The sequence below is a fragment of the Maylandia zebra genome, linkage group LG5 (assembly GCF_041146795.1).
Source record: "Maylandia zebra isolate NMK-2024a linkage group LG5, Mzebra_GT3a, whole genome shotgun sequence".
Classification (NCBI taxonomy): Eukaryota; Metazoa; Chordata; class Actinopteri; order Cichliformes; family Cichlidae; genus Maylandia; species Maylandia zebra.
The window spans coordinates 20,650,701-20,794,879 of record NC_135171.1 but is presented as its reverse complement, the minus strand read 5'-3'; the positions used below and the strand labels follow the sequence as shown (position 1 = coordinate 20,794,879).

General features: G+C 41.0%; 8 protein-coding genes across 12 annotated transcripts; 3 read left to right on the top strand and 5 right to left on the bottom strand.

Moving 5' to 3' along the window:
- Nucleotides 1-20,164: 20,164 nt before the first annotated feature.
- c1galt1lb (core 1 synthase, glycoprotein-N-acetylgalactosamine 3-beta-galactosyltransferase 1, like b) lies at nt 20,165-27,475 on the top strand. The gene is made up of 4 exons (XM_004544902.3): nt 20,165-20,691; nt 20,815-21,085; nt 23,346-24,010; nt 24,861-27,475. The coding sequence occupies exons 2-4, from the start codon at nt 20,860-20,862 to the stop codon at nt 25,158-25,160; spliced, it is 1,191 nt and encodes a 396-aa protein (XP_004544959.1). The 5' UTR covers nt 20,165-20,691; nt 20,815-20,859; the 3' UTR covers nt 25,161-27,475.
- An 11,678-nt stretch (nt 27,476-39,153) lies between these two features.
- On the top strand, nt 39,154-41,903 carry apof (apolipoprotein F). Its single transcript, XM_004544903.5, has 2 exons — nt 39,154-39,348; nt 39,922-41,903. The coding sequence occupies exon 2, from the start codon at nt 39,958-39,960 to the stop codon at nt 41,236-41,238; it is 1,281 nt and encodes a 426-aa protein (XP_004544960.1). The 5' UTR covers nt 39,154-39,348; nt 39,922-39,957; the 3' UTR covers nt 41,239-41,903.
- A 2,514-nt stretch (nt 41,904-44,417) lies between these two features.
- stat2 (signal transducer and activator of transcription 2) lies at nt 44,418-54,225 on the top strand. Of its 3 annotated transcripts, none has more exons than XM_004544905.3 (24): nt 44,418-44,588; nt 44,942-45,073; nt 45,161-45,305; nt 45,681-45,776; nt 46,368-46,460; nt 46,547-46,625; nt 46,785-46,864; nt 46,959-47,110; nt 47,214-47,372; nt 47,473-47,562; nt 48,292-48,351; nt 48,488-48,508; nt 48,605-48,698; nt 48,952-48,999; nt 49,096-49,179; nt 49,334-49,432; nt 49,556-49,691; nt 49,884-49,936; nt 50,131-50,216; nt 50,845-50,981; nt 51,093-51,281; nt 51,364-51,418; nt 51,609-51,700; nt 53,417-54,225. In XM_004544905.3, the coding sequence occupies exons 2-24, from the start codon at nt 44,943-44,945 to the stop codon at nt 53,644-53,646; spliced, it is 2,409 nt and encodes an 802-aa protein (XP_004544962.2). In that variant the 5' UTR covers nt 44,418-44,588; nt 44,942; the 3' UTR covers nt 53,647-54,225. The 3 variants fall into 3 exon arrangements, with proteins under 3 accessions (XP_004544962.2, XP_004544961.2, XP_076740099.1); XM_004544904.3 differs by having other exon boundaries at nt 46,782-46,864; XM_076883984.1 differs by lacking the exon at nt 51,609-51,700 and having other exon boundaries at nt 46,782-46,864; nt 53,417-53,609.
- Nucleotides 54,226-60,755: 6,530 nt separating this feature from the next.
- LOC101480161 (G-protein coupled receptor 84) lies at nt 60,756-62,994 on the bottom strand. The gene is given in 3 exon segments (XM_004544906.3): nt 60,756-61,580; nt 61,582-62,150; nt 62,904-62,994. Coding segments are annotated over 2 exon segments (1,224 nt in total). The 5' UTR covers nt 62,140-62,150; nt 62,904-62,994; the 3' UTR covers nt 60,756-60,914.
- Nucleotides 62,995-77,847: 14,853 nt separating this feature from the next.
- Nucleotides 77,848-79,044, bottom strand: LOC101470881 (G-protein coupled receptor 84-like). The gene has a single exon (XM_004545352.2). The coding sequence runs from the start codon at nt 79,042-79,044 to the stop codon at nt 77,848-77,850; it is 1,197 nt and encodes a 398-aa protein (XP_004545409.2).
- Nucleotides 79,045-79,747: 703 nt separating this feature from the next.
- LOC101480458 (zinc finger protein 385A) lies at nt 79,748-107,663 on the bottom strand. Of its 2 annotated transcripts, none has more exons than XM_004544907.5 (8): nt 107,188-107,663; nt 92,220-92,365; nt 88,119-88,229; nt 82,956-83,136; nt 82,448-82,777; nt 81,785-81,972; nt 81,608-81,694; nt 79,748-81,493 (listed from the first exon to the last, which is right to left on the bottom strand). In XM_004544907.5, the coding sequence occupies exons 1-8, from the start codon at nt 107,198-107,200 to the stop codon at nt 81,266-81,268; spliced, it is 1,284 nt and encodes a 427-aa protein (XP_004544964.1). In that variant the 5' UTR covers nt 107,201-107,663; the 3' UTR covers nt 79,748-81,265. The 2 variants fall into 2 exon arrangements, with proteins under 2 accessions (XP_004544964.1, XP_012772916.1); XM_012917462.4 differs by lacking the exon at nt 107,188-107,663 and adding an exon at nt 103,166-103,590.
- A 6,532-nt stretch (nt 107,664-114,195) lies between these two features.
- LOC101480748 (neurogenic differentiation factor 4) lies at nt 114,196-118,361 on the bottom strand. Of its 2 annotated transcripts, none has more exons than XM_076883983.1 (2): nt 118,129-118,361; nt 114,196-115,984 (listed from the first exon to the last, which is right to left on the bottom strand). In XM_076883983.1, the coding sequence occupies exon 2, from the start codon at nt 115,976-115,978 to the stop codon at nt 114,989-114,991; it is 990 nt and encodes a 329-aa protein (XP_076740098.1). In that variant the 5' UTR covers nt 115,979-115,984; nt 118,129-118,361; the 3' UTR covers nt 114,196-114,988. The 2 variants fall into 2 exon arrangements, with proteins under 2 accessions (XP_076740098.1, XP_004544965.1); XM_004544908.2 differs by having other exon boundaries at nt 118,174-118,356.
- Nucleotides 118,362-123,707: 5,346 nt separating this feature from the next.
- endou (endonuclease, polyU-specific) lies at nt 123,708-127,167 on the bottom strand. The gene is made up of 8 exons (XM_004544909.4): nt 127,047-127,167; nt 126,814-126,936; nt 125,060-125,219; nt 124,768-124,973; nt 124,545-124,658; nt 124,347-124,453; nt 124,122-124,264; nt 123,708-124,042 (listed from the first exon to the last, which is right to left on the bottom strand). Exons 1-8 carry the CDS (start codon nt 127,093-127,095, stop codon nt 123,928-123,930), a joined length of 1,017 nt encoding a protein of 338 aa, XP_004544966.2. The 5' UTR covers nt 127,096-127,167; the 3' UTR covers nt 123,708-123,927.
- Between the last annotated feature and the right edge of the window lie 17,012 nt (nt 127,168-144,179).

Sequence of the window (144,179 nt, the reverse complement as noted above, 5' to 3'; positions counted from 1 at the left end):
GACTTGAATGAAGCTCAAACACATTACAACAGATGGATTCAGTAAAATAAAACAGCCATCTGAATCAACACTCTCTTCACGCTCATGTCACAGTGCTAAGTCAAGTGTGCAGCTAATGGCTGGCTCATACAATCTCAATTTACAAGGCACAAGCTAATGACTCCACTGTAGGAAGATGCAGGAAACTGTGTGCAGCACGTTACACAGAAAGGTAACAATGTGCTGTGGGTCGGTTGATTAAGATCATTTTTCATTCCAGAGAAGACAAAAGAAGTTTGACTAACCTGTTCTTCATCCAACTGACTTCCCAGAAAGTCTTTGCTGACTAAACAAAGTCCTCTTTAACAAAAGAAAGAAAGAAAGAAAAAGACCCACAAGCGCCACACAATTAGCCCGATCACATATAACAGCTGAAAAGGCTCATCGGCCTTCACTGTGGTCTTGTGTGAAATCTTTGGCTGCATTGTAGAAATTTAGATTCCTTTTAAAGCATAACAGTCACCTCACTATTGAGGAGTATGCAATCAAAATATTTTCCTAAAATACATTTAGTAACGTATGATATCGGTTATATCAAATGTTAATACAATCAGTTGCCAGTTTATTAGGTACACCTAGGAACACATGTAATAAATTATTCTTTCTACACTAATTTCAGACATGTTTTATGTGTAGTTTGAACATTGCACAGCTGGATGTGTTAATTAAACAGAGAAAACTTCAGGATGGATTCTGTTTCAGCTCTTGTCTACCTAATAATCTGGCAACTGAGATCATTTTTAATAGCTGTTACTGTTTAATTAAGGCTGAATGTGTGATAAAAAAATTTATTTTGCCAGATTTTGAGAGTGTATACATATATATATATATATATATAAAACACCCAGCACGCCCCTGCGGGCGGTTTATCCTTCAAGTTCGGGTCCTCTACCAGAGGCCTGGGAGCTTGAGGGTCCTGCGCAGTATCTTAGCTGTTCCCAGGACTGCGCTCTTCTGGACAGAGATCTCCGATGTTATTCCCGGGATCTGCTGGAGCCACTCGCCTAGCTTGGGAGTCACCGCACCTAGTGCTCCGATTACCACGGGGACCACCGTTACCTTCACCCTCCACATCCTCTCGAGCTCTTCTCTGAGCCCTTGGTATTTCTCCAGCTTCTCGTGTTCCTTCTTCCTGATATTGCTGTCATTCGGAACCGCTACATCGATCACTATGGCCGTCTTCTTCTGTTTGTCTACCACCACTATGTCCGGTTGGTTAGCCACCACCATTTTGTCCGTCTGTATCTGGAAGTCCCACAGGATCTTAGCTCGGTCATTCTCCACCACCCTTGGGGGCATCTCCCATTTTGACCTCGGGACTTCTAGGTTATACTCGGCACAGATGTTCCTGTACACTATGCCGGCCACTTGGTTATGGCGTTCCATGTATGCCTTGCCTGCTAGCATCTTGCACCCTGCTGTTATGTGCTGGATAGTCTCTGGGGCATCTTTACACAGCCTGCACCTGGGGTCTTGCCTGGTGTGATAGACCCCAGCCTCTATGGATCTTGTACTCAGAGCTTGTTCTTGTGCTGCCATGATTAGTGCCTCTGTGCTGTCTTTCAGTCCAGCTTTGTCCAGCCACTGGTAGGATTTCTGGATATCAGCCACCTCCTCTATCTGCCGGTGGTACATACCGTGCAGGGGCCTGTCCTTCCATGATGGTTCCTCGTCTCCCTCCTCATTCTTGGGTTTCTGCTGCCTGAGGTATTCACTGAGCACTCGGTCAGTTGGGGCCATCTTCCCAATGTATTCTTGGATGTTCCTTGTCTCATCCTGGACTGTGGTGCTGACACTCACCAGTCCCCGGCCCCCTTCCTTCCGCTTAGCGTACAGCCTCAGGGTGCTGGACTTGGGGTGAAACCCTCCATGCATGGTCAGGAGCTTTCTTGTCTTTATGTCAGTGGCTTCTATCTCCTCCTTTGGCCAGCTTATTACCCCAGCAGGGTACCTGATCACGGGCAGGGCGTATGTGTTGATGGCCCGGATCTTGTTATATATATATATATATATATATATATATATATATATATAACCATCCATGGGACAAAATATTTCATTTGATAGAGAATAAAAGATTGACCTATTCATCACTTTTTTAAAACCTTTTTTTTCCACTGTTACTTTGAAAAATAGGAGATCCACTTTGATTAGCCTATTTACTTTTTAGGAAAACAGCAGTTTTTCACCAATTCTGATGTCTGGTTTACCAAGAGATGCAGACTAATGGGTACATAAATATTATTAGTTAACTGTAACTACTTCACTTAAGTAAACCTTTTAGACTTATGCAACGTCTTGGTTTAAAACATGTCTTCAAAGAAGGAACTTGTCAAAACACAAAACAACCAAAAATAAAAAGTAAAGAGATGCTACCCTTGTATTTTATGTGAAAAGGCTTTTAAGCACAATCCTAAACGCTAGTGTTTGGGAGGCATCAAACTCTCGTAAACAACAATATGATCTGACATAAACCAGGTTTCAGGCACATGTAGCTATAAGTGTGAACTGAAGCCTAACAATTCCAGCAAGCCTTAAAGAGTGTTAGAACAAGTTTTACTGGGACTTTGTGGTAAGAAATGAAAGAACAGAAAAGTCACTTTTTTAAAAATGCACTGGAAATACTGGTTTACTTTGTTTTCAGAACAACAGAAAGGTGAGTCCTGTTATGGAACAATCTGTGAAAACACCTGACAAAACTGACATACAGAGCCACAGGTCACCTTTTAGCATGGGGAACACCCAGTCTTGCTGTCAAAGTTCACTAGCAGTCTAAGTGGACAAAGTTTTTATACTTCACTTTGATTATCAGAATGGATACCCAAACACTCAACACCCCAAATCCACCGCATATCCTAATGATCAGTACCCTCAACACTGCTACAAAGTCCTACTGTTATTTACCCTCTGCAGCAGCAGGACCATCTTTACCATCTACAGGAGGGGGATCTTCATTCTGTCTCTTGTCAGTTCTGGATAGGTCTGGATGGACTAGTTTTTGTTCCAGCTTTTTGTCTTTTTTCCCAGCATCCCACGATTCAAACTTATTTATACTGTAGCCAGGTGGGGTGGGAGGCTGATAGCGATATCTGTAGCCAAAGGCACACAGGTGATAAGTGTAATATTCCATTAAATACATCCCTACAGCATCCACGTAATGGAAAGATACTGACATGTCCGAGCAGCAGTTAGGACCCTGAAAAAAAAGGAGAAAAAAACAAACAAGATATGGTTATTAATACACATGGAGGAATGTTTGTTTTGTAAACAGCAGCTTGTTTAGTTTAAACAGTCTGCATTAAGCTGGGCAAACACTGTGCGATCTTTTTCAGTTACGTTATTCCGCTCCTGCTCAAACTGTACAATTAAATCGCAGGGGTTAGAAGTTCTTAAGTCACGATGCAGGGTCTCACACTATACGGCCTGATGCTCTGATGCGACCTGAGTGCTCAAACTGTGCATTCATAACATGAAGCTTATCATACAAAATCTGTCTCTCGCTCTCCCTCTTACAGACACACACACACCACCACCGTCAACTTTGCTAAATTACTAATGAAAAACATTGACCAGGCAGCTGTGATTGAGCAGCAATGTCCATCCAGCTCTTTTCATGGTTGTTGTAGTCCTGATAATTTTGTGAGGCCACATTGAAAAGCCTCGGATACGGAAGCGTAGAGCTGCCACCCAGGCAAAAGAAAAATAGAGCTATATCACGTTATAACATGAAAAGTATATTGTTCTAACAATATACCTTTCACGTTTGAACAATATAATATCACGTTATTACAATATACAGAATTATCACGTTCGTACAATATAAATATTATATAGGCTACATCACAGCTCCAGTCACGCTTCCATCAATGTCTTTCTCGTCTTTTCCCAGAGTAACAGCCAAACAGGAGGATCTATTGGCTAGCACTGCTTAGCCTTGCACACATTCTTATTTTAAACTTAATCTGGAATTCATTGCAAACTGTTTGTGCGGGATATGAATGACAGGATTTTGTTTTTCTACAAGAGTTAGTAAAAAACATCTCCAGTGTGATCAAATCTTCTTGTGAAACATCCGCAGCTTTGCAGTGAATACAGCACTATAATGACCAGAGCTAATTCTTTTGAAAACCTTACATCTTTCCACAGGTCTCAACTTCATATCTAAACCCAACTTCAGTCCCAAAGAAACAATGAAATTGGTTCTGATTTAAAAATGGTAAATTTAGATTTAGATGCAGCAGACTTATCTGCAGGACCACAGAGAGGATCACTCTAGAATCACTTCTAGAGTGATTTTGACCAGGATATGTCCTTCAATGCACATATTAAACTAATATGTAGGACTGTAATAAATGCATGAACTAGTTCATGCATTTATTACTTCTAGGCTGGACTACTGTAATTCATCATTATCAGGAAGATAGATTGAAAAATTGAGGAATGGCTTTCTTATCATACCAACTTTTTATCTTCTTCGGAGCAGATAAGAGGGCTTCTGCTGCCATCGACCGAGCCTTATGGAGTCACACTCTGAACTGTGAAATATAATCCAGAATATTAATTTTCACTGGATGGTTTGTTGAATTGAACTGTTCTTTAGCAACTTCAAAGGTCCCTCAACAGAATGACCAAACACTTGTTCATTTGGGCTGAACCCAAGTGATTCTTGCTTAGCTTCACGTATAGCAAACAACATCAGTGGTACTCCTCATCCCACTCTTTTCCAGTATCCAAACAGTATTTCTGCATTACTGCCTTGAATGTCTGGTGCCAGTGCTCTAATGCTACTTGAAATTCAGGATGGTATTCACTTCTCTCTTATAACTTAACTGGTAAAGTAACAACACCTTTTTGGTTGTTAGTAACTTACTTTATTAACCATGCTGTGGAAAGGCACAGGCATATCAATGCGCACATACACCACACTTGGTGTTCTCTACTTTACACAGAAAGTAGAACCACAAAACTATAAACTGATTTTACTAAATACATAACAGTGTTTAATCCCAAGAGTCTGCATGACCTGCTTGAAAAGTTTAGATGGGAAGTTGGTTCCTTGGTCAGTCTGGACTTCTTTTGGTAAAACAAAAGTGTTGAAAAACTTTGTCAACACAGTAATCACCAAAGGTTCAGTTATTCTTCTGAGTGTAGCTGCTTATGGAAAAGCAGTGAAGTACAAATTGCAGTCAGCAAAAACTGATTACCATTCTTTATTTTGGACAATGGACCAACACGCCACAATGACATGCTCAAAAGGCTCACCAAGTACTGGTATAGGGTGAAGAAGGGCTATAGGAACAATAGGGTTTGGCTTCCCTGCAATCTGACATGCTTTACAAGTACGGCAAAACTCAACAACATCAGCCACAACCCAGGGCTCTAGACTAAGTTCATTAAAAACTTTGCACACCACAGTGTTCCATATTCCTCTAGATGCTCTCACTGAAAAGCAAGCAACTTTTCAATGGACTTCTCAGTGCCAGAATGCATTCATGTATCTGAAACATGCCCTCTCAAACCCTCTGGTGGTTTCATTACCTGACTTCACATTGCCATTTTCCCTGTATACTGAAGCTTGAAGCACAGCTATTGGCAGTGTACTAGCTCAAAAACAGGGACAGGAAGAGAAAGTCATTGCTCATGCTAGCCATGCACTCACAAAGGCAGAAAGAAAGTGGTCGACCTATGATCAAGAACTCTGGGCCATTGTTTGGGCAGTTAGACATTTTTGTCACTACCTCTACAAGCAGCCATTTGTTATTGTCAAGGATCACAAGCCCCTCCTGGGTCTCTGGAAAATACCCATTGACATTGGTAGAACTGGTCGCCGTGCACGCTGGGCTCTTGAACTCGATCCTTTTGAATGGACTGTGATTCATAAAGATGGCCACTGCCACCTCAATGCAGATGCACTGTAACGTCACCCTGTCACTGGTGAAAAAGAAGAGCAGGACACAGTCTGCACTGCTTCTGGTACCTTACAACCTGAAGAGAGCTGCATAGGTCCTGCAGGGCTGCCCAAAAACACATTCCATGCAATGATTTTCCTGATTCACGACTGTAGTGTGCTGCGCCATCTGTCTCATCCACATTTGTGCTTGAGCTGCCTGAAGATGATCTCAAAAGTGAACAACAAAAAGATCCTGTACTGTCAGAAGTCACTGGCTGGAAAGCTAAGGGTCGGAAACCACCATACTGGCTTATGAAAAAATGCAAACCTCAGGAAAGAGTGCTATGGCATGAGTACTCTAGACTAACCTTTCACAATGGCTTACTCTGTCATAAAGCTTTCAACCCATCCCAAAAGTCAGTGCTGCATCAGTTGGTTGTTCTCAAGCTTTAAAAGACACTGTCCTACAGCTGCTGCACGACAACCCAGTGTCGGGTCACCTATCCGCAGATAAGGTCCTGAAACGTGGCCACGTGGCCAGTAACATTAATGTTAATTAATGTTACATTAATTAACATTAATGTTACATTAATGTTGCTGGCCATTAATGTCACATGACATCAGAATATGGTGCACACAGTGCACTCCATGTGATGCCAGATGGAATCCCACACCTCAACACAGAGCTCTATTGAAAACAATTGTTGCTACTGAGCCATTTCAAAAGGTGGCAGCTGACATCTTGAACTGCCCATCATTAGTCATGGCAACAGGTATGTGCTCATTGTTCAAGATTATTTATCAAAAAATGTCAGTCTCTAGACCAACATGCCACAACAGTTGCAAAATGCCTGTTTGACAACCTCATCTGTTAGCACGGCGTCCCTGAAATGCTGCACACAGACATCAATTTGAATCTGACCTGGTGAAACACCTGTGTCAGCTGCTGGGCATCCAGAAGACACAGACCAGCCCATATTACCCTCAATGTGATGGGATGGTTGAGAGATTCAACCGAACACTTATTGACCAGTTAGCTAAGTTACTTTTTCATCAGCCTGGTGAGTGGGATGACTGCCTCAGTCAAGTTGCTTTGGCTTATAACACGAGCCCTCACTTTACCACGGGGTTTACACCAGTCTTTTTTACACATGGGCATGAAGCACGGTTGCCTGCTGAGATGCTCTTGCCTACCAACATGCCAGCATCTTCTACTTCTGGTTCTCTTGCTGACTACGTCACCTAGTTAACTCAGAGACTTCAGCTGTCTTCAGCAATGCTGCATGGAACAGAGACTGTGCCTATGACCAGCAGAAACAACAGGGGCATCAAACACACTCCTAATGTTCTGTGTGACCTGGTGTGGTTAAATGACCCCACAACAGCAAAGGAAAAATTTGCTCTACATGGGAAGGGCCCCTTAGAGATAGGGATGGGTACCGGTGTCCGGTGCCATTCTGACATAAACGGTAGTAACCAGACCGAAAAGCAGCGCACATTTCGGTGCTTTATTTCGGTGCTTTTTTTTCCTGAGCTGTGATACACTTCTAGCCAATCATTTTACGTTTCCGAGGATAGTAGGCGGGGCCAGGTACGTACGTTCTTTTAGAGCAGAGCTACAGATTAAAAATGCCCAAGGCGAAGCGGTCAAAAGTCTGGCTGTACTTCACAGCAAAATATGCAAACTCAGCAGCCTGCAACAAGTGCTTTAAGCTGATATTGTCAAAGGAGGTAACACCAAGAATCCGATTAAACAGCTGGCGACGCATAGCGTTTTTTTTTTTTAAAAGCCGAGAAATGCGCCGTATTTGATAGCTTGCTGCGAGACCTCACACCGAGCACGTCGGGTGGGTTGCCAGTTATCGGACCCGGAGCAACATCCCCCAAAAACCCGAAGAATAGAGTCCTGGCCCCTAGCCCTGCCAGTGTAGCAGAAATGATGAGGATGATGATGCAGCAGCAGCCGGTGTTGTGCCAAAAAGTGATTGTCTGCCAAAAACTGATTTCCGGTATTTGCCAAAAACTGATTGCTCGTATTTAAACTGCTATAAGTAACTTGTTGGGCTATAATATGTGAAACATATGTCAAATGCATCCCTCATGGATGACATAAAGTCATCTTGAGCCACAAACAACATTCGTGTAACAAGGTAGAAGCCGCAATCAGTTTTTGGCAGTGACTTTTATATAACCTTTATTTATCCAGTTAAAAAAAAAAATCTCATTAACATTAAAAATGTCTTTTGTAAGAGTAAGTTGGCCAAGAGGACAGCAGAAATGGCAGCAAATATTACAATATTTCCGTAAAAAATATTTTAAGTGGGGATAAAGGACCGGATTGGTTATAATGTAAGTACAATAGCAGAGAGTTGTAAAGATACTTGAAAAACAGATATTGTTTTAATTCTCTATATAACCCCTTTGTAAACCCTGTTCACCGAAGTCTATTTACGAACATACGTAAAGATATTACACATAAAAAATACACAGAAACATTGGAAATCAGTTTTTGGCAGACAATCACTTTTTGGCACAACACCGTTCTTCTCTGCGTGAGTAGCTTAATGTTGTTAGTGTGTAATTTACGTTGAGTAGGCTAACCACGTTATTACATTAATGCATGTAAGGTGAACTAGCAAACATCATCATAGCTACATGCGGCTGTCTTCTTGTTTGATGGCAGATACTCCCTTCACCCTGCCAAAAAGGCTAAAATGACCAAAGAAAAAGTGGAAAACAGTTAAACATGAGAGGTTTTTGGACAAAGTTTGCGTTTTTTCCATTGATTAAGCACTGCTTCCAGCCAAGAGTGATACCATATATGCCACATAGCTGCAGAAAAGGCACACATTGTTATCTTTTTACAAAAAAAACCAGCTAAACATGAGAGGTTTTTGGACAAAGTTTGTGTTCTCCATTCTTTAAGCACCGGTTCGAGCACCGTTTAAGCACCGGCACCGTTTCAAAAGTACCGATTTGGCACCGGTATCGGATAAAACCTAAACGATACCCATCCCTACTTAGAGATATTGGGGTGCCTTGGATCAGATGAAGAAACCCCTGGTGTCACATACAGGATTCGTTACCTCCTGGATCAATCAGACAAGTCTCAAATTGTTTACTACAATTGTCTCAGGCCTTACAATTCACCTGTCCCTAAAGGTAGCACCAACTCGCCTGCTGGTGACCAGTGTTGGTCAAGTTACTTGAAAAAAGTAATCAGTTACTAATTACTGATTACTTCAGCCAAAAAGTAATCCCGTTACTTTACTGATTACTTATTTTCAAAAGCAATTAATTACTTAATTACTTAGTTACTTCTTAAAAACATGATTTACAACCTGAATAGGTGATAAAGCGATAGATCTGTCAGCCCAATTCTACTTTTTCTACATAATCCATCATACAAAATGTAATCAAATGGAAAAGTCCCTTTTTAAAACTTGTTTTATTAGTTTTAATCTTTTAACTTTATGCATCAAGCAAAAATGTAATTATATGCAACATTCTCTGACTGGAAGAAATTTGTTTGATATTTAAACCTATTTTCTACGGAAGCGTAGAGCTGCCACCCAGGCAAAAGAAAAATACAAGTGTATCACGTTATAACGTGAAAGGTTTATTGTTCTAACAAGATACTTTTCCTGTTTGTACAATATACTATCATGTTTGTACAATATAAATATTATATTGTACGAACGTGATAATTATGTATATTGTAATAACGTGATATTATGTTGTTCAAACGTGAAAAGTATATTGTTAGAACAATAAACCTTTCACGTTATAACGTGATACACTTGTATTTTTCTTTTGCCTGGGTGGCAGCTCTACGCTTCCGTAATTTTCTGCACATTCCAGCACATAAAATTTTTTTTTTTTTTTGTGTTAACACTCAGTCTTTCAAATAGATGCAAGTAAAACACAGTAATCCCTTACTATTGCAAAGGGATGATTTGGTCAGAAGCCTTGCTGCAGCGTTTTGAACAACCTTCAGACGTTCCAGGGAGTTTTTGCTTAGACATGTAATGAGTGAATTACAATAGTACAAACATGATGAAATGAATGCATGTATAATAATCTCAAGTTCAGTGCGAGATACAATAGGCCTTTATTTGGCAATGTTTCTTAAGTGATAAAAGCAAGACCGAAACAGACATTTGACATGAACAATGTGAGAACTGGGTTCAAACAAATGTGGAAAGGGGACCAAGAGCATTCATTATTTTAGGTACAAGTCTGTCAGGAGCACATACAAGGACTTCAGTCTTTCCTTCATGGGGGCTGGCTGCAGCTCAGCAGGTCATGTACTGATCAGAAGGTTAGTGGTTTGATCCCTGGCTCCTGCAGTCTGCATGCCAAGTATGCCCAAGTATCCTTGGGCTGACCCCAAATTGCTCTCCGATGCATTCATTCATGTATGAATATTAGTTAGGAAGCACTAAGAAACTTAGAATGGGTGTGATTGGGTGAATGCGGCATGTTGTATAGAGTACTCCGGGAGAGTAGAAAAGTGTTATATAAGAATTAGTCCATTTACTATTAAGTTAGAGGAAGTTGGCAGCCATCCAACCATTAATAATTCTAAGCTCATTCAGAATCTGCAGCGTAGATAATTCTTGGGGCTTAAAAGAAACGTATACCTGGATGTCATCTGCATAGCAGTGTTAGCAAATGTCCTTAAACGGGCTCAAAATATGCTGGAGAGGAAATAGATATATTAAAAACAATAAAGGCCCCAATATGGAACCTTGTGGCACACCGTTGGTAAGGGAGAAGAAGAGAATCGTTAATTATGAAGTTTCAAAGGGTTCAGTACTGGGACCAATTCTGTTTACATTATACATGCTTTCCTTAGGCAGTACCATCAGAAGGCATAGCACAGGGCTGGGCGATATGGCCCAAAATTCATATCTCCATACTCTTTAGCTGGATGGCGATATACGATATATACCTCAATATTTTTTAAAATCATAAAGTACGAACAAAAAGAGAATTCTTAGTCAAAGCTGTGTCCCAGATCTCACACAGGCACTTTACTAACATACAGCGTAGATGTACATGAAAAAATTACTCAGAAATAAATTATCAGCATTTATTAAAAAATTATTGCTCCATAAATAAAATAAATTTTTTTTGTCTTTTTGCATTACAAAAAGCTCACAATTGTGCAGTCAAAATGTAAACTAAAAGACGCTGAGCATAATAACAAAGACAGATTTCACAGCTGCTCTGTTTCCAAGTGCCGCTGCGTGACTGAAAGCCTCGAGTTTGAAATCCTCTTTGAGACTGTGTCTCTTAACAGGTGCTAAAATCAGCCTTCAATAAACGGCTCGTTTTCAGTTAATAGTAAGCCTTGTTATTTTGCGTGTACGCACTTGGGTCCAACTTCTTCACTCCCTATAGTCTGCCTCTGCCAGACTGTGACAGCGGTGCAGCTTCGTAGCTTACCAAAGTCGTACTAAATAATTTTTTTTTTAAAGATTGCTGAGTGCCGTGTACCACAAAATCGGTTTGCGGTCAGTAAGCACAATCAGAATTCATACATAAGGTGCACTGTCGATTTTTGAGAAAATGAAAGGATTTTAGGGCGTGCAGCCCCCGTGCATGGGGGAGTTGTGTACAGTGAAGGAGAGAGGCGAGGCAGAGTAATGTTGCGTAAAGACAGGAATGAGCGGAGCCTCAGCTGGCCCAGGAACATGAGCAAAGACCAGTTGAGCCCCGGCCACCCTCACCCGAGGCACTGGTACGGGTGCAGGGAAAGGCTGGAGAATGGTCGAGCCCTAGCGACCCTTACCTGGGGAACTGGAACAGTTGCAGGGGGAAGCTGAACCGCAGGAACAGGAGCACATGGAAAAGCTGTCCCAGGAAAAACCAGCTGAGGAAAGTGATTAGCAGTGCCATATTGAGCAAGCTCGTTGACACACTTGAGCTGATGGGCACTACTGGAAATCTGTGTTTGGAAAACATGGAATAGGCTTTGAACAGGAAACATAATGGAGCAAAACACAATGGAGACCATACGTGAGCGTCAAAAGCTATCAGCTTCAGTTTTTGTCAAACCATTGCAGATGACCATTAAACTCTCTGAAGGTAGATCAGATCTCCACATCTGATCAAGAATTACGGGACATTATGTGACCTGGTGTAGGATTACAGGTGACCATACAAGGATAAAGATAGCTCTGGACCTATTCAAGTTAAACAGATATATTGCCTCAAGCTGTTCAAAGAATAATTAATGTACATGGATCTCCCTTCAGTTAGAAAACTACAGTTAGCAGCAGCTTGCTGTAGTCAACTCCCAGGAGAGGAATGCCCTACCTTAGCGGTACACATATTTATAAGGATAATGTGCGTCTATCTGATTGGTCAAAAACTGTTGAGAAGGGCCTGGGATTTAGAGTTAGCCCCCTCCTCCTCCCTCAGCTGCAGCTTGACCTAGGGATGGACATACACACACGCACACACTAGAACAATAAAAATAAAATAAGAACACACAAAAGACCAATAGATCTCCTGGAACAGATGGCCTCTTGGTTGAATTTTATAAGTCCTTCTCTGATGAGTTAGTTCCCTTTCTAATGCAAGTTTATATAGAAAGTTTACAAAACTGACTTCTCATAACAACTTTAACTCGGGGTCTAACTTCTCTAATACCAAAAAAGAAGGATCTTTGATCATTGACAATTGGCATCCTATTTGTTTTATAAATAATGATTATAAAATTCTAGCATAAATTCTTGCTAGAAAGAAAGAAAGAAAAAAGATTAAGGTCCATTTTAAACTTAGTTATTGATGAGACACAATCAGGTTTTGTGAAAAACAAACATATAACAAATAACATAAGGCTAATTTTGGATATCTTCGATTACCCTTCCTTTTATTTTTAGATTTTTACAAACCATTTGATACCATAGAGTGCAACTATTTTTCAAGCTCTAGATAAATTGGAATTTGTTAGTAACTTTATTGCTGCTGTTAGAACTTTCATCTTGTAATTGAAAAAGAAAAAGCCTCCCAAAACGTTTCAATCAGTGGCTATTAAGGGATCTACCTCTGAGAGGCAGAGTCTTAATGACTAAGGTGGAAAGGCCGAGGGCAACTCCAGGTTAATTTATGCTGCCTTGGCTTTGGAGGTCGGAAATAAAATTTACAAGGAAATTAATCATTTACTCTTCAGTTTTGTCTGGGAGAATAAAACAATAAAACAAACAAACAACACTTTATAGGTCAACTGGATTCTGCAATTTTTCAGGTTCCCTACAAGTATTTGTAATGTCATTCCTTTTCATATCCTCTCTAAAATTCAAGACTTACATTTATTTCTTGTCTGCAGTAGGATGGTTTAAGCCTGGTCTCAATGCCTGTTTTCAACATGCTGACCTATTGCCAGGAGGGGCGCTGTGTATATGAGGACGCTGAATTTCCTAGCGTCTGTTGTCGCTTTCTGTTTGGTCAGCTGCTTTGAACAGGTGCATTCATTTACGTAGTGCGTGTGTTTGCACAGAAGTTGTAGACGTTTTGTCAGCTTAATCAAACTTGGCTATCCACTTAGAGGCCTTTTGTTGTGGCATCTCTTTTTTCTGTTGTGGTGGGAAATTTACCACTCCTCCCTAGGAAAACACAGTACAATAGAAGATGTATGCATCGCGTTGTTCGCCTAAACTGGCATGTTGTCACCTGTTGCTGCTGGGTTGGGAACAGGGCTGGACTGGGACAAAAAAATCTGCCCGGGCATTTTGACTAGAGACCGGCTCACCAGGTATTAAAGGAAAAACCATAAAGCCTTTGAATGAAAACAAACGCTGTTGTCACAGTGATGTACACTGTCTTGTTGGTATATATGTATCAATGTAATAAACTTAAACCTACACCATCCTCCCTATTCTGGTATTCTAAACAGTACCCAAAAGTAGACTGCTTGGTCGAGTTAACCTCCTAAACTATCTAGAACACATGGCGAAAACCTGAAATTAAGACAGAGAAGACTAGAGGTGAGACATGATCATTACTGATTACTGATGACAGATTTAGATATATTTTCATAAACCATTCATTTGCCACATCAACAAACAGCATGGCAGGGCAAAAATATTTTTTCTAACATGGCAACCTTCAAAAAGTGAAAGGAGACAGAAAGACAGGTGAGAAAGAATAAACTTAATTGACTTTTTGATGGCATTTTACACACAGTACTGATACAGTATCTAGAAAATGTGGGAAAATACTGGCATCATATACAGTACTTAGCTACTTCTGAAGAAATTATGATGGGACCCTAAAAAAATTACTATGTACAATAATGGATTTCTATAAATTTTACATCAGATGAAAACATTTGTTGTAAGATTCAGATAATTATCTGTTAAAAGCAAGACATTTTAAATGAGAATAAGAAAGAAAAGTATGTCTTTGTGCCCCTCTTTCTGTGTTAATGCCCTACCTGGCCCCTGGCAAAACTTTGCTAGATCCGCCCCTGCACAGTTACCAGCTGTCAGCTACATAAAAAAGGATCCTGGGGTTATTTGTCGCTCAGAAACAGTTCATAACTTCCCTTCAACTCATCCATGTCACCTAAAAGGTAAACCTGTTTCTCCATCACCTGTTCAGCTCTGATGATTCAGTAAGGACATCTCCTGGTTTCATCTTCATGTTTCCCTCTCACCAGATAACCAAACCCATATCATGACCAGCAGCTTTTACAGCTGTGGCTCCAGCAAACATCAGCTGATACTAGAAATTAATATTAAATAAATTCTAACAACAGCTGATCAAGCTTAAACGTGCTGCCGTTGTTTAGCGCGACAACCGCTGGTTTCCTCTTTGTGGCGCAAAGTGGGCGATAAACAAACAGGAGAGTAAAACTGATCAGCTGATCATTTATCAGTTTCATGATAGAAATAAGAAACAGGAGAGGGAGGGGAGAGAATGAGAGAAGAAGAGGCCGCCGTGCAGCAAAGACACAGAATAAATCCAGCTTTGTGTCTTTTTCATTGTAGCTGAAGTCCGGGACAAACTGTGTTCCTTTTCACCTCAACACAAAATGTGCAATATTTTCTCTGAATACCAGACGATTCCGTTTTTTACGGGACGGTTGGAAACTCTAATAACTAACCTCACAAATAAAGTAAGATAAAACAAGTTTAACATCATAGCACCCGCCCAGCTGTATATATTGGGCAGGGATAGCTCAGTAGGTAAAGTGGTCGCCCCATGATCGGAAGATCGGCGGTTCGAATCCACTTAACGGCTACCCTGAGGTACCCCTGAGCAAGGTACCGTCCCTACACACTGCTCCCCGGGCGCCTGCTTAGTGGGCTGCCCACTGCTTCACTGAGTGAATGGGTCAAATGCAGAGAAAAACAAGTAATTTCCCCATGGGGATCAATAAAGTATCCATTATTATTATTATAAACTCCATCATGCTAGCTAGTACAAAGTAGGAGTTATTATAACTGACTGTAAAAAGTCAGCATAACGAAAATAAACTCCACCTAAACTTGGTTTATATCTGACCCAGACAGACTGCAGGTCATAACTTCTTACCTGAAGTTCAGTTCACCGCCTTGGGTCTCTGCTCCTCCTGCCTTTCCGTCATCCACCTACCAGCATGTTGCATCTGCTGGCCTCCATCACTTGCTAATGTTACTGAATCTGTGGCAGCTCTGCCATAGCCACCACCAAACAACTGAGTTACTTTACACATCTCCCAGCATCCGGTCAAATCCACCACCTTTCAGTGTTTATACCGTTACGGAAAAAAACGAAACCCCCCCCCCCCCAAAAAAACAAAAAAAACAAAAAACCCATTGGCCCATAAAAACGAAAAATCACCATCGGCCCACCGGGCATTTGGTTGGGAAGCTCTCCTCTTTTGTCCAAATGAAGTAGTTTAGCGGGCCAGGTATATGTAAGCTGCCCGTGAACTCAGCTTCAAATTTAAAGCGGCATTCCACTAAATGCAACTTGTCATTTTGCAGATGTTGGAGCTGCTGCCGTTTTTTTTCGCAGTATCTTTCTTTTCTTTTTTGTTTCTTTTTTCTTGTTGTCTTGTTTTAAGTTTTACTTCATTTGTTCTTTGGTATTGTTTGGGTTTGCGGCCCTTGCACATTGCCTCGCTGGTTGCACAGCAACTACGTTTGATTCCCTAATTGGGTGTTTTGATCTTTTGTGTGTGTGTGCGCGCGCATCTGTAACCGGAAGGTCGCCGGTTCGATCCCTGGGCTCTCTGTCCTGGTCGTTGTGTCCTTGGGCAAGACACTTTACCCTACCGCCTACTGGTGTTAGCCAGAGGGGCCGATGGCGCGATATGGCAGCCTCGCTTCTGTCAGTCTGCCCCAGGGCAGCTGTGGCTACAACTGTAGCTTGCCTCCACCAGTGTGTGAATGTGAGAGTGAATGAATAGTGGCATTGTAAAGCGCTTTGGGTGCCTTGAAAAGCGCTGTATAAATCCAATCCATTATTATTTATGCAATGTTTGATCAAGCATTGCTTAAATAAATGTGTGTGTGTGTGTGTGTGTGTGTGTGTGTGTGTGTGTGTGTGTGTGTGTGTGTGTGTGTGTGTGTCCAGGCTGAGAGCTGAAGGTGGTGGATGGCCTTCTGAGGAACTGTTCCTCCGTGCTGTGCGTGTTTGGTGCCGGGTTCTCTTCACACTTGAATGCATGTTCACAAGTGTCTGACGTGATCTATTTATATTATTTGTTGAACTTGTCTCCTCCTCCTGTTACCAATCCTCACTTGCTGGTAAACCTCAGTCATAAACAAAAAAAAGTAAATACATCATTTTACTATTCTATTTTTTTTTCTTTTTTTTGGACCAAATTTCATATTCACAAGAAAACTCATTTTCCCCATTTTCATGATGGAATTCCTCAACTAAACGGACACTATCAAATTTCCCTCTAATCATAAAGCAGTTAAGATGTTGTTGTTCTGCTCTCAATTAAATATTCAAAAAGGTACTTGATACAAAATGAGGAGGAAAGGGGGAAAAAAACTTCCTCAGTAGTCGCTTTTTTCTTTTTTGCTCACGCTGGCACATCTGCATTCCTTTAATGTTCAAGTTCTGAAAAGATTTTGTACAGTATATATTTTATGTCTTTGTGCTACTGAGGTAGCTACAGCTCTTAGCTCACACTTTATTAGTACCACATGAAAAAGAGCAAACGTTTGTCTTATCTTGTCTTATCTTTTGTTGAATTAAGTTTTAAAAAAATCCTAGTGCCATAAAGTTCTATTTTGCTCGCTGTGGTACAGCATGAAAAATTGATAGAAACCTGGATTGACAAATCAGGTGTTATGTCTAAACTTATAAAGAAAAGCATCTGGACTGTTTAAAAATCTTATTTGGAAGGTCAAGGACCCAGTATTGATCCTCTGCCTAATCACAGAAGTCAAGGTGACACTCTCACGGGTGAACACATTGTGCCTATGACACCAACGGTCTGCTATCTATAATCCAGTTTTGAGATCCCTTCTCAGAAGTCTTAACGCCCACTCACATTTTGGGTCATTTTATCTCAGTAAGTCACATGATAGGATAGGGCAAGGTCTCACAATGTGTACACCTGAAACCTTGACTGATAGTGACCTATACCTGTTTTCACACCTTGGTTCATGTGATTGGACAGACGATCAATAGTTGGTCAATGATCCTCTTAGGGACACTCCCAAAAAGGCTTAAAAATCTGGGACTCGACCAGTTCCTCTTAGAACTGAAGAAGTTTCTCAAATGAGAGGTGAAACATCTTCAAGAAACTTAAAGTCCAGATGCTTTTCTTTCCAAGCTGCTTAGATTACTATGACCTGGATGATTGAGAACCTTCACAGACAACACCAAAATCAAATATGCAAAATTAAAGATAACAATGATGACACGAGTAAAAGTGTGCAACAGGCATAAGAGATTCACATACACTAGTCTATTTCTAGATGTGTATATATAGTGTGTTCAGATATAAATAAAAAAAACACTTTTTGGGTGAGAAATCAAAACTTCTTGTGGTTTGAATGTCTGACAAACGTGTAACAATTACTTAATGATAGTGCAGAGAATGTACATTATAGATGGGAGACAAATATGCTCTAAAGCAGGGGTCTCAAGCTTAAATGAGCTGTGGGCCACTGCTGGCACTGTCATCTCACTGGAGGGCCACTTTAGTGTTCAAGTAGTGCAAAAGAAACAAACAAGAAAACACCCACAAATCTTTCTGAAAATGTAGTGGGGTTTTTTTCTAAATTTCAAATATTGTATAACAAGACAAAATCGCAAACGTGAACGCAATTTTCTTTCCTCACTCTTAACTAATTGAAGCCTTTCATTGAACTACCAAATAAACTAACTGATACTGTCTTTCTGGCCAGACACGTGGCAGCACTTCTGCTATAATTTTGTTTGTATTTAACAAAATAAAAATGCAGATATATAAGTGTACACATTAGTTTTTGACTGCAAGTGAAAATTGTTTTCTTTACAAATAACTCTCACTTAACTAACACAGCCTAGACATGTTTACTCTCTGCCTTCATATTAAATAATTTTGGGTGTTTTAAAGAACCTATTTTAACATTGCTCTCAACAACAAACAAATCCTCTCTAATAAAAGCAACTTCAAGGGCCGAATTGTATTATATTTCTTCACATCAATATGTGCAAGTTTGAGACTCCTGCTCTAAAGAATATGTTTGCACTGTAATTTTAGCTGGAAATAAGAAACCTCTCTATGTTAACCAAGATTATAGAGTGGAATCTGAAATGAGAACACATAGTGTGCAGTATGAAAAGGGGCTGACAGTGAAACATACAATCTTAAAAAAACAAAAAAAAAACATGTATCATCTGGCAACTTCTACAATACTTTTTCTTTGATTTTTTTGTAATCTTCCTGATTATTCCTGTAATAATAATAATAATAATAATAATAATAATAATAATAATAATAATAATAGATTGGATTTATATAGCGCTTTCAAGGCACCCAAAGCGCTTTACACAGCTGCCCTGGGGCAGACTGACAGAAGCGAGGCTGCCATATCGCTGTAATAAAACAGCTGATAAATATAGGACAGACACTGTGCAATAGACAGAGAATTACAGTGTCAGGCCTTTTCCTTGCTTAATGAATGAAGTTGATTCAACACAGTCCTCTATATAAGGGATATGTTGAGGTTTGGTCAATTCAAAACCCTGTTGCACTTCCTGTACTAGGTATGCTTTAGAAAAGCTAAGCAAAATTATCTCCTTTTTGTCAAGTATTGATTATTATCCACCAGTGTTTTTAATTGTTTGTATTTTTAACATACAACTTTTTCTTTTCTTGGTATTTTTAGCCTATTTCGTTAGTGATTTTTATCTCTGGGTCCTGCTGTGTGCTTTAGAGCTTCGTGGTGGCAGCCTGTCTGCTCACTGGGATCAGTTGGGTTTCTTGTGGGATTGTGTGCAGTAGTATTAGAGTGTGATCTCTGAATTAGGGTGAGCGGTCATTTTATTAGTGCTTAAGACTGTGCCACAACCTCTGTCTGTGCCTCGTGTTTCTTAAGTGAATCCCTATAGGACCAGTGGAAGTGTTTAATTGATTTATATGTATCTGTATACCAATAAAGCTGCTTGTAACAATGTGTGTATTGGACATTTTTGACTGCAGTGCTTGTTCTGAATTTTAAAATTTTATTCAGTTTTAAAACCTGTCCTGTACCCAAATTGGGTAACAAAAATAACAGTTGAAATAAGGTATAAATTAACATTCGGCTTTAATTTTGTTGATACATGACTCTTATAATTATTTAATTCATTTATTTAATATCAACACACTTTAAAGAACAGTAATTATGCACTGGAAGTTTTATCCTACCACATATGTAAACCCCTGTTAACGAAATCAATTTAGTTAGAAAAGGAAGAAACATAGAAGTGAACAGACAAAGAAGAGGTGATGGGGTCAACACATGATCCAGTCGTGTGTTGACACAGGCGGAACAAATGTCAGTCCTTTTTTTTGTATTTTCTCTTTGTCACTGCAACCAGACTTTGCTTCCTTTGTTTATATAACTGTATTTATGCTCAACTTTCACAGTCAAACATATTCCACAACTCACATCTTTTTCTGAGAAAACAAAAGTCATATTATTACGTATTATTTTATAAAGAAAACACACCACTCTCCATATTAACTTATGTGAAAACATGTCAGCGCTTTTCTTCTGAATAAATTGACCGGAAGTTACTTTTTTTTAGACGGAAGGAAGCGGCAGACAAGTTAGATGTAGTTCTTGGCGTGTTTCGTATAATATTAGTAATACTATTGTAATCTACGTGACAGTTTCACTAAACTCTCTGACTTTATTCCTGTCAGGATTTTTTTCAGCCCGTTGGTGGGCTTAGTAGTTTCCTCTTGCTCCGTGTAACCGCGACGTGATGGAAAGTTAACGTTAGCACTCGGAAAAATAACGGACTAGCTAGTTAGCTATCACCAACTGTCCTAACACACATGACTGGAGAAACCGATTAACTGGTTATGACTGTGACTGTACTTAGTTCTATTTTTCTTCCGGGGAAATTTTGTTTTCTCGGTTAACATACATATTCTTTTAGCAGGTTTTTACCCCACCCCCACACCCACCATCATACGTGTTAACTTAGCAAGTGTGGCTAGCTGGGCTACCTGAAGAAAAACGCCGCTTTATGCGCGGAAGTGTTTGAACACCTATGGACTAGCTGTGTGCTGTCATAAAGCTGATATGGTTGATAGGCTAAAGCTGGTGAGTAAACCACACCTTTAACAGGGAGTGACAAACACTTGTAATCACGCTCATAGTCAACACGTCTACAGCTCGAGACTGTAGTGAAACTTAGGTCCATGCTTCCTTTGCTCTCGTACGCAGCTGCTGCCAAGTTAAGTCTCTGCCCGTGAGGATATCCGGTCCACCATGAAGACCCTCGGACCCAGAATCTCATTTTATGCGGGCTTTGTGGTGGGAACTTTTACGCTGTACGTGTTTCTGCGGCAGCTTTGGTTTGAGAAGACTCTGCCAATGCATCAAGTCACCACCTTGGCTAGAATTCAGGACTACCAGCAACAGCTCGAGGAGGAAAAGAAAATGTGGAAGAAAGAGGGGTCTGCACTTTTCAACCTCGAGCACCCTCATCACATAGGTATCACAGCATGTGCCTCTTTAATGCCTTAATTAAACACCAATCTGTGTGTTTCAGACTTTGAATCTTCTGATAAATTAATAATTTACGGTATTCAGCTTTGGACTTTGGTCAGCTACACTTACAGCATAAATGAAAACTTCCTTTTTAAATTTCACTTCTTCATTGTAGTCCCTTTTATACCATAGTAGTCTCACTTTCTGCTAGGCAAGTTTGTACATTATATGTATAGGTAGTGAAGCATAGAAAGCCATGGACTGCTTCAGTAGCTACAAATATAGGTAAAAACCTTTCAATGTTTTAAAGGGGTGAAATGTTTTGTCTTAAACCAGAACAATATTTTATCTTCAGGCCAAGTGAGGACGTGATTCTATTTATCTTCAGACTTTTAGGACATATGTTCTCAACAAAGAAAAGGGTTGAGTCCGGTTTATAAAACTTTATCTCTTGCTCGTGACCACGAGCTACATAGTTATATCCTTGAAGATTGTACATATTCACTTACTTAGAGCACAGGTTCGGAGTCACCTTGTTGTCTTATTTAACTGAAATGTCTGCAGTAATCCATTTTTTATTTTTCAATATTTTTTATTTTGATTAACAAAAATGTGCTCTGTGTTTGACGATTAACAGAGCCAAGTTACATTTGTTTTAGATTGCAGCTGTTTTCGTTTATTGCAGCCATAACTCTCTCAAGCCTTGTTTATAACTGCTAAGTAGCCTTTCCTGTTATACCTGAGTACTTTCTGTATGATATGAATCTATGTAAAACCCATGATGCAATAATGTAGTCAAAAGTGGGCTTTACGGGCAGCTGTGTGTTTACATTTCCAGGGACGTGCACGTCAGGACACAATCTAGGATTTCAAAGAGGTTTGTGGTTACAGTGTGCTTATGGCGTAGATTTAGCAAAGAAGTATAAATCCCTTATAACCAATCAAGATTTGAACATTACCAAGTGAGAACTGTGGACAAGAACAAACAAGAAATCAATAGTCATATAATCATGAGGATAAAGTGGAGATGATTGACTACACCCTCAGGAAGCTCAGCAGTCGCCAGGTCTTGACTGGAATCCACAAGGAAGAAGAAAGATGTGAAAGCTCAGGAACACAAAGCACAGGGAAACGAGTGTATTAGCATACATTGAAGGGAAGAGTCCAACTGTGTTAGTGAGAATTGGAAGCTGATTTCTGTAATCCAGGACAGGGGAACAAAAACCTCTCATGTCTCTGTAATTTGTTTAAGTCAGCAGATTTCTAGCAGACCGCTGATAAGTAGAACCATTTTAGTAACAGTTTCACTTAAGCTGTGAATAAAGGTGCATATCACCGTACTGAGTCATGAGTATTAGTTACTAGAGCTTTTTGTTCTCCCTGCAAAGACAAAAGTGAATACACACAGAATCACTCATAAGAGTGAAATGAAATATTCAAAGCATCCATGACACCTATTAAAGAAGATCACAGATAAAACTGGAAAGAAAGTTAAATAAATTTTTTGAATCTTTCAGACGAGAGGGTTTGATCACCTTACACTGCTTATCAGACCAATCAATTGTATAACACTTTTATAAAATAATATAGGTGCATAAATGCTGAAATGGATTCTTTTACCCGTTGGTAGGTGGTTTCCAAGCATTTCATAATATTCATGAATTTAATCGGGTTAATATGTGCAGTACCTGTGTACTATGCCAATTTTGGTTGCTCAAGTCCTGATTATGTTGGAGGATCTCACAGGCAGACAGATTTTGTATGCTATAGTAAAATGTTGCAGGGGTCCGTACACTTCATGGGGTGTTGTAGTGCATGAAAGCATGTTATTACCTGATTGATCCCCACTTTTCCAGTAATCTGGTATCTTATGTATGTGCAAATATACCTTTAGTACTCAGATTTGATGTGAAATTAAGGTGAAGTAATTCATTACTGGTAACTTGCCCAAACTGTTTATCTAAATAGCTGTTGCACTGCACTGATCTGCACTGCTTTTTTGTGACAGAATTATTACCAACCATAACTAGTCTCAGTATTTCCAAGTTGCCATCAGCAAATTAAATGTGAAATCTTGTCTTTTTTTCTGCATTGATTATTTGCGAACCTGGAAGCACAGTCAACAACAATAACATGTGAGCAAAACATCTTTCCATTAGTTTACCCTCCAGGACCATCAGTAGTTGTAGGAGGTTCCTGAAACAGTTGGACTTATCTTTGTTTCAGTCAGTGAAATGATAATAACGTCTCTGTGTCCTTACCAGGTGAGGATAGCCGCATGGCTGATGAATTGTACAAAAAGGTGCGTATTCTTTGCTGGGTGATGACTGGACCCAAAAACCTGGAGACGAAGACTCGACATGCGAAGTACACTTGGAGTCGCCATTGCAATATTGTTGTCTTCATGAGCTCTGTGGATGACCCCGACTTTCCCACAGTGGGATTAGGTACAAAGGAGGGTCGGGATCAGCTGTACTGGAAAACAATTCGGGCCTACCATTATGCTTATGAGCATTATGCAGATGAGGCAGATTGGTTCCTCAAGGCAGATGACGACACCTACGTCATAGTGGACAACCTGCGCTGGATTCTTGCAAACCACACTCCTGAGGAACCTATTTACTTCGGCAGACGATTCAAGCCCTACACTAAGCAGGGCTACATGAGTGGTGGTGCAGGCTACGTACTGAGCAAAGAGGCTTTGCGAAGATTTGTTGAAGGTTTTAAAAGCAAACAGTGTACTCATACTACCTCCGTAGAGGACCTGGCAATGGGGCAGTGCATGGAGAAAGTTGGGGTGCTGGCTGGAGACTCCAGAGACTCTTTTCATAGGGAGACATTTCACCCCTTTGTCCTTGAGCAGCACCTCACTGCCAAATTTCCAAAGAGCTTCTGGTATTGGAGCTACTGCTACTACCCCATCTCAGAGGCAAGTGTGGCAAACACCGTTGACATTGTGTTTACTCTTGACATCACTATTAAAGAGGTTTAAAGAAAGCTGAACACTATTAATATTTTAACTGAATTCTCACCTGCAAAATAAAATCCAATATTTGGATGCATTTCCACTTCACTCCATACTAGAACAATGTTTAAAGTGGACCTGTTATGCTTGTTGTTTTTTCTTTCTGGCATGCGTGCAAAGTGGTGGAAGCTAATATGGATTCTTTAATATTGAGGTTAGCATTATATTAGCCAAACGCTGAAGCTTTGGACTGCACTCTCTTGCTTGTGAGGTGCAGCCAGTCTCAATAAAGTGAGCTTACTGGAAGAGCAGCTAATATAAGAGAGTGGTTGAACTAATTCAAAATTTTGTATCTTGCAAAGCTACTCTAGTAGAGTCCAAGAATAAAATCCGCAATAGATCCAGTTTTAACATTATATGTTTAACCAGACTAGCATTCTTTAATCAGTCATTAACTAGCACAGCTACACCTGGTTAAATCATAATCTGCATGAGCATCTTGAACATAATGCGTGTTACCAACATTGTCACTGTCAATTAGCATTTATACACATGGTGTTTAGACCCACAAAATGGTGATATCGCAACAAGACTGTGGGCTGGGTACTGCAGTTTTGTTACAGCCCTACTGTTTAACCAAACTGATGGAGTCTTGCATTCATTTCTGGATTTATCAAGCATGAATAAATAGTCTGACGCAAGACCATTAGTCTTCTTTTGTACTCCACCCATTCACATTGACATTTTCTTTTGTTTACAAAACAAACATTCCTCCATGTGTATTAATAACCATATCTTGTTTTGTTTTTTTCAGGGTCCTAACTGCTGCTCGGACATGTCAATATCTTTCCATTACGTGGATGCTGTAGGGATGTATTTAATGGAATATTACACTTATCACCTGCGTGCCTTTGGCTACAGATATCGCTATCAGCCTCCCACCCCACCTGGCTACAGTATAAATAAGTTTGAATCGTGGGATGCTGGGAAAAAAGACAAAAAGCTGGAACAAAAACTAGTCCATCCAGACCTATCCAGAACTGACAAGAGACAGAATGAAGATCCCCCTCCTGTAGATGGTAAAGATGGTCCTGCTGCTGCAGAGGGTAAATAACAGTAGGACTTTGTAGCAGTGTTGAGGGTACTGATCATTAGGATATGCGGTGGATTTGGGGTGTTGAGTGTTTGGGTATCCATTCTGATAATCAAAGTGAAGTATAAAAACTTTGTCCACTTAGACTGCTAGTCAACTTTGACAGCAAGACTGGGTGTTCCCCATGCTAAAAGGTGACCTGTGGCTCTGTATGTCAGTTTTGTCAGGTGTTTTCACAGATTGTTCCATAACAGGACTCACCTTTCTGTTGTTCTGAAAACAAAGTAAACCAGTATTTCCAGTGCATTTTTAAAAAAGTGACTTTTCTGTTCTTTCATTTCTTACCACAAAGTCCCAGTAAAACCTGTTCTAACACTCTTTAAGGCTTGCTGGAGTTGTTAGGCTTCAGTTCACACTTATAGCTATGTGCCTGAAACCTGGTTTATGTCAGATCATATTGTTGTTTACGAGAGTTTGATGCCTCCCAAACACTAGCGTTTAGGATTGTGCTTAAAAGCCTTTTCACATAAAATACAAGGGTAGCATCTCTTTACTTTTTATTTTTGGTTGTTTTGTGTTTTGACAAGTTCCTTCTTTGAAGACATGTTTTAAACCAAGACGTTGCATAAGTCTAAAAGGTTTACTTAAGTGAAGTAGTTACAGTTAACTAATAATATTTATGTACCCATTAGTCTGCATCTCTTGGTAAACCAGACATCAGAATTGGTGAAAAACTGCTGTTTTCCTAAAAAGTAAATAGGCTAATCAAAGTGGATCTCCTATTTTTCAAAGTAACAGTGAAAAAAAAAAGGTTTTAAAAAAGTGATGAATAGGTCAATCTTTTATTCTCTATCAAATGAAATATTTTGTTCCATGGATGGTTAAATAGCTATATATATATATATATGTGTCTGTGTACATATATATATACATATACATATATATATATATATATATATATATATATATATATATATATATATATGTGTGTACCTAATAATATATGTACCTAATAAACTGGCAACTGATTGTATTAATATTTGATATAACCGATATCATATGTTACTAAATGTATTTTAGGAAAATATTTTGATTGCATACTCCTCAATAGTGAGGTGACTGTTATGCTTTAAAAGGAATCTAAATTTCTACAATGCAGCCAAAGATTTCACACAAGACCACAGTGAAGGCTGATGAGCCTTTTCAGCTGTTATATGTGATCGGGCTAATTGTGTGGCGCTTGTGGGTCTTTTTCTTTCTTTCTTTCTTTTGTTAAAGAGGACTTTGTTTAGTCAGCAAAGACTTTCTGGGAAGTCAGTTGGATGAAGAACAGGTTAGTCAAACTTCTTTTGTCTTCTCTGGAATGAAAAATGATCTTAATCAACCGACCCACAGCACATTGTTACCTTTCTGTGTAACGTGCTGCACACAGTTTCCTGCATCTTCCTACAGTGGAGTCATTAGCTTGTGCCTTGTAAATTGAGATTGTATGAGCCAGCCATTAGCTGCACACTTGACTTAGCACTGTGACATGAGCGTGAAGAGAGTGTTGATTCAGATGGCTGTTTTATTTTACTGAATCCATCTGTTGTAATGTGTTTGAGCTTCATTCAAGTCAGTGAATGTCTTTTTTGGTTTTTTTAAGTTTGACAAAGGTGGTGTTATTTTGAAAGTCTTTGCCAGTCAGGCCTCATTTGAAGTTGGCACACTTTGCACATGTAAAAAATAAAATTAATAACAGCTCTTTTGCTAGTTTCTAACCAGACATTAAACCTGTGGTAGATGCAGTAATCACCAAAGGTGAGCTTAAATGCTGAAAGAAGAAGAAGGAATTTGGCACATATCTGCAGAGTGACTAAAGGTTTTCATGGAACGGTGGCCATTTTTTTTTCTTTTTCTTTTTATGACCACATTTTCTTCAAGGTTAAAAATGTATGAGGTTGATATTTTCAAATATAACTTTGTGTTTACACTTGGTTTCTGTAGTATGTGCACGAACACATGCATGTTCACCAGAGCATGGTTTAAAAAAATGTTTTTTTCTTCTCATCTTTCTTTTGGCTGCTCACGTTCACATTTGATATCAGCCGCATCATTTCTAATGGTCCTTGACAATCTTCTCATTTCAGAGTTTTCTTAAAGGGAATGGTGTACAGTGCTATATTTATATTTGGAACGTATTTATATTGGAATAGAAATCTTAATTGAGTCGATACACTTCAGTGTGGATATGAGTTCATTTTAATGTGTGAGCACACATGATATAATCAGTGTGCAGGATTGTTTTTAGTGAAATGGTAATTTAATCACTATAAATAAAAGCATATTTTATTTTATATCTTGATTTTGTTTACATGTATTTGCACAGAGCATTTTTCTCATCACAGCAGAGGAACATTAATGCAGGGTTACTATGACTGAATAATATTTGATGGGCGGATGGTCATTGTCCACAGTAGCCCTGAGGGTTTACAGCGCGATGGAAAAGCCGAAGTTTCACCATGAGGGTTCATGATACAAGTATGTGTCATGTGTCCATTAAACAAAGCGTTCCATCCTGAGGGGGGAAAAAAAAAAAAATCCAAAATGGAGTCAAAACATTTCCACAAAAGCGATACATAACTTTCTTTCTTGTATTTCTTTTTTCTCAAGTGAGCGGGTTTCTTACCTATGCCTTCCATCATCAGTGAAACCGCCTCCTCTTTTCTGCATACCTGTTTTCACGCAGACTAGTCATACCTGTTGCAAAGAAAAGTAAAGTGCCTTCAAGCTATGTACACTGACCAAGAAACACTGCTCACTGCTTCCTGGAACTAGATTTGTCACTTGCCATGGAATACCAGACTTGACAGATCCACACCTTTTCACAATCTCAGCCTGAGCTCTTGTGATAGGCGTGAAAAAAAAAAAAAAAAAAAAAAAAAAAAAATCAGGAGAGGCTGTAGAGAGTGTAATGCTGCCTCTTGATTGAGAGCGAGCAGTTGCTCCCAGCTCATCCATCAACAAGTGTGGTTTACTGTTACTGTTTTAACACCTATGCCTAACCATGTTGTTTTTGGAGTCTAAACCTAACTAACAAGTGCTTCCGAAGTTGCTTAAAAGTGACCTGAGATTTAAGAAAATGCATCTAATTCATTTATCAGCGCATCTTCCTTCTAGTGAGAACTGTTCTACTGATTCCAAAGGCACTCACTTGTTCTCCACCCCAACAGATCAGCAAGGCTGTGATCAGTGTCCCCTGCAAAAGAAAAATATTGCATTCAGTAAAGCACAATGATGAAAACTTGTTTAACACCAAATTCAGCTGCTTTTTATGTTAAAACAACTACAGGTTAAATGAGTTTCATTCTTAGGAAAAGTGGAGCAAAAATTCTTGGCATACTGTTTGTCAGAGCAGCATTTCTCCGTCCCATCAGACCCAGAAAGCTGTCATAACTGATGTCATCAAATCTCTTCAAATCACGGTCCGATCCAGCCTTGGGGGACAGGGAAAAAGAGTTACAGTGGGGCAAAAAAGTATTTAGTCAGCCACCGATTGTGCAAGTTCCCCCACCTAAAATGACGACAGAGGTCAGTAATTTGCACCAGAGGTACACTTCAACTGTGAGAGACAGAATGTGAAAAAAAAAAAAAAAAATCCATGAATCCACATAGTAGGATTTGTAAAGAATTTATTCGTAAATCAGGGTGGAAAATAAGTATTTGGTCAATAACAAAAATACAACTCAATACTTTGTAACATAACCTTTGTTGGCAATAACAGAGGTCAAACGTTTACTATAGGTCTTTACCAGGTTTGCACACACAGTAGCTGGTATTTTGGCCCATTCCTCCATGCAGATCTTCTCGAGAGCAGTGATGTTTTGGGGCTGTCGCCGAGCAACACGGACTTTCAACTCCCGCCACAGATTTTCTATGGGGTTGAGGTCTGGAGACTGGCTAGGCCACTCCAGAACTTTCAAATGCTTCTTACGGAGCCACTCCTTTGTTGCCCGGGCGGTGTGTTTTGGATCATTGTCATGTTGGAAGACCCAGCCTCGTTTCATCTTCAAAGTTCTCACTGATGGAAGGAGGTTTTGGCTCAAAATCTCACGATACATGGCCCCATTCATTCTGTCCTTAACACGGATCAGTCGTCCTGTCCCCTTGGCAGAAAAACAGCCCCATAGCATGATGTTTCCACCCCCATGCTTCACAGTAGGTATGGTGTTCTTGGGATGCAACTCAGTATTCTTCTTCCTCCAAACACGACGAGTTGAGTTTATACCAAAAAGTTCTACTTTGGTTTCATCTGACCACATGACATTCTCCCAATCCTCTGCTGTATCATCCATGTGCTCTCTGGCAAACTTCAGACGGGCCTGGACATGCACTGGCTTCAGCAGCGGAACACGTCTGGCACTGCGGGATTTGATTCCCTGCCGTTGTAGTGTGTTACTGATGGTGACCTTTGTTACTTTGGTCCCAGCTCTCTGCAGGTCATTCACCAGGTCCCCCCGTGTGGTTCTGGGATCTTTGCTCACCGTTCTCATGATCATTTTGACCCCACGGGATGAGATCTTGCGTGGAGCCCCAGATCGAGGGAGATTATCAGTGGTCTTGTATGTCTTCCATTTTCTGATGATTGCTCCCACAGTTGATTTTTCACACCAAGCTGCTTGCCTATTGTAGATTCACTCTTCCCAGTCTGGTGCAGGTCTACAATACTTTTCCTGGTGTCCTTCGAAAGCTCTTTGGTCTTGGCCATGGCAGAGTTTGGAGTCTGACTGTTTGAGGCTGTGGACAGGTGTCTTTTATACAGATGATGAGTTCAAACAGGTGCCATTCGTACAGGTAACGAGTGGGGGACAGAAAAGCTTCTTACAGAAGACGTTACAGGTCTGTGAGAGCCAGAGATTTTCCTTGTTTGAGGTGACCAAATACTTATTTTCCACCCTAATTTACGAATAAATTCTTTACAAATCCTACCATGTGAATTCATGGATTTTTTTTTCACATTCTGTCTCTCACAGTTGAAGTGTACCTCTGGTGCAAATTACTGACCTCTGTCATCATTTTAGGTGGGGAACTTGCACAATCGGTGGCTGACAATACTTTTTTGCCCCACTGTAGCCTTTTGCTCAGTGTTGTTATTTTTTCAACTTCTTATTTAATACGTTTGCTGAAGTGGCTGCGAAGTTCTGCGTGGAAATGTGAGTGCATCTCATTTGACTTAGTCATACCTCTTTCAGTGGATTGTAGGCCTTTTCTTCACAACAGCACCTCACAGTCAGTAAAATGAAGATACTCAATGCAACCAGTGAAAAATGTGTTTCCTCCATCACTTCACTGAACTGTGAATCACTGGATTAAAGGTAAAAAGAAAAACAAAAGACATAAGTAAGCTACAAGTGAATTTACACATTAGGGAATCAGATGGGAGGCGTCTCCATGTATCTGTGGTTAAGGTGTTCTTTGTTCTCTGTTGAACTGTCCTCCACAACACTTAGCGATCTGTTGTGTAACTTCAGTTTACAACGATGCAGCAAAGCTGTTTGAGTATAGTTAAATACTGCTTCTTTAAGGCACCAGTTTATCTTAGTGGTACTCATCTGCCTTGTGCAGAACTGTGGCATTCATTTTCATATAGTTGTATGAATGATGCATATCAAATTATTGTTGACCCCAGAGTGTCTTAAAATATGAGTTTTTGAGTATTTGGTTTAAAGCACATCTATTTTTGCATTTGGCTCAAATATAAACATTTAATATGTAGCAGCCTAAGCCTATTGCTACATAACTTAGGATGGATTTAGGGTCACCTGATACAGCCCTAACTATAAGATTTATCCAAAAGGAAAGTTTTAAGCCTAATCTTAAAAGCAGAGAGGGTGTCTGTATCCTGAATACAAATTGGAAGCTGGTTCCACTGAAGAGAGGCCTAAAAATGGAAGGCTCTGCCTCCAATTCTACTTCAGAACACTCTAGGAACCACAAGTAAGCCAGCAGTCTGAGAGTGAAGAGCTTGATTCAAAGTGACATGGTACTGTGAGGTCTTAATGAGGCCTGATTATTCAAGACGTTACATATAAGGAGAAGGATTAAACATTCAATTCAGGATTTCACTGGGAATCAAGCATATATTTATTAGTTTCAGATGTAGCCATTCTTGTATTTTGCTTGTTTACATTATTGTATTTTGCACAACTCTGTTGCTTGTGAAGCTCGCACACAAGAATTTCACTCACATGTACTGTACCAATGTACCTGCACATGTGATGTGACAATAAAAGTGATTTGATTTGATTTGATTTGAGAAGCTAGTATAGGAGAAATATGCTCTTCCTTTCTAGTCCCTATCAGTACTCTTGCTGCAGCATTTTGGATCCACTGAAGGCTTTTCAGGGAGTTTTTAGACATCCTGATAATGATGAATTACAGTAGTCCAGTCTCGAAGTAACAAATGCAGGAACTAGTTTTTTTCAGTATCACTCTGGGACAGGATGTTGCCATCCAGAATAAGCATCTGGCTGGATGTCAGATTTTTATGGCTGAGTGCAATAACCTCAGTTTGATTTGAATATAGAAGCAGGAAATCAGATATCATCCAGGTCTTTATGTCTTTAAAGACACTCATGCAGTTTAACTAACTGGTGTGTGTCATCTTGGTTCATGGATAGATAAAACGTGGTTTTAGATGCATAGCAAATATCTGCCCACTGATTAGCCTTAAATATTATGTCAGAGTCTCTAAAGGCCTAATACTGGTTTGGTAAAGCTTCAATTTGCCTCTGTGGCATCACCATCATTATATAAAGTCCATTAACTTTCGTGTGAATTATGTAATCTATTAATCTATTCTGCTGTCCATGACCACAGCCATTTCTTCATAAAATAATTCACTTGTTCCCTTTTATTGTGCTTCAAATGACTTTGTAGATCTCGTGCTGTTAACAGCAAGACATTCTTCCAGAATTTCATGAGCATTCCTCTTGAATTTTGTATGTTACAGCTGAAACCCAAGCTTACAGTGAACTTTCTCTAGTGTGTTCATAACAGAATACAGAGTAAACACTACTGTTTCAGTGCTTCCTCTAACACCTTTTGAACTAATAACCACGTCAGCTGGATATGGACAATACACAACATTGTCTATTGTCTGCCTAGGCTCAGGGCACGCCAATGACTGGCTGGAGAGATCATATTTCTCAGATGGCTTAAGACTCTCTGCTCGAACTGCTGCCCACGCAACACAAACCCAGATAAGTGATAGGAGGATGGCATTGTCTATTGTCAATCTCTGTCAAATAAACGTCAAATACTTGTCTATTAGCCAACATGAGCAGTTCCTATTTTATTGTTTACATTTTTTCTCTCTTTTCAGAAGTCTAAGGAGGAGCTTAACCTTTGAAACATTATGCTGTTCATAAAAACTTGAAAGGTGCTTATTGACTGAGCAAACACCATGTAGATGAAGTATTGTGCCACACCTCTTAATCTTTGAATTCAGTTGTATTCAAAGACGAAAGTCAAATACGTAGCCACGCAGTCCACCTTTACAAATATTTATGATGGAATGGGTGAGTGCCACTGTTAGCACTCACTCCCGCAGTCCAGCGACATGGAATTACTGGTAATTCTATATGCCTGTAGGTATGAGTGCAAATAGTTGTCTGGCTCTTTGTGTTAGCTCTTTGTGATAGTCTGCAGCCTATCCCAGCTGCAACCAAGTTGCGATGACGAGTCGCTGAGTCCTGAGGTGGAAAAAGGTGAGCTGAAAGGCTACAAACTTCTTCTGGCATCAACACAAAAACTGTGCTAGGAGCTTCATGGCATGGATTTCAATGTCTGAGCAGCTCCTGCAGCTGTGATGTGTAGGTATGCCATATTTTGTGCATATAGTATGACAATTATTTTTATTTGCTATCACTCCATTGCTTTTTACCTATACTTATATTTATCTATTCTCACCTCATCCCATCTCAACTGGCTGCTAGAAATATGAATAATTAAGGAATAATATAGCAAGTTTTAAATAATCAGATAACTATAGTGCATCAAGTGATACATTTTGACCTAATTGCTTATGATTTAAGTCAAAATGGAATAAAATAGCCATGGAGTATTGTGTTATCACATAATCCCACATTATAATTTAATTCATGCAGTCAGCCATGTAAAGACTCATGTAACGAACCAAAAGTGTAAAAAATCTTACCCTGAGCTGATCTTTATGTATAAACCAACAATCACTCCAGCTTTTCCCTTCGCATCAGAGCAGCGCCATGTCACGTTGAAGCCTGTCTTTTAAGACAGCAGGATTTCTCTTTCTCAAATTTTATATAGCTTGAGTTAATTTAATCTGATTAGCACTCCACCCACCACCCAAAACTTTGTCCCACCCTAGCACATGTATACACATAATTTGTTGTAACTGCCTCATTAGATGTTCCTCATTGAAAAAATGATATTTTTTTCCCATTAAGACATAAAAGAAACAGGCAAAAAATCTACACAAATCTAACAATAAAGCTAAATGTTTCATCCTCATGTGGATAAAACTTTGGCTTAAACATTAAAAGAAAAAAAAGAAAGTAATCTGGAGCTTATTTGTATGCTGAATTGTGTACAGACCTTTGTCCATTCCTTATTTAATGCAAGAGACATTAAAAGAAAATGTTTAATGTGGTATATAATAGCTTTGTGACATGGTGCATCATCCAGCTGGAAGCAGCCATCGGAAAATGAATCATACTTTTTAATCTATTCATTATGTGGAATAGGTTTTGCTCGATTATCTTGTTAGAATTACTCTTCTGTATCTCTCACATGAAATCTCTTTGTCACTGAAATGCATGCTCTTTAAGAAAACGAAACACAGTGTCAGATGGCTTACAGTAACATGTTTGAAGCTTTAGTTTACGTTTGTGGTCAGGGTGTGAACTAACGTTTTAGGGCGTTGTAGCTTGCAGATATTTGTTGCCTGTTACTCTTAGGATGACTTGTGTTACAGTGACAGACATTCACAAGAGCAAATTTAAAGATGCGTGTGTTTTTAATTATTTAGCATCGCTGCTCCCTTTAATGTAATGAGTGACATCACCACATTAAATGTGAACATATATGAGCATGTAGTGTTTGCCACAAGACATTATGAAACTTGTTCATTCCAAAGTAAGTGCCATAAAGTTTTAACTATTATCTCCTGTCAAACATGTCAGTCAGCCTTCCTGTTTGTCAAACACTACAGTTTATTTGCTCCACAGAGTTCCACAGAATTGGTTGCTCGTTGCTAGGAAAAACTATTTGCATTAGACATTTTCCCTTGGGCAGTTTTGTTTACCATATGCCACAAAACACAACGTATGTTGTCATTGCTATGAAAATGAAACCCAGCTTTAGCTATCCGTGCAGCCAGATGACACATGCAAAATTTAAGCTATTACTTATTAGACATAATGACTGGGATGACCACTAAATTCAGACAAAACTGAGGTTATTGTAAAAATCCTAGAAACATGGTGTCTAACCAGGTGGACTTGTTTTTGACCAGGATATCTTCTTCAGTGTGCACATTAGACAAATATACATATATATATTCTTGCATTTGTGCAGAATCTCTAAAATTAGAGTAAATAATCAAACCCCGTCTCATCCTAAAGACCTCATAGTAATCCAATAGAGCACTTCGCTCTCAGACTGCTGGCTTATTTGTGGTTCGTAAGGTATTTAAAAGTTGAATGGGAAGCAGAGCCATCAGCATTTAGTTCCTTCTGTGAAACCAGTTCTCTCTGTGAGTTTGTAATTGGGAGACAGACACCCTCTGCTTTTAAGATTGGTCTTACAACTTTTTTTTTTTTTGATAAATCTTATAGTTAGGACTGGATAAGTTGACCCTCAATCCACTCTTAGTTACACTGCAACAGGCCTATGCTGCTGGTGACTTCCCATGATGCAATGGTTCTTCTTCAGTCACCTTTTTTTTACTCACTATGTGTTCTCTCTAGATTCACTCTCTAGATTTTAATTATTACTTATTATTAATCTCTGTCTTTCACCTGTCTCCCACCCCTCACCCCCAACTGGTCGCAGCAGATGGCCTCCCTGAGCCTGGTTCTGCTGGAGGCTTCTTCCTGTTAAAAGGAAGTTTTTTCTTCCCACTGTTGCTGAGCGCTTACTCATAAGGCGTTGTCTGATTGCTGGGGTTTTCTCTGCATTATTGTAAGTACATTGAGGCGATTGTTGTCGTGATTAGGTCAGATTATAAATTAAACTGAACTGAATTAAATTACAGTGCCAACAGCTCATCAGTGGCTTGATGAGACAGAAGAAACACCCCTACAGACTCATCACATGCAGAACAATTGGTTTCGTTTTCTTTTTGTTTTAATTTTAAATGGAAAATATTTTTAACACTTTTATTCAATTTGTCGGTGGTTAATTTGATAAATTGATAATGCTTTATTGATAGCTTTATTTATTTTCAAATGACTCTAGCAGTTAGCAGTAGGCATCACCCAGCTAACTCTGTCCATAGTTGCTGAAACCTGGTATTAGCATCTCTTAAACTTGATCTAGAATGTTAACGCTTTCATTTTGTACAGAACATGAAATGCATGGAGAACAATTCATCTTTCGCTGAAGGACTTTGTCATTCAGACACAAATAAAAGTTCTGAGCTTTTCTATTTCTTTCTTCTTCTTTTTTTAACCTCAGTTACTTTGAATTCAGTTTTGCCATAGGCAAAAATATTCTATTGCAACAATAAATCTAAATGTTTAAAGTCTTTCTAACTACACAAAAACAAATGCTCATTAGTATCACGGTATCATGGCTGCAGTCGTGCTCAGTCATACATTGCACAAACAAAGTGAAGCAGGCACTTAAAAAACCTGTGGTTCAAAACCTGTTGATGTAAATAAAGTGCTCCACTTATATGAAAAAGCTTCTGAGGATTTTTTATTGGACCCTAGGGTCTTAATCATATCCATATGTGTCATTTCCACTGAATTCCTTGCAGAAATTACTGTGTAAGCAATCAGTCCTCTAATTAGACATTTTATATAATTTATCAACCACATTAAATAGGACCGCTTTCCTGTGTCCGGGCAAGAGCGTCATATATTTGTGTTGTACACTCATCGGTCACTTCATTAAGAAATCTTGCTGCTATCTTGATTGAGCTCCTTTTTCTTTTAGAACTGCACTAATTCTTCATGGCACAGATTCAACAAAGTTTTTAAAACTTTGATTCATACTGACACGACAGCATCACACAGTTGCTCCATATTCATCATCTGCACATCCACGATGACACTCTCCCCTTCTACCACATCCCTAATCTGTTCTGTTGGGATGTAAATAGTCAGCAACTAATACTAATATTTAAAAAATAGGTGAAACATTCAGGTGGTTCATATTTCTTGCGTCAGATGTAAAAAAAAACAAAAAACAGACAGCGTTCTTTTCAGAACATTTTGCTCGAATCATTAAGTCTGTGAAGGTTCTCAGTCATCCAGGTCATCGTAGTCAAAGGAGCTTGCAAAGAAAAGCGTCTGGACTTCTTTAAGTTGCTTGAAGACGTTTCACCTCTCATCCGGTCAAACCAGATTTAAACCCAGTGGGAGAGGTGAAAACATCTTCAAGCAACTTGAAGAAGCAGAAGTTTTATTTATATTGACATCTGCTCCCATGAAAAAGAAAATATTTCCAACATCGCCCCCTAGTGCCAAGAAATCCTCCTATCACACATTATGCCAGGCATTTCATTAGGTACACTTTGCTACTATTGAGTTGAACCCACTTTTACCCCCAGAACTGCCTTAATTCTCATGCCATTGAGTCAACATGGTGCTGGATACATTCCTCAGAGATTTTTGTCCATTTTTACATAGTTGCATGACAGCATCACACATGCTTCAAATTTGTTGGCTGCACATCCATGATGTGAATCTCCCGTTCACCCACATTTCAAAGGTTTTCTGTCAGATTGAGTTATGGTGGCTGTGGAGGCTGTTTGAATAGGGGGAACTCATTAACATCTTCAAGAAACCAGTGTGAGAGGATCTGAGCTTTGTGTGTTATCCTGCTGAAAGCAGCCATTGTAAGATGGGTAGTCAATACAGTGATCATAAAGGGATCCAAAGTGGTATGCTATGAAATATTTTCACACCATTAGCTGACATATATGGTGTCTTCTGCAGTTGTAGCGCATCTTCTTTAAAGATGTGATGTCCTGTGTGCACAGAGATGCTTTTCTACATATCTTGGTTATGATGAGTAATTGTTTGAGTTACTGCTGCCTTCCAATCAGCTTGAAGTGGCCTGCCCATTTTTCTCTGACCTCTGCTCATTTTCTAAACCCTAGAGATGGATGTGTAGTAAAATCTCAGCAAATGCACAGTTTCTGAAATACTCAGACCAGCTAGTGTGGCACCATCAACCCACTACATTCAAAGTCATGTTTCATCCTTATGCTGATGCTTAGCAGAGCTTCAGCAGGTCTTCTTGACCTAATAAAGTGGCCAGTGAGTGCATATATTTAAGAAACTATTGCTGGTTAACATAAATGGGCCAAAACAATCTGCTCATGTGATATGATTGATTATCGTCTAATTGGAAGCAGCTCTGAATTTTATGTGTCTGTGCAGAGCGTTATATTACTGAATTACCAGACATGCAAGAATGACAACAGGACTTGTGAACACATGAAATGACTGATTAACTTTTATTTATTTATGTTTTTTTTACATTTTTTTATGGTAGTTGGACAATTTGGTTCTGAATGATCTTATTTATTTGTAGGACACTCATTGACATACATGGAAATTTAAAACTTTAACTCTAGAGTGTTATCGGAACCTACAAGGAACCTATTACTACTGGAAACTATAAGTGTGGGAGAACATAGGGATGAAAAACCTAGTTTTCCAAATTCTGGAAGAACACTGAACAAGTCTGACATGCTTCAGTCCACTACTGACTGGTTAAATGCAATAATATCACTCTCTGTCACATAACCTGAATTTGCTGAATAAGTGGGAGAAATCCATGTGGAACCTCCGAGTGAGTCCCGGGGAGGCCAGTTTTGATGTCTATTTAAGTTACCGAATACGGTTCCTCACCAAATATGGGTTATTCCTGTTATTTGAGAGTTCTGCAGGATTCTAACAGGGTAAAGCTATTTTTGTGTAAGGGTAAAATCGGTGTGTAAAGAACAAAAGAAAGAGAGTAGCCATAATGAGTGAGTGGTATAGGATCAGGAGAAGAAGTTAAGTTCTTTGGATAAGAAGTTCTTTTGTGCTTAATGCCGGTCCAAGAGCAACAACAAACAGGATATGTGCTTATTTTTGAAAATGTTTCACGCCTCAAATCAGTCAAAAAAACAAACAAACAAACAAAAAACAAGCAGGCATTGCAATTCATTAGATTGTAATTTTAAAAATGTAATAAAGGTAACGACTTAAATGCGTCATCACAATGACTCTGATAAAGTCACATTTCTAAAAGACACTGATGCTCCAGGTCAAAACTGCACTATTCTGGGTGCAAGATGGACTTTTACCAGCGTTATATTGTGTGTCAACAGAGCTTCAGGGCAAAAAAAAAAGAAGAAAAAGAAAAAGTATGTTTGTAAATGGAGCAGTGTGTAATGCATTAGGATGTAAAATAATGGCACAAGGAAAAGAAACGCACACACAGCACACAGAGTTTTATGTGGGCTTTTGTGATGGGTCTTTACCTTAAATACCCCCCCCCCCCCCCCTCCCCTTCACTTGGTTCTGTAAGAGATAAATTCGCTAATGGCACGAGGGGAGATTTCTTTCAAGTATTTGGGTCAAAAACAAAACCTGGCGACTGTGTGAGAGGGAACAGGGGGAGCAGAGGGACTAGGTGGGGGGCGGGGAGAATGAGAGGATGGCGGGGCAGACAAACAAAACTGCTTTAGAACACATGGACTTTCCCCCACGTGAATCAATATTCAAGCCCTGATCTCCCTGTTGAGCAATGAGGCCAAAGAGAAGAGGGAGTTGAAAGACGGATGATACAGAGGGAGGGCTGTGGGATGTCATGTGTAAAGAAAGAGATTCTCATTGGAGGCAAAGGGAGAGAAGATCACTATGTACGTTTGGAGAAAAGGGAAAAAGGGGAATACAAAAAGCATCCTACATGGTGAAGCCATCTTGGTCAGACGCTCAGGACTTCATGAGCAACACTAATTATTAATAAGGTAGGTGTACGATAAACATATGGAACAGGATGTTTTTGTTGTTTTTGAGAACAAAACAGGACATGAGCAATTGCTTCAGCTCCGAGTGAGAGGCCAGTTTCAGGACGTGTTGCTCTTTCTTGCTTTGCTAAACAAAATCATTTTTTTACTGCTTTTGCTTTTTTTTGGGGTTTAATTTCACTTTAGATGTAGAATAGATTTGTTAATAGCATTTTTTTTTTTGTTAAAGTTACAGTGCGATTAACTCTTTTTTTTACAAACAGCATTTTTGTTCTGGATTTAAAGGTTAAATGTTCTACTAAGGTTATTTTCCTGCACAGCGTACCTTTGCAAATGCATAAATACCATTAAGTCAATATTTGCTTAGTGCCTGCAGCAAAGGATTTAACACCACAAGAATAACACTGCACGGCAGCTAAAAAATTATGAACTCATCTATAAGACAAAGTGGTTTACATTTACTGTGATGACAAACTAACCAAATAATCCAGGTCTTTGATTGCACTATTTACTCAGCACATACAATAATAACCCTAATGTTTTTTTTCCCTTGTTTTTACTATTCCGATTTAGTGTAGTGGCTTTGGAAAAGTGTTCTTTTAAAGCAGGATGATGTCCTCCAAGCTGAAGTGGCTGATTGTGATCCAGCTCCTGCTGAATGAACAGGCCTTGTGCAGGGTCCCACCTCCTTTGGTGCAAAAGAGCACTCTGCTTCCAGGAAGTGACACCCATGAAGCTGTAGAGGAGGTGTCCAAACAGAATCTGGACTCTCTCCTGGGATCTCAAGTTCAGTCTGGTCTCTTACCTGAGGAAAAATCTAAAAGAATCCGATCTGCCCAACGAATGACATCGGTCCTTGGGGCGAAGCTTCAGGAGCAGATTCAAGCTCATTTACATATTCAGGGGAACATCAGCTGTGAGGAGCTGCTGTCAGCCAGCGCTGTGGATGACTCGCTGTCCTCCATGTTTCCACAGGAGCTGTTGGGTCTCTCTTTGGTGCCTGTGTTGGTGGTGGCAGGGTGCCCAAAGGAAGCACAGACCCTGTTGCTGAAGCTGTATGATCTGCTGGGAGTGGCTGATACAGAGGAGCTCCTGATGGAGGTAGAAGGCCTAATAGAGCGAAGGATGAGTAAATCAGCAGCTGCACCAACACCCACATCAGCATCATTGCCTTCAGGGAGAGATCAAACTCAGCGACACATAAAAGCTGTGATGTTTAACATTGAGCAGCTGGCATTCGTGGGAGAAGGCAACACTATTCAGGAGGGGCACTGCGAGGGTTGGAGTCGAGTAAATGGGACCGTGCTGATAGGAAACGCTGTGGAGGGAGGCACAGGTGGACTGGAGGATGCTGTGAGCAGCTGTGAAAGCCTGGGATTCCTGTGTGCTGGTGTGACCAGCAGTGGGCGTCACACACCCGGGATGTACCAGGCAGTGTGGAAAAAAGGTAGTCGCATATTGCCATCTGAATCCACAGAATCTGAGACCTGGATCCATCAGTGCAGCGCCACAGCAGCAACTGGTCACCGGTGGAAGCGCAGCACCCAGAGGAACTGCATCAACAAAAGCGAGCAGCGCGTGTACAGTGTAATGGAGTGGATCCCTGGAGTCAGCACACTCTATAACCTTGGCACAGCTGTGTATTACGCCTCAGTCAACTGTTCTGAAACAGCCAAGGAGAGAGCCATCCTGAGCGCCGTTGACCTCGGAACAGATGCCCTCATGGTCGCCACGGGTGGGACTGCTGGGGTAGCAGGCTATGCTCTGGGTGCAGGGGTGAAGACCGGAGTGAAAGCTGGGGTCAAGTATCTGCTCAACTCCATGAAGGAGGAAGATGACATGCTGGTGAACCAGTTCAGCGTGGAGGAGGGTGTCATCACCATAGACTGAAGAATCAATGAATCACCCTCTTAAACTCTGGCAATAAATACTGACATAGCTACATGTGTAAAGATAGAGGATCAATAATTGATAGCTTACCTGTTTGCATAGTAACTATTAGTGATAATTTGCAGTGCAATTTTTCTTTTCTTTTTTTGTAAGTGTGTACACAACGAAAGAATATTATTAAGACAGATTCCAAATTGTCTGCATATATAAAATAATAAAAGAGACAATGTAAGCTAACGATGAAATAAAAGTCATTCCACAGAGTGAAAAATGTCCACATGAGCTGAAAACAGATCCAATAATTTATATCCTCAGAAAGTAAGCTTTAAGCCATTGCTTAGAAATAATATTTTAAGTATATACTTTATAAAGTAGTTTACTAGTTAATCGTATTAGGCAGCAACACTGATGACTGGTCTCAGGAAACAAAACCTTCAGTCCCTCAACACTTTGATTTTGCCCGTCTCTGTTTATCATCTTTTTTATTTTTAATTTGTCTCTTCCTTCAGCTGAAACCTACAGTCAGGTTGTCAGGTCGCAGTCATATTCTCAGCTCGGATTTAATTGCAGGGACACTAGCCTCATGATAAAATATTGTTGCTGTATATGTTTTCCTGTAAATGTTATTAAATTTTACATTAAATTGGTGGCAGTGTATAATGTTATCAGATTGTTTTTTGTGCTGAAAATATTTAATGTGCACGCTCGTGTTGAACTGCAGTACATACCTAACACAGTCTTAATCATGGGAATTTAAACTGTGTATGTACTTCAGCTGACGCTAAGTGATGCTTTAAAGAATATTTACATAATACTTTAAAAAGAAGAAAATAAGTGGCATGGGGTTTGGCACTTATAAGGCGCCTTCAAACTCAATTTAAGCAATCAAAATGCTTCATACTGTAAATTTGAGTCAGCTGATCACACACACATGCGCGCACACACACACACACACATATTTGTACAAGGCTTTTTGCAATACCTAAGGACTTTTACCTAACATTCACACTCCAACAGATAACACAAACTGGCCATAAGTGCAGATGTGTTAGTGTGTGATTGTGATGTATTTTATTATCTTTACCCATATAACTAGAACAGACTTAAATGAAATCAATAAAACTCTTTATGTTTTATTTAAATTTTTTTCAAAGTAAACGCTAACAATGAAGTTCAAGGTCAAATGCTTAGCCAGTTGTGGAATTTGAAGATAAGCCATAAAGAATTGTCGGTAGATTTAAAGTTTTCACTGATTTTATCATTTGGGGTGACCCTGACCTTAACCTTGGCCCGATTTTCAGCACAATTAAATCAGCTCGAGCTGTTATTGATATCTACCATCACACAAAATTTTGATATCTTCAAAACAGTGGATGTTATGCTGCTAAGAAACAGACAGACAGACAAACAAACCGAACTGATTACATACTGCCTCCCTTCAGGGGGGTGAAAAATTCTGTTTAACTGCTTCACTTTCAGGGCCTTGACATTTTGCAGTTGGCCACACTGTTGCAAATTAGACTTAGATTTAAGAGACGCTCCTTGGTATTGGCTTACAGGATACACTCAAATTTCTATTTAATTCCAGCTGTCTGAGACGTTTGTGAATTTGTCTGTTCTCTCTGTTGATGCAGATTATTTATGAACCAAAAGAAAGAAACCCACTGTGTTTCTTTTTTTGTGTGTGTTTGGTGCTGGCCCTGTGACTGACCAGTGACCAGTGCAGAGTGTTGCCTGTCTGTTGCCTAATTCCCTCTGACTTGATCAAGATATTCTTACACAACATATTATTTATTTAAAATAACCTGCCACACTCTAAATATACTGAAAAAAGGATAAGAATCAAAATATTTAATCTGATAGGCCCAACAGACCTATAGAATGTATGGTTAAGTTAATAATAATAACTATATTAGATTTGCAAAAGAGAAATTATATTTAGAACTTAGGAATTTCTTCACACCTGCATGGCGCATTTGAGTCAAAGTTAAAAAAAAAAAAAAATCCAAACTGGCATCCTAATTTCTTTGAGTGAAGTGTGACATCTACTGGTGACAGTAGAAATCGAGAGAATGAACACATTAAATACAGTGTGCTGTCGTCTAATAAGCAAAATATGCCTGGCTTGTAAATCAAAACATGCGGAGCCACCCACTGTGAATAGCCCCTGTGGGTTAAGGAGCAGTAAATTGCTGAGTATTTTCTTTCAACCTTTAAAAACACAAAGATTTTGTTTTTCAGCACTTTTCACAGTATGAAAAACATAATGTCACATGCACAAACCCAATATCTGATTTACACACATGAGGACTTGCGTAAATACCTCTGAGCAGTTCTTGCCTTTAATATATTACCCTTTCTTCTTCATCTCCACTGGACCTTTAGTTAGCAACAAGCTGTACAAACTGCGCACAAAATGACAGTCTGTGTATGCTGATTTTTCTAAATTCTCGTTAAGTACAGTAACGAAGTACTTGTACTTCTAAGTACTTCGTTGCACGCCAGCTCTGGGGAGCAGCTACTGTACTGAAAATATGCACAAAGAACTGGAGACTTTCCATGTGTGTCAACGTTTTAGTTCACTGGTAGACAAAAACACCAACTACTCTTCTTCTTAGTATTAATATTATTATTAGTAGTATTAACGTTGTTGTTAATACTAGGTATGAAGGATAAAACGTCATGCTTTTCGAATTTTACTCCAATAAACGTAAAGGTACTTTTTTTCATTTTCATTGTGTTTGCATAAAGGAATACAATAAAAACGACGTGGGAATACAATAAAAAACGCTTTCTTCTCAGATGATTCTACGAAGACACACAACCTGTTTTGAGGTTTGTTGTGAGTCACATGCTCCTCTTTGGCTTTGTCACTTTCGAAACGTCATTTCTCGGGAAATCTCTTGGTTACACGGCCGTAAGTTTCTATTTTGCTCACTGCTATGCAACGCGAGAGATTGACAGATGCGTTAACCAGCAGAACGCGTGGTCCTGTCCACGGACTAACCAATCAGGCGTTAAGTCTGAACTCACGAGGAATCTGCGAGTCTTCTCGCGACATTTCGGCTCTTTAACTGCCTTTGGTGGAAATTCTTTCAGAGCCAAAATGGCGTCGGGAGTTTAGACGTCATGGTCTTCTTGGGCGGGACAAATAGATATCCAATGAAAAAGCAGTAAAATAAAGACTTGACGGGGAAACACTTTACACGCTTGGTTGCTCTTGACAGTTGTTTTGTTTTACCAGCGTTCCAAAGTAGCTCGACGGAAGAGCTAGATATGCACATTGTCTTAATCTAGCGGAAAGCTAATAAGGTATACTAAGTGGATTCGCACTGATATCTTGCACTGAGGTGAGTAAATGTGTTATTATCGACGGGTCATTATCGACGGGTATTTGTGGTCTTGGCACTTTTTCCGCCAGCTAGCTTACCTGCAGATATAAAGTTTAAATTTTCAGTATCGCTCTTAAACAGTGTGCACGGATTTCACGTCATGCAGTAAGGACTTGGTCTACGGTCATCTGTTGTTCGCTCAGCTGTTGATTTCATACTGGTACAAACTCGCCCACTATACTCTTTATGGCACTGTTTATAAAGTAGTCGCACTCTAGGATGACAAGTTAACACCCGGCATAGATACACATTCGTTCCCGTTGACTTGAATCCAGCCTTTAATGTGATTGCTGGCTGTTTGTGTGCCTTAGGATGGCACAGTGGGACAGATTGAGACAGCTTCCTATTGCGTACCGACAGCAGTTACACGAGCTCTATGACAGAGATGCTTTACCCATGGATGTTCGGCACTACCTGGCCCCTTGGATAGAGAAGCAGGAGTGGTAAGGAACCCTGTGATTCAACGAGTTTCAATGATTACTGTAAGTGAGTATGGCTGTGAAAAGCTCTTATTATGTCATTTTCTACAGGCAGCGGGCAGCACGGGACCATGCCTTTGCTATGGTGCTGTTCCAGGTCCTGCTTGAGAATCTGGACATCCAACACAGCCGCTTTGTCCAGGAGGAGTCATTTTTACTGCAGCACAACATTAGGCGCTATAAGCAGAACTTTCAGGTGTGTCCAGTAAAGGAGCAACCCAGTGACGTCTCTGGTTTAAAATGGAAAAGCAAATTTTGAATAATAGTATCATAATTCCAACCACTCCGTTTACCATGATTTGCTTATGTGTTTACATGCTCAGAATTTCCTGTTTAGCCAAGTGAGAGATATTTAGACATAGGAAAACATTAACCTGTTATTAATCCTTTATTGGCTGATGAGAAATGATAATATGACAGTAAAGGTTTATAAAAAGTGACAAAAGTAAAAAAAAGCCTTTTAATGACCTCCAGTAAGTCTGCACAGTTGATTGGCCTATATACTGTATCAGTGTAATATAATATACTTTAACACATGTGACTCCCAGCCTCTGCTATTTCTCTCTTACAGAGGTATGTGGATGATCCGTGTGCTTTGGCAACCACCATCCTTTGGTTTTTGGAAAAAGAGAAGGAAATCCTGGAGAGCGCTGAACTGGCTGAAAAGGTTGGTGTAACGTCTCATTGTGGTAATTAAAAATAAACTTTATGTATAGCCACTTTTGATAACAATGTAGCTAAGTGCCTTAAGAAAAGAAATAAACCCAGAAAAGCATAGGTATTTAGCATGTACTGTAAAATGGTAATGCTTTGCTAAAAATAGTGCCCCAACACTACACTTGCACACTTGGATATACCTGTATGTGGTATTTTTTTTTTTACAGGAAAACATTATATCATATGATCTATTGGTGTATTGCCATGTTTTGGCTTTTTTTATGTTATGACTCCATTGTTAGCTGTTGTGTTTGTAGTATTGCAATTCAGCTTTTAAGTGTAAAATTAAATGCAAACTTTCAAGGAGCCTAGTGTAAATTTTTATCCTGTTTTAGTTTTTTCCATTCAGTTTTTTAAAAAGAGCTGTGTGTGCGAAATAGAACCATGAAACTCACTGTGTGGGCTAAAACGTGAAGATTTTCCCCCCAGCAGTTTTTACACTACACTCTCACTTACTATTTCCCTTGTGACAGCTTCACCCAGTATTACATCTGAAAGACAATAAGATCTTGGTATTAGCTCCACCTTTGTTTATTCTTAGGTCCAGCTTTTGCAAGTTGAGCCAGAGGCAATGGAGACAAGCAGTCAGCAGGACCTTGAACGTAAACTGGCTGGCTTGAGGAATGAAGTGCAGGTGGAGATTATGTTCCTTTGTGTTATTATTTGTATTATATGGATAAAGCATGTCGCAGTTTTTTCATTTCCTTTTTTGTGCTATAGTGTATGGAACATACAATCATATGTCTGGAGGAGCAGCAAGATGAGTTTGATTTTAAATTCCAAACCCAGAAGTTGGAAGGTAAACAAATGAAAACAATCTGGTTATATTTGCATGCTTTAATGTCTGTGAGAGTTAGTAATAAATCTAAAAAAGATTTAAATCAGAGCTACATGTACTCTTTTGTTTTGGTCTTTGTCATGTGGAAATTTTCATCCCACCATGGAAACTTTTAAGCAGCTGTGGTAGACGAGGCCAGGAAAAAAGAACAGATTAAAGCGCTTCAGTTGCTTGTCAACAAGTTGAATAACTGCAGGAAGGTATGGAGTCAGTAATATTCCTAAATATATTCTTAAATGTTTTATTGTAGTTGTTTAATTATTTACATTCTTATCTCATTTTATCACTTTTTAGAGCACGTTGTCAGGCCTAAATGATATTCTGGACAGGATTCAGGACATCATTGATGTGCTTGTGAAGAAGGAGCTGGTGGAGTGGCAGAGGAGGCAGCAGAAAGCATGCATTGGTGCTCTGGACAATGTTTGCCTGGATCAGCTGGAAAAGTGGTATGTTTATTCTCTTTGAGCTGAATTTGTATTTCCAAAGTCCATCCCCCCATTCTCTAAAATCTGCATGAAATTAAAATAAATTCTCTTTCTGAATCTCTAGGTTCAGCTGTGTGGCAGTGTGTCTGTTCCAGGTGTGGGAGTTTCTTACTAAGTTGGAGGAGCTAGTAGGAAAAGTGTCCTATGAAAATGACCCTGTGAAGGCCCAAAACCCCACACTGCAGAAGAGAGTGGACACTCTTCTAAGAGACTTACTCAAGAGGTATTTCTTTTAGGACACTCTATGATGTTCTCTTTCACTTTTATGTTTTTTTTAGTTAATTAAATGACATTCCCTTTTTTTCTTTTACGTTTACATTTAGCTCCTTTGTGGTTGAAACTCAGCCATCCATGCCTCAGGGGAAAGGATCTTTGGTTCTCCGCACAAATGTCCAGTTCTCTGTCAAAGCCAGGTCAGTGCCCAGCACAGAAATCAGCGTGCACGCAGTGTTTCAATGGACTTATCTGCATTAATAAGAGAGCTACTTTCAGCTGCTCCCTAATCCACATGTTTGATTTGGCAGATTTTGTTTACACTGGGTGTCCTGGCTGGCACAACCCCAGAGGGATTTGTGTCTCCTCCTGGGATTGAACTTTGATCTTTTGCTTTTTAGGAAAATGTTTAAACCTGTAGAGCCACTAATGAGCTTACAGTAAATAATGTCAGAATCAGAATACTTTATTGTGCTCCAAGACAGTAAGAACATTTACTAACTAAACCAAATTAAATAATACAGTATATTACAAAGTTACAAAAAATTAATTAATTATAAATTATAAATATCTCAGCATATTACACAAAGTAAGAATATATGTTTGACATTGCGCCCCCCTTATCTTACTGTACTATGCTGTACTTATTAGGATAATGTGCATATCAAGCTGCTGTATCTTTATAGAAACAGACTGGTATAGAGAGTGGTTTTGTTGGCCTTTATTTCCACCATGTAAACAAAGAATCAATTGTGAAATAATGCGAGTAAGTCTGAAAGTTTGTTGCATTCCTGCAGAGCCATCTCATCTTCTTCCATGCTGTGACCTTGGGAGCATTCCTGGTTTCCTGTTTTTTTTTTACATTTTTGTCTTCATCATCTTCATATTTCTCAAGCTCTAACATTTTGCACCTGACTTAACCATTTCAGACTTCTTGTGAAGTTTCCGGAACTGAACCACTCCATGAAAGTGGATGTATCCATGGACAAGTAAGTTTTCTCTTTCAGACCTTTAGTTGTTTTCATTACCCTTAAAACAAACTTCCAGGATTTAACATTAGAGAAAGATGTCTAATTCCTCCCTGTGATCACGTCTGCTGTGTTTTTTTCTCACCCTTGAATATAGGGAGGCTCCTCAGATCAAAGGGCAAGTTTTTTTCATTTACATCTAAGTTTCAGAAGCCACGTTGAGCTTTGACATTTGCTGTGAACTTGTTTTTAGTAAACCTCCTGTCTTTTGTAGGTATCGACGTTTCAATGTCCTGGGGACTAAAATTAAGGCCTTGAACATGGCTGAGAGCACGAATGGAGGCATGGTGGCAGACTTCAGACATCTGGTATATTCAATAATGAATTCATAAGCAATTAGATACAAAGACTTTTATACAACTGTGACACAAAAATGGTTTAAAACCAAATATTTAACAATGTATTTAACATGTAATACATCAGCTACACTCAAGTAATTCAAAAAATAACATTTATATCAATATACAGCCTTTACTGGCAGGTGAGAATTTTTATTTGTTATTTGGGAGTGACTGTGTGTGCGTTCTTACTAGTTAATTCATAAATACTATTTGTCTGTAGACTCTGAAGGAGCAGAAATCAGGAGGTGGTGGCAAAGGAGTCAGTGATGTGAGTTAATATCGGTAACCCTGCTGATACCATCTCTTCTTAATGTTACATCATAATAAAGGAATAATGATCTGTGTGTTACTTTCTTGTTTATAGATTTCTCTGAGTGTTACAGAGGAGCTGCATATCATCTACTTCAACACTGTATTTGAGCTGAAAGGCTTCTCTGTTGAGCTGCAGGTGGAGTTTCTTCTGCGTTTTTCATGTTATATGGCTGCCATCACAGATAAAGAACATTAGTTCCGTTTAAAAATTAATCATTAATTTGCAGCTTTGGTGACAGAACTATGACCTAAGTAGAAGCTATATGTTTTTATGGCACACACACTTGTAGGCCTCCACCCTCCCTGTGGTCATCATCTCAAACTCCAGCCAGCAGCAAAGTGCCTGGGCATCTGTCCTCTGGTTCAACATGCTCAGTCAGGATCCCAAGGTGATAAGTCACTGTTACTGGCAGACATGCTGTGCTTTTGCATTCAAGTTCCCTTGTAATACAATTACGGGCCAGACTAAATTAATCGTGTACATATGATGTGCATATGTCTGCTTTTCCCAGGATGTTATGTTCTTCGCCAACACTCCTGCAGCTACTTGGCCTCAGTTTGGAGAGATGTTGAGCTGGCAGTTTCTCTCGGCCACAAAACGTGGCCTGGATGACACTCAGCTGGAAATGATTGCAAACAAGCTCTTTGGTAAATTCTTCCACCGTCTTCTGCTTCATTCTGCTCATTGTTGACAACACCTACTTTCATGTACTGTTAAAATGTATCTTGATTTTGCAAACTTTACATTTATAGATAGTAGCACAAGACTGACATAATTCGTTGTCCTTTGTGGCTTGTAAGCATGCTTGTGATTGTCCATCGTGTTTTTTTAATCTCCAGGCAAAAAGCCAAACTATGACAGCTGCACAGTACCGTGGTCAAAATTTACCAAGGTAAGAGCCCTAAAAGCTACTGTTTTTTTTGTAATCCCTCAAGCCATACTTTGCAAGTCTTGAGTAATTTAACCTTAAGCCTCACCACTAAAAACAATTATTACATCTCATCTAAATATATCTGAGCATTTCGTTGCAGAGAACATAGGCCTGTAAGTGTGTCCAAATGACATTTTCTGCTGTTTGTGTTACAGGAGAATACTCCTGACACTTTCTGGGTGTGGTTTGATGGCATTTTGATGATGGTGAAAACATACCTTGAGGATCTGTGGAGGGATGGGTATGATTGTTATACATTCTTAGAAGCTTTTTTGCTTGAATGATTCATAGGTCAGTTTTAATGGGTTAAACAAAACAAACATTCCTCTGATCATGGTTAACTTTAAGGACTGGACTGAGAATGACTGAAAAACAAACCAGTGTCCAAATAAAAATTTTGAAAGACCTTCAGAAAGCCTGGAGAACTATTGCTCAAGACAGCTTACACAATTACAAAATAACAAGGGATTTTGACTTTCTAAATGAATGAGATGTGGCTCAAGACTTCTGCACAGTACTGTACCTTCCATATTATTTGTACGTCACACAGAACAAATAGGTACCTCTTAACTCGTGACAACTATATTGGATAATCCTTTTTTGGAAAAATCTGCAGGTTGTCCTCCAAATGTTATCAACAAATGTCTGTTTTATGTAAAGAAAAGTAAGCGTCTGTATTTGAAAACTTGACAGCAGTGTCAGGTTAATGTTTAAGCAGATTAAAAGAATCCAGCCACTTGCCACACTGTCAGTATTGTAATCTGGATAACTCTGTTTCTAATATGCATGGTCCAGTTTAGCTCATAACGTCAGTCTCCGTGAAACCTGAAATGTTTGCCTTTTAAAATAAAATTCCTTTTGTGCTTCAGGCTCATCATGGGTTTTGTGACCAAAGGCAAAGAGAAATCTCTCTTGAAGAAGAAAAAGAGAGGCACGTTCTTGTTGCGTTTCAGTGAAAGCGTCATTGGGGGAATTACCTTCTCCTGGGTGGAGATCACTGTGACTGGTGAGAGTGTTTTGGGTTTTTTTTGCTTGTATGTCTGAAAGAAATACAACTAAGCTGCATTTCACAGTGGCCGGGGTAACCTGTTTAATACATCATCCACTGTCTGTTTAGGTGAGCCTGATGTAAAGACAGTCCAGCCCTTCACCAAAGTTGACCTTTCCCAGATTCCCTTCCATGAAATCATTCGAAATTACCAGATCTTAGAAGCTGAAAATGTCCCAGAAAATCCTCTACTCTACCTGTATCCGGACACCCCGAAAGATAAGGCTTTTGGAAAGTATTACACTGAGAAGAGTGGAGGTAAGGCCACCATTTAAAATATTATTGAAGTTAGTCCTGCAGATGACCCATTAAATCAAATTTCTCTTTCTTTTTGTTTCAGAGGACAGTCCATACATAAAGTACATCAAAACCAAGCTGGTGTTTGTTTCCAAGGAGTAAGTATGCGGTCCATATACATTCAGGCTAATTTATAGTGTCTTGCTTGTTGGAATTAAAGAAAAAAAAAAACCCATCCCATTAATACAACAAACTTAAATACACTTCACTTAAAAAGTGGTGTGCCCACACCTTTTTTTTATGTCATGAGCTAATGGTTGTAATGACTGTTTATCATTGGTCATGTAGGAACACACTGGAGGCCAGGTCACCCATGCCCTCTGACATGGCACAGGGTGAAGGCCTGGAGCCAATGAATGGCCTGTGTGGAGAGGCAGCTGGTGAGTCATGCCTCTCCTTGCTGTCCAATCCAGCTTAAGACCTTGTCAAACAAATTACTCACCTTCCATCAAAAATCTCTGTCACCATCCCTGTGATGGTCTTGCTTTGCATGAAATCAATGCGTAGCATGCTGTCTGAATATAGTAGATGTCAGGTGACAGCTTTTTAAAAGATTTATTTATTTATTTTTTATCCTTGAATTGAACTTTTGTGGGAATGTTGGCTGCTTTTACTGCATGCACATGGTGCAGTGAACATAAAGCCTTGTTCTGGCCAAGCAATAGAATCACTAACACGTTTTATTATCCTGCTGCTTTTTGGTCCTTTTACATTAAATTACATTCTTGGAGTCGCTATTAAAATGACTACTGAAGTAATATACATACTTGCATCTCTAAAACTCACAATTAAATTATATTTACTTCATTTAATTACTACAAAAATGTTTACAGTACGTTATGTTTGACTTTTTGGTCAAATCAAAACCTTGCTTGATCCCATTCATAACAAGCAAAAATCTTACCTGATTTAAATCTTTGCGATCTCCCCTTTGAGGTCACCTTCTCTGCTGTCCTCACTGCTCAAAGTGCTTTTGCCCTGTTTGCATTGATCCCTACAAGTCCTGTTCTCATCACTTGCAATTGTTCATCTGCAATGCATGCTGGATCTCTTCAAGCTTTAAAGGTTAAAGTCATAGAGAACTGTAGAGTGCAACAGGGACTGCCCGCTTTTTTAATGGCTCCGCTTTCAGAAGCAAATTTTCCATTTGTTTTCTCTATTGACACGTCAGAAAATCCTTAGAGAAAGACTTAAGCCTTGAGCGAAGGCAAACAGCTATGAGGTTGAATCATAATTTGAATTGGAAAATGAAAAAAAAAAAGTCCTAGACCATGTACATAGATAGCTTAACTTTAATAAAATGCCCGTCCCCACGCGTTTGAAGGCATTTTTGAGGTTCAAAATGTGTTTTGTTATAGTTAGGTTTAGGCTAAGCGGCTAGGGAAAGTGTAATGTAAATGAGATGTCTGGACTAAGATATGAAAATGTGTGTGTGCTGTAATATAGAACAATTCAGTTCAATTTAGTTTTATTCATATAGCGTCAGTGCTTTGTTCATGGCTGCAGTCAAACTCTCACAGTTTCTGAGGTTTTGCACTCGTTAAGTGACTTGATGTTCTCGGATTTTAATATTTCCGTGATTCTGGGTTCACAGGGAAAATAATATTAACAGTATTTTCTATGCGCGTCTGAGTTTTATGACGGAAAAATATGGGGGTGAGGGTGTAGTAGTAGTCAGATTTAGTCATGTGTAGGATTTTTATGTACAGGGTTAATTATTTATTCAGTAACATGTAAATTATTGAGCTTAAAAGACACTTTCAGTCAGATTTAAATATTTTACGGATGGTTAAAATGCTCATTTTTGTTTTTTCTAATATGCCATAAAATAAACTATTCCTTTACAAAGGGCATGTGATATTTGTATTTAGTATCGATTCAACTGAGCTATTCTGAGGTAAAAAAAAAAAACTATCTAAGTTAGACATCGTTTAAATGTTCTGTACAAAATCAGTTCCTGTGATTTTCTATTTTCTGCTTTGGGCTTCAACAGCAAATCACATGTTTTTTCAGTTTCATTTCCCTAGCGAGAGCATAAATAAACTACACAGCGATGACAACAGATTCAACTTTTTTTTTTCCTTCTTCACTCTTAGAACAAGACGGGGATCTTTATCCTCTGACGCCACCACTGGAATCTTATGACCCTGATCCCATGATGAATGGCTCTGTTGAAGACCCAGAACCACCGCAGGATCTGCTGATGTATCTCAACAATCCAAACCTTTTTGACAACGACCTCCTGCAAGATGACCAATCTCTGCCTGATTTCAGCCTTCAAGGATTTAACTGTCTGCTCCCACAGTCCTGTGGCAGCTTCCCTTAGCTTCTGTTTGTATTCAACCATATCACTGTACATAATGCACTTGTTAGCTTTACACACAGTACAGCATTTCTATCAGAAAAATGTGGCACACGTGGCAAATCCAGCATAAATGAAATAGTTTGCTTTTAATTCCGTTTTCATGTGAGATGCTCAACAGCCCATCTGATGACCCTGAAAATCACACATAACTGATGTTTTTGTTCACTGTATAAATTTATAGAGCATCCCTGTGAATCCTAAACTATTTTTACTGCTATATGAAGAGATACACGTAAGAACATTGAATGAGCCGCACTCATATCAGTCCATACTTTATTATTTTAAGATTAGGCATAAAGTCTAAATCATGCTTAAAAACTGACCAGGTAAGGAGGCGGGAAAGGTTTGTATGAGCTATTACTGCATAGACTGCACATAATTTATTATATCTTTGTTTATTTTGAACCCTTTGTTATTGTTTTAATATTGGCACATACAACGTGATAAAATTCACGTGAACATCACACTTCCTGTTTTAGTTTGTCCTTTTATAGTAACACTGTCATTTAAGTCACAATAAAAGCACCAGTAAAGAAGAAATGTGTGGTTTGATTATTAACACAAATTGTACATTGACAAATGTAGGAAACTGGTTTTATATTTTTAGCCTGCACCTCATTACCTGTAAAAATTGTGGACTAGAACTAATATTTTGACTATTATGATGATTTTCTGCTGATAGAACTTTTTTTTTTTGCACAGAAACAGGCTGGACATGAAAGTCATGCTGTCATGTTAGTTTGTTGCAGCCATATTTGAACAACGGGTGAAGCCCTCAGTCATTAGCTGGCTTTTAGTTGCATCACACATGCCTGCTAATTGGTACTTACATTTTAATCACTAGAGCACAAAATTGTTTGGCTGTCTGTTTATGCAATTTAACAATGCTCTGTATATAGACACAATTAAGAGAGACTCATGAATATGAGGAGGAGGAATCTGAAAAAGTCACTTTCTCTGGAATAGCTTACAATCTAGAGGCAGCTAGAGGAGCTGCAGTACGTGTCACAGGGTTGGCTTCATCTTTCACCTATGACGCTGCCTTTTGTAGTAAGTAGGAAGCTAGTTGACTTAAGAAACAGATATTTCAATGACAGAAAGCCCCGAAACAAAGGAGAAAGGTCAGTGAATACTTGTTTTTTCTAATTTCAGGTTGCAAAGTTCAAAATTAGTTACATGGCCAATCAACCATGAATTATCCCAAAAAAGAGAATGAATATTTACTTCTTGAGAATTGCAAGTGTCACATTGAAATATTATTTTCTTTTCTACTTTCCCATTAGTAAACCTCAAATGTGACTGAGTTGATCGCTTAATGCCTAAAGAAACATGTCCTTGTTGAGATGTAATTTTTCATTATTTTGCTGGAGAGATTTTAAGGATGCTAACACCAAATTTACCTTTCTGATTGTCATCTTGAGACTCATACTCAGTGGCTGAAACCCTCCCCCAGGTTGCTTGGTTAGTCCGAGGTGCCACAGACTGTTGCATAACAGTGCATAACTTGTTTAAGGGCAAAACTGATGCAAATCTCAGCGAAGAGGCTCAGTATAGGTCACCACTAGCAGCACGTGCCTGCAACCAATAAGTGAAACTGTTTACCATGTTTCTGTTCCCCTTGTGATAATTTCAAGGTGTTTTGGGTTGTTTTTGGTTGTATTTGGGTTATTTCACAGATCACAGCTGTGATCCATCGACTGCACATAGAGTAAGGGAGAGAGAGAGAGAAAATTTCACTAATAAAGCTGAAAGAAAAAATCTGTGATGGAGCTGATAATTTAATTATATGTGAGTAATTTTCTTATAAAATCCATAACTGGTCAGAAAATTGAAACTAGTTTTTTTTGGAGACCTGGAGTGTAAATGTGCTTGTCTCTAAAGCACTTTAAAGCAATAAATAAAATAGTTGTGATATTGTGAATGTTTTTGTATTGTGAATTTTCCAAAATAACTAAGGGAAATTTATTTAACACAATTCAAAAAACAAAAAAACAAAACAAAACACAATTCAGTGGGCTACATACTGAACTTAGAGGTTAGAAACAAAGGCTGGTTCACAAGGCTGACTCTAGATAAGATTTACAAGCTATGTCTAGTGATAATAGATTAAATATTTTTGTTTAACAAAAAAAGAAATGGCATGAATTAGTGTCACCCTGCTACTTCCTGTACTTTCAATAGTAGTTCTGTATAGCTCAGTGTCCACCCTGTTACAGGGGCAAGTTGTTTACAACATGAAAGCTTTGAGTTTCTGTTTTATTTGATTTGATATACCTTTATTAGTCCCACAAGGGGAAATTTCATAAGGCTGCCGACCTATTGCACGCAATGGCTGCGCCATCTTACCCTCCGACCATACATACATTACACAAAACATCACATGGGGAAGACAGGTCAGAGAGGTATAACAATGGAAAAATGCACCACATGAGGAAAGATAAGGAGAAAAAAAAATAACTCCCCCACAGACTGAGCTCCAACAGGGAGATCAGTTTGAGAACAGAAAAAAATGATGGGTGTGTGCATATCAGTGTATATGTATGTGTGTGCGTGTCCAGAGTTCAGCTGAGACAGTGTCCTTCGCCCTGCTAGGCTAAGTAAACAGTCTTCCAGCCAACCCAGGTGGCCTTGCATGGAATGGGAAGGAACAGACTAAACACAGTCGTTCTGTGATGTTGTCATTTCTTGTGCTCAAGGAGCAGATTCTGAGAACTCACGGCAGTGCGTCTCCCCGAGATGTCATCCAATTTGCGCACAGAGATTCCGAGCTAACCCTTCCGAGGTGTAATCCAGTCTGCAGTCAGAGATCTTATGAGTATTTATAGCAGCCGTAGCCTTTCCAAGATCTTATCCGTGCTGCACTCAAACCCATTTTGAGAAACTCACGCCTCTCCCATTGTTTCAATCCCAGCGGGCAGCCTTGTGGGGGTTTGAACAACAGGTTCCGCTTCCTTAATTCTTCGATAAGTCAGGGCCAAGCCAGCTCCGATCCGCCAGAACCCTGTTACCATGGTTCCGAATAGGTAGATATCTTCAGCACTCAGGCTCACCCAAGCCCAAACTTCTCGTTGAGAAAGGGGTGCTAATTGCATTTAAGGACCAGTTGATCCAATCCATAATTCCTCTTTTAGGTTTTAGAGAACTGTCATGAATCGCTGTGCGGCAGGCAGGAGTTGGACCCAAATGCAGGACTCACAGACTCGGGGGGGTGAACTCAAAACACAGCTTTATTTGCTGGCAGGGGAAAAACATACAAACTAAACTAATCTAAACTGGGACCAACAAACTAAAACTCACAAGGAGGGAGACAGGGAGATCCACACAGCATGAGGGACAACACAACACTGACTCAGAGAAACACAGGGTTTAAATACACTGGGGAGTAACGAGGGGAATGAGACACAGAAGGAGGGCACAGCTGGGAGAAATCAGGACTGACGATGTCGTGTTTTCAATAAAACATCAGTAGTAGTGAGCAAGCTTCTTTATTTTAACGTGGCTCACATCCATGCACGCAAACATAACCTGCCGCTGCTTCTACGACACAGTATATATCACAATTTATATATCACAAACCTAGGATCACTGGACTAAATGACTACAGACCCGTGGCTCTGACATCTGTGGTCATGAAGTCATTTGAGCGCCTAGTTCTCTCCCATCTCAAGACCCTCACGGCCCCCCTCCTGGACCCCCTGCAGTTTGCATACAGAGCCAACAGGTCTGTAGATGACGCCATCAACATGGCCCTACACTTCATCCTGCAGCATCTGGACTCCCCAGGAACCTACGCCAGGATCCTGTTTGTGGACTTCAGCTCTGCCTTCAACACCATCCTTCCAGACCATCTCCGAGGCAAGCTTTCCCAGATGAATGTGCCTGATCCCATCTGCCGGTGGATCACTGACTTCCTGACGGACAGGAAGCAGCATGTGAGGCTGGGAAAGAATGTCTCGGACTCTCGGACCATCAGCACCGGCTCCCCTCAGGGCTGTGTTCTTTCTCCTCTGCTCTTCTCCATGTACACCAACTGCTGCACCTCCACCCACCAGTCTGTCAAGCTAATCAAGTTTGCAGATGACACCACCGTTATTGGGCTCATCTCGGACGGGGATGAGTCTGCCTACAGGAGGGAGGTTGAACGTCTGGTGTCTTGGTGCAGCCACAACAACCTGGTGCTGAATGCCCAGAAGACAGTGGAGATTATTGTGGACTTCAGGAAGCACACAGCCCCACTCCCCCCCATCATCCTGACTGACACCCCCATCACCTCTGTGGACTCATTCCGCTTCCTGGGTACCACCATCACCCAGGACCTGAAGTGGGAGCCCACCATCACCTCCGTCATCAAGAAAGCCCAGCAGAGGATGTACTTCCTGAGGCAGCTGAAGAGATTCAACCTGCCAACACGGACGATGATGCAATTCTACACCGCAATCATCGAGTCCATCCTCACCTCCTCCATCACCGTGTGGTACGCTGGAGCCACTATCAGGGACAAACAGAGACTGCAGCGTGTTGTGCGCTCTGCTGAGAAGGTGATTGGCTGCAGACTCCCATCTTTGCAGGACCTGTACACCTCCAGGACATTGCGGCGTGCAGCTCGGATCTCAGCTGACCCTTCTCACCCTGGACACAGTCTGTTTGACCTGCTCCCCTCAGGCAGGAGGCTCCGGTCCATTCGCACCAGAACCTCTCGCCATAAGAACAGTTTCTTCCCCTCTGCTGTTGGACACATGAACAATAAACGTACGACTGTTCCCACCACTAACACATGACCCTACGCTGTGTCACTGCATCATTCCATGTTTTGGCACTGATCACCACCTGCACTCACGTATATATCTTTCTACGTAGCACTTTTAATTCTTATTCTTACTTTTATTTTTTCATGTCTATTTAAGCGCAATTTATGACAGTATGTTTGCACTAAGCACCGCAGCAATTTCCTAATGTTGTAAACCTGCTCAACATTTGGCAATAAAACCCTTTCTGATTCTGATTCTGATTCTGAATTTGGTTAGACAGCCCCCTAGTGGTGAAGCTGAACTACCCACATAACTCCTATCAACAGACGAGACAAGCAAAGCAGGACACATTCACATAAGACACGGACCTTCAAAGTAAAACAGGAAGGATCACACAGAGACGCGAACTTGACACAGTGGAGACAGCAACTAAGAAACACAGAGACATAAACCATGAGGCAGAGGACTCGATGAACCAAACGACAGAGGGAAACTCAAACATGCAGACACAGACTTACACAGAACAGAGGGGACACAGAGAGACATGAAGGGCAACGGATCAAAACTAGAAACCATAGAATAAATCACACACAAGTACAATAATACAAACATCACAAGGAACTAAAAACGCTGGGTCAGGAGACCCAGGACCATGACAAGAACAGACTGTGAGAGAACGTTCCAGGGAAAATACAAAAAAACCACGAGACTAGACAAGGACATAAGAGGCTAAGAAGGGAAGCTAAGGGAGAGGAGGAGGAGGAGAAAAGTGCGACTGCCTTCGTCAAGAGCAAGAGCAGAATCCGTCATTTGTTGTGGTTAATGAATATAGTGTGACACTATATTTTTTGTGCTTAGATTTTTGTAATTGTAGAATAATCTTTCACTTAATCATCAATCAATTTATTAAAAATGATTTACTCCCGTGGCTGATTTAATCCAACCCTGTCACCTGCAAATGCGTTGAAGTAGAAACTGGTTTTGTTTTACTGTTCAATTTACTAAAAATTCAGAATCAGTGTGTTTTTTAATGCAACCCTTAAACTGCCTATCAACTGAACTGAAATTTCAAACTTCCACTGGCTGTCTGTTAGTGAAACACTGCATTTGATGAAGCTGTAATGTAAGTGAGCCAAAGAAAGACTTACTTTAAAAAAAAACACTTAAAGGAGTTAAAGATGATCGTAAACAAGTAATCAAGGAAAATCATTACCACAAAAAAAAAAAATCTCACCTTAAAATACTTGTGGTTCCTGTTCTGACTACATGTAGCTGAGTAATTCTTTGCCGTGCACTGCAACACTGAATGTTTCTCTTTCTGCTGATGCTACTGTGTGTACGTGTCTCCTCTGTGTTGCTTAAGTACCCTGTGAAGTGATTTGAAGCAGGGGATTTCTGCTATCTAAATTTGGGGAAACAAGACTGAGTGTATTTTTCCATTTTACTAATTTCTGATGTAATAAATAGATCTGCAAAAAATCTGTCTGTCTATCTAGTATCCAATACCAATGGCAGTGTTGGTATTTTAGATTGATTCACCCACCTCTAACAAGGAGACAAGGTTAAGCATGTCCAAGAGCAAGAGCCATGTTAATGGTTTCCTTGTCACAGAAAAAACACTTCAATATCAAAAGTAGCACAATATGCAAGAAAACTGCTCCCACTAAAGGTGGAAACAGCAAACTTTTTCACCACAGATTACAACCAGGCTTTACTTACTTTCAGCAGCTGGATGACAAGGCTGACTCAAGATAAGATTTACAAGGTTAAGTTACTGTAGTTACTGTTAAGCTTAAACATGTTAAGCAGTTCATACTTTATACTATACTTATAATTTCCAAGGAAAGCACCACATACACTGCTTTTACGCTTTGACTTGTGCTGTGTCACAACTTTCACATTTGAATTAACCATTGCTGCTTCTGGCACTTTTTCCATCAGCTTCCTTTGTGCCGAAGTGAGTAAAATACTGATAACCCGAACATGTTTGTACATGCACGTTTCACCCACATATTACCCTAAAGGCTGCATGACCTGACCTATTCTTACCATTAGTCACTATCAGCAAAGGAAGTACAGAATTGAGACACAGTGTAGAGTCCTAAGTTCCTGAGTTGCTGAAATAAGGCGTGTTGCATTGAAAAGCAATATCCAGCACTGATTTTGTAATCCTGGAGGGTTTTTTAAATATGATGTAAGTGACACAAAATAATGACGTGTAACAAATACAACAATGTAATATGTATTACAATATATAATTTATTACATAACAAAAACACATGTTCTGGTTTGGGTATATACAAAGTACAGAACACTGTGAAACATCCCTCTAAAGATGACAACATATAAAAATATAATTGTTAAGATTTTTGTGCGTATTAAAGAGCTGTAATGTAACATGAATAATAAGAGTGATAAAAACAGTGTTGTATGTCGGACAAGTTTCAGTTCCAAGGAATCAGGATCCAGTAGCGGCATGTTTTACCTGCTGTAGAGGCGGGTAAAGGGAGCCGCCATCTTACTCAGCACCACATGATAGGCCTGTCGAAACTGGCGGTTCATGATGGCATACAGCACAGGGTTAATGCAGCTGTTGAGCCAGGTGAGATTGGCACAGAACATGTGCAATACCTGTGGAGCGCGGTTCTGTTTGTCGGCTATGTTCAGCAACAGAAATGGGACAAAGCAGAACACAAAACAGAGGAAAACAGTGAAGCACATCCGTGTCACACGCTTGAATTCACTGTCGTCCCCTGAGGTTGCAGAATGCGATGAGTGAGCTGTTTTAGCAGGTGTGGTTGTAGGTGGTTTTTCGATAATATCAGTGGAAGGCTTCTGTGCTGCTGATGAATTTAATGCTGTGTCATTGCTTGTGGTGGAAAAGGAAGACTTTTCACAGGTCACATTTTGATTTTTCACATCCATGTTTTGGGATATTTCATGGCTGCTCAGATCAGAGGTGCATGTCTTTATGCCGCTCTCCACACCGCTGTCGTCGGTCCCTTGAACTGAATTTGCTGGTTTTGTCTTGGATGACCGGCGGCTGAGTCTGTAGCGGAGCAGAGCCTGTGATGCAGCCTGAACTTTTTTGTAAATGAGCAGGTAGAATGCACCAACAAAGCCCAGACCAATAAAAAAATAAAAAAAATAGCAGGATGGTGGTGTAAGGACGACCCTCGGTACGATGGAAGCTGCATGTGCACACCTGTGGCACAAACACATAGACAGACCAGAGTGGACCAAAGCTGACCAGGCCGAGCGCCCACGCAAAGATGATGAGTAAAGTAAGACCGTGGTTAGAAAAAACACGGTCAAACACAGCTCTCTTTGCGACCAGGAGATATCTGCCCACTGCTACCAGGCAGAGGGTAATGATGGAGACAGAGTTGGAGAGGAAGAGGAGCAGGCCGAAGATTCTGCACCACAGATGACCACTGCGCCACCTGAGGTGTAGATAGGAGTCGACGGAGATGGGCTGCAGGATGGTGCAGTACAAGAGATCAGCGACAGCCAGGTTGACAATGAGCACATTGAAGCGAGTCCTCAGACGTGGGTCTAAAACGAAAGCCAGAACGGTCATCAGATTCCCGACCGTACCCGTGATGGTTACAGCACATCCCCACAGCACAGCGAAGTACCGGTAGATTTCAACAGAAGGACTGTAGCAGGAGAAGACATCCTCGGTGTGGTTTGTTTGATTCATCATTATTCTGTCAACTAAACAGGAATCAAAACACTGGTTAATGTCTTTGCACTGTGCTTACTGAAAGTTAAAAGGGAAGCTACAGGTGGATTACACAGTTAACCACTTCCTTTTTTAGAAACACCGCTCATTTACTTTGTTGTGAAGAGCAGGAATAGAATAGAATTCAACTTTATTGTCATTGCACATGTCACAAGTACAAGGCAATGAAATGCAGTTGCTGAAATGCAGGAACACTTGATCAAAGATATTTTATGTGGTTATGTATAGCCCAGGGTCCACCCTGTTACAGGGCAAAAGAGCAAGTCGTTTACAACATGAAAACTTTGAGTTTCTGTCTTAGTTATTCATTTGTGTCACTGTGTGATTATATTTCTTGTGCTTTGATCTTTGTAGTTTTAGGAAAATCTTGCATTTAATGATCAATTAATTTAGTAAACATAATTTACTGCTTTGGCTGATTTAATCAAACGCTGTCACCTGAAAATGTCAACAGTGTTAACCAAAATGAAGTAGAAACTGGTTTTGTTTTCTGTTAGTCAAGTTCAGCTCACTTAATGCAACCCTTAAATTGCCTTTCAGCTGAACTCAAATTTAAAACTTCTACTTAGATGTTATGGCGGAAAAACTGCATTTAATTAAACTAAAATGTAACTGATCCAAAAATAAGACTTAACATAAAAAAAACACTTCAGTAGTTAAAGATGATCATAAACAGTCATTACCAATAATCAAGGAAAATCATGAGAGAAGAAAAAAGTTCTCACCTTTAAATACTTGTGGTCCCCGTTCTGACTGTTAACATGTAGCTGAGTAATTCTTTGCAGTGCACCGCCACACTGAATGTTTCTCTTTCTGCTGATGCCACTGTGAGCATGTGTCTCCTCTGTGTTGCTTAAGTACCTGTTACACTGTGAAGTGATTTGAAGCAGGGAATTTCCACTGTCTAAATTTGGGAAGCAAGATTGAGTGTATTTTTCCATTTTCCTAATTTCTGATGTAATAATTAGATGTCCAAAAAAATTTCTCATCTATCTATGAGTTATGTGTGCATGGCATGAAATATTTTGATCATTATCACAGTATTTGCACAGTACTTCAATCAAAAGGTACTGCATTATTTTATGGATTACATTTTTATGCACAGCTGTCTGCTTTTAGAAGACCGACGTGGAGTTTAATGATCAGGTGAGTCGCTCCCTTGTCATTTCATGACAACTGAAACAGACAAAAGATGCTAAGAACCAAAAACAGGCAGCAAATGATGGTGACTTCAGTAAAGGCATGACAGAGCAACTCAAGGGACGAAACAGCATTTGATACAAGTAATGAAAATGGAATCCCTTGAAAAATGTATAACAATCTAAGTCCTAAATAGTCCAGTCCAATCTGAAGTATTTAAATTAATTTTCTACTTTGCTTTGGACAGGAAACACTGTCCAAAGCTGCATACTGACAAATGCATCTCCTTTGCATCTGCAGGTTAGTAACAGACAGATAAAAGTGTTACCGCCAAACCACAAATTTGTCCCTTTATAGTTTCCTGTTTCTGTAAATAGAGACCATTTTATGAGGTCTCAAATGCAACATACACACAGAGCAGTAAGCAGTGAGTCACGAGAAAATGCAGAACAACTACTGAAATTGTCTGTGACGTCTTTTCTTGTCTCTTTGAGTACAGAATTGCAACAAAGTTGTGGGGGGGGGGGGGGGGGGGGGGGGGGGGGGGGAGTTGTGGCAGTTAATAAAGAGGATGTTTTTAACATATATGACATGTATTATTAAGCAAATCCTGTTCTTAAGTAAGACTTTTCCACTGTGTGGCAGTAAAAGGACAAAAGGACAAAAAGGAGAGTTTCTGAATATTGTTTCCACTGTGCACCACAGAGGGTTCCCGAAAGCTTGTGTTTATTTCACATGAAACATGGTTTTGACTTGGCAGTATGAAAATTAAGTCTGACACCTTTCAATACGATGTCCTGGAGACAGTTTTTCTATTCACCTCCGATCTCTGACAGAAGCGGTGGAACAGCTGTAACTATGCTGTTTCTCTGACTTTTTTTAAAAACGGGATTTCTATTGAAAGGTTTTTTCAGATTATTTATTGTCTCTAATTGTATCTTTTTAACTGGCTGTTATGCCAGGTAATGCTCTTGTTTATTTTATGCTTTTTGTGTGCAGCACTTTGTGACTGTTTGTCTGTGGAAAATGCTTAATAAATTAACTTTACTTACTTATTATAATACTAACAAACATTAATTGTCTAAAGTCCTTAACAGCAATGTTACAAAGTGCATAATGAAACACTGGGGGCTTTGTCTGTGAAGGTTCTCAGTCATCCAGGTCATCGTAGTCAAGGAGCTTGCAAAGAAAAGCGTCTGGACTTCTTCTTCTTTTTTTTTTTTTGCCTGTCCCGTTTGGCTCTTTTGCCATCAGAATTGTTGTCTAAAGGCAAAGAAAGATGCCCAACGGATTTACTTTACCAAATTGACCATCCCAGCCTTGCCGTAATGGTCCATTTGATTCACCTTTTATTGTTCATTTTATTTTCACTTACTGAATACGGGACAGACTTGACTGGGGGAAAGAAGGGGAGAGAGAAAGAGGGAAAGAGAAACAGCTGAGAAGAGGGACAGGGGAGAAGGGCAAAAAACAAAAACCAACAGAATGAGCAGGAAAAAAAAAGAAAAAGAAAAAAAAATGCATATATCAATCACCTGGATCACCTGCTGAGAAAGAAAAAAGAAAACAAGCAGAAGAGAACAAGAGTAATAGAATAAACAACATCACAATGATATATGTATCCGAGGTTCGACTAACGGACGAACTCTCCTTTCCAGCACCCTGGCATAGACTTTCCCAGGGAGGCTGAGGAGTGTGATTCCCCTGTAGTTGGAACACACCCTCCGGTCCCCCTTCTTAAAGATGGGGACCACCACCCCGGTCTGCCAGTCCACAGGTACTGCCCCTGATCTCCACGCAACATTGCAGAGGCGTGTCAACCAGGACAGCCCTACAACGTCCAGAGCCTTCAGGAACTCGGGGCGGACCTCATCAACACCAGGGGCTCTGCCACCAAAGAGTGACCTCAGTGACCTCGCCCCCGGAAATTGGCGGGTCATTCCCCTCATCCCCAGACTCTGCTTCCTCCTCGGAAGACGTGTCAGTGGGATTAAGGAGGTCCTCGAAGTATTCCTTCCACCGCCTGACAATTTTCTCAGTCGACGTCAGCAGCGCTCCGCCAGCACTTCAGTATATGAATGCGGTTTTCGTCCTGGTCGCGGAACACTGGACCAGCTCTTTATCCTCTCCAGGATACTTGAGGATGCATGGGAGTTTGCCCAACCAGTCTACATGTGTTTTGTGGACTTGGAGAAGGCATTCGACCGTGTCCCTCGGGGTGTCCTGTGGAAGGTATTGCGGGAATATGGGGTGTCTGGCCCATTGCTACGGGCCATTCGATCCCTATACAACCGTTGCAGGAGCTTGGTTCGCATTGCCGGCAATAAGTCGGACTCGTTCCCGGTGGGTGATGGGCTCCGCCAGGGCTGCCCTTTGTCTCCGGTTCTGTTCATAATTTTTATGGACAGAATTTCTAGGCGCAGCCAAGTGGCGGAGGGCTTTCGCTTTGGTGGCCTCAGAATCTCATCTCTGATTTTTGCAGATGATGTGGTTCTGTTGGCTTCATCGGGTGAAGGCTTCCAGCTCGCACTGGAACGGTTCGCAGCCGAGTGTGAAGCAGCGGGAATGAGGATCAGCACCTCCAAATCTGAGGCCATGGTTCTCACCCGGAAAAGGGTGGAGTGCCCACTCCGGGTCGGGGATGAGTTCCTGCCCCAAGTGGAGGAGTTCAAGTATCTCGGCGAGTGATGGGAGAAGGGAGCCGGAGATCGACAGACGGATTGGGGCTGCAGCTGCAGTAATGCGGACGCTGCACTGGTCCGTCGTGGTGAAGAGGGAGCTGAGTGTAAAAGCGAAGCTCTCAATTTACTGGTCGATCTACGTCCCTACCCTCACCTATGGCCATGAGCTGTGGGTAGTGACCGAAAGAACGAGATCGCGGATACAAGCGGCAGAAATGAGCTTCCTCCGAAGGGTGGCTGGCCTCTCCCTTAGAGATAGGGTGAGAAGTTCGGCCATCCGGGAGGGGCTCAGAGTAGAGCAGCTGCTGCTCCACATCGAAAGGAGCCAGCTGAGGTGGTTCGGGCATCTGACAAGGATGCCCCCTGGGCACCTCCTGGGTGAGGTGTTCCAGGCATGTCCCACCGGGAGGAGGCCCCGGGGCAGACCCAGGACACGCTGGAGAGATTATATCTCTCGGCTGGCCTGGGAACGCCTTGGTATTCCCCCGGATAAGCTGGAGGAGGTGGCTGGGGAGAGGGAGGTCTGGGCCTCTTTGCTTAGGCTGCTGCCCCCGCGACCCAGCCCCGGATAAAGCGGATGAAGATGGATGGATGGATGGATGGATGGATGGACAATGATATATGGGAATATGACAGTAAATACTAAATATTAAACATTATTGTGCAGCACATAAGATCAACAGAACACAGTGTGCTTTGAGGTAGGAGCCAAAAAGGGTGTAGTTTGTGGGTGTGGTCACCCGTGTGTACACCTGTGAGCATGGACGCGCTTGTTTTTTTTTTAAAGGTTCCTTCATGTAATGATCTGCTAGAGGGTGTGGGAGGGCCACAGCCCCGTCCTCCAGGGCATGAAGCAGGTATGGAGGAGATCAAAACTCCAGACATCCAGAGGCCCCCAGAACACAAGAGACCAAGGAAGACCAACAGAGGGGCAGCCGCGCCACTGTCCCAGAAAGAGCTGAGGAGAGTCCCAGATGAGGGCTCACTCAGCAGCCGCAGAGCAGAAACCAGGGGGAGTTGCAGTGACGCGCCCGTGAGCTCCGCCGGCAGCCAGCCGTGCCTGAGTGACCGAGCCCCAGGCCGAGAGGCCGGGGACACCCCACCTCCGAAGTGGCCCGAGCGAGCCCCAGGCTCCAGGCCCCGATAAGCGGCCGCCAAGGAGTGAGCCGGTGTGTACCTGGACGCCCATCCCCGGACACAAAGAACCACCAACGCACCGATGTCTGAGGGAGTCCGCCACTGGCAGGGGAAGTGGTGGTAGGGAGATAGGCCTCCAAACCTTGGAGGGCCTGAGATGTCCCCAGAGAGGTGGCACCTGACACCCAACCTGACATATAGACACAGACATACAGGTACACACAGATACAAACATCCATTCCCACCCTCATGCTCTCATATACACTTACTCCACACTCAACCAACGTGGAGACAGACATAAAGAGACGCTGTACACACGATCACACTCCCCAAGCGTACTCTACAAACCGGGTCTAGGTACCCTTGCCCCTGGAGGGGGGAACTGCACCCAGAGCCAGGTAGTGTTACCCTTTTCCCTGCGGTGGGGGGGGGGGGGGGGGGGGGGGGGGGAGGGGGAACATCTCCTGGGTCTAGGTGCAGTTTTCCCCACTGGGGGCAAGGGTACCTGAACCTGGGTATAGAGCATGTTTGGGGAGTGTGATTGTGTGTACAGGTCATAATGCTTGACATTTTATATTCATTTAAAAAGTGTTGGTATTAAAAGACAAAAGTCAAAATACAAAAGATTTCAGGGCTGCACAAAGACCCAAGTCAAAGGAGCTTGCAAAGAAAAGCGTCTGGACTTCTTTAAGTTGCTTGAAGACGTTTCACCTCTCATCTGAGAAGCTTCTTCAGTTCTAAGGTCAAATGGTGGGGAGTCCCAGATTTAAACCTAGTGGGAGTATCCACCCGCAGAGGGACAAAAGGACCCCCTGATGATCCTCTAATCGCCTGAGCCAAGGTGTGAAACCGGGTGTGGGTCCCAATCAGCCAGGGTGAGCTAATTTCAAGACTTTGAAAAGGACAAAATCATTGACTGCCTTACATATCACCGCCTTTACCCAGGGGATGCCATACCCTGCATTTACGGACTTCCTAAAATCCACAAAGAAGCTGTCCCACTCAGACCCATAGTCAGTAGCATAAACTCAGCCACTTATAACATTGCTAAACACCTTGCTACCATCCTTGCTCCTCTCATGGGGAACACCCCACACCACATCAAGAACTCCACCGACTTCACTGACAAGGTCCAGAAACTTACCCTGGATCCAGATGAAACCATGATGTCCTTCTATGTAGTCTCTCTTCACTTGCATACCCACCACGGAGACTGTGGAGACTGTCAGAAAACGACTACAAGAAGACAGCTCCTTGGAGGACAGGACCAACTTCACACCCGATCAGATTTGCACACTGTTAGACCTCTGCCTCACCACTACATATTTCAAGTACAACGAAGGCTTTTACAGACAAAAACATGGCTGTGCCATGGGCTCCCCCGTGTCACCTATTGTAGCCAACCTTTACATGGAGGAAGTGGAAAGGAAGGCTCTTGGCTCTTTCAAAGGAAGAGTACCCAGCCACTGGTACAGATATGTAGACGACACCTGGGTCAAAATCAAGACACAAGAAGTGGAATCCTTCACTGCGCACATTAACGCTGTGGATAAAAACATCAAGTTCACCAGGGAAGACACAAAGGACAACTGTTTGCCTTTCCTGGATTGCGCTGTGCACATTGAAGAGAACGGCAACCTCAACAACGAAGTTTACCGGAAGCCCACACACACGGACCAGTACCTCCTCTTTGACTCCCATCACCCTTTGGAACACAAACTTGGAGTAATTAGGACCCTACACCACCGGGCAGAACATGTTCCCTCTAAGCCTGAAGGAAAAAAGAAGGAACACACACATGTAAAGGAAGCACTCAAAACGTGCGGCTATCCTAAATGGGCGTTCTTAAAGTCAGCAAAGAGGCACAGAAAAGAAGACCAGACACCAGAGAGGGAGGATAAGAAGGACAGATGCAACAACATTGTCATCCCCTATGTAGCCGGTGTATCAGAAAAACTCAGGAGAGTTTTCTCCAAGCATGACATCCCAGTGTATTTCAGACCCAGCAACACGCTCAGACAGAAACTGGTTCACCCGAAAGACAAAACTCCAAAACACAGACTTAACAATGTGGTGTATGCTGTACAGTGCAGCGAGGAATGCTCAGACCTCTACATTGGAGAGACCAAACAGCCACTTCACAAGCGCATGGCACAACACAGAAGAGCCACCTCCACAGGACAAGACTCAGCAGTCCATCTGCATCTTAAGGATGAAGGACACTCTTTCGAGGATGCCAATGTTCACATTTTGGACAGAGAGGACAGGTGGTTTGAAAGAGGAGTGAAAGAAGCCATCTATGTCCACTGTGAGCGACCATCTTTGAACTAGGGCTGCCACAAACGATTATTTTGATAGTCGACTAGTCACCGATTATTTTTGCGATTAGTCGACTAATCAGATCATCATCCATTGAACGTAAAAGTACAGCTTATTGCACCAGCAGCATCTGCTCTTATATAACTATCATTAGCTTACAGCTTTAAGTGTTTAAGGTCTGTGCTAACTAAAAATAAAGACAAGATGATAGTTAATTGAATTCTAATTAAATGTGCAGATTGTTTCGGTGGAGTTTAATAAACTCAGCCGATTTACTCAGGAACAAATAAAATACTGAAAAAAGCCAAACAATAACATTTTTAAGTTATCTAAGTGACTTGTATATGTTTAACCTGAGTAGGGCGGTGGGTTTGAAAACGATCTGCTGGGAGTCCGGTGCTCTCATGGCCCCCGGCTAGCTATCGAGCTAGTGGGTAACAGACGCCTCCGAAAACGTCGGAGCGCTTTTGAAAATATGTGGTGTCTTGATAAACTGAGCAGATATTTGAGGTTTACACAGCTACATTCTCGCCTGAAAATATGTTAAACGTTTATTTTGTGACCCAGAAAGAATAATAAGAGTAATATTAAAACTAACTAGCTGCCGCCATTGTTGACAACTGCGCTGGGCCGCGCTATGAATTCTGGGACACAGTTTCTTCTTCTTCGGGGTTTAACGGCAGCTGGCATCCTTGTACATGCAGTGCTGCCATCTTCTGTTTCAGTCCGTTATTACACTCTTAAATCCTGCTACTTATTCCTGCTTTTGGGATCTTACAAAGCTTCAAATGACGCGTCGACTATTAAATCAGTCGTCGACGATTTTGATAGTCGACGTAATCGTGACTAGTCGACTAATCGTGGCAGCCCTACTTTGAACAGAGGCGGGGGTTTACGACACCAACTGTCTGCCATCTATAATCCAGTTTTGAGTTCCCTCCCCAGACGCCTTAACGCCCACTCACATCCTGGGCCATCTGACCTCGGGAATTCGCATGATAAGGTGGGGCCAGGTTTCACAATGAGCTCACCCGAAACCCTGGCTGATTGGGACCCACACCCAGTTTCACACCTTGGCTCAGGCGATTAGAGGATCATCAGGGGGTCCTTTTGTCCCTCTGTGGGGGGTTACTCCCACTAGGTTTATATCTGGGACTCTCCACCATTTGACCTTAGAACCGAAGAAGCTTCTCGGATGAGAGGTGAAACGTCTTCAAGCAACTTAAAGAAGTCCAGACGCTTTTCTTTGCAAGCTCCTTTGACTGGGGGCTTTGTGCAGCCCTGAAATCTTTTGTATTTTGACTTTTGTCTTTTAATAACAACACTTTTTAAATGAATATAAAATGTCAAGCATTATGACCTGTACACACAATCACACTCCCCAAACATGCTCTATACCCAGGTTCAGGTACCCTTGCCCCCAGTGGGGAAAACTGCACCTAGACCCAGGAGATGTTACCCTTTTCCCTGGGGTGCAGACAAGCAGACCGCACCCGGCGCTGCAGAAGCAGGGAGGCCCAGACCCATCTGGATCGGTGCAGCAGCACCGCCCAGCCCCACAGATCCCGGGGTGGCCCACTCGACCCCACCTCAGAGAAAACTGCAACCATCCCATCATCCAATCATCTCCCAGACTACACAAGACAATAGACACCCAGGTTAAGTTCATTCTCCACCTCTCCTCGCAGTATTTTATTTTTTAATGATCACTCTCCCTTTACAGTGTTTTTGTCATTGCATTGTATTTATCTACAATGTAGATAAATACATTGTAAATACAATGTAGATTCTATGTAGATTCTACATTGTATTTATTTTACACTTCACAGAGTGGTTTTAGAATAGTAGTATCAAATGGAGCATAACAGAATACATTAACTTCTATTGTCTTCTTCATGGCATGCACCCAATGCCAGACATGCATATCTTTGAAAAGCACAACAAAACATGAACAGGGAAGTTACACCAAATGCAGTCAGGAGAAGGGTTCATTTTTCACTTCTGAAATAACATCAGTGACACAGTGCACATATTATTTCCTATGGAATGATGTCAGTGTTATTAAGTTTACAGCAGTAATTTTTTTTTAACTAAGTTTCAGTATTTGAGCACAGCCTTGATTTTAGAGGGATATAATAACCTGAGATCTTTTACTGGGGATCATGAGTTTCAGACCGTCCCCTGTAACCATGGTTACTCACTGTCACACGTGCTCCTGTCACACAATTTGAGAGGAGAAAAGCAGCCTGATGTCACTCTGAGCAGCTGCACGATTTACACATTTGTGATCATTTCTTGTGTCTGTCTCATGCCCCGTGTCTGCTGCTACTGCAGCAGCATCCAAAAAAAGAACTAATAAAAAAGAATTCTTGAGTGGAAACAATGTGTAAAGCACACGTGAAATCACATGTTTGGTGTGTTGTGTTGATTGTTTGAAACCTGACCGAAAAAGCATGACTGATTAATAAAACCTTTAGTTTCAAATGAAATTCTATTCATTATTTGATCAGAGTAACGGATGTGCATTTTGACAGTGAGCACTTAGTTCTGTCGCTGTTTTCTGACATTTTCTGCTCTGTGAAAATATTTTTAAGGGTTGCAGGTTCTGTTGACCTAAACCTACTTTGAGTCATACGTTTGAACAAGATGGAAGAGACGGAAGCAACCAAATGTTGTTCATTTCAGTTTTGGAGAAGTGCAGAAAAAAACCTCCCTAAGTTTAAAACTAGAATCAAATGAAACCCAGTGTGCCCACCACCTCTCCCAGAAGACTAAGCAAGGTGAAAGTGGGTAAAATTAGGAGCAGAAACCACTACAACGGTCGTTCTCAGACTTAGGGGCAGGCCCCACTGGTGGGTAGGAAAGTACTACATGTGGGGTGTGGACAACAAAGGGAAATATATGAAGTGAAACTAAGTTGTATAAAGACTTTATGATTTTTTTCTTAGGGCAAATACATGTACATGAGCATTAGTGGGTGGGGAGTGGACTCTTTCGGTGTCACAAAAGTCCACTACTCTGCATTTTCTGCGTAGATGTGAAAAGCTTTTACAAACAGTCTGCTAAGTAACGCGACTTGTCGCAAAGCTCATCAGCAGAGTTGACAGGTTAACTCTTCTTGAAGATGAACACCAGGGGGAGGTGGAGGCTTCACTAACAGGTGGGAACAGCAGAACTGGTCTCTGAGCATGTCCTAAACCTGTGACAAGAAGACAAGCTAATCCAAATGCCAACCCATGAAATGGGAGACATTGTTTACTGGCTTTGAATGTTCAAATTTTACAACTGCAAGAAATGTTACGTCTCTCATTACTTCAGTGTGAATAAAAGTAAGCTAATACCAAAGTTGTTAAAATGAATTAGGGGACACTAAAACAAAATATAACTGTTTTTTCCACCTTGGAAATATTCCCATCTTTTATTTATTGGAGATTATGTATCGGAATTTCAGGAGCAGGACCACGCCTCCAAACACGCTCCTTCCGGCTGCCATCTAGAGTCACAGCTACGACAGTGCGACTCTAGGAGCCTGTGGAAAGGACTGCGGACTATAACGGACTATAAACGACTAGCTTCTTCAATGATGAATGCCGATGCTTCACTGGCTGATGAGCTGAACACGTTTTATGCTTGCTTCGACGCCGCAGCAATTAAAACAACAAACGGCTGCGCGCGCTCGGAGTGCACCAGTGAAGAAAATGCATTCGTCATCACAGAGCATGCCGTGAGGAACACCTTCAGGAGGGTGAACACCAGGAAGGCAGCAGGACCAGATGCAATCCCTGGCCGGGTCCTTAGAGCCTGCGCTGATCAACTAGCACCGGTGTTCACGGAGATCTTCAACCTCTCCCTGGCCCAAGCTGTGGTTCCCACGTGCTTCAAACGGTCCATTATTGTCCCTGTTCCAAAGAAACAACAGCCCGCTTGCCACAATGACTACCGTCCAGTAGCACTGACTTCAATTGTGATGAAGTGTTTTGAAAGACTGATGAGAGATCACATCACTTCTTCACTTCCTCCCACCATCGACTCACTTCAGTTTGCTTACCGGACTAATCGTTCCACAGACGATGCCATATCTCACCTGCTCCACACATCCCTGAGTCACCTGGACACTGGCAGAGGGAATTATGTTAGGATGCTGTTCGTGGACTACAGTTCAGCATTCAACACAATAATTCCTTCTAAGCTTTTCACCAAGTTGACGGATCTAGGACTCAGCTCATCACTGTGTCAGTGGATCCTCAACTTCCTCACAGACAGACCCCAATCAGTGAGGGTAGGAAAACAAGTCTCCCCCTCCATCTCACTCAGCACTGGAGTGCCTCAGGGCTGTGTTTTAAGCCCCCTGCTGTACTCACTGTACACTTATGACTGTGTAGCCACATCCGACACCACCTCCATTGTCAAGTTTGCTGACGACACTGCTGTTGTGGGCCTGATCTCCGACAACATCGAGACGGCCTACCTGGAGGAGATTAGGAACCTGGAGACCTGGTGCCAGGAGAATAACCTCCTCCTAAACGTCAGCAAGACTAAGGAGCTGATCGTGGACTTCACTACAAAGCAGGCGAGGAATTACAAACCCCTCATCATCAGTGGCACGCCAGTGGAGAGAGTGGACAGTTTCCGATACCTGGGTGTCCACATCACTCAGGACCTGTCATGGTCCTGTCACATCAACACCCTGGTTAAGAAAGCCCGTCAGCGTCTCTTCTTCCTCAGAAGACTTAGAGACTTCCATCTGCCACTGAAGGTGCTCAAGAACTTCTACTCCTGCACCATCGAGAGCGTCCTGACGTCAAACATCTGCACCTGGTTTGGGAACAGCACCAAGCAGGACAGACGAGATCTGCAAAGGGTGGTGCGCTCGGCAGAACGCATCATTCAATCAGAGCTCCCTGACCTGCTGTCCATCTACACCAAGCAGTGCAAGTCCAAAGCTAGGAAGATTATGATGGACCTCTCCCATCCCAACAATGGACTCTTCTCACTGTTGAGGTCTGGGAAGCGCTTCCGCTCCCTTAAGGCCAAAACAGAGAGAATGAGGAGGAGCTTCTTCCCCCAGGCTATTCGGGCCCTGAACCAGGTGTAGGACTGGACTCTCCCAAACACGTCACTATAAGACTGGACTCTCACACACGTCACCACACGCACCACCACACATTTCCTATAATCCTATAATTCCTATAATTTATAATCCTTATCTTTATAATCTCTTCTGCTATTTGCACATTCTTTACTGTAAATTCCTAAGTTAATTTGTAAATTTTTGTAGTAAATTGTAAATATTGTAAAACTTTTCTTCTGTCATTTAATGGTCGGGCATTGTACAGCTACAAGCATTTCACCCCCATGTCATACTGTGTATGGTTGTGTGTGTGTGACAAATAAAATTTGAATTTGAATTTGAATTTGAATTTGATCTATATAGGTTCCCCTAGTTCTGCAAGCTGATCATTCTCGTTTACACGCCCCACCCTGCCTCCCTCCTTCTTCTCCATTCTTCAGCTTCTTCACTTCTATTCAGTACATGGGGATCTGCCAGGCCCGGGAGCCATCGCCAGTCCCCTTCGAGGCCTTCCCCAAACTGCAGCTCAATTCATGTCAGAGCATTCACTTTTTCCTACTAAAACGCTGTCAAACATAAATGAGGACGTGGGCCCAGCTAGTGAAATGAAATAAAGGATGAGACAGAGATGATATTCTGATTGATGAACGTTTAATAACATTTATCTAATTTTGTAACCTACAAGATGATTTTGAAATTCTGTCCCAAATCATTAAAACGAAAGTTAGAATTCAGTAAAAGGACTAGATGTTTCATTCCCTGACAATGCATAGCTTTAAATGGAGAAAATCTTGGGGGATGGCTGTTATGAGGAAAAGCAGCCCAGAAACTTTACTAGCGGCACACATCGTTGTGTGCCTCAACTTTTGTTCTTTTACCCAAGCTAATCTGCCCTTTTTCCTTGGTTAGGTTTAGAGATTAGAGATCTGATCTAAATTATCATGTTAAAATTTGGGACACATCGTCAGTAGTGAACCTTGGATTCATAGGGTGTTTCGGCCATTATCACTAGACACCCTCATCCAAGGAGGCCCTGCCAGGGTTGATCAGGCCCCAGAGTGTGTCAATGGTTTATGTTAAAATTGTTATTTTTCTTCTTCTTTTTGCTGTTTAGTTTTCTATAGTTTATCCTATCTATTCACTGCACCTGAGAAATACTTGCCTCTTTAACATTTATGGAGCCTCATTTCTTCAAAGGGACAGAAAAGGTGATAGAGAGGAGTAAGACAAGTAAGTAAGATAAGATAGGAGAAAGCAGAGAGGAGATCTGGAAGGGGGGCGCCTGATCTGGCTTCCCACACCTCCTCGCTGGATCGGGCTGTACGCTCTACCTCCCCACTGCCTCCCAGAAAAGGGAAGAAGAGCAGAGGGGAGAAGAGCGGAACATTTTTCTTTCTTATTCTTTCATTGAGGTTTCATGAGGTTAGTTGCACAGTCCCCAGGAGGCCCCGAGACAGCTGTTTCAGTCAATCGGTAAAATTTCTAATGTTATGTTTTACCCTTTTGACGCCCCCTGTTGAGGCAGGCCCACCACGGGTCGATCAATCCTGGGCGTGTGTCTCGCGGTCAGCTGACTGCCTTAGCTGCCCAAGTGATGTCAGCCCTTTTTAGCCATAGCCAGTGACTGGTCCTCTCAGCAGTGTTAGCCAATTCTCTTATAGCTTGCCGTTGTGCCTGTTCTCTGATCCCAATCTCTCTAAGCAGTTTTGCTGTTGTACTGGCAACAAAGCCCCTGCACCCCACTTTCCGCACCTTGATCTTCCAGCCTCTGTCCTCTGCCCTCTGCCTCAGCTGCCAAGTTGGCAAAATACTGATATATGTGCGTTTATAAAGCTTGGCATCAAAGTGAGGAAACTTTACAGCTAAAAACCAATATTTCAGATTTAACTCCAGGCATTGATGGAGCGGAGCGTATGTACATCTATAATGTAGCTTCTCCTTAACAGGTGAGATAATGATAGAAAAAAAAGTGTTTGGGGTTTTTTTTTGGGGGGGGGGGGGGGGGGGGGGGGGGGGGTGTCACACCAGAAAGTCACACCAGAGGACATTATGTCACACTAAGGGACAGAAATGGTGCTGATGGCCCAAATATGTGACATATTTATTTATTTAAACGTTGATAGAGAAAGTCATTCTTTGCATCAACAATACATCAATCAAATGTACTGATTGCAACAAATAAACTTTTACTTATTAAATGAGGCCTAATTTTCGGAAAGAACGTTGACTCTTCGTAGCTCATGCACTCAGTCTCTTGATTACATTCACGTCTTTGAAAAATGCATTTTAATTTTACTTTAAGAAATATGCAAAACATTAATGAATATAACTTTAGTTAAAAATGCACTTTTAGAGCTGTTATTAATTAAACAGTTAACACACTTTCCAGTTTCCTTCAGCCTTCTTTTCATGATATTTCTTTGGAAAATAGTAGACAATAGGTTAATGTCAATGTAATAAATTACCAAAGTGGATCCTAATTTGCTCTCTATCACTTCTTTATAGTCTCTTCTACTCATTTCTCCTTCAGTTCTTTCTTCTCCAAATAAGTTACACACTCATCACACTAGTGCACTGTTTATAACCGTGGCACTAATAACTTAAGTGTCATTTACACAACGCTTTGTAATTATGTTGAGAAATATACATTTTAAACATAAGGTCAACAAAACTTAATCTGTGTGAGTGTCATGGGATTCACGTGGCCCCTCAGCTACATGACCTTGAATGGGGCCCTTTAGCTAAATATAGCTGTCCAATTGGAATTACCCAACTTAAAATTGTCACACCATTGACAGACATTTCTTAATTTGTTATTTTATTTTTACAAATAATATTACATTTCCAAATTTTTAGAATTATATGTATAGAAAGAAACTATTATCTTTTACTGGAATAATTCTCTGCCTGTTATTATAACAGACAGAGCTATTGAACTATGGCTGAGACAATCACACAACGGGGCGATTGTGAGATTTGGTACAAAGTTTTTAACAATTCAAAATGAAGTCAAGTCCATTTAGAGCAAATTGTTCATTTAAATTTTCAACATTTTATGGCATTTACAATGAGGAAAATTTGAACTACACATATTTTTGTCCTGCAAGACAGTGAAAATGCCCCGTCAAAAACCTTATGTCCGGAATAGAAACAAGATTTCAAAAAAATGCTGTCACCTCCCTAAAATAAAGTTTAAAAAAGTTTTTCCCACCCTGAAGAGAAATTGATGTTGATATTTTTGCTGTTTTGAAATTCTTCCATTGATTTCAGCTCAACATTATTAGCACGTCTCCCATCTTATAATGTCTGCTTTAAGTTTTATCAACGCTGATCTGTGTGACGGATACACAGGTGGGTGAAAGGTTCAGCAGCCTTGGTGAGCAGCATGTGATAGGCCTGTCGAAACCTGCGATTCATGACAGCATAGAGCACGGGGTTGATGCAGCTGTTGAGCCAGGTGAGGTTGGAAAAGAACATGTATAGTACCTGAGGGGCATGGTTCTGTTTGTCGGCTGTGTTCAGCAGCACAAAGGGGACATAGCAGAACACAAAGCACAGAAAAACAGTTAAGCACATCCGTGTTATGTGCTTAATTTCCTTTTCATCCACTGCAATTGTCGAGTGTGATGCCAGCATTGCATTTGTGGGAGTAGGTGGTGCAAGGTCAGCTTCAGATGTGGGCTCAGTTTTTAAGGTCTTAAGTGAACTTTGAGCAGACTGGCAGGACTTTTCACCAGCTGCCTCTATACCCTGAGCAAGTTCTGCCTGGCCGTACGTGTTTGTTATGACAGAATTTACACTACTATCGTCAGTCTCTTGAGCTGGTGTTGGTTTCCTCCTGGATGACTGTTGGCTGAACCTGTAACGGAGCAGCGCTTGTGATGCAACCAGAACATGTTTGTAAATGAGCAGGTAGAATGCACCAACACAGCTCAGGCCAACAAGAAAGCTGAAAACTAGCAAGATGGTGGTGTAAGGACGACCCCGGGTACGATGGAAGCTGCATGTGCACACCTGTGGCACAAACACATAGACAGACCAGAGTGGACCAAAGCTGACCAGGCCGAGTGCCCACGCAAAGATGATGAGTAAAGTAAGACCGTGGTTAGAAAAAACACGGTCAAACACAGCTCTCTTTGCGACCAGGAGATATCTGCCCACTGCTACCAGGCAGAGGGTAATGATGGAGACAGAGTTGGAGAGGAAGAGGAGCAGGCCAAAGACTCTGCACCACAGCTCACTGCTGCGCCACCTGAGGTGTAGATAGGAGTCGACGGAGATGGGCTGCAGGATGGTGCAGTACAAGAGATCAGATGCAGCCAAGTTGACAATGAGCACGTTGAAGCGAGTCCTCAGACGTGGGTCAAAGGCAAAAGCCAGAACAGTCATCAGGTTCCCGACCGTACCCGTGATGGTTACAGCACATCCCAACAGCACAGCAAAGTACCGGTAGATTTCAACAGAAGGACTGTGGCAGGAGAGAAAGTCCTCGGTGTGGTTTGTTTGATTCCTCAGCATTTTGTCAACTAATATAAACAGAAGATAGGAATCAGAATATAAGTAAACAAAATCCTGTTGCCTGCCCTCACCTCAAAGATTTTCAATGTCAGCTAATCCTTGAGGTTTCAGGCAGTGCAGTGAAGTGAACAAATGTAATCATTTGGTTTTTGATGGTTAGTAAAGAAAAATAATTATGAACAATTGTAAACAAAACAGTTCAACTATCTGCAGTGAAACTGTTCTCAACTAAAACAAAACTTCTGTTTTTGCCAGAGGAAATGACTAGTTACCAGCTTATTCAGGAACAGATGGTTAAATATTGTAATAATACTTTATTTATTATTATTATTAATAATAGGCTATTAAAAGAATATCTCCCTCAACAAAATGCGGTAACAAAATAGACAAAACCAACAATCAGCGTTTACTTTTATTTTAACTTAACAGAAAGTTGATAAACTAATTGAGGTTTAGTTTCATAAGAACTCTAACCTAGGTGATATTTTCAAAATTCAGACTTTCAAACATTTCTAATGAAAAGCGTTTAAATTTTCTCACCGTGAAGTTGATGATGTCCACCTTTCTTTTCATATGATGATTGGGGTTGGGGGTGGGGGGTGTTATTCTCTTTAGTTTTCTTGCCTTCTCATAGTGAGATTTCCTGTTTATGTGCTGCAGGACACTTAAAATAACTGGAAAACAAAACACCAGTCACCACTCGTTACAACCATGAATTCAGTTTAATGATTTTTTTTAATATATATAATTTTACTTAGACTCAACATTTAGGAATCCCAGACTTGAACCATTTATTATTATTATTATTTTTTATTAATCTACGTTTACAGCAACGTTTCAGTATCCTAATCCTAAATAACATTTATCACATTTGAAGACATTTTTTATTGCAGTTGACAAGAAAAGTTAGCAGGAGTGCTTAAAGTATTGCTACAGTTTCCATTTCCTAAAGCTTCCCTCTAAAGTTTCGCAAGCCAACAGTTTTCACTGGGATACTTTGGGTGATGCAGATTGGAGCACATGAGGCAGAGCAGACAAACAAAACATTTTTATCCCAACACAAACCTGCAACACTGTCAAAAAGGTTGTTTTGCATACAACTTCTCATCTGTGCATGTGGTCCTTTTTGCTTCAATGCTGGTGTCTTTCATCACACTGTTTCCACTTCATTCAGATAGTGGTGAAATGCAGTCTTTTTAATGTGCACAAACTGCAATAGAAGCCATGAGTCAACGACTGTCCTGCTGTGCTCGGCATGTGAAAGTCAGTCCATTAAGACACTGAAAAGTTTCTGTTTTGCACAGTGTTGTGTAGATGATAAAATAATGAAGACATTTTCACTTATATTTCTCACCGCTTGTGTGCTTTGTGAGACTTTTATATACACGATCTGTGATGACTTGGGGATAATCAGAGGATCATCAGAAAAACAGTTTAGGGGATTTAAGAGACTTAGCACGGGTATTTCCTCTTGTTCTCTGTTTCTTATAAAGTCTAAGCTTGTGTTTCCTCTTAAAACGCTAAGAATAAACACCAAGAGCTGCATAGTGCATCTGTAGCCAATGATCTATGATTACCATTACTTCATAATCACTTCTGCTTTAAGACTTCCTGTAAGAACTATGTATTTCCTGTTCTTCTTATCACTCCTTATTTCTGTAAACCTGACACAATACAGACAAAAGCCAGCTGTGAAAATGTTTGCCAGAAACTGCAGACATTGTATCAACACTGTGGGCACCTTTTTCTTTTCATAGGCTACAAAAGCAAAAAATAAAAATAGAAAAAATTACAGTGGTACAATCCACTATACCTTTACAGCTACAGTATGGATACCAACTAACATCAGAGGCAACTACTACACCTAACTGCAGCAGGCATGTTTGTTAACGTTTGGATATGTAATGAATCCTTGCAGATGAACCATAAACTTAAGAGAGGTAGGGTTTTCAGTCCAATGTAGTGGATCTTATGACAGATGCAGGTATTTAGTCAGCTGCAGACTGGAGGATGCTGAAAGAAGTCCATGCTTGATGGAAACTGGAGAGGATGGAAACATATATTTTGCTACACGATGCGCCATTAAGAGCCATGTTCATGTTTTTATCATCCTGAAAAACCAGCTGGAGAAACACCAGCTGGTTTGGCTCTTGATGGCACGCGGTTGCCGGCCTCCGATTCACAGTGTGCTTCTTCCTGATTTGTCCTCGCTCTTTCAGCATTAATAAGGAGTGAAGAGGATTGGCCCGTGTGTGGTGCGGATGGGTCCTGGGGCTGGCCTCAGCAGGCTGAGGGGTGTTCCCTGTAGGAGGTGGTGATGAGGGTGAGGATGGGAGGCTGGGCCGGGAGGACGTAGTGCCAGCTGATTTGAGGACGCTGCTGCTGCCATTGCTGCAGCAACAGCCAGAGGATTTGGTAAAAGTCCAGCCCCTAGGGTTTTTGGAAGTTCCTTTAAAAAACAAACAAATAGAAAAACGACTTGTTGATCCTTTTAAGATTAAACCTAAATGAGGATGAATTTATGAGGGAGAAGTGCTGCATGTAAATAAAAATGAGCATGTACCATAAAGTCTGTGCGCTTCTTGTGCCGACTGAGAAGAGGATTAGGTTTCCCTGCGACTCCATCGCGGTGCCTCCGGCTAGATATATGCTGGAACATTAAATAAAAATAAAAAAATCAGATATGGGATTTCTCGTCATATAATCCACTCAGGATCTATTTTGAGCTTTTCTTCCTCACCTGTTTAAGCTGCAGCTCAGAGTTGACTCTGACGTTGCAGATCTCACAGTGGAAGGTGCGTTCCTGAGTGTTAGGGTCTGAGGAGAGCTCCCCTCCCTGCTCAGGGCTGGGTTTAGGACCCAAGCGTGGGTAAGCTTTAATCGGTCCCAGTCCACTTCGAGCCTCCAGAATAGTTTTGTGTTTGGTACCTGGGAACAACAAAAAGAATACTAGAGTGAGCATCTTCCAGGATTTTTTCCCCTTCAATGTTTTTCTCTGTTGCCTCTTTGTTGTTGTTGTTTGTCTGATGTTTCCACGAGCAAGAGTCTCCCATATGGATAAGAAGTTGTTCAAGTGGTTGAAATAAATAATAAGCTTTTTAAACTTCCAGAGGATTATGTAACAAGACTAAAAGCTCCAGAACAGCCAGTAAATGGACTTTATGATAGAGAATTGAGTGAGAAAATATTAAGTGTAGGTGCTGTGTGTTAAGGTTTTTATCAATTGCCATTTACCATGTTTTAATATGACATTCTCACCACTAAGTGGCAGTAACGCAGCTGCTTCACGTCTTCAAACATAACACTCAGAACAAGTGAAGAATAACTTCTAAAGAGGCACGCTTCAGTGTTTCTGAAGACGCTTTGAAAGCTGCACAATTTGTCCACTTCCCCTGGGACTAACCTTTGTTGTGTGCCTCCAGTTGTGAGAGGGAATTAACAGCCACTTTGCAAAGGGAGCAGTAGAGAAGCTTTTTGGCTTTCTCTTCCTCCGACTCTCCTGAAGATGGGCTGGGTGCTGGGGACGGGGTGTCAAGAAGACCAGCTGCTGCTGGTGCTGCTGAATCTGCAGAGGGTGTACTGAGGGCTGCAGAAGGGGAAGGAGACAGTGGCAAAGGCGTGTTGACAGAAGGCAAGAGGGGGCACTCTGTATCTGCTGAGCTTGGTGTGGAAGTAGGAAGGCAGCTGGGGGTTGACGGTGACTCTTTAGAGTTGGGACAGGACTGATTGTCATCTGAAAACAGCACAAAGATCTCTTGTTAGTGAATAATTTAGGAAAAAACAAAATCAGCAATAAAATGAACCTTCTGACTCTCCTGATGCGAAAATATATTATTTTAGATAAACCAGTTTGCCAATACTTTCACTTTACATTTCATGACAGGTTCCTGTATTTGAGAGGCGATGCTCACCCTGTTTATTGTTGTTAGGATCAGGCTCAGGGCTGGATGGTAAAGGGCCTGGAGGTGAGGGTGAAGCAGGAGGGGGATGGTGTTGCTTGTCACCATCTTGGAGACGGGTTGTTTTGGAAGTCTCGATACCCTTCACCCTTCGAGCATGACGGTTCCCTTTATAGTGGGCTTCTGCCTGGCTCTGAAAAACAAGAATAAAGCACATGGCACTTTAACATGGCATGTTCATGTCCTTATTTCCAAATGCCCACCACCTTGGTTGTCTTTTCTCCATATTGAACCAAGCAGACTCTAATAGATCATCAAGTGAAGTGTCTACAAATAGTAACACACACATAATAAACCCTAATCAAACAAAAAAAGAACATGTTACATGCATTTGACATCTTCATATAGGCTTATTAAATGTTATTTACCATCTTGCAATCCTGTACCCAATTTAAATCTTTGGTATGGAGGCTAGAAACATCTCAATCTTCTTTCAAGTTTCTGTATAAGTGCAGAAACATGCATAGTTTGAGGCTGAAGGAGTAATGCAGCGTCTGTTGAGCTGTTTTTTGTGACGGGTGATGGTGCACCACTGATGAGGCAGTCAGCAAAGATTAGTCTCCAGAATATTCTTGTCTTCCTTCAGCACTGCTGTAATCACAGCACTGGCCTGCTGAGCTGATGATGATTATTGAGTGGTGGGATAATCTGAAATGGGCTGGGGGGATGTGGGTGAGGTGTGACAGTTGACAGTCAGTTGCTGGGCAAAAAGTTTGCATCCACGAGTGTGCACTTAAGAGGATCAGTTCCAAGCTGATCCTCCAAGGGAGCCATTTAAAGATCTACTGTGGGGATGTCGGATTTTACATTTCAGTTTTCAAGATGCAACAGGAAACAAGTTATCTATTATAAGTCTGCCATTTCCTCACTTCCTCCCACCTACGAAGTGAAGGATTCCCTGGAAAACACACGGATTTAACGTGTAATGTGTGCACTTTCACAGCCATATCAGAGCTGCATTAAGGTTCCTTTTGCAGACATTTTATATGTCAGTTATATGGCTTCATCACTGAGGCTTTTATTGCTAGAAGGTCCCAGAAAAGACAATATTTCATGAGCTTTCCACTTTCTACATTAGCCGTACTTATTTTAGTTGTAACTGTTTATTTTTTAGAGCATTGAAGTCACAGCTTATTCTTTTGAGCTTTCAGTGTAACCGGCAGCTATTCAGACCATAGCTTCCTGTTCTGTCTTCCAACTGTACAAGTTCCTGTACTAGAAACCTCTCTACAGATTTTGCATATTCATAAACATTATCTTTTTTTTGTGGTAGAGGTTAAGGTTTGCGGTTACAATTATTACAAATATGTCCGCTGGGCACTAACCTCAATGCCCTTACTTTCTGCCTCATTACACAAAAGGTTTGTTGTGCTGGTATTTAACTTTGGCATTTGATGTAAATCATGTGGTGCATGATTTACATCCGAAAATATTCCCCGCTGATACGGAAATCAGTGTAAGCCTCCAAGTTCAGATATTACTGTCCATGTCACCATCAAGTGAAATCAAAGGAAAGGGTGAGGTGTTAGGGTACAAATATAGTTCCTGTAAGCTCCTTATTAATATATGACACTGTGTGTGTGACTCTATGTGCATGTGTATGCTCATGCAAACACGTTCTGGAATTAGATCTGTTTCATTATGTCAATAGAAAGGCTGAGAAACCCACATGAGGCGTGTGCCAGGTACATGTTGGGGCTCTGAGGCAAAGGGTCGACTGGGACGTGTCCAGCGTGCCTCTGTAAGCCTGTGGTATTAACTGCCAATGATAGTTACCCATATAGCCCTCATCCTGATTGGTGATGACAGAAAGGCAGATATAGCTCTGCTTGTGTAACTCTACTCCCCCAGCTGGTGCTTCCCTGCAATTAGGCAGGAGATGAGGGGCCTACAACTCGACAAACAAAGGACAGTAGAGAGCTGAAATAGCCAGTGGCCTCTCTTGTTGTAACCCAGGCTCTGTGCTGCCGGCCTTCATGTTTTGTTTTGTTTTGTTTTGTTTTTTATCTTTTTATGCAACCCAATAGTTTTCTTGCTGCTTGTGCTTGGATACTTTCACTGTCCTAATGACCTTCAATTTCAAGAAATCAATGAAGGGCTGCCATCCATTCATGCATAAAAAAATCCTGACAGCATCAGAAGTGGGGGCACAGTACATTACAGGATCCAAAGCAATTGATGTCAATGAGGGGTTTTTATGTAAGAAGAAAGGTAAATAATACAGCATATGATAAAACAGAAACTATGTTTTAGCAGGTGAAATGGATGGAGAGAAGCTGAGTGAGAGCCAACGGAAAGGAGAATTTAGATGAATGAAGAAGTGGGAATGGGATTTAAGGAGAAAATGAGAGCAAGTGAATGTCCCTAAAATCCTTTTTCTCTCTAAGCAGGATGTGCTTTGATGTTTTATCTATAAACCGACAAAAGGCACTGAAAGCAGATAGAGCTGGTCTAGCAGCCAAATCTACTGAGGACAGACAGCAGTGACAGGAAGAGGGGGTGGAAAGAGGCTTGAGAGGTAGAGAGAAAGACACGGTATAGAGTATACCCCCACAGAGGGAGAAGTGGAAACATGAAAACCGATGAGGAAAAAGAAAAGACAAAAGTTGCCAGACGGATGGGGGACGGTAATGAAACATGATTTTGCATTTGCCCGAGGAGGACAAGGAGAGATGGGGAAAGGGAGAGAGGTGTCCAGCATGTTACAGCAGTGGTGACGATGGCTAATGCAGCATGGTGTGACGTCAACCTTGCAGCAGAGCAGAGCTGAACACACTGGCAGGCTAATTTGTCCTCTGTGGCCTTAAATGAATTGCGGCGTTATAATTACAGCATGTGGGACTACAGTGGAGCAGCAGTGATAGGCACCTGACTCCCAGTGACCACCATCAACAATTTGCTTTCGCTTCGTATTCCCTTAAGAGCCATGGCACAGACCAGACAGCATGAGTAAGCCAAGTACAGCACTGTAAGTAGAGTATTCCTTCATTATTAAAGAATGTCCACTATGCTTTAAGCTCCCAGACTCTCAGGTTACTCTGGAAAGTGTTGTAGAGCTGCAGCAGAGCAGATGCACGCTGCCAGCTCATGAGTAAAGCAGCAGGCTGGACAAACAGGTGGCTCAGAATTGGAAGTCCCGGGCACACGATAAGCCACGCACACACACCTGCACAAGCATTTTCATACATGCACATTTCAGTGGACGCACAGGTATGCAAATGAGAACATGGTGAAGAGAATCAAAACACTTCCCTATTACACGTACCCCACCCCCATAATACTAATGATAATGTTGACCATGTGAGAACACGCAAGGTTTGAGCAGGGGAGATATAATTAAGCGGCCCCTCGCAGAGAGAACGGGGCAGTGTTACACAAGTTTCACATGACTCCCTCCTTGCCTGTGTCCTTTACACACCACTGCATTTAGAGTGAAAGTATTTAGCACTTGGTCCCTGCAATCCAATCATATTTTTAGCCAGGCTTGTATATCAGGCTTTTGTTTGATTTCTGCTCATGTTTTAGGTTAGAGGTTACAGCAGTAAGTCATAAAGACCAGGATTTTTCCATCCTTGAAAGCTCTGTCAGCGTCGAATGCATCGATCATTCAAATGCAGCCCCAGCGTTTTGTTGACAAGACAAGATATTTGCGTCTTCAACTGACGTGTTTTTTATTTCTGGGATTATTTCACTTTTTGCACATATATTGGTGTTAAATAAATACAGAAATGTAGAGATACAGCTTGAGAAGAAGTGTGCTCACCAAGAAATGGGCTGTCCAAATACATATTTTTTCATGCAAAGAAAGTCCTATATCATTAAAATGTATTCCCTGTGCTCACTCACTGTAACAGACCCAGCAGTAGACAGGCGCAGACTCGTCGGGCATGTCATCCAGTAGCTGCCCACATTATGAATGATTTGCTTTTCAACTTCAGTTAACACGACTGCCTCCTTAATGGGGGACACTCCAATATTTCCTCTAAAGTTTCATCACTTCAGGCCTCTTTTATTTCAGCCCCCCTTTCCTTGCGTTGGCATAGGCGCCAACTGTTAGTCATAATGTGCCACAAATGTGCCCCATCAGCAATACAGAAACTTCTAGGACTCCATCCTCCTGCTTTACTGTAACCAGCAAACACGTCGTACAAATGTCAGTTACAGCCTCGTCAGAGTGGGATAAAGAACAGTTATAGTCACAAGGTGGCCGTCAACAGCTAAGAAATGTTTTTCAGACTTCTGTTTGCACAAGTTAAAAAGACAAGTTTTTGGATAATCAGGAACTTATCTGAGACAACATTCCTTTGAAACTTTAATACTACCATGTGTGTGAGAATTCCAGCAGAAGTGAAGCAAGCAGGTATATCTCTCCCTTCCTCCCCCCCACACTTTTTGGTGGACAAGCTAAAAATGGAGCTGCTAAAGTGTGAACTAAGTTTTCACCTTCTCCAGCTGTGCAGTCAATCACCAACCAACTTCAAGTCCAGACTGCAGACTTTTTAGGTCATGTGCAGTGAATACAAGTTCAATTCTGGATTGAAGTAATTCAGATATTCATTATTTTAACATGATGTCTTTAACCAACTAAGTTTCTATTAACCCCATCCTTTTATTAACTGCTACACCCGCCAAACTTTAAAATCCTGCAGCAACACTACTCAAAATTCTTAAAGCAAACCTTCTGAAATACTGGGCTAACAAGCCTGGCACTCAAAACTTTCCCAAATCCAATAAAAACTAGAAGCAGAGGTGTTAACATAAGACTAAATTTTATTATAGAAGCATTCAGCACTGGTTTCCACAGTGTGGTAAAGCACTCTACAGTGGATGTGCCACCGCAGACTTAAGCTTTTAGCTATTTAATCTGAAGGTCTCTGCATAAAAGGACACACAGGTGCTGATGTAGCAGGTTGAGGAACTTGATTAATAATCCAGGTAAAACTAGGATGCTTTTGCGTTTGAGTGTCACTTTTTCCCCAGCATCCTACTCACCTAAGCTAAGCCGATAGAAAAAAAAAGCTGCTGTTTGTGTTGTGAATTTTGCAAGTGGTCAGTTAGTAGGATTTTTATGGCCATGAAAGCAACCCTGTTCTGGAACTGCTTAAGCTGCCATACCTCTGAGTTGAAGCGTATTTGACAGACGTTGCAGGAGATGATTGGCCGCTTTGTCTTCATCATAGGTGGCCCAAAGGTGTGCGTCATCACAGCCTTTTGGACAGGGTCCATCTGAGGAGAGACAGCCCAGAGGTCACATCAAAAATTCAGCACCACAGGAGAAATTCAGAGGCCAGTGCTTCTCCTAACTGCAGTGCACTCAAAGGTTCAGCCAAGTGAATGTGGATGAGAGAGAGAGAGAGAGGCGCTGAAGAAAAAGTGCAGGTGAATGACAGCCTCTGAAGGGGAAGAAAGGCTGGGAGATAAAATAGAGTTGGGGAAGAGGGAAGTGAAGAGGGAGCAGTGATTGATGCGGACAGGAAGGTGTGTGTTTTCTCTGCAGCAGCTGGTGCTGCTGTCTGTGCCTGAGTTCTTGGGTGCCGTTCAAACGCTTTAATTCATGTTAGGGTTAGAGGGGCCTAATTACAGACTCGCAATCTCCAAGAATTTTACACTGCTATGTGTGCAGAAAAAAAGCTCCTTTTTTTAAACCTACATACCAGTGTATTACAAGAAGCAGTAATTTCTCCATGCAGTACTCTGAAAAGATAGAAGCTTTTCTTTGGATTTTGCTGCATTTTAGATGATTGTTTTTTAAGCAAATAACAGCGGAGTAAAAGGGTTAAGGGGTTACCACAAGATGAGACATTAATATCATAGCTACAGGCAGACATGTGATGAGTTCCAAAATAATAAAAATATGACTCTTAACTTAAAAAAAAATATGAATATATATATATATATATATATATGTATATATATATATATATATATATATATATATATATATATATATATATATATATATATATATATATATACATACAAAAGTTTATTCTGTTCATCTGGACGTAGCGTTTTCAGTGGGAGAAACGTTTTGTTACTCGTCCAAGTGACTTCTTCAGTCTCTATCTTTCGACTATTTCTCCAACTTTTGGAGATTTACTTACCTGGATGATTGAGCATGCATCAAGACATGCATATATATATAATACCCATGTTTGTCATTTCCAGATCAAGGAAAAATATGCCATGTCATACTCTTTACTGCCTCATTTTTAGACAACTGCATTGGAGTCGTGTGAGCTCTCTGACCCTTTGGCAGGGTTTGGAAACCGCAGTGCTGGGTGTTGCCCTCATTAAGCAGCCAAAACTCCACTGTGGTTTTACTCCACCTCTCATCTCCTTCTCAGACTGGATGCATGCTGCCAAATGAGAGACTGTTTACACTGTGAAGCTGCAGGCACCAGGGGAAATGGTGTAATTGGTCTGAGGACTTAAACTGGGTGTAAATCTATTGTTAGAAATATTTACAGACTTAAACGTCTTTCCCCCTCTTGCCTGTGACGTCAGCTCTTCGGTTTATCTTTCGACTGTTTTGTGCTTTTCATGTGGAGACCTGCAGCACCTCCAAATTTGTTTTGTTTTCATCTGCTCAGTTGTCCGTGTGCCAGCGCTGCGTCTGGGTGAGCTCAGCGCTCAACCTGTCTGTTGTGCATATGGGTATGTATCTGGGGCCTTTTAATGTGTGCGTGTGTGTTGTGTCTTTCTCTGTAGTCTCCCATCACTGCGTGTCATTCGCTGCCTTTCTTTGACCACCTGTTCTCATCAGGATCTCTTTCTCTGTCCCAACTCTTATGACCTCATTAACCTATTACTCCACTTTTCATCTTCTCTTTCACTCTAACTCTCCTCATGTAGTCGAGCTTTTTCTGCACCAGTAATTCACACTTTATAGATGCTTCCCACATATCTGGCTGCATATAAACCTTTTCTTTGGATACACCACATAACCATATAGCTTAGCTGACAGAGAGCTTAAAGAATCTTTAATTGCAATCAACAGCAAATCGATTGGTAGAAGCATGCCCATTAAAGTTGATTTAGATAATATTTCATAATAAAAGGCTGGAAGCGTTTCATGATAGGATTGCAAAGCATCTTTGTTGAAAGAGGTGATGTTTTACATTATAGGACACAGAGTTCTATTCAAAAATTTATCTTCAGCATCTAATGGGAGCATCAAAAACACTTTAGGAAGCAACTTCACCAAAACTGGTTAAGTAGCCGTGCAAAGGTTTTTAGATTTTGTCTGTGGATCCCTGGTGTTTTGTTGCTTTAATCAAGAAATCTAAAGAAGACAGGTAGGTACATTCTTGTCCTCCAGATTGTGTCCTGCATTTCTGCTTTGCTCATCAGTGCAGCAAAAAATGTAATTTCTGCTACAGGGGCTTTTGCAAGTCATCATTGAGAAAAGATAACACTGAAATCATCAGCTGCCACAGCTTAATGTTGATGGAAATTGAGGAACAGATATGTCACCTGCTGTTGACTTCTTAGTGCAAACGAACGTCCCTTTCCAAACCGAACGCAGTTAAACAAGAACACGATGTCAGACTGAATTATGAAGTGAAACCAAATTTGCACTTGAAGTCTAATTATCGAGCTCCCGGCAGTCAACAAGGCTGTCTGACATGGGAATACTGAACTCCTGGCTGAAGGTTGTTTTCTACAGTATTAAACAAGCTTTTATAAAATATAAATACATTGCCTGGATGTGGCTCTTGTCCTCTACGTTGCATAACACAAAACTGACTTTTCTGTTAACAAGTTATAAAATGTTTCTGAATGCAGCACTCTTCCTCCTATAACAACAGGAGGACTAAGGAGTTGGATCTAACTAAAGCCACTTTCACACATGAACATTACAAAGACTCTGTTAGACATTTGTGTTCTCACATGCACCTGTGCAGGCTAATGTCTAGAGAAGTGTGAGGGTGCAGCGCATGTGTAAAAACAGCTTGATAGCTAGTGTATGTCAGCATCTGTTTTTATTTCTTGTGCAGAGCAGTGTAGCTCTTGACTCTCTTATGTACTGTAGTACAAATTTACTGAGAATTCATTTCCCCCAAAAAACTAAAAAAAAGCCAGCTGTGCCACCTCTTCAGAGCCTCAGCAACTCTGCTCTATTCACCCAGGCACCCAGATGAACAGTAGCATTTTTATGCCTAAATTAACTCTTTTTTTGTCATTGTTTGGACCCTATTATTACCATAATTATGTGAATTGAATGGGAACGGCAGATTGTTACCATGGAAATGTGTATTTTTTTCCCCGCTGAAGTGTATAAAATAAGGCAGTCTTCATTTTTGTAAAACAGCCTGAATTGTTTTGGACTAATGACCTAGGACTGCGTGGCTCTAAAGAGCAGTTTAAAGAGCTCTTACCACACAGCGCAGTACTGTGCAGTCTCAGTGCAAGAAGGCTGGATCTACTGTAGGCTCTGCAGAATGTTAAGTATTTGGAAATTGCCTGTAAACCTGGTGAGGTTGACCTGACTCCAAACAGGACCATAACTCAGTTTGAAGCAATAATCACTGTAATCAACTGTTTTTGTCAGTTTGCCTTTCACTGTGTCCTTTAAGCTCCCGCAGCCTCTTATCTTATATGATGACAGTAGATGTTGAAGTGACTCACACAGAGTGTTTTAGTATTGTGGACTTGTATAAATTTTTACTGTGCAGACAGAGAATGATTTGCATGAAAGTGCTGTGGGATTAGTGGCCACCCTCAATGCCCTTGATGATGAAGGATGAATCATAAACCTGCACAAGGGTCATTCTGCCCGAGTTGACTGATTGTGTGTGTGTGTGTGTCTGTGGGTGGCGCTCGCCCGTCCCCTTTTGTCACCACGATGACCTTCACATGAAACCCAATCTAGAAATGTGAGGGAGGTGGAGAAAATGCTGACTGTGGAGAACAGCCCGTGCCTCTTATACGATTGATTAGCTGTAACTCATTTTATTGCTGTAAACCACTCGCTTGGGCATTTTCTCAATTATACTGAAACTCACTGTGCTGAATAAAAAGCAAACAGCTGTCACCTTATTATTTTGTATTAGACACCATAAATCCCTTATCAGTTTATCACTTGTCTTCACTCGAGAGGCTCCGGAGCCACAACTGAATACCAACTCTGTCTCCTGTTAAGTGAAACAAACTGATAACAAATCCCAGGCGCTGCCTGTGCGCATATGCACAGGAATGTCTGTGAGCACTCACTGTGTTAAAGTTGTGGAAGAGGCCGATGCTGGCTGGGTGAGGCGATTCCAGGGGGAACTGGAGGAACGGCTTCATATCCAGTGGAGGTGGGATGACAGGTGGGCTCCTGAGGAAGGCAGGGACAGGCCCTGGGCGGTTTACACCTCCTGCGGTAGATATGCAAACAATGATATTAAAAAACCTATAAATAATTACATATTCTAGTAAAAGACGGCAACCATAAAGCGTTCTTCTTAAAGGAGCAGTTTGACCTTTTGGAAAACGAGCTTACACCAGGGATGTCAAACTAATTTCACATGATGGGCCACATACAGCCCACTTTGATCCTAAGTGGGCTGGACTTGTGAAATCCCCCCTTTCTGTCACTGTAAGGAAGTTTAACTACACAGTTAATCCCTGTAATGTCTTAAGATAAGAAAAAGAAGTAAAGTCTCAATAGTATGTCTCATTTTTTAATAAATGCTCTTGTGTAAAATAAAACTGTAAGTAGTACTCTTAAAGTGTAAGAAATAAATGTGCAGCTGATTGCCCACACTGTCCTTTTATTATAAAAGAAAGTTTTTGTTAATTCACAGAAAAAGCTCTTTGAAATTTCTTGATGCTTGCTCAAACGTCAAGGCATGAAAAAACAAAACAAAACAGGGACTCTTCAGTGGTCTGACGTCATCATCAATACCAGATCTGGGCCAAGAATGAATATTATGACACTTCATTAATGAGTTTTTGAAATGATATCATGTTGGACGGGTGCCGCCATTAAAATCAAAGCAAGGAATGAACTCTGTATATAACTCTGAACACTGAGCTGTTTTTTTCCAGAAGTGTCAAAACATATCCAACAATCTTACAACAAGTTCTAACACATCTTTTCTTTCACTGTATCAAAACAAAATCTGCTGCTTCCCTCATCCTCTGTGCCTTTTTTCACATTTGAACCCCACTCATCACCCAAACCTCTCCTCTCTTTGCTTTTGCTGCTCACTTTTCTCTCAGTAGTTGCTCAGCAGCACTGAATGCCTGCACTTGAAGACTTTTCTGTGATGGGCAGGAGAGCTAAGCTCCTTAAGCCTCGCAGCTCGGGTGCTGCAGATATCTGTCTTTTCTCCATTTCTCCCAGTGTCTCTGTCTCTCGCACCGAGCACAGTTTTCTATCCTTATTTCATGCTCTCTTATTCTGTTTGCCTGGCTCTCTATCCCTCATCTGTACTTCTTCTCACTCCAGCACCAGTTCTTCCATTCCTTCTTCTCATCATCATCCTCTTTCTGTTTTCCACCTATACTTCCACTACTTATTCTTCTCCAGTGTAAAACCAGCAGGACACTTCAGGCCCAATCTAGCTACCCAGAGAGAATTTGTATAATCTTTTCTCTTGAGATTATATGCAGTCATCTCCCTTTATTGCTGCCTCTTTGTGATGACTATAGGCTCCTTAACAGTTTTGTTAGTTTTGAAAAGAAAATTGGTCACTTGTCAAAACGAGGGGAAGAAAAGACTATTTTGGTATCAGAGGAGGCTCCCGTCTCTTACAACAGGGGAGACATAAATAATTTACTGTCAGGATCAGAAATAGATGGAGGGGAAAGTCTGTACTTTTGGCATTCCTCTTCAGGGTGTTTCAGCGTCCTTGGGAGGCTGTGACAGGTAAAGCTGAGCTGTAGCTGTTGTTAATCATGTGTGAATACTTTTACATGTGCTGCATGAGAAGGAGAGTGTTTGATATTATGGGAAAAAAATAGGTGTAAGGCTACAGGTTGCAGTTTAAATGTCCTTCAGACATAAAGCCCACAGTTCAAATGGTGGCCATTATCACCTCTTTAAAACAAACGCAGCAAGATTTGTGAAGGATAAAAAAAAAAACTGGAGTGACACATCTAATTTCAGACGACATACCATCAGGAAGGCATGAGTGACTGCCCAACAACAGATACTGAGAGAAGGAATATAAACATCTATCTCTCTATATATCTAGCTTGCTAGCTATATTCCTTCCTTTCCTCCTTCTTTCTTAACAACAATTCTCAGTAGGCTGTTTAAATGATGCTCAACTGGTACTGTGAGGCCCAAATATGCAAAAAGTTGCACAATTAGACGTTAACCAGGGCAGCGATGGATCCATGGTTTGAAGCCGATTATGTTAAATTGTGACGCTGCCATTTGAATATTGCAGCAGAGCTTTCAGACCAAACAATGATTCTCCAGTCTTCAATTTTACAATTTTGGTGAGCCTCAGTTTCCTGATAGGTGACAGGAAGCAGGACTCGGTGTGGTCTTCTGCTGCTATATCCCATCTTCTTCAAGATTTAACATGTGGTGCTCTTCTGCATAGCATATGTGCAAAGAGCGGTTATATCCGTTACTGTTTCCTTCCTAGGCTGCTCACTGGATCTGACACCAACAACCACGCCATGTTTAGAATTACTTATATCACCTTTCTTCCACATTGTCATTCGATTCACACTTCAGCAGGTCGTCTCGACCATGTCTCGACCCTGCGAATAGCTGATTAGATATGCTTTCATGAAGGTTACGTGTACCTAATGAAGTGGCTGGTGAGTGTAGATGGGACAGACCTGTCACTGTATTACGAGGTCATTACTGGTTGTGTGGCTGCACAGTAAAGAGACTGTCTGTGGCCATGAGTTCTCTCGGTTCTCATTCACTAGTTTGCAGCATGATTTTCCGTTTGTGAAATATTCCAATTTATTAGTCACATGGAAAATTAATCAGGGAATGCCTTGAGCCAAGGCTACTTGGTGATTGACCAGCTGCTGCTGTATGACCATGTGGTGTCTTTGGTTTCTCAGTGAGAATCCCCTTCCACTTGTAGTATCTGGTTTAATAAAAAGAGAAAAAAAACAAAATGATGAACAAAAAAATCATCGAGTTGAAGCAAGAGCTCATAAACCAGTGGGAGGTGTCCAAGCGGCTGCACCCGAAGCAGTAGCATTAGTAGCGTTTTGAGAACTATTTTCAGACATGGATTAACATGAGGCAGCAGGATGTATTCACAGCCACAGGACTGTGTTTGTGTAAATGAGAAAAATGTTCATGAACATACCACCAAGCTATTTTAGTGGGCGGGTGCTAGGGTTAGGGTTACATGCAGCATACTGTAAATAATACTTATTTCAAGCATCAGTTCACCACTCTCCTTCTGCCTATTACACTTAAAATTCTGTTTGTTCTTTATTCGATCAAAAGGGTAAATTTTAAAAAGTAGAAACTAAATTGAATGCAATTAAGCACAGTTTAATTCCCTGCCAAGCAAATAATAGGACAATAGTGTCTCAGCTGAGTGGAGCGATGGAGAGACATCATCACTGTGTTTCCTCTTGGGCTGGTGAAATGTATTCCCGGCACGTTTCTGGTAAATCCACAGCTCATTTTACGCTATATTACAATTTAAAGGTCAAAGAACGTCTTCTATAGTAAATCTGTATTTACAGTGCAGACACAGTAGAGTGCTACATTAAAACAATGCTGCTCATTGCTTTTAGTGCCACGTTCTGCACCAACCAATTCGGCGTGAGCGTAGCAGCATCGTCCCCTGACCTACCCAGTTCCTGAGTGATATACAGTGACATCAGATAAGAGAATGCCACGACCATGCAGGGAGAGAGAGCATTGATTGGACACATTCTGAGAGAGCATTAAAGTGTTAAGATGCTGCCAAACTCCATAAATCCAGTTCTCACCATCTACAGCTCCTTTTCTCCACTGAAATGAACTGACAGCACCGTCATCTCACTGATTTACTTCGCCCCCCCCCCCCCATGCAAATGTGTGAGAAAGAGATCAATGTCTGTGTAATAGCTTATTGAATTTTTGTGTAGATTGTGCGAGAGAGGTAGTTGGACAGAAATGAAGAGAAGCAGAGGAGGGACAAAAAAAGAAAAGAAAAAGGAAAACAGACAACCAGAGATGGAATCTTATCTCCCCCGTTAGGTGCACACACAGGCGTGCGGTGCACACACCAGTATGCTGTGACTAAGGCTTCTCAAATTGGCAATTCATTTAGCCAATTTAGGTTTAATGATCATAGAGGTAATGTCAATGTCAGTGGCGTCGCAGGAGTCTCTCTGTATTCCCTGCTTGCTTCCATCTTCGTGCTCCATGATGGGACCGGGAGGGAAGGGGATGGGAGATTGTGTGACATGCTGTCTGCCAGAATGAAGTCTGATGAGAGGCAAAGACACTGCAGGCTCCCACCAAAGAAAGAAACCTTTATCCAGGCCCGTTAGCTCCACGCTCAAGAGGACCGGCACACGATGCCAGCCGCGTCACATCTGCATCTAAATGGCCTGCTGTGCACAGATAATTCTGAAATGAGCGTCTGTGGTGGATTAACCAGCCTGCCTCCTGACAAAAACCCCCTTGCTGTCACTGCAGCAGAGACAAAGGCAACCGTGTGGTGGAAGGGTGTCTAATAACCAGAAAACCACTGGGCTCACTGCATTTGGGTTTGGCTTTCACCCTCAGGTTGAAGTACAAAGGAATGCGAGACAGAGCTGATCCAACATTTGGTCGCAGATGACACCATTGGTGTGTCTGTGATTCACGACTAACATTTTCAGTTTTGTAGCTGAAATGCTGAGTTGGTAATTGCCACACTTTGGCAGAGCTGACATTAAAACCAATCCTAGAAAAAAAAGAAAGTCATGCAACTGTGTTTAAAGCTCCAACCTTTAAAGAACCACAGTGCTAACTTTGTCGTGAATGCAGAGGGAAGATGGGTCTGTCTTAGTGTCGCATACTGCTGCTGTGAAGGACTGAGCATGAAATCCAATTTACTGCGGCTCAGCTTACCCTCAAGTCAAAGGCAGCTATTTCAACCTAAGCGGGGGGACAGACGACGGTGCACACATTCACATTCGCACACAAACCTTTGTAGTCTGAATAGATGATGCTCTAAAAAAAAGGGTAATTTATGGGCTGGGTTCTGATTAATGTTGTGTTGGTCTGTGTGAGATCTGGAAAGGACACAGCGAAGAGGAGAGTCAAGTGGTTGAGAAGGAGAACACATTTGATTTCACTCTGCACTTTGTTTTAATGATAGATGCTTTGCGCCCCAGTGGCCAAGCTTAAATGCCGCCTCCTAGAGAACTCTCTGAAGTCCTCTTTCAGTGGAAACGTGTGTGTGTGTGTGCCTGTTATGCAGTGCTCTTGAGATTCCTTAGTCCTTCTGCAGCTCCAGTCTCTGATTTGATGCAGTGTTTGTAATTACCGAAGACTTTTTTTTCTTCCTCTGCAGATTTTTCACTGCTCTCATTAAAATTAAAAATTATTCTGTAATGATGCAGGACATTGCTTTGTCTGGATATTTTCCTGTAAATAATTTCTCAAGTCTTTTCACAGTCTTTCCCCATGAAGAGGTTAAGAAAAAAAAGTGACTATCAAGGAACTGGAGATGATAAGCTGAGAACTAATGGCCTGAACTGAGTGGTTCAAGTCGAGTGAGCGAGAAAAGGAGGTCTGGACAAGGAGGCGAAAGGAAGGCATCAGAGGAGGGGGTGGGGGTTGTGGGGGGAAAGAGCCGCATGTTTTGAGGTGAGTCCAAGGTGACCAGAGGAGGTAAAGAGCCATGTCGACCTGCAGGTTAATGTACAGAACAAAGGCCATCTGCTACCTAAAGGAAGCAGTCGTACTCCATGCAGCTGAACCACAGCGTGGAACATGCTGGTTAAAAACATTGCTTTAAAAATACTGAAAGGAGTCAAGTCAAGTAGGCTACAGCTGTTGCAAAGGGTTAACCTCTGCAAGTCACATGCAAAGCGTACATGGATGAGCAATTTCATGCTATGCCTCTTCTAGTGGGTCAGCTACATGCCATGACTTGCTTTTGGTAGAAGTCAGTTTAACTGTGTATCAGAGTACAAAGTGTCTCCTGTGAGGTGTCTGCGCAATCTGCTTAAAGCTTACCCCAAAGAGTATACAGTAAATATGATGTAGGTCTGTGACATCACTCAATTCTTTGTTGACAACAGTTTTTGAAGCCTCAACAAGGACTGCATCCATATTGCATCCATATTGTTTTTCGGAATTTTATCTAAGAGCCAGAAGTGACACTATATGGAGAAAAAGGTGAGATGCTAATTTATCAGCTAATGCTGCAAGATCAGCTAATAGCAAAGATATCTGCTTAATACTATAATTTCATTCACTTAAACTGGAGCTCAGAACTCTTTGATGGTGAAATTAACCACACAGCGAGCCAATTATTTGCCATGTGACTATTAAAATTAGGGGCGATCGTGGCTCAAGAGTTAGGCGTTCACCTTGTAATCGAAAGGTTGCTGGTTCGAGCTGTCCCCAGCTTGGACAGTCTCAGGTTGTTGTTGTGTCCTTGGGCAAGACACTTCACCTGTTGCCTACTGGTGGTGGTCAGAGGGCCCGGTGGCGCCAGTGTACGGCAGCCTCGCCTCTTTCAGTGCGCCCCAGGGTGGCTGTGGCTACAATGTAGCTTTCCATCACCAGTGTGTGAATGGATGACTGGTTGTGTGAAGTGCTTTGGGGTCCTTTGGGACTAGTAAAACGCTATACAAATACAGGCCATTTACCATTAGAGGAGGGTGGATCAGTCCAAATATTGATCATTGATAGAAACGAATGCTGGCATGGGCATCTGATAGAAACTAGTGCGACAGGATCAATACAATTTTTGTGGTGGTGGAAACAAACTTCCACAGAAACCAACTCACCAAATACTAATAAATGAACCTTAAGAATATTAGTAATATATGTTCATTGTCTCACTTGCTACTGATTATGACAGGCTTTTCTTTTGCAGTCTTTTCACCAGAAGTGTTCGAGTTTGCTAGATGTCAGCCAAGAAACTCCTTGATGAACTCCTAGCCAAGGAGTGTCCAACACATTTGTGTCCATGTGTTTAGGAAATTCTCCCATTAAGCCTATTGTGGCCAGAATTGCAGCATTTCAAGGTTCTGTCTTTAAGAAAAACAACAGCATTAGTAGTTTTATCTACTATACTTCCATTAAAGACACACAAAGAGTTATAATATTAATAAAGTAAAACCAAAGTCTACTTAACAAACTGGAAACAGAAGATGCATTACTATTTCTGTGTTGACATAAAAAACCATCCGTATGTCAGTTAGAAGGTCCACTTCTCCAATTAACAGCACCTTGACCTTTTCACAAGTTTCCCTTTTACCACCTACAAAGTTGACTGATACAGATATTTCCTTTTAAACTATAAGCTTTTAATGTTAAAACTGCATCTGTCTATTCAGTCTTTTGCATGGTTGTGTGGATGTCAACATGCTGCATCCTGAAGAGATTTGTTTCCTAAAAAGACTGTTGAACATCTGCCTGTTCTTCAGCTCGTGTCAGGCTTCAGCTCTTTGGGGAGTTGCTGGAAACAGCCCGAATCCAACTGCCAACTTTGTCTTTCATTGTGTCGCAGGCACCATTGAGGCTCTACCAGAGCTCTTTAGCACAAAGCTACACAGAGCAAAGTGAAGGCCATTAAGAGAACCACCAGGACAACATGAACAGCAGCCCTGCCCCACATTATTATCCCTTTTTTCCCTCAAATCATTTAAACACCTGCTGGGTGGTGGAATAATATACTACTGTAGATACAGACATACAAAAACCCGAGAACCAAAAGTACACAGAACACACAAGAGCATCCAAAGCAAACACGTTCAGTAAAAATGCACATACAAAACAATGGCATCAGACAAACAGCAGCCAGATGCATCATCGTTTTATAAAAAAGAAAACAGACAAAAGAAAGGAATACTTGATCTTCAATGCATAGAAAAGTCACAGAGAACAAAGAAGGATTGTGTGGTATACAGCTGAAATACATACAGCACAGGTTTTATTCCACAGAAGCAGAAATGACCAGTTGTATTTTGGGATTTGATTGCAGTCTAAAAGGGAGAGTGTGGTTTTATGCTATAGCATGGCCATAAAGCAACACGCAAGGGTAAGATTGAGGCGGGTGGCGCACATAGTGTGCATAACATCAGAACAATAAACAATAAACAACTGTATGATCAGCCTATGTTCTCATGCTACTTTTGGAGTCCTTAAATCAGTAAATGATAGACATTACTGTTTTGTGCTGTAGATTTCAGAGCATTTAACTGTATAATTATGGTCAACAAGGGCTCCAAACTTAATGACAAATGTGTTATTGCCTTCCAAAATGACATATGAGATTTCCTGATCTAACAGCAACATCACCTATCATTACTTTTGCTGCAGGTTTACAGACTTTAGGCATGAGAAGCGTCTTTGCAAAAATGAAAATTGGTCAATTTGGGGATTTTCAGTAACATTAATTACAGTTTATATACCAAACTGTGATCACGGTTTCTACCTCGTTTCCTGGGTCCACACTTCTGGTCCCCTCTCACAGTTCCACCATCACTCCTCTTTCATTTTGCAGTACTTACAGGTGGGTAAACAAGGCTATTGTGGCCCAGCATCACATGACACTATGTCAGACTCAGCGTGCAAAAAGCAGTGGTGATGAGCATTTTTGCTGTGACATCATACGATACCGCAGATGCTGGTGTCCCCCGAAATGACACACTCTGATTTCACTGTCCAGTGACCCATTTATGCCAGTTTGGACTAGCGTAAGGTTAGGAAGAGTTATGGGTCATTTGTGCGCAAGAAGAAGTTTATATAAACAAATAACAACGATACATTCAGAAACAATATGCCACTTACTGCAGCGGTTTTACTGTTATCTCACTGTAATTTAGATAAACAAAATGTAATTTCTGGACTGCATGAGCTCCTTGTGTGATAAAAGGTAGTTGTTGATGTCCTGTCTGAGCTCTGCTGCATTTACTGTCAGCATATAGCCCCGTATAGTCCTGCAGTTCTCAATCCGCTCTCTGCAAAAGTTTCAGGCTTCTTAAGCATATGAAATGTGTGTCAGGTTGTTGAACACAGAGTGGCAGCCCTCTGTCTCCATTTAAAATGCCAATACTTTTCACCCTTCATTGCATTGCCTGGATTTAAAGGTCATGTTGTTTTTCGGGGTCAACGTGCACCTCTGATTCCTTTGGAGGCCACGGATGAGCGGGGAAAATTCGTCTATGTGTGTCTAGATGTGATGCAAGACGTGAACTTTTATATAGTGCTGACTGAGGTCTTTGCATCAGACTAGAGGAAGCCTTGGCTCACTTTTAAATAAATAAAAACCTCTGGGTCTGAAATATTCATCACAAAAATTACACTAGAGTTACTAAACTGTGTTCTCCACTGCTCTGCATCGAGGGAGATGAGCCAGGTTCGGCACAGTTCTTCTAGTCTGCGAGGCTCACTGTGTCAACATGTTTGATTTTCCTCCTTTCATCAAAAGACATTAAAACTAGGTGTAAATGTAGGGACAGAGCGAAGGGAGACACAGGACTGTAGATCGGTGGAGGCTTTCCCTGTTCATCCCCTCCATCTTTGCTGTTCCTGCCTTTGCCTTTCATGGTTGCTATTTCAGTATCTGGAGCTACTTCTGTCTCTCGAAAAGGAAACTAATACAGTTTATAAAATCCTATCAGCCCATGTTGTTGTGATCATGTGTCAGCGCGTTTAGTGTCTAATGCATGCAGAGTTAAAGCTTCTGCACTGGGAAAAGGATTACCACAAGCTCAAGCTCACACTCAGATCACAGGAAGACTCGAGCAGGGGTAAGAGCAAGCAAACAAAAATAAAGTAGTCAAATATTTAGTCAGCGCACACGTACATGGGACAAGGTCACAGTGGTTAATCAAATCTACTGTGAGGAAAGATGGATTAGTGTTGATAAACGGAACAAGATAAAAGGCTGGAACTGGAAAACATCATCTAAATTATATGTTTCTAAATTATACGCCTCTGCCTCACATGATTGTGTCTAAAGGATGGTTGTTTTAGCCTTTAAATAAAAGTGCGGTGCATGACATTATTGAACGGGGCATTGAAGAGCTACTGTAATATTCTGCAGATTGCAAAACATCAGCATAACTCAACTGACTGCAGTAAATGCGTTTCACAAACGTAATCCAAACTCAATTTGTGTACAAGCATACAAAACAGCCTTTCTATAGACTGAAGTTGGAGTTCATTATTCTGTTGCACAAAAAAAACCACTCTGTGGCTTTATGGCACTGCTTTCTTGACCTTTTTATACTTCTTCTTAATGCTGATTTGTCCCCTGACACCTTTGAGCATTATGTTGGAGTAATGTATGTACCGACCACAGGGAAGTGAGCCAGCATTGTTGTTGATCTTAAAAATTCTCCTTTAAAAACGGAATCTAAAAGCCAGATCTCCAGTTTCCAGAATCTGTTCCGTAATGAAGCTTGCTGGCGAGGCGGAGGATTAGACGGATTAATGACATGCAGTCTTGCACCCTGTCAGTGGTGAGTGCTTTTATGCCTTAGGCCAAGAGAAACTGAGATAATTGATCACATAATGCACTAAGTTCTTTTTTAATGAAGGACTACCTCAGCTTAGGGTCATGTTAGACTACTTAAAATGAACACATTTTCATAGGAATTTGGAATATTTCCTTAATCGCCTTAATGTGGTTAAAGGTCTCTTCTCTCATTCATTTTGCAATATTCATGTTTTTTGTGGGATACATATATTTTTTTAAGACAGCATGTCCTTATTTCCTCTGGAACTGACTAAAATCATCTAATGTACACGAGCTTGGTGAGCGTGAGAGTCAAGTTCTCACACAAAGTCAAATGAACTGGAGCAAAGCGAGCCTGCTCACAAGACCCTACAGATTTCTTTCACACAGGGTGACACATTGATCACGCATGTCAAAGAAAACATCGCATAAATGCATATCAAAAGTTTGCACCATACACAAGAGATCATCTCATCAGAACAGAAATCTAACTGTGTGGAAGAAAAACAAAATCAATCAGATCAATGAGAGCACGGAGGAGGAAAAAGCCCTCCAATGCTGTCTTACCCAAGATCATGCTGTATTCTCCCACTTCTCTTTCCCACGTTATCTTCCTGCTTGACTCCTCTCCTCTTTGATCAGCTACAAGGACGACTCAAATCTTAAGCGCCCCCCTCTCTGGTTCTCAAAACTCAATGTGGAAAAGACATCCAACATCACAACCTTCACTTTGGTTCTCTACACTGTGTCTTCCCTCCCGCTCAGTGTCCCTCATCCACATTAGATAGTTCTCCTTCTTCTTCTCCTTCAAGTCTCGGTACACGTCTCAGGCAGCTGTTGCCAGAGGAGAAACACAGCAGCCTTGACTGCAACACAGCATGCACTCAATCTACTGCAATGAAGCCTGTAATTTATTCACTGTTATATATTCACTCCAGCAGGAGGAACACCAGAGAGATGGAGGCTTGCCTCACAGGAGGAACCTCTGCACTACAGCATGCCTCTCTCTCTCTCGCTCTCTCTCTCTCTCTCTCTCGACCATATTTTTGGGGTTGGGTATAACCTAAAGGCACCTTGCATTTCTAAGCTGTGATTGGTTGGAGGTTTAGCCAATGAGAGCAGCTGGAACTGAACATTTTCTTGGGGTGTTTGAATCAGGACGCAGACTGATTATGCTGCTGTCGATTCTGCTCTCTCCTTCTCTCCGTCTCCCTTTGTCTCCTGTTTACTATTGACGACCCCCCCCCCAGCCCAGCACACACACACACACACACACACACACACACACACACACACACACACACACACACACACACACCTCTCCTCGTCTCACTTTCACTCTCATCGACAACATCTGAGATCTGTAATATGTCTTTGTGCTCTGACAATTTCCTCCTGAGATTTTCCTCTGCTCTCTCCCTCTACCTGTCTGTTGTCTGTTAGCTGTATACACAAAAATCAGCAGTACATTTTGGAAAATGCTGACCGAGTTCACGGTGTTGTTGCAGACAAGTGTGCGAAGAGACAAAAAGAAGAGCAGGCGCAGAGGCGCAGTAGAGACTGACAGCTTGAGAGACTCGATGAAGCATTGTGGGGAGGGGAGGAGAAATTGAGGTTAATGCAGACTGACTCGGGGATGAAAGTGTAAGGTGAGGAAATGTGGAAGATATGGTGAAACAGCAGGATGAAGGAGGGAGCTGACAGCTGTTTGACAGGCAGTGGCAGAGAGTGCTGAATGAGCTTAAATACTAAGCTCACTGCACGCACTCCTATACCAACATTTACCAGAACAATGAGTTTAAGGTGTATGCTGTGCTAATGGATGTGCGAGCCTTCGTCAAACACTTTCTCACAAGATCGGGCTGTCACATGAACTCTTTTGTTCGGGCTTTAGGCAACACGATCTGGTCCATTTTTACATAATTAAACAGTCATCCTAAAGTAAGTCAAATAATGCTGCGTGTCAGTCTGTTTGTGTTTAAGTTTGCTTGAACCCAGGGTAGAGTTTGTGTGTGTGTGTGTGTGTGTGTGTGTGTGTGTGTGTGTGTGTGTGTGTGTGTGTGTGTGTGTGTGTGTGTGTGTGTGTGTGTGTGTGTGTGTGTGTGTGTGTGTGATAAGGTTTCCTCATTAGTAGAGTCAGCCTGAATAATGCAGGCAGGTGTAATGTTGTGGCCAATGGGCCAGGTGCTAATATGGCTGTCTGAGGGTGGAGGGTCAGACACAGCATGACTTTAATGGATGTCACCATGGGAAAATGAAATCGGACCTCAGAGCTCATGTGACGAACCATCCCATCTGTGTATGTGTGTGTCTGTGCGTGTGTGTGTCCTTGGGGATTTATGCTAAGTCTTTGCCTTGTCTACTTAATGAAGAGCCTTTCTGGTTTTCGGAGAACAAAAAGTTCTGTCAGTGTGAAAGAATATCTTTGCTGAATTGATCAATTATACAGTGGATTTAATGACAACTCAAATGGATTATTTAAAGTAATTTTTAATCATTATTCAAATATTTCTTGAACATTTATGAAGAAAGTTTTCACAGGAGTCACTCCATGATTCAGTAGCTTGTAGAACCACTTTTAGCAGCAATAACTTTGTTTTCTGTATAATTTTATCAGTCTGTCACGTCGTTGTGGAGGAATTCTGGCCCACTTTTCTTTACAGTGCTGCGTCATTTCAATGAAGTTTCCAGGCATTCATTTATGCACCTGTTGGACTCTAAGTCTGGCATATGACTGGACTGTTGCAGCTCCTTGATTTTTCTCTTTTTCAGCCTTTGTGTTGTAACATTTGTTGCTGTGCTTGGCATCATTCTTCTGTTGCATGAACCAGTTTCAGTGAAGGTTTAGCTTTAACCTGTAGAGTCTGAGGTGTGGCTCTTGGGTTTTGTGCTGTTTCTCTGAGCATAGCACAGTCTGACCATGGGGTGAGTTTCCTGGGATGTCCAATCCTGGGAAGATTGTGGGATTGTAGCATTGTGGCAAACCAGCAAACTGCCTTAGTACCAACTTGTATGGAGGTGCTCACACTTGCTGATGATCAGTTAATGAAGTTTGATCAGCTTCTACTTACCCTGTGAATTTCTATAGTAGCAGGAAGGGTGTACTTAGTCTTTTACACGACTCGTACGGCTCCCATTATGTTTAGAATAAAGTATTAAAGTTTTGATCAGTGTTTAGTTGCATACTGTTCATTCAGTAGTCCTGTGTACTGCATACTGTCCCGGGTGGCCATGACTGTATCGACTGATTTGTCAAAAAGTCCAATTTAGGTTTAATCTTTAGCGGTGAGGCCTGAAGTGTTGTGCTAGTCCACCTCAGATAACATTAGAATAGCCATAAGCATATACTTAACGTATACGTAACCCAATACAGGCTATTGTGCCAAACAGACGATGCAGATGAAGTAAATGCAAATTATGTCACACTCAGCATAAGTGTCTTTTTGTTTGTTTGTTTTTTTTGTTCTACATATGAACTACATACTAACTTGAGCTACGCTTAGTTATAAAGCTGTATAATGTAAAGTGTATTTCTGCACTGACGTGATGAGAGAAGATCTACTGAATTTACTGCACCGTGGAGGTTAAAATGGGCTTGAATTAACTAAATGACTAACATGCACTGTATATAAATACACACAAACAGGCACACACAAGGACACACACTGGACTAAACACAGGTCTGTGTAGAGTAAAGGGGTACAGGGCACTTCATCAGCACGTGTGTTGTACATTACAGTGCCCTCTGATGGTGAAGGGGCAAATTATATATGTTAATATTTTAGTGTTATTAAAGCATTTTTTATGTGATCATAAACAAATAATTTCATTTGCACTTACTACATTTTTAACCAGATTAAGACAAATACTTGGAATAACTATGATGGAAGGTAATGGGGATTCAACTAAGGATAATGTGAGCAGAGGCCAGATGTGCAATCAGTTCCCTCTATGTAAGCACCCAAAAACTGGTGTCTTATACTTCACATGCTATTAACCGAGACGCCAGAGTGCTTTAGATTCTGTTTATTACTACTGCTGTATATATGAGGAATCAGAATATGCTGACATTGGGCACACAAGAATTACCCCCACACAGCTCTAGCTGTGACTAGCCTTCACTTTAATAACAAACATTACTGATATCTTTTGTGTGTCCACAAGCTTTTCCATTCTGCTTATCAATTTGTTTAAGGATGTCAGGGAAAACAAAAGTTCTGTTCTATCTATTCACGCCAAAGGTTGCTCTCTTTCTTTCTCCTCCTTCTATGCACCTTCCTTCTTCCATCATCCATTTCCTGCATCATATCAGTGAAGTGTGTAAAGGGTCACACCAAGTGTGAGTGCAAAGTCTTATCTGACCCTACGTGCTGATGTTTGCAGGAGACTGGCCTAACTTTCATCAAAGAGAGAAACCTTCAAAGCCTCGTGTAGCCACTGTCACTCGCTCTTTATTTCTGCTCAGAATATTGCAGTAATGAGGGGATCCCGGCTTACCCAGCCTCTCAGTTCTTCTTAAGCTGATCAAAGGAAGCAAACTCAGGCTGGTGGGTGTTTTTGCATTGCTCAGTAGTCTGTTATGATCTTACCTGAGCCCCACATTGGTTGCTTCTGCACTTCGCGATGCTCAATGTGATCCAGCTCCTTTGACCAGTAGAGAGTCCGGAGGTCAGTGTGTCAGCCAGCGTAAAGTACCACAGAGATGCCGTCCTCTTTGAGTGGAATAAAAAAAAGTATGCTCACATTATTGTAGAAATATAAATAAATAAACACTCAGCGTCGTGAGCGCAGAACTGGCAACAGTCAGCTGGGGAGTGAAGAGGGAAATGCTCGGTGCAGACAGCCACATGCCCACAGTGTGGCTGCATCAAACTACAAGCATCTTGATGTTCAGCTTCTTCATCTTCGGTTCTCTCGCTCTCTTTATCCTCTTCGTTTCAAAAAGCTTCTAATACTCTGTGTCTGTCTGTATTTTCTCTGTGTTTTCCTTTTATGCTGTCACCTCTTTGCCGGGAGTGAAGGAAACAAGTGCACAAGATTCCAGTGGCTAATTCTGCTTCTTAGGACTGGGGAACCTAATATGTGAGGACAACTGTGGAAGGAGGGAGATACAGGCAGAGAGGGAGTGTGTGTACGGAAAAGGAGGGGCAGGAGAGAGGAGGGGAGACCCAGCAACGGATGGCAGATCAGAGGGAATAAGGACTGTGTGTGTGTGTTTTGAAGATGGTGGAAAGTCACTGAAACTTGAAAGAAGTTGTTGACATGGTGAAGCAAAGGGAAGTGTAATTGGTGGATGAAACAGATGGCTTATGGACAGATAAACTGTGTATTCTTTTTGCTTGTTTGATCTTGAAACAGGTTCCCACACAAATGGCTCTGCCCCACAGGGTTCGTTCGCTCATTTGTTGAATGACCGGGTTGTTATAATGAGTTATGAGCAAAGCCTGAGTTATTTACACAATCGTCAAAACCCTTTGCTCAAATCCTGCTCTGTCCACATGTGCTTGATGATTCTGCTTATCGGTTCAGTCCCTGTTATCCACAAGCTGAAGAATTTCAGTTTGGCAAATGTGTCAGAAAGGCTTATATATATTACAGATGGACAATATGTAAGAATTTAAGTTGCTAGAAACTTTATGAAGATTTACAACATTTTAGCTTCACATCATTATCTTTGAACAGCCCTCAATTTGGGCACTTTTGCAAAAGTGAGACCCCTATTAAATGCTTTAGATCAGTATATCGAATAATCTCGTTTTATATTTATTTCAGTCAGTAAGCAGGCATTTAAGTTGCCATTTTATAAAAGTTATATATATATATATATAAAATATATATATAAAAAAAAAAAAAAAAAAAAATATATATATATATATATATATATATATATATATATATATATATATATATAAACACCCAGCACGCCCCTGCGGGCGGTTTATCCTTCAAGCTTCAAGCTATAGAAAGTTTTATAAAAAAAGTTAACAATCAAGTTAAGTTTTCAAAAACATAATAAAAAACTATAGCAACTTCCATCTTTTATATATAGTGTATGACTGTGCGATACCACCATAAGCATTCATACATTCATTCATTTGGTTTCTCTTTTAATTCAGTTTAATTCAATTCAGCTCAGTTCAAGAGCCTACTATAGCAGAGAGAAAAACCCAAACAACCAGCCAACTCACTATGAGCAAGCACTTGGCGGCAGTGGGAAGGAAAAACGCCCTTTTAACAGGAAGAAATCAGGCTCAGGGAGGGGCAGCCATCTGCCGTTGGGGGTGAGGGGAGGGAGACAGCACAGAAGACACACTGTGGAAAAGCTCTGTTTTAGCTCTGCTTGTGTCCTTTGATTGTGCAGGAATTAATTGTAGCTGCCAGAGTATCAACTCTGAATTCATCAGAGCTGAAAACACCCATCAGTATCTGCTGGAAATAATCCAGTCAGAGCGGCAAGAAGTGAACAGAAACAGCTGCAAAATCAGGTTAAATCAACATTTTTATCAAAACATTAACTGGTGCAGCTTTAAATACTGCATAATGACCAGTTTAACTGGTGCACTTCAGTTTTAATGTTTCTTTTTTTCTCCCGTCTCCATCATTCCAAACTTTTAATCAGGATATTAAAAGTTCGGATTTGTCAGTAATCACTGAGGTATAGTGGGGATGACAAAGCACTGATTGTCTCCACTTGTGCAACTTCCTGAGGACATCAGCCTCCTGGTGCCACACTCTGTTTTTTCACTCACATCACGCACCGAACATCAGGAGGTAAATTTTACACTAGGTGGCCTTCTTTAAAATGCTGGTCCACTGCAAATCCAAAACACTCTCAGCCTCTCTGCCACCCAGTTCCATTTCTCACCTACTGAAACATCTAAAGCGAAGCACTGGTATAGCTGAGATGGTGAAATTAAATGTGGATGGCTGCGAGATGAAGATAGTCACACAAAATTTACAAACATGATACTGTGGGACTCCTGTGCGCTACCATGTTGCTTCCTGCTTTCTGCCAGTTAAGGTGTAGATTCAGATCAGATGTCCTAAATGTGCTTGCGAGTGTCATTTTGGAGAGGTAGGGGAGTATTAGGTGGAGCAGAAGGAGGCAAGGGCTGAGGTGAGATTGACGCATGGCCCAATATCGAGTAAATGTCAGTCTAATTCTGATACACTAAACGGTCTGAGCTCTAGTCTGCCTTGTGCGCTCCAAGTAGTCACCTGAGGAATATGGGGAATAAATGCGTGGCTAACTACAGTCTATTAAAATGATGTGAACAGTTTAAAGACACTGAGTGTGTGAAGTGCTCTTGTGTAAATGAGACAGGCCATTTAAAAACACCAAGTGTTTAATGCAAGCTGTAAAAGCCTTAATGGTAGCGTCCAGTCAGTCTTGGCAGGGTCACTTTATAACTCTTCTAAGGATGTGCTCATGTAAACTTATATCCCAGTTTAATTTAAGGCAGACATATTCACTTTTATTTCATTTGCATGTTTATTACGGACAAAGCAACACACCAACAGCTTCTGGCACCATGCCAGATAAGGGGTTAGGTTGAGGGACAGTGAGGAAGGACGACAAACTGGAGCAGTAAGCACATTTCATCAGCGGATACAGTTACACACACACACACAACACACACACACATTTTCTGACTGCCCTGTCCTTTGCTCTTTAACTAATCTCTCTCTGTCATAAAACCTTTATAAGATGGCTCACCGTAACATCCTGCAGAGTAATGCAGTGCATTGCATTCCTCCCTCAGTGATCTATATATGGATTTTCAGTGTTTGCTCACGTCTCTGTTCTCCTTTCATGTGTGCAGCAGGTTAGTTTGACGCAACTTCTTCTTCAATCCACAAACTTTTACTTGAGCAGAAAGATGTGGTTTGGCTAACCTCTCTCCCACACCACTGACCACTGGAACTATACTGACACAAATTCATTTTAATTCGGCTTAAAAAATATTTATAAACTTAAATAAATACAGGAGACAGTAAAAAATACTCAATTACAAGTAGAACTTATCCATTTAAGATTAATTAAAAAAAGATTCTTTCTTAGGTAAAAGTGCAAAATTATAATTAGTAAACTATACTTATACCTCAATTATAGTTTTATATGTAAACACAAATTAATGCCACAGATGCCCTAAATGAACAGATTTGGTAAATACCAAAATCAGCTTTTATGTTTCTGTAATGATAATTGCAGTAATGCAATTAAGTGTTTTAATTAAAATTATATTTTTGAATAACATAACAACATAACCATAAAACTAACAACACAATGTTTGGTTTTAAATGAGTTTCAGATTTAAAAAATGTTTGTTTTCTTGTTTTTATGGCAGATGGTCTGACAAATTTGTACTGTATTTGTATCTGTACATATTTATTGTTAAACAAATATGAAGTATTTCTTGAAATTTTTATATATGACATGCAAAGGTAAATCTTTAAAAACTGGTTGAAAACACTTTATAATGTGTCCACCAGTCAGCTGTACAAGCTAGCATTATCTTCTTAAACCTGCTCTGACCTGTGAGCCCTCATGGCGTCGTCCTATCAGGTCTGACACCAGGATGCTGGTAGTACGTTATACAGGTCCAGTGGGCTGTGGGTTGTAGGGCTCCAGTCTTATTCCACTGAGTCCTAAATATGCTTAATCATATCACATTCTCAGGAATTTGGAGACCAGCTCAGTGCTATAAGGCTCCCAGTGATGTTCCTTCTGGTGTTCCTGAGATTTTTCTTTGACGTGTGCATTGTCCTGCTAGGAGAGACTACTGCCATCTGGGAGTGCTTTAATTATCTAACTAATCAAATAGTGTGTTTGTTTCTATATTTAGCTTCCACTTTCATCAGAAACAAAACACATTGTTTGCCTCATTAACTCTGAAAATCTTATCACATAAAATCAAAGGTAAGTTTACCAAAAAGCATTTTAAAAAGCATCAAAAAACACTTTTTCTTCAAATCGTGCCAGCTGTGTTGTTTTTCTAGCCATTTTTTTGTGTTTCTTTCCTCTCCTTTACTCAGTGTGCCAACAGTCCTGGAGAGCACTGTCTTTCTCTTTTTTTCTTTTTTTGATCATTCATTTTCCCCCCTCAAGGATAAAAGCCCCAACCACAACCTTCTTCCCTAATAGCCGATGCACTTCAGTGCTGGCTTTGAAGATTTAATCAGTCAGATTTCCTTGATTAATCCTTTTTCATGTCCTTTCACGGTAAATAATTAGACTCTGATATGATCACTTGCTGGATGGAGAGGACAGCATGCAGTTCTCTGATAGAGCAGAGTCCCCAGGTATCTTCATTAGCCTGATTATTCTCATCCAAACACACTCCATCAACCAGTTTACTTGTAAATAGGTTAATTCTATTCCCACTCCCTGCTCACTCTGCTGGCTCACTGTGTTTAGCAGAGGAGTTCTCACCAAATGTCTCTTTTGTTATGTGTCTACCTTCACAGTCATCGCAAAGGAAGTATTTGAGAAATTATCTCATCTCCATCGTATTTAGTCTGAGGGGTTTTCATTGTAAACGAATGCCAGTCACTCGATGCCAAATGTGTCTTTGTCAAACAGTTGTTGTATTTTTATTAATACAGTATGCTTTACAGACTTCAGTCAAGACCAAGACTGTAGAAGTTGTGTAATGTTGACACCTAGTGGCCAAATGCTTATATCTCATGCAGCTGATACATATATTGCAGGAATGAACTTCTACCACTAGGTGGCAGTGAGATTCCTCCCTCCTTCATTATAGATTTTGTCCTGACCTCTTGTCATCTAACATAATAATAATTAATAAAACACAAATAACAATGAGCATATTCACAACAGAAGACTCATTTTTCTTCAAATTCTTCCAAAACAGGATCTGTTTAACCGTGCATTAGATGCTGAGCTGAGTAAGCGCTGCAGCTGCATACTGTTCCGCATCAAATGGAGAAGAGGAGCTGCTGCACTGACTGCCCCTCTCTCCTCTGGATTAACGAGTAAATGACACCATTCAGACACTGAGCTCTGATCAGCTGCTTAATACTGTTTCATCCCAAATAACACAACCACCATCCACACGTGAGGTGGATGGTGGTCCACAGTTTGTGCGTCTCTCTCACAGACGCACAAATTGTGGATTCACATAAGTGAGCACGTATTCTTTAGATAATTTGGTACTTATATTCAGGCAGCAGGAAGCTACTGTTCCATATGATGTTAGAGTGACACAAATATATACACTTATTGTTCTTAAAACTTTATTGGTTTCATAAATATGACTGAAACCCTTTTCTAACTACTAAGACTTGATGGCGCTTGATTTAAACTGTGCTTGAATTGTTGCATTTGTCTAATTTTTTCATATAAATGTTGCCAAGCTGCAAGTTTCCTTTGGGAAAATTGACATAATTGGGAAATTATTCAAAACATCACATGTAAATGAGGCACTGTGAACAGTTTCTGCATTTATTCAATAAAAGGCATCGTTGATATTAAATGTCAGAGGGGTCAACGGTCAAAAGGTTAAGGGTGAATGCAGTCCTTTCTTTCTCCTGTGTGCAGAAGTGTCCTTTTTAAATCACAAAACTTTTTTTTTTCTTTTTCTTTTTCAAGACGCTGGTCGATCAGCCGTCCATCATTTATCATGTAGGAACACATGTTAATTGTCTGGGGATCGTCTGTGTCTCCAACAAGCAGAGAGATGTCCTGCTATTTGTTATTCATCCTGCCCCCTCAAAGTTAGTCCCTGGTTTTCCTGGTTAGTAGTGCAAATGCATTACAAATACACGCACAGGCTTATACTAATCCTTGTGAAAACAAAGCGATATATTTTTTCCCAGTGCAGGTCATGCGTGGGATGTTCATCAGCGTGTTTATCGGGATTAGGAGCATTTCAGCCAAAATATAACCTCTAACGTCATACTTAACGCTCGCTGCTCTGAATGAAAAGATGAAGGCAGGGCAGAAACACGCAGAAAGATGACCGGCAACGTGATGAAGAAACTGGTCACCAGTGTTCCTTCAGTGACCATTCCCACCACTGACCCATGACCTCTTGACCCCTCTCCCTGACCTCTCAGTGGGTGGCCCTTAAAGTGACCAGCAAGGACTATAAAGCAAGACTGGCTGCTGTCAAATCAGGTCTCTCTTGTTTTTGCTTTTATCTTCATCATTTTCTCACTCTGGCTGTTTATTTCCAGGCTTTTAAAATTTGATTCCAGCATTTCAAATGTTTTTTGAAATGTATTTATTAAATGTGTATAATACAAGTGTTAAGTTGCAGCCTGGGTGGATGTCAGGGCAGGATTATGCCAACGCAATGTCAGAGAAGTAGAAAGCCTAAGAAGGCGGGCAGCCATGTTAATCATAAATCTTTATCTTGCAATCCTGCCTCGCACATTCGTCCTTCATTAAAAGACGGCACCGGGGATTAGTGCCGCTAAACCACAGAGATCTGGAGAGAAAAATGAGAAACAAAGTAGCAAGTAAACAAGGCGTGTTAATGTTGGTAGTGTTTAAACGATGGATTCTGATGAATATATATGCTTAAAAATAAAACATTTCATCAAGTAGTAAACAAAAGAAAAAACAGACTTAATTGAACTTTCAGTATTTTAATAACATCAATTGTCCCAAAGGAAACAAGACTGAAAAGAAAAACAGTCATATGTTGCAGTTTCTTTACAATTTTAACCTGAGAATTACAATTTTTGCTTCTCCGCGATCCCCTTTGCAAACCTCCACATTACAGAAAATTTAAAATAAAGACAAACAAACAAATATCTCTCTCTTCGGTCATTACTCACAGAAGATCAGCTTGATCCCCACAAATGAATGGTTTCAAGTGTGAAACTTGAATATAATGGAACAAAAAACTGGACACAAAACAAGGATAAGATATTAGATGGATGAGTCTAAGTGACAAAGAAAAGCTTGGACTACAAATATGTACAAATAAAAACAAAAAAAACAAAAACACACACATCAGAAAAAAATTAATTTACACCATCTTAAATTAACGAATAAATTAAAAATACTTTATGTGGAATAATATCTGGTGTTACCAAAGCTTAATTAGAAGTGCTTATTTTACAGTACCCGGGCAGCTGGACAGCAGCAGCCTGCTATGTCCTTATATCATTTGGTAAATGAGTTTTGGAAAACAATTTATTGGTTTAAGTCAAATATTTTCTAATACTAGCAATGCTGAGTAGTGCTACTCTACTGTGCAAATGTTCCACAAGTGTTAAAAAACAAACTATTCTACAGTGCTTGACTACCAGTCTGTCTACTGAGAGAGAGCCAGCTTCTTTAAATCAGCCTGAGTGTTTGTGAAGGACGGGACTCCATCCTTCAAGTCGTACTGAAGGCTGATGTGGAACCGATCCTCCTCAGTCTCTGTAGACAGATGTAATCTGTCGGGGAGGCATGTGCGGTGGATGATAGGAGTCATATGGCCCCTCTAAGTGTACATCATATCCGGTATGTGTATGATACAGCACCTGCTCCACAGGGGTGGGAGAGTAGCGGTGGGAAGGTGGGTAGTGAGGTGAAGGCTCCTGTTTGGCCACCAGGTTGCTACTGATGCTGAGAGGTGGTGTAGGCGGGCCGTCATATGGAGGGGTTCCCACGCCACCAGCATTGTACTCGTTTGGTGAGTGATTCTCATAGGGTCTTCCCTTCATCGCCCTCAAGTGAAGCAGGTGAGCTGAGTCAAATGTGCCATATGGGGGACTTGGCAGTCCTGGAGAGGAGTAGCTCACCATGCCACCAAGTGTAGGTGGTGGCCGACCTCCATGTCTGTCTTCAGGCCTCATCCCAGGACCCGGAGCTGGTCCCATCTGTAAGCAGCCGGCAACCAGGTTGGTCGTGGGCTGTGACAGTCCCTTACACAGCGTTTCCATGAAAGCCCTGCTTTCTGTGGACAGGCCCCCCTCCAGAGCCTCAGACAGAGCACAGATGTAGTTGCGGGCCAGCCGTAACGTCTCGATCTTGGACAGCTTCTGTGTTTTGGAGTGACAGGGCATGATGCTGCGCAGGTTTTCAAGTGCATCATTTAGGCCGTGCATACGCGAGCGCTCCCTGGCATTCGCTTTTATTCGCCTCGCACGGAAACGCTCCTGCCGGGCCTTGGTCATCCTCTTTCTCTTAGGCCCTCGTCGTTTTGATTCATCCTCTGGTCCTTCCTCTCTGTCCTCCTCATCTTCCTCTGCGTCCTCACTCCCCATCTCTCTGGCCTGTTGGATCATGTCACCTGTTCTGTAGCTGTGCGATGGGGCCGATGGATCCCCATCAGGTGAGCTCATGTCTCCGTCCATCCACTGCAGAGGGCTGACGACCTCCTCACCCTCCCCTTGTCTAACATATGGCTTTATCATCATAGCAATCTGCCAAAAAATAGAGAATAAAGAACATCTTTGTGACACACATGCTGTAATAATAGCAGACAGTATTGTTTATTAGACCTCAGATTCATCATTGTCAAGTTCGTTGTTGTTGGTTTCCAGCTTCTTCTTTTATATAAAGCAATGCATTCAACATGAGTACTGTAATACATACAGTGACTGTACTTACACTAGGATTTGTTTTGAAATTCTATGAATGTTATCTGTTTTTCCTAAACATATGATAATACAAAATATTGGGGGTTTTTCCTAAAGTCATGTGCTGTTGAAAGTATTGCATTAAACTGGAATGTATATTTTAGGTTATTGGTCACTGAGGTCATCCTACATAAGTATTACCTAAATTCTGAATAATTTATAATGCACTGAAATATATTTATTTCTGTAATATTTTGATCAGAGCCTTTTCACATGTGAATTTGCTCCTTTTAACTTTTATTTTATTTATTTAATTTTTTTTTAGCACCACTAAAGAGGAATACTTAGCAGCTTTTGTTTGGACTGAACTTGGTGATTCTGGACCTGTCTCAGATTATAAGTGTTCCAGTGGATTAAACAGCTCTTCATAAATCAGCAGGTGATCAGCAGTTTATCTTTCCTGGCTTCATAATAAAGGTGTGTTAGCCATAATTAACAGCCCCACCTCCTACAAATGCTCATCAGTATTATCGTTTGTTTTTCAAGGAACATGTAATCTCTTCTGGATCATGTTTTTAATGCATCATAAAATAATTTTGTAATGACATTGCCACTAATGTTACTAATTTCTGACTGTTGTTTTAATCATGTATGACTACAAAATGTAGCAGGTGGTTAATATTGTTCAAGGATATTTTAGCATAATCTCCTAAACCTAACCAACACTATTTGGTTCCTAAACCTCACCAACGGAAGTGGAAATAAAAAATCAAAAGTTTGCAAATTAAATGAAAGAAATTAAGTATAAGACCAAGTATAAAAATCTAGTGTATTTCTGTCACTGTTTGCTTCTCTTTGCTGTAAGATCTTTCGATTAGGGAAAAAATACTTTTCCTGTTCTTTTCATCTAGAAACATAACTTAACTTACTTCCCAGAAAGATTGTCTGTGAAGGTTCTCAGTCATCCAGGTCATCGTAGTCAAAGGAGCTTGCAAAGAAAAGCGTCTGGACTTCTTTAAGTTACTTGAAGACGTTTCACCTCTCATCCGAGAAGCTTCTTCAGTTCTAAGGTCAAATGGTGGCGATATCTGGGACTCTCCACCATTTGACCTTAGAACTGAAGAAGCTTCTCGGATGAGAGGTGAAACGTCTTCAAGTAACTTAAAGAAGTCCAGACGCTTTTCTTAGCAAGCTCCTTTGACTCCCAGAAAGATTATACGATGTTAAGGTTGGGGAAGGTTAAGGGGTGAATTAAGGGGTCTGATGGCCGTGGTAACCTGGGGTTAGTGAATACAAGTCTTAAGTCACAAGGAATAAACATCAATAACCTTTAAAACCATTATTTTTGCACAAATAAGTCCTCAAACGGGCCGACGGTTTCAGCACCGGACAGTTCCTGATGCGCGCTTCTCAGCCTCATGTACTTCTGATTGGCCAAACATTACAGCTGCAGAGAGAGGTGATGGCTTTTAATGCTTTTATAGCTACATGAATTTTCCCCTATATGTATTATCTGCTTTACCCGTCTTCTCCCCTTCCCTTGTTCTTTGGGTAATCCCGGTCAACTTGTGAACTGGTAATGCCCCAGCAAGTCACCGACAGGACTTTAATCTGGGCCATCACAGGATTTACTCCGTGGATGAAGCAACGACCATGGGATTAAATGAAAGATCGACATCCCGCAGATCAGTAGCCTGACAGAGGGCTCAGTCTGAATTCAAATAGACATTTTCAAAGGCAGAAATATTAATGTCTCCCCACAAATTGCGTGCCTAAGCAGTTATTGCTGAAGTATATTAAGATAAGCCTTTTGTACTTTTTTCATTAGATATATTAATTTCTTGTTGACTTTACGTGCACTTGCTTTAGTTCAAAATAAAATCCCTATGCCAAAAAAATCTGGTACTCTAAACTGAAAGCAAGTTGCCTGTAAGATACATTAAAATGTAAATTACGTGTAAACAGTGTGTCCACACTGACTCACTCACATGTGAGACCCGCAGAGCCTCTCTCGGCTGCGCTATGAAACATACCGGTGCTGATGTGTCCCGGGACCGCCTCAGGAAGTCTGTCAGATGATATTTGTCCTTTCTCCACGGATCACAGCTCGGTCACACCGTCCATCAAGCAGCGCTGAAGTTCAGTGGCGTCTCCTTGTGCGGAGCTGCTCAGCCTCTCAGTGCGGGTCACTCTGAGGGGGCTCCGGGTTTTAACCTTCACGTTAAAGCTCCTCCTCTTCCCACTCCCATCCAATTCCTGTTGACGCGCTTCGGCTCGCGCGTGGCCGGCCCGTGGCTGTAGCCCCTGGAGCTCAAAGACTTGCGCGCACGCGAGCGCGTGTGTGAGAGATGTGCATAAGCTCACTGAAATTGTCGAGACAAACAGGGGAGGCCCGGGCCTTTGTTGAGGCGCGAGGGCGGCCGCCAAATCCGCAGCACGGTGTCAGTGAACGGAGGGGAGACGCGCTCGGTCGCGTGAGCCTAACTGTATGTGACAGCTCGGAGTTGCGTGTGAGCAGGTGTTTGAGCCATTCCCCTCGTCCAGCATAGGCCCTTTGCGCTGTGGAGATGAGGCTGTTAAACAAGTTCACCTCAACTGAGAGGCCGCTCTGACCAGAAGGGGTAAGTTTGGTCTCCTGAGGTGTGCGCTTAAATGAGCAATGTGACTTCGAGACTCGCTCCAGCCCCCCTCGTCCTCTCTGCGGGACATGGGTGTCTGAATATTGAGGCTTAGCACCATAACCCACATTCACTGACAATGAATGAATGTCTTCGCTTATCAGAATTATTCAATAGCTGTAAGTTAACCTTGAATTTGAAAAGTCCAGTAATTTCTTTTATTGCATTGAACTTTTATGTCAGTAGTTTGAGCAAATTGCAACACAGTTTTCACTCTGATTTGCTCAAAAAACAAAAAATTATATGGATGCTAGCTCTATTCAGTGTTGACCGCAGAACCTGCTGTATCGCTTCAGCCACGTCACTCTATTCAGTGATGGGGACCATGAAACGTGGCTGAAAGTCTTAAAGACAAGGGAATATGATGAGGTATACTAATGATTAGATTAATAATGATTAATAATTAATAATGATTATACAGATTACATTAACTTTTCAGCTGACTAAGAATTACAACTAAAACACTTGTGACTGTATATTTGACATTTTATTCGACTAATATACAGGTAACGTCAAGTAGGTGGCAAATTTCACACAATGATTTAAAGTCATATTATTTCAAGGAAAGAAAATGTTAGCAATCCAGATGTAAATAGACGCATGCTCATAACCATCCAAAGTTCTCCAAAAAGTGAGGATGACAAATTGTCTTGCTGATTGTTGTCATTTTTCTAAACTGGAGAAAAGAGAGAGCGTGAGATTGGGAATGCTGTACAGGGAGTGCAGAATTATTAGGCTAATGAGTATTTTGTCCACATCATCCTCTTCATGCATGTTGTCTTACTCCAAGCTGTATAGGCTGGAAAGCCTACTACCAATTAAGCATATTAGGTGATGTGCATCTCTGTAATGAGAAGGGGTGTGGTCTAATGACATCAACACCCTATATCGGGTGTGCATAACTATTAGGCAACGTCCTTTCCTTTGGCAAAATGGGTCAAAAGAAGGACTTGACAGGCACAGAAAAGTCAAAAATAGTGAGATATCTTGCAGAGGGATGCAGCAGTCTCAAAATTGCAAAGCTTCTGAAGCGTGATCATCGAACAATCAGGCGTTTCATTCAAAATAGTCAACAGGGTCACAAGAAGCGTGTGGAAAAACCAAGGCGCAAAATAACTGCCCATGAACTCAGAAAAGTCAAGCGTGCAGCTACCAAGATGCCACTTGCCACCAGTTTGGCCATATTTCAGAGCTGCAACATCACTGGAGTGCCCAAAAGCACAAGGTGTGCAATACTCAGAGACATGGCCAAGGTAAGAAAGGCTGAAAGACGACCACCACTGAACAAGGCACACAAGCTGAAACGTCAAGACCGGGCCAAGAAATATCTCAAGACTGATTTTTCTAAGGTTTTATGGACTGATGCAATGAGAGTGAGTCTTGATGGGCCAGATGGATGGGCCCGTGGCTGGATTGGTAAAGGGCAGAGAACTCCAGTCCGACTCAGACGCCAGCAAGGTGGAGGTGGAGTACTGGTTTGGGCTGGTATCATCAAAGATGAGCTTGTGGGGCCTTTTCAGGTTGAGGATGGAGTCAAGCTCAACTCCCAGTCCTACTGCCAGTTTCTGGAAGACACCTTCTTCAAGCAGTGGTACAGGAAGAAGTCTGCATCCTTCAAGAAAAACATGATTTTCATGCAGGACAATGCTCCATCACACGCGTCCAAGTACTCCACAGCGTGGCTGGCAAGAAAGGGTATAAAAGAAGAAAAACTAATGACATGGCCTCCTTGTTCACCTGATCTGAACCCCATTGAGAACCTGTGGTCCATCATCAAATGTGAGATTTACAAGGAGGGACAACAGTACACCTCTCTGAACAGTGTCTGGGAGGCTGTGGTTGCTGCTGCACGCAATGTTGATGGTGAACAGATCAAAACACTGACAGAATCCATGGATGACAGGCTTTTGAGTGTCCTTGCAAAGAAAGGTGGCTATATTGGTCGCTGATTTGTTTTTGTTTTGTTTTTGAATGTCAGAAATGTATATTTGTGAATGTGGAGATGTTATATTGGTGTCACTGGTAAAAAATAAATGATTGAAATGGGTATATATTTGTTTTTTGTTAAGTTGCCTAATAATTATGCACAGTAATAGTCACCTGCACACACAGATATCCCCCTAAAATAGCTAAAACTAAAAACAAACTAAAAACTACTTCCAAAAACATTCAGCTTTGATATTAATGAGTTTTTTGGGTTCATTGAGAACATGATTGTTGTTCAATAATAAAATTATTCCTCAAAAATACAACTTGCCTAATAATTCTGCACTCCCTGTATATGCAATTTAGGAAAAGAGCACCACATGCTCTAACAGAGGGGCTTAACATAGTTTACAGGGTAATCTGCAATTCCAAACTATGTGCTTTCACTTTATATTCATTCCCAAGTCGACCACCTTGCCCCATGCTCCTCCCCCCGCATCTTTTCCTGTCCTATTCCACACCTGCAGCCTGAGATGGGAATAGCAGAGCTGGGTCTCTTACATCCCCAGAGTGGAACCGGCAGGGGAATATGATAGCTGAGGCCTCGTGTCCCCGTTGCATATGCTTGTAAAACATTTTGTAACAACCTAGCAGAATAAATTTTATTCATTATTCTTCTAAGAGCTTTGATCCAAACTTGAAAAACTTCTCTCTCTTCTAGCCTGTTAATAATTCTATTTAAATGCAACCTACTTGCAGTTTTTATCCGATCTTTATGTTCGACAAGTGGTGCTCGTATGTATGCCATGATGTCCCCTGATCCCTGTGTGCTGGCCACACATGATGAAGTCCTGCTGCAGATGGTCTTTGCTTGAACATATATCATATTTTAACAGTCTGTGGCTCAGATGCTCATCTATTCTCCACTGGCTGCTCAGCCCACTCAGCATGTTCGCATGCTCAGAGGACTCCTCACCTTCTCTAGGTATGAGACGGGAATTTGTTTTAATAAAAAAAAGAAGGACAGATAAAACTTCACTTCAGTACACACACAGACATGACCTTCCTCTGAATCCCCAGTGTTTCTGTGTGTGACAGTGGGGAAAGTGGGTTTTGTCCATCTGTCATACTGGAATTCCATAGAGAGATGCCAGCGCCGCAGCATGAAGACAGTGTGTCTGTTTGTGTTTGTGCGCGTTCTCATGTTTGGGGATGAGGATAGAGCCCATGTGTAGCCTTTAAAAAGTTTTTTTTTTTTCTCCATATGAGAAATGTAATGTGAACATGTAATTTGATATGGCCGTAGGTTGTATCGGTGCACTGAGATTGTATCTCTCACTTTGCACATGTCAGTATCCATTTCAACATCTATACCAGCGGTAACAGCAATAACAATACGGTCTTCAAATTGTTTGGAAAACGTACAAAACAACACCAGAGAATGAATGTTGTTCTGTATTTCATGGTCCCCCATCAACTTTAGAAATGGCCAGTCTTCTAAGCCAAACTTGAACCTCCCTCCAGCCCAGGATCGACCCTGGGGAGACTGGGGTGATGGTGACCATGTGTCTTTCTACTAACCATCTCACTGATGGACCCCACCACTGGGTAAAATACACGCCCCTCCCCTCCTCCTCCTCTCCCTGTGGCTGAACCCTAAACCCCCTTAACCCTTTCCTAAACCCCCTGCTGGCCCCCTGTTGAGCGTGCTCATTGGCTGACCGCCTTCAGGCGTCCCTTTTCCACAGGCCCATTGTCTGGCCCCCATAAGCAGCTTTGTTTCTGCGTGTGCAGCTGGGCTAGCCCGCTCAGCCATTAGCCGCAACACGCGAAAGAGAGAGCGGGATAATATAATTACAAAACAAAAGTCAGGTGGCTCACGAGATGTGCCAGGAGAAGCCCATTTGAGGGAGATGCGAGGACACGCTGGCGGGTGGCCAGCTATAATTTGATTATGAAGTTGTGTGAGTGACAAAAGAAACAATTGAATCTTTTTTTTTCTCCCCCTTTTATTTGCCCCACTGTGATTTAATTTGATTCCACTGGGGCTTAAAAAAGAGGGCAGAGTGAAAAGAGAGGAGATTTACTCTTCTAATTTCCAGAGCCACCAGCAAAGAAAATGTAATATGGTCTGACAAAATAGCAAGAGAAATTCTTCCCTGGGCGAACTTTATTGTCATGTTGCTGCAGCACTTTGACTACATGTGAGGCCTAAATCAGATGAATTGCTGAAGGCTGAGTTTTCCTGCGGACTGACTGGTCTTGTGCTCTTGTTTTGCATGAATGCACACAGACTGGTGGACAATGGGATCAGTGGCAGATCCACCTCCTGTAATACTTTCTTTAAACAGGGCAGCAAGTGTGTCCCCCCTGTTCTGTCGGCAGACCAGAATTTATCCTGTTAGTCACCCTAGATGAGTGAAAGAGTAAAATCAACCCCCATACCAGCTGGACACACACATACACATCCATTTATAAAGGCACACACACACACACACACACACACACACACACACACACACACACACACACACACACACACACTGGGGAGTTATACACACTGGCAGCTTTATGGACAGCTGATAAGAACAGGTTTAGCTGGTGGTTACTGTTCAGAGCAGGTCAAGCAGAACAAGATCTGTTAATGTCTCTTTGTTTCTATAGTTCATACTGTAAAAGACTGCATTTTGTTTTCTGTTTTTTTGTTTTGCTCTTACATAAGACAATAAGCAATTGTGTCAAGTGTGCACACGCTCTTATGACTGAACGGTTAGTGTCAGCGTTGTGCCCGCTCACGGTGTGTAAACGCCCATTTTTTGCCCCATTAGGCACAGCTTGATCGTGCCCCTGGGAGATCGCCACATTCTCATGCTCCGAGAGACTTCTCTGAAAGGTTTCACTGCAGATTAATTGCTGGTTTACAGTTTTGTTTATGCAACTAGATAATCAGAAAGAAACCATCATTAGGAGATAAAGTATTTTTTAATTTATTGCTCTGTATTGTTTTAATACAGGAGGGAAGGTTGTGACAAATTTACATCACATTACATCTTTCAATTCGGGAACTTGAACTTAAATGCTACTATTGGGAAAATGATTTCAAAACAATTATATAATGAGTGCAATGAAACACTTGCAGGCAGCTCTGCAATTTGTTTATTGTTTAGGGGGAAATGTCAGTCCTTAAGGGGATGCGGGATAGGCCGAGCCAATGAACTTCTTCCCATCTCCATAGGAGGAATTATCCCAGGTGTAAGTCTGAATAATGAGCGTTTTCCCTCCCACACTTAGATGACACCTAAGGATGATGATAGACAGCAGAAATGAGAACAGATCCACGTTCAATAAGGCGTCACAGGATGTGAACATTTACTCACTGTTTTCCAGGACGAGTGATGTAGCAGAGGCTGTAAATGGCAAAGTCAAATTCCGGGCTGCAGCCAATGGCCGCAGAGCCAACCTGCTTGTAGTAGCCGTCCCACATGAACTGCATCCCCAAGACATCAGGAAATGTAGTCCACTGAAGCAAGAAAGAAAAAAATGAATGCAGCGCCCTTTGTAAATTAAAATAGTATTTTAGGATTTTTATCATCAGTGCTTACAGGCCCATTGAAGCTGTGGCTGTAGTAGTTTAGCTTTCCACTTTTTTCAAGAAGATAAAACCGGATCCAGTTGTGGAAACCGGAAACCTTTCCTCCCTTGATCTCTCCTGTTAGAGAATGTGGTTTTAAAATAGTACAAAAAAGAGAATATGTTTTCAAATAAATAAGATGTTCAAAAGAAATCTGCTCTGTCCAAACCTGCAAAGATGTGCTCAAAGCCGCTGGAGTCCAGCTGGTTGTTGTTGCGAGAGTACAGACCAAACCACATCATCTTCAGGTCCTGAATGAAGTCTTCCTCTGATTTGTAAATGCCTTAAGATATAAACACAGACATTGAAAACACACGAGGATAACCGTACCCGACCTTCAAGTATTGCTGAGGATGCGTGAAGGTGAAATATCATGCATAGAAATGTTTTACCCTTGTTGTAGAGAAAAGCAAACAGCTCCCGTCCCAGCTGAGTGTTGGACATAGTTTCCCTGACAAACTTGTCCTGCTCAGCCAGCTGCTGAGAGCTGAAGTTCTCTGCCTGTCCAGTCATCCTGTTGTAGTTGTCCAGCACAGACAGCAGAGCAGCGTAGGTGGGCTTGGAGAAGAGAGCATTCTCATTCAGGTAGCTGAACAAGCTGAAAGCAGAAAAAAAAAGATTTAGGACATAGAAAAACTGCTATGTAGCGAGAGATTGCTGTGCTGATAAAACGGCTTTTCTCACGGCTTTGAGGAGCGATCTGTCTCAGAGCTGGTCTGAGAGTCGGCCACCAGAGCCTGAGGGTCAATGACCAAGTCTGAGGCTGAAGCCTTGTTTGAGTCCAGAGAATAAAGTCTCTCAGAGATAGACTTGATCTCTGCATCAGTTACGGTACCACCCGCATCTACAAAATACATGCACATATGTGTGTTACTGGAGATGTCAGAGTACAGATAACAGGAATGTAAATAAGTCACGTTAAAAACAGTATGTGAAATAGTCCAACTTAACTCTGCTTGAGTCAGAGATCACATTTAAACCGCTGTTTAGATCACCACACAAACCATAAAACATCAACTTTCCACAATGAAAGCTGGAGTATCTTTATACTCTAGTATTGCTGCTTTCATGTATCAAAATACATCTTCCACCACTGGGTTATACTCAACATAGAGGCAACAGATGCAGTTAGGGAATGAACAAACTGAACCCTTTAAATCTCCGTTCATTATATGGACTAGCCCAACAATGACACCTGCTGGACATATACTAAAAAAAAAAAAGCTTTGCCCATGAGTTGCTGACACACAAGCCAATAAAAAGTGTTTAGATTATTGTAGGTAAGAAAAAGTAGCAAAAGCACAATATGGATCTGTGGCACAATATAAAAATACTACATTACAACTATAATACGTCAAAAGAAAGAAATTAAGAAAATTAGTTCTCATTATGCATCTAGATGATAAAAATCTTCATGACTCTGAATGTATTAATTTATAAAAGAAAATTTACTCTAAAATATAAGTGGTCAAAGCACAGTTACATTTAAGTAATTTACATGAAGTTTGTTGCTTAGTCCAGAGGTCCCCAACCTAAAGGCTGGACACTCCAAGATAAATAAAAGGGCGCTGAGATGAATTATGAGAGAGGTTCAGATATAAAATTAGCTATTTATTTATTTATCTATGACAGATAATGAATTTAATTAATTAATAAAAGTAGCAGAGTACCCACTTTTGGTTGAACTCATCAATTCAAAGAGCCCCACAAATTAAAATCATTTTGAAACACAGCTTTGATCTCAGTTTGTCGCATTAATTTGTTGTGTGTGTGTGTGTGTATATATATATATATATATATATATATATATATATATATATATATATATATATATATATATATATATATATATATATATATATATATATATATATAGTCATTTTAAACTAAAATCTAACTAGAAACTAAAACTCCCAAATTAATGAACAAAATTATCCCCTTAAATGCAATATACAAAATAAGGTTAATTGCCTAAAGCTGGAATTAGTGATTCAGCTATGATGTTACTGACATAGAGGACAGATTGAGAAATTCAGATTTTGGGACACAGGACCCCACAGCCCGCTGTCTTGCTGCTTGTTGGAACTCGTTAGCCGTGTGAAAGCAACCAGGGGGGGTGGTAGTGGAAGATTTTGTAGAACACAAACTAAACAGCTAGTAGTGTAGAGACACCATCTGGCACGTGAGGTGGGGTCAGCTACTCACGACACATATTTTGGTCTTACTGTAACAGAGTTCGGTGTAGTCATTGCAGCAGTTGTTGTACTGGGGGCACAGGGAGTTACAGTGACACTCGTTCTGAGAGTTGTAACTCTCACCACACCTGCCCTTACAAGAAAATAAATACTGATACTAATAGCTTACCACAAACTCTAATAATGGCAAATGCACATGTTTTTGGTATCAAATATCATCAAGATTGTACTTCTGTCACGTACCTTTACATAATGCAGCGTAGTCTGAGCAGCAGTCATTGTAGCGCTCACACGCTGGGTTGCACTGGCACGAGTAATTGCTATCTGTTCCATAACCACATCGTCCCTGACATGAGTCCAGCGTATCTGGAAACAAACCGGACAGACTGGTGTTATAAACACACTGACATCCTTGTTCTGCCTGTAATATGATCATAATAAAAATGCAAAGATGGGTTAAAAAATAAATGACTTACTGCTGAAACCCAGGGTCAAACAGAGTACAAGGACAGCAAGGAGCTTCATCTTTGCTTAGCAGCAGCCTGATATCTGGGTGTACTAACTGTTATGGCCTTTCCTTTATGTCAAAGTGGGGTGTGGTTTTTGCCCAACTACCATCAGAGAGGTAGGGCATACTGGTTCAGGGACCATTGGAGGTGGAGTTAAGTGACAGAGCACCTATGCACAGGTTACTCAGCTTTAATTCTCTCAAGTAGTCACTTGTTGGAACATGATGGCCACACATACATTTTGACCACACCAGCAGGCATCAACATGGCAGCAATTGCATCACGTTTTTAAAGAAGAGTCTGTGGTTATTGTTGTTTGGGTAATCCCAAGTGCTAAATACACCCAACCACAGTGAAGGGCACAGCTTTTAAAATGAGAAAACAATAGCATTGTTAACCTGATGATGGGAACCCACTAGTAGCAGCACACATATGTATGTCAGCAGCTGATGACACAGTCGGTAATGAACTGACAGCACCTTTAGAGGTGGTTGAGCTCCAAGGGGATATGGCAGGGGGGACTGTGGCACCCCCTAAACTAAAGTGCCCTCACCTCCCCACAGCTGGAGCTCCAGGCCTCCACTGGATTTTTGTTCTTATAGAGAAGTTCTCAAGGTGCTTGAAGGAAACTTCAGCATCATGTCCTGAACTTGAGAGGAAAACTGCATTCAATTCACATGAATGCTAACTACGCCATTAAAAAAGTGGGACTTATAGAAATTTAAACTAGGAGATTAAATGCTTCACGTTCACAATGGTGCAGAGTAGAGCCATTGCTTCTCCACATTGAAATTAGGCAGTTAAGATAACTCTTTATTGCCATTGCCCATTCATACCTAGTACAATAGTACAACAAAATTGGAAACTGTCCAACGTCAGCACCAAGCGCAACTAAAAGCAAGAAAACACAAAAAAACACAGTAACTTTTCATTTTTTTTTAAAAGTGCAAGAAAAGTATGAGCAAAAAATAGGAATGGCTTAATAAATAAAAGAATGAGTGAATGTTTATTGCACATTAATATTATTATATTAAAAAATTTAAAAAAAAAATACTGATTAGGGCTATTGCCCTGTTGTAAAAGCTGTCCTTGAGTCTCCTGCCAGATGGCAGCAGCTTAAACACCCAGTGTCCTGGCTGTGTACAGTCCCGTAGGATGCTGTGTGCCTTCCTGAGACAGCGAGTGCTGTACAGCTGCTTCAGGGAGGTAAGAGGATGGCCAATGATTTTTTGGCCCATATTAATGACCCGCTGAAGTGCCTTTTTGTGTGCCGTGGTGCAGCTGGAGAACCACACACAGATGCCGTATACCAGCACACTTTCAATCGAGACGATCAGCAGCTCCCTCTTCAGGTCCATTTTTCTGAAGATTTTCAGAAAATGGAGACGCTGTCGGAGCTTCTTCACTACTGCAGAGGTGTTTGAGCTTCATTGGAGGTCTGTGTCTATATGCACACCCAGGAACTTGAAGCTGGACACGTTTTCCACACACTTCGTGTTGATTCTGATGGGCTGCAGCATGGTGGTGGTTGAGGTGGTTTGGGCACCTGATTAGGATGGCTTTCTGTGGCACACCCATAAGTCGCTGGAGCAATTCTATCTTGGCTGGCTTGTGAACAACTTGGTGTGCCCCCATGTTAATTACTCTCTGTGCAACCTGCTCTCAGTTGTGAGCCCTGTGTACCAAACACCCAGGCAGTAGGAGAGCACACTCTCCACTGAGGAGGTGTAGAAGGCCAGCAGCAGCTTCTGGTCCAGATTGTTCTTTCTCAGGGCACGAAGGAAGTGCAGCCACTGCTGTGGCTTGGCGTTGTGGGTTTAGGTGAGATCGGTGGACATGTGGGTGCCCAGAAATCTGAAGTTGGAGACAGATTCCACCCGTTTTCAATTTATAATAATTGGGGAGTGGATCTTCCTGTGCCTCCTGAGCTCTTTTGTTTTAAGGATGTTCAGTTTCAGGTTATTTTCTGAGCACCAGTGGGACATGTTCTACCTCCGCCCTGTCACTGCCCCATCTCCATCAGAGATGAGCCAAACCACGGTGATGTAAAGAGCATTTGTTGGGTGGGTTGGTGTGCACTCATAAGTGTGCAGTAGATCTGGTACTGAGTATCAGGGGAGGGGAAAGGTGGGGACTGAGTAGGCCTGATTGAGGCTGGTTGGTGAAGAAGTCTTTGATCCAGGAGCAGGTGACAGGGGGAATATGAAGATGGTCCAGTTTTTTGGTGAGGATGTCTGGGATTATGGTGTTGAACACTGAGCTATAGTCCACAAAGACTGTCTCCACATAGCTCTCCCTGTTCTCGAGAAGGCTCAGCACTGTGTGAAGGGTGATGGTGATGGCATCCTCCGTGGACTGATTTGTTCTGTAAGCAAACTGGTAGGGGTCGAGGGGGTAGGGTAGATCGTCTCTGATGTGCTGACACTGACACTATCCGCTCAAAGCACTACATGACTGTAGACGTGAGGTTTATAGGTCTGTAGTCATCGAGGCTGTCTATACCAGTTTTTGGGGGGACGGGAATGATAGTGGAGGCCTTCAGGCTCTCCTGGGGTTAACCACTCGCAGTCTCCTCCTGACCTATTGTTCCTGATGGATGGATGGATAACATAAATGTATGCCTGCCAATCTGGTTGATGACCAATGTTCTGCAGTACTAGTATGCAGGATGAAAACTAGTACCACCCTCTGTTGAGACCATGTCAAACTGCAGTGACTTCACTGCATGAAGGAGTCCAGCCACTGGCTTCATGCTGGATCTAGCTTCACGGCTCTGTAGATTCATGTCAGTCCAAAAAAAAGTGTCCTTTGGATTGAAACACCAACTGTTGCAACATTGGAACAAATTACCCTGTTAGCAAATGACGCTCAATAAAAATAAGAGTGAGAGATGGTGTTTTAAATGACAAATTAAGAGCTGATGCTTTCCACTTTATTGTCACTCAGTGATTACTTTTGTATCTGAAGAAAGCAAGAAAACTGCTTGGTTAATTTTTTTTAAAAATTGCCTTGGCTTGCCAACATTTCTTTGAAACATTTGTCCCGCATGTTGAAAAATGATGTGTAAAGAAGCGTCAGCATGTGATGAGTTGGAGCTCACTATCTCAAGTCACACTGTCACTACGACTGGTGCATTACACATTACACACCTTGTGAGTTTTGCTGTTATTTGAAGCTTGCAAATGCAACAACAAAACAGGCTGGTTCCCCAACCTAAGTCAGCCAGTGAGCCTGTGTGGTAGTGAGCTGTAGTTTTCCCCAGCTGCATAAAGAGAGGTGGCTGAGGGAGTTCAGAGAGCAGTGCCAGGTGGAGCTGGTTAGTACAGCTGCTGTGCATTGATTATTAAAGTTTTCTTCCCTTATGGAGTGTGGTGCTGGGACCAGTCCATGCCGGCATACACCGACACACCAGCCGTGAGACCTTGTTTGAAAGCAGTCTTTTGTGTTATTGTTGTGAGTTGTGTGCTATCAGGAATGCCAGGCATACCACAAAGGAGCACACAGCCTTTATGTTGTTCAAGTGTGTGTGCAGTTAAAAGAAAATAATAAATTACAAATTCACTCGAACAATCCGAAAGCAGCACTCACATTGCCCAGACCCATAAGTCATGTCACTTCATCACAATTGCACCTTTTATGCAAAACACACCAGTGTGCTTTTTGAGGTGTTATCTTAATTAATTATGTATTTATATGATTGAAGTTATATTTGAATCACATTTAAAAAAAAATATGTATCAATCTTTTTAAGGATAAACATCTCCAGTTTTTTTTCTCTTCAATGGAAACTACATTTGGTTATCACACAGAGCTTTAACACATAAAAAACATCAAAGCTCATAACATATATGTCATAAGCTGTTTTTGTATATGGAATTTGCCTTGAAAAATAATGTCATTTCCATCAAAGTAATCTGAAGTACATTTATGCATTATTATGGGACCCTCTCTGATTTTTCCACCTGAATGACCAGATGCTGTATTTCACAGGGTTTATGTGAGATAACCCAGAATAGCTCACACATTTCGGTATCTCTCATCATGTGGAGAGCACATGCTCAAATGCAACACTAACTGAGAGTGCAACCTTGATTTAAAGCCTGGAAAAATTGATGCCTTGAAATGAAGTTCACTTACAAATAAAACTACTTCTGCAACAAACACTGGTTTGGATTTTTCTTGGGATGCCTGATGACATATAAATGTTTGATTTTCCTACCCCAAAAGTACACATGAGGGTTCATGCCCCCCCCCCCCCAAAAAAAAATAGAACTTATATTGCATAAGTGCATATTTTGTGCCCATATTATGTGCATATTTTCTCAACCAGATTTATTTTAATTTAAAATCTGGAAAGAACTACAAAATTGCTGTTTAGCCTTTGGGCTTTTAACCTTTGAGAAACACATAAAATATTGTAGTGTTATTGTTGTAGCCTGTGTTATAGCCTGCCCTGCAGTGTTATATTTGATCGACAAATTTTCAACACGATTTTGAACATTTATATTGAAAATGTTCAAAATGATGAAACAAGGAACAAAAAATTAGGCAGTTTTGAATTGCTTTAATACAATAATATTTTATAGTGGACAATTGGATTTAAATTCCTTTTGAAGCTAGTATATTTTGATTTGGCAAGCTAAAGGTCACCGAGTACACAATGCATACTCAAAATCAATAAGTTGCCCTAAATTAGCCGTCTTAAGTAAGCTTTACTCAATTTTTTCAAGGCAACGAGTTTGCATAGTTTTTTTTTAGTTCTGCAAACTAATTAGATTTTACAGTGACTACTGACCTGTCTGCTGTCTAGTGTCTAATGTGAACACCAGCATTATACTTGGCAGGAAGACAAATTCTGACCCTACTACCCAAATTTTACAGCAGGAAGACATGTCAGACAACGCAACACTTTCCAGTCTTCTACTGTCTAATTTTGCTGATCCCTTGGGAATTGTAGACTCAGCTGTCTGTTTTTAGCAGACACGAGTGGCACCCTCTGTGGTCTTGGTTATACCTTGTATACCTTGGTTGTAACAAGTGTATATAAGGTACTATTATGGTCCACTTGATAGTCATATTTCATTAGAGAATATGACTGAAAGGCTGAAAGAGGAGAAATGCTTCTGCACCTATTGAGAAAAAAAGAAAAAGAAAACAGCAGAGAAACCACAGCAAAAACCAACATATGCATAAATAACAGTGGCAATGTTACTGAACAGCTCACAGTACTGATAATACAAGATATTTTTAGAGGCAGCCCAAGATAGTGTGTGTACCTGTGTGCATGAGTTGTTAGGGTCCCTGGGTCGTTGACCCAGTGTTTTGTGTTTTTGGTTCTTTGATTTTGTTATTTCATTATATTCTAGCTTTGCTTTATGGGTTTTAGGATCATTCTTAGTTTAGGTTCTCTGGGTGGGGTTGGCTAGAGTTTTAGTGTTCTGGTTTTCTGTCTGTGTTACTTAGTTGCTGTCTCCCCTGTCTGCTGTATCCCCACATCCAGTCAGTGTCTGTGTCTGTCCTGGTCCCACGTCTCTGTTCCCTCTGTTGTAGTGCTTGCATGTGAGTCTGTGTCTTTTGTTCAGTCTGTGTTTTGGGTTTCCTGTTTTACTTTGAAAGTCCATGTCTCATGTTAATGTGTTTGGTTTTGCTTCTCCTTTGTCTCGTTAGGCCTGATTTGCCCCAGCTGTGTTTCCCTCCTGTTGCCCATTCCCTGATTGCTCCCTCTATGTATTTAAGCCCTGTGTTTCAGTTTGTCAGTGTTGCGATCTACCGTTTATTTTGCTGTGTGTTTTGTCAGTCCACCGGTGTTAGTTTATTTGATTTTTTTCCAGTTATGTTATGTTTGAATTCAGCATTAAAGCTGTTTTGGTTTAAGTTTGTCTCTGGAGTCTGCACCTTGGGTCCTATTCCTGTCCGCACACAGCCGTCACACAACACGAGTGCACTTCACCTTGTATGTGAGGAGCAGGATTTTGAATCCAATTCTGGATTTAACAGAGAGCCAATGAAGGGAAGCCAACACAGGAGAAATATGCTCTCTCTTTCTAGTCCCTGTCAGTACGCTTGCTGCAGCATTTTGGATTAATTAAAGGCTTTTCAGGGAGTTTTAGGACTTCCCGATAATAATCATCTACAGTAGTCCAGCCTGGAAGTAATCAATGCAAAGCTAGTTTTTCAGCGTCACTCTGAGACAGGATATTTCTAATTTTAGAGATGGTTAGATACCATATTTCTAAGATTTTCAGGGCCAAGTACAATAACCTCAGTTTTATCTGAATTAAGAAGCAGAAAGTTAGCGGCCATCCAGGACAACACAGACAGCATCGTCAGAAAGAAAGTTGATAAAATAAATTTTAAAATGTTGTATTATTCGATACATATGCATAGCTGGACTGGCCATCGGGCATACCGGGCATTTGCCCGGTGGGCCGCTGGCGATTTTTTGTTTTTATGGGCCGATGGATTTTTTTTATTTTTTAGGGTGTATATATAATGAAAGGTGTTGGATTGGCCAATTGGTCATGATCGACTCTGGGCTGGACCAATTACAGCCGAGGAGGCCGAATGCACCCGCCCCCTTGTTTAGCAATCACGTGATTTTCGCGCATTGCATGCCGGGAACTCGTGGCAAAACAATTCAAGTACCGCATCAAATGCAAGCATTTGCGGCATCGCAAAACGTTCATTCCCATCACATAGTGATGTGCGATACCACTGATTTTCTTTCCGATCCGATACCAAGTAATATTCAGGGTGGTATCGACGATACTGATCCGATACCGATACTCTGTACAAAAACTTATTTTATTTATTGTATCTCAAATTATAGCGTCATAATGATTACAGGACATCAGATTACTTGTTCTTATCACTTAATAGTGCAGAGTTCATCATATAGAAATGAAAAAAACTGAAGTTGTGCCTATTTGAACACCTTGCCTGCCTGCATCACTAAAGGATTCCGTGAGAGACGTCTGTCTCGCCCTAGCAGCACCTGTCCCGGTCCTCCTCTTCAGTTCGCCTCAACATACGCTCGTCATATTCTGTGATATGATTTACTCTGAGGTGTTTGACAAGGTTAGTGATGTTGCCACAACCATACATGCCAACCCTCCTGATTTTTCCGGGAGAATCCCAAATTTCAGTGCCCCCCCCCGAAAATCTCCCGGAGCCACCATTCTCCCGAATTTCTCCCGATTTTCCACCTCGACAACAAAATTGAAAAACCATATCGCAGAATTCAAAGCGCGGCCCAGCCAATTCCAGTTTCCAACAATGGCGGCAGCGACTTCGTTTTAATATTACTCTTACTTCTCTTTCTGGGTTGCAAAAAAACTTTTAAGATATTTTCAGGTGAGAATGTAGCTGTGTAAACTTCAAATATCTGAGCCAACCGACACATCGTTTTCAAACACCCGCGGTCTTTCACTACTCAGGTTAAACATGATATATAAGTCACTTTGATAACTTAAAAATGTTATTGTTTGGCTTTTTCAGTGTTTTATTTGTTGGTGAGTAAATTGGTTTGGCTGAGATTAAAGTTATTAGATTAGATTAGATTAAAGTAAATTAAATTTAACTTTATTAATCCCTCAGGAGGGTTCCTCCGGGGTTTTCACACAGCTGAATAAACATCAAACAGAAGACTAATTAAACAAAGTGTGAGACGGTCCAGAGTTTACGCCAGCGCCCGGTTATATTTTAGATAGCAAGGAGCAGACGGGAGAGTTTCACTCCACCGAGGGAGCTCGTGACGTACTACCCGGCTTTCTTTAGACCGCGAAGGCTGGGTCCTCAGGTGGAAACAGCCTCTGAATTTGGACACCCCCGCTGTTTCCGGGCCCGCCAATAATAACGGTGACATTTAACGTATTTTATCCGATAAATAAACACTGCAAAATGTATTTATCACCCCCCAACAGCCCCTTTGAATGTCTCCCTAATTCTGAGGTCTCAAGGTTGGCAAGTATCCGGTTGTTCAGTGATGACGCGATGAATCCTACTTCCGGGTCTAAAGTAGTCTGCGTTTAATATGGCTTTTGTGTTGTTAACATGTTTAATGTTATGTATTTTCTTATATTTGATCTCAAAAAGCTCCTAAAACAGTCAGTGATCACTGCTGACCTCCCTCTGCTTTTATTACCGCTAATCATTTATTTAAGATGAGTTTTTAAAACCTTAGGATGTAACTACAGCCCAGCCCATGCAGCAGTATATGAATGACTAACCTCGTATTGTGGATGGATTATCTCTGTTGTTCTCCTGGCTGAAGTTTGGTCCTTTTACAGCACCCTGCCATGCGATTACATTTGTTCCTGACCACCGAGAACACTCACGTTAACTTTTATTGAGTGGAAAAAAAGTTAGCTTGTTCATATTATGCTAACATAGCTGTGTCGCTAGCGGTCACGTAGCATATCATTATATACCAGCTAGCCCAACTTCAGTGACCCTACAAACATCACTGCTGTTTCGTTTTCTGTCTTCATTTATGTTGGAAGTGATAACAGAGCTGTACGTTTTAATTTGTTTCCAAAACCCTGCAGTCAGGACATGCTATATTGTATTTAGATAGAAGCTACCGAGCTAACTTCCTGCTAACTTCCAACTCCGTTAAATGTCATAAATGTCCGTTTTCATGGATGCCTGGATGTTAAACTCAATTGTTACACCTGGTAGAGCAGAACGCTGATCATTTTATTAAAGATGAAAGACTTTAGACAGTTTTTCAACTCTCAGTAATGCCATAGTGATCGTTTGATATATGGACCTGCAGCGGAGTTTAGACCCAGACACTGCTAGTGACGTCAGACTGAACAACCGGATAGCCAAAACACCTCACTTTTTTGCCACATGTATCGCAAACCACATCTCAGCTGTTTGGAGGTAAAATACGTCCGCACAATTACGCATAGCCATTTTTGTGAGTGCGCGCGCCAAGGGGCTGCGAGGCATTTATACAGCCGTATTTCGCACATGACAATGAAAGGCGGAAGAGGAAGTAGTTCCTTTGAATGTAGACAATCCGAATGTTATAGTTTCTTTCCACTGTGTTCCTGTTAATGATAAACTACAAATTCCCCCTATATTACTAAAACATCGATATTTTAACGTGAGAATCGATTCTAGAACATAAATGATTGGTATCGGAGGAATCGATATTTCAGGATCGATCCGCACATCACTATCCCCGGTTCCAATACCTTCTTGTTTTTTCTTTGCCGCACAAAAAAGGAATGTACAAAACAAAAGGAGAACAATGCCAGTCCGTACAAAGACAGACTTGACGAAAAGACAAAGAAAAGATACGAGGAAAAAATCAAAGGAGTGAATGGGTCAGACCCTTACGAGCACACAGAGTGGACAAAAGACCTTAGCGTGCTGCCCAACTTTCACCACGCGCAGATTTATAATTATACGGTTCTTGGAGTGAGTGCATACACTCATGAAGTTTAGTAACTTCAGGTCACAGCAACAAGACCAGGTACAGTTTACCAACGGATGGGTACAGGACCTTGAAATGCACCGTGTAGAACGAAAGACCATCGTACGAACAAAGGTAAGTTTACCAGTCTCACAAATCGTCGTCATAAATACACATTCGTTAACCGTTTATTAATATAACTTTTGAGCTCAACCGTAATTAATTAGTAGTGGAAATAATTTCTGGTAGCATTACAGAAATGTAGCAGTGACAATAATATTGTATGTTTTAATCGCACTGGACAATTAGTGATACAAAACAACTGTTTTATCCTGTGAATAAAAGTATATGTTTTTGTCAATGTACCATGGTAATAACAGAAGCGAAACACAATATTGTGTCAGGACAATTCACTATTTATGCACAATAAATAAAGGAGCATAGCGCGACAATTTCTGTTCAGCGCCAGACTTGCTTGTAACCTATATCACCAATTATGTTAAGAAAAATGACATATTAACTACTACAAAACTCTGAACTTTGTGGGAATGCTTGGAGCAGACTAACATGTGAGCTGGAGTGTTCTGAGACGTTATATTTGGTATATCCAGACCATCCGTCGGCTCTTACTTCGGAAACATGGCTTAAAAAATTTCTCTTCAATGACATAATCCGATAAAAAAAAAAAAGATCTCTTTACCCGTCGGCTTCCCATGGCTGTCATGCGACCGGCTATTGCAGTTAATAATACAACAGCTTCTTGCCATTTTTTGGGTTTCTTTTTATCGCTGTGTAACTGAGTTCAATTGAAAGCCTGCGTGTGCTAGTACCTCTTGCCACAAGTTCCCAGAATCCTTTGCGGTTTTACCCCTGAATGACGTCACATTTTCAATCTTTATCCTGGTGGGCCGGTCTCTAGTCAAAATGCCCGGGCCGATTTTTTGTCCCAGTCCAGCCTTGTACATATGCGTACCGAACCGAAAGCACTGTATCGAACGGTTCAATATCGATACGAGTATAGTTGCACCCCTAATATATAGATATATTCTCTATAGAGAATATAGAGAATTATATATTTTTCTTTAAAGACAGCGTTGTCAAGAGGAAGAGAATGACCTGCCCAGTTAATAGGAAATATACTTTACTATGATATATAATAAGCTCAAGTTATTCATGTACTTTATTATTAAATATTTAAACAATGAAATGAATGTTACACATGTAGTATATCTGCATATCTGTGTAAATAAAAAAGAATTATGTCAAGTATAGTAAAGTGGTTTTCATCAGGACAAAATAAAAGCCCTTGCTCTTTTTTTTATTTCAATACAAATTTCTTAAAGAAGGACAAAGAAAAGGAAATAAATAAATAAATACAAAAGATCACACTATTGCCCTTTAATTCGTTTTAAAAACCTGACATCTGTGCAGACCACAACTAGGAAGATAAGCACATCGGATTCAGATTTGATTTAAACTCACATCAGTCAGTCTCTAGAAGTCTAAAAAGTCTGTTTCTACCATTAAACATCCAATATACTCAACTTCCCAGTAGAGCAGGGCGATATGGCCAAAAATATTTATCACGATATATATTTGAAAATTTGCGATAACGATATAACTGACGATATAATTGATGCGAGACAAAATACAACTCCACAACATTACTAGCGCAAAAAGACAACCTTCCATTTATTTTCACTTAAACAAGAAGCTGGTTTTTATGTACATTAAAGCTTTATAAAAATGTAACAGTGCAAATGCAAATTTCTTGCTGAAAGTTTAACCAAAAGGCATTTCCAGTAGAAATGGGCTGACATATACTGAGCATAACCATGTATAATATCCACTGAAGTTAAAAAGAGGTGCTTTGCAACATTAAACGGCAGTGTGCAGTACGTATTTTTCGGACCATAAGGTGCACGGGATTATAAGGCACATTAAGCGAAACAAAGCAGTCAGATAAATCAAACTTTATTAAACTCATTCTTCTTGCTTCCTCCACTTCTGTACCATTGATTCATTAGTGTTGAATTCTCTGGCAGCTGCTCTATTCCCATGTTGTTGCAGTATATTAATGACTAACCTTGTATTGTGGATGGATTATCTCAGTTGTTCTCCTGACTGAAGTTTGGTCCGTTTACAGCATCCTGCCATGCGACTGAATTTGTCTCCAACTATCAGGAACCTTAACGTTAACTTTTACAAGTGGAAAAGTGTTAGTGTTCGTCCTCCAGCTTCACTGTTTATGTTATGCTAACATAGCTGTGTCGCTAGCGATCACGTAGCACATCATTATATACCAGCTAGCCCAACTTCAGTAACCCTACAAACGTCACTGCTGTTTAGTTTCCTGTCTTCATTTATGTTGGAAGTGATAGCAGAGCTGTACGTTTGAATTTTTTCAGAAATCTCTCAGTCAGAACATGCTATATCATGCTTAGGTAACTAGCGAAACTAGCGAGCTAACTTCCGCTAGCTTCCTGCTAACTTCTAACTCCGTTAAATGTAATAAATTTTGTTTTCATGGATGCCTGGAAGTTAAACTTCATAGTTACACCTGGTAAAGCAGCAATGCTGATCGTTTTATTAAAGATGAAAGAATTTAGACAGTTTTTAACTCTCAGTGATGCTGCAGTGTTGTTTGACCTGAAGCATACGGAGTTTATGACCCAGATTACTCCCAGATTTAAGAGCATCTTAGTCCGACAAATACGACAATAACGACAGCCGTTTGCATGTTCTGCAAAAAAATGTGCTTTGTTGTGTATCTGACGGACAAACACCAAACCAGTTCCACATCACGGAAGTTAAACCATTTTTACAAACCAATTCTGGTTCATCTGTTTCACTCAACAATCGGCCATGTGCGTATGAAAACAAAGGCACTGCGCATGCGCGTTTTACTCATATTCTATTGCGATATTTCATTTTCCTATCGTTGCCTAACATTATACCGGTATTACCGTGAACGGTATAATATGGCCCAGCCCTACTTGCAAGCCTTCGTTGTGTTTCTCAATGTTCCTCAGCTTGCAATCCATTTCTTCCTGTTGTATTTTCTGTTGGTCTTTCTCGTGAAGCAACTCTTTATTTTTGAGCAGTGTTTCCTCAAGAGTTATTTGGAGCATTTTGCATTTTTCCTCCACGCCTTGGAGTTTTCTCTGCATGTCTCTCTGCTCTGTGGACTGTTGTTTCTTGTCTTGGAGGATCTCTTTATTTCTTTTCAGAGCTTCATCAAGAATTACTTGCAAGCCTTCGTTGTGTTTCTCAATGTTCCTCAGCTTGCAATCAATTTCTTCCTTTTGTATTTTCTGTTGGGCTTTCTAGTGAAGCAACTCTTTATTTTTCTGCTGTGTTTCCTCAAGAGTTATTTGGAGCATTTTGTATTTTTCTTCCAAGACTTCAAGTTTGCAGTCCATTTCTTTCTTGAGCATTTCCTGTTGCTCTCTCTCTTGGATAAACAATTTCTTTCTGTGCACTGTTTTATCTAACCTTATTTGGAGCCCTCTGTGTTTTTCCTCCATCTCTTCAAGCTTGGAGTCCGTTGCTTTCTGTTTCATTTCCATTTGCTTCTTGTCTTGAAGCAACTGTTGATTTTTGTGCAGAGTTTTATCATGCTTCACCTGCAGCGCTTTGTATTTTTCCTCCATGCCTTGGAGTTTGCTCTGCAGGTCTCTCTGCTCTATGGGCTGTTGTTTCTTGTCTTGGTGAATTTCCTTAAGTTTCTCTAGAGCTTCGTCAAGCTTTTCTTGGAGCTCCTGATTCTTCTTGACCATATTTTCCTCTTTTATGCTCTCTTTTCTCTCCTTTTGGAGCAGATCTTTAATTTTTTCCAAAGCTTCATCAATCTTTTCTAGGAGCTCTTGATTCTTATCCTGGAGAGCCCATTGTTTCTCCTTAATAATACCCTCTTTTTCTTGAAGCTGGTAGGATAATTTTTCTACGTAATTCACCGCTCTTTTTCTCATTTTCTTCCGTCAGGATCTTAATCTTCTCTCTGTTCATGAGATTTTCATTTTGCATTTCTTCCAGTCGCTTTTCCTCTAATTCTACCTGTTAAACTGTTCTATGTGAAAATGTTGGGAAATGAAATATCACAGCTGGAAATCAATGAAAGTCTAAATTCAGAAGAAGTTTTGTCCTTTTCCTCATTAATGCACATCATAGATAACTATGTAATGTGTCTGTTGCACACTTTGTATGTCAGGAATAACCATAAATGTGTTGTCTTACAAACGGCTGCATCAGGTCTTTGCATCCAAAATAAGCGAGGATAACAGAACTCCTGGGAAGCAAAAAGAAAAATCTGGTTCTTGTTTTTAAGACAGTCACCTTTAGTTTCACACTGAGTAATGCTGGATTGTTGCAAACAAACCTTTCCCACTGGGTTTTATACTTCGGAGGCAACACAGAGTAAAGAGAAGCATTGTTATTCCAGTTTAACTTTAGTCTCAGTTTAGTTTTATCCCCTTGTAAATTTGATAAGAGCCAAATTCAGGAAACAAACTCAGTGTGTGGCCAGAAAATGCCATGGTGGCTTACAAACACATGTCACAACAAAATATGAAGCATAAGACATCACACGTTTAACGGAAACAGACGCAGAAGAATTCATCTCTTAAATTACTCACTTTGTTGAACTGGCGTTTGCCCGTGACCACCGGAATTGGTAGAATGGACACAAAGAAAATCAAAGGTAGACAAAAATCCGTCAGGAGGGATCAGAAGAGAGCAACGGTCTGCCAAGCCATTCCCTGTTTCAGAGTTTTGTAGTTTTGTACCTGCTGTCGCTTTAATATTAAACTAACGAGGTTGAAATAGACTCACAGTGGTTTCTGCTTCTTAATTGGACAGATGTATATCCATTAAGTATCCCAGTTCTCCATCACCGTGTCCGATGGGACAAATGAGGTGAATGGCAGAAGATTTTAACAATACCTGGTAGCTTAACACATTTTAAAATTTATTCATGAAGGAGGTCTTGATGCAGATATCTGCTGATTACAACAGAAGCTCTGAAATATTATTTGTCCTTCCTAAAGACTAATTGGGTTTTTAAAATAACTTTGTTCCCATTTTGGCCAAGAAATAAGTCAACAGTCCTTGTGGGTCCAAAGAGGGACCTTTAATCTCAAGTGCAGGGAACAACCTTAAATGGTGCAGAAAACAAGCTGTTGACAGGAATTAAGAAAGAAAAGTTTTCTGATCACTTAAATACTTAGCTTAATTTAAAAAAATTCTTAATGATGTCACTAAATTGAAAGATATGAAAGAAATGTGAAATCTAACAAACTCTACAGCTTTTATAACAGCAAAAAAGTGGCAGGTTCTCGTCCCGGTCACCTCATGCATAAATCTGCCTTGCTAATTCAAACTAATGAGGAGGGTGTGAGAAAGACCATCACTGAGTTTGAGCTGAAAGCCACTGATGCAGACACAGAGGTAACACACAGGCTACATACGTTTTCTGCAAATCTTTCACAGCTTTAATTACAGTATGTGCGTGACATCATGACAAGAATCAGGTGTCACCTTCTGTGGCGGGAACTACAACAGAGATGCTTTGAGCACTTCAGAAGGTCTTAAAGTAAAACAAAACAAAAAACTTTTCAAATGTGTAACTGAGGTCAAAATACAGCATTCGAGAACTGATTTCTTCAGCAAGCACACTCATACTTCTTTAATTAATGCGAAACTAAATGAAATGTTGCTCTCCATCCTCTGCTGCATATATTGTAGTGTTAATAATATGTATGAAGTAATTTAAATTAGCTTATTTGCCTTTTTCCTTCTTTAAGCATCTGATTCTCGTTATGAGCTGCACAATAGAAACAGATCATATCTTTGAAGCTTGGTATTTTTGTGAAGTAATTGGCATCATGTTTGGAAACATTCCAAAGTTACCAGTTTAGAAAAGAGCTGGACCTCTGAATGTTTATTTTGAGATCATTACCTAAGTTGGCTAAACTAAGCAGCCAGCTTAAAGGATAATCCAACACTGTTAATCCAATAAATCTGTAATTCTCAGTAAAAACTTGAAAATTAATTTTCTACAGCCTATTGTACAATTTTAGAGAATAAAACTCAAAAGTAATGTTAAGGTTCGCCACTATAGATATTTTGAAGCTGATTCCTGAATTTGAGTTCTCACTATTTTACTGGTTTGTTGGTTGTGCAGAACCAACACTGCTTCTTTATGTAGCTTCATCCTAGGGAGACATTGCAGGCGATATCATTGAGTCGTCCTTCCTTTCCCTGCATTTTCCCTCCTATTACACGACCTTCCTCCAGGCGGAATCCATCGTCTTCAGCGTCATCCAGGCTCCTCGACACGACACCATCGACCGCACCATCAACAGCCAACGCTACCGACAGATCAGCAGCTTCACCATGGATGACATCTACCAGAACCGCATCAGTTACAACCACGACAGCTCCAACTTGCTAAAAGACCACTTCACCTTCCGTGACCGATAGCACCAACCTGCTCTTCATGGTGGAGGACAACGGAAAAGAGGGGTGTGTGTGTGTGTGTGTGTGTGTGTGGACAGTTTTATTACATTGGGATGATTGAAATGGCAGAGTGAGGGCATCTCTGCAAGAGTGTGCGTGCTCTGACCTTTTGTGAATTTGTGTATTCATGTGCTTCTGTCTTTGTGAGGATAGAAGCTGGGCACTTTTGCAAAGGGCGGGCACCTCCGGAAAAAGAGATTGAAAATATTTTTGCAAAGGACATGTTTGGAAGGACAGGCTATTTCTGTAGCATGGAAGGAGCAGCTTTATGTTTGCCGCTCACCACAGGTTGAGCAAAAGAGTGGGTGAAGTTTTGCCTTTTCCCATCCTCCTGTAAGCTTTGATGTTTTTTGCTTTTCTTGCTTCAAATATTCATAAAAAATTAGGATAATTTTCCTTTTGTGTGTCATAGTGAATACTAATAAACTATGTACTACATGTGCATTTTAAAAACTCACATCAATTGGCTGATGGTGTATAATATTAAAAGGAAGTAAAGGCTACTTTTTTATAAGGTATGCAGAAAATGCTTATCTTATCAGGTTAGTGTGGGATCACCGCAGTCATGGTTGGGATATATGGTGTACAGCCGCAGTTAGTGCCAATTTATGTTTCCAAATCAAACCCTTATGACTCCTTAAAATGAAGCCATGGCTTTCTGACTCCCTTCAAGTTCAATCTTTTTTCACTTCTGAGATAGGACTTTTTAATGCCTGAGGATTAGCTATTCCTCAGAGCTGTTGGGACTCACAAATTGGAAACCGCTGCGCCTGAGCTTTCCTTCTAAACTCCCTCACTGGATGACATAAACCACAAAGACTTCTGTATCAGTGTATAAAGAGCCTGCTGTTTCCTTCACTGCATCCAGTTCAGTGTTGCATCGGTGCCCTCTTCTGTTCATCCTGCATCCTTCGTGCTGCTGCAGATAAAACTCTCTTACTGTTGGAAGGTAAAGGAGGGGGAAAAAAAGACTCCTTTACATTTTGCCTTCACAGTGAGAAGGAAAGCTTGACCCCACATTCTTCACTCTGATCATTTCTCCTGAATGACAATGCGTATCTGCTGTATTTTACTCAGCTAATTTGCAGTTTAAATCAGCAGTTCTCTCATTATGAGCCTGCTTATGTGCACCTCAACGTTGCAGATGAGGATCAGTGTCA

Coding starts and splice junctions, on each gene's coding strand:
- LOC101480748 (XM_076883983.1), bottom strand. CDS start 115,978: ATGATGATAAAGCCATATGTTAGACAAGGGGAGGGTGAGGAGGTCGTC.
- LOC101470881 (XM_004545352.2), bottom strand. CDS start 79,044: ATGCTGAGGAATCAAACAAACCACACCGAGGACTTTCTCTCCTGCCAC.
- endou (XM_004544909.4), bottom strand. CDS start 127,095: ATGAAGCTCCTTGCTGTCCTTGTACTCTGTTTGACCCTGGGTTTCAGC. Junction 126,937..127,046: donor TTTGACCCTGGGTTTCAGCA/GTAAGTCATTTA, acceptor GTTTGTTTCCAG/ATACGCTGGACTCATGTCAG. Junction 124,974..125,059: donor ACAGATCGCTCCTCAAAGCC/GTGAGAAAAGCC, acceptor TTCTGCTTTCAG/CTTGTTCAGCTACCTGAATG.
- c1galt1lb (XM_004544902.3), top strand. CDS start 20,860: ATGAAGACCCTCGGACCCAGAATCTCATTTTATGCGGGCTTTGTGGTG. Junction 21,086..23,345: donor CGAGCACCCTCATCACATAG/GTATCACAGCAT, acceptor TGTCCTTACCAG/GTGAGGATAGCCGCATGGCT. Junction 24,011..24,860: donor GCTACTACCCCATCTCAGAG/GCAAGTGTGGCA, acceptor TGTTTTTTTCAG/GGTCCTAACTGCTGCTCGGA.
- apof (XM_004544903.5), top strand. CDS start 39,958: ATGATGTCCTCCAAGCTGAAGTGGCTGATTGTGATCCAGCTCCTGCTG.
- LOC101480458 (XM_004544907.5), bottom strand. Junction 81,973..82,447: donor ACTGGAGGCACACAACAAAG/GTTAGTCCCAGG, acceptor TGTTGTTCCCAG/GTACCAAACACAAAACTATT. Junction 81,494..81,607: donor AGAAGCGCACAGACTTTATG/GTACATGCTCAT, acceptor TGTTTTTTAAAG/GAACTTCCAAAAACCCTAGG.
- stat2 (XM_004544904.3), top strand. CDS start 44,943: ATGGCACAGTGGGACAGATTGAGACAGCTTCCTATTGCGTACCGACAG. Junction 46,626..46,781: donor CCAAACCCAGAAGTTGGAAG/GTAAACAAATGA, acceptor GAAACTTTTAAG/CAGCTGTGGTAGACGAGGCC. Junction 51,701..53,416: donor CCTGTGTGGAGAGGCAGCTG/GTGAGTCATGCC, acceptor CTTCACTCTTAG/AACAAGACGGGGATCTTTAT.